The sequence below is a fragment of the Oryzias latipes genome, chromosome 6 (genome assembly GCF_053564925.1).
Source record: "Oryzias latipes strain Hd-rR chromosome 6, Olatipes_Hd-rR_3.1".
NCBI lineage: Eukaryota > Metazoa > Chordata > Actinopteri > Beloniformes > Adrianichthyidae > Oryzias > Oryzias latipes.
In genome coordinates, this window is record NC_136242.1 from 27,197,848 (window position 1) to 27,313,873 (window position 116,026).

General features: G+C 40.9%; 3 protein-coding genes across 4 annotated transcripts; 2 read left to right on the forward strand and 1 right to left on the reverse strand.

The window, feature by feature from the left end:
• Positions 1-8,403: 8,403 nt before the first annotated feature.
• jph3b (junctophilin 3b) lies at positions 8,404-65,391 on the forward strand. Its single transcript, XM_011476331.4, has 6 exons — positions 8,404-10,011; positions 29,316-29,802; positions 33,103-33,468; positions 45,332-45,456; positions 49,002-49,945; positions 62,988-65,391. Exons 1-6 carry the CDS (start codon positions 9,630-9,632, stop codon positions 63,066-63,068), a joined length of 2,385 nt encoding a protein of 794 aa, XP_011474633.2. The 5' UTR covers positions 8,404-9,629; the 3' UTR covers positions 63,069-65,391.
• Positions 65,392-66,548: 1,157 nt separating this feature from the next.
• zcchc14 (zinc finger, CCHC domain containing 14) lies at positions 66,549-94,512 on the forward strand. 2 transcript variants are annotated; one of them, XM_078948928.1, is made up of 14 exons: positions 66,549-67,254; positions 69,913-70,089; positions 77,655-77,850; positions 82,329-82,399; positions 82,693-82,800; positions 82,905-82,948; positions 85,755-85,900; positions 88,816-88,852; positions 89,995-90,424; positions 90,513-90,610; positions 91,149-91,246; positions 91,821-91,973; positions 92,282-93,406; positions 93,481-94,512. In XM_078948928.1, the coding sequence occupies exons 1-14, from the start codon at positions 66,736-66,738 to the stop codon at positions 93,534-93,536; spliced, it is 3,258 nt and encodes a 1,085-aa protein (XP_078805054.1). In that variant the 5' UTR covers positions 66,549-66,735; the 3' UTR covers positions 93,537-94,512. The 2 variants fall into 2 exon arrangements, with proteins under 2 accessions (XP_078805054.1, XP_011474634.1); XM_011476332.4 differs by having other exon boundaries at positions 82,693-82,764.
• Positions 94,513-98,121: 3,609 nt separating this feature from the next.
• map1lc3b (microtubule-associated protein 1 light chain 3 beta) lies at positions 98,122-109,924 on the reverse strand. The gene is made up of 4 exons (NM_001305637.1): positions 109,885-109,924; positions 106,997-107,052; positions 100,763-100,869; positions 98,122-98,299 (listed from the first exon to the last, which is right to left on the reverse strand). Exons 1-4 carry the CDS (start codon positions 109,922-109,924, stop codon positions 98,122-98,124), a joined length of 381 nt encoding a protein of 126 aa, NP_001292566.1.
• Positions 109,925-116,026: the final 6,102 nt, after the last annotated feature.

Consider the following 116,026-nt stretch of genomic DNA (forward strand, 5'->3'; position numbering starts at 1 on the left):
ACCTCCAAAAGGATTTAGCTGATTTACTAAGTGGATTGATTGATCATTCATGGACATGTAAGATTTATAAAACACATTTTATTTGTCTAAGACTATGTATGGGAAAAACTATCTTTAAACTCTCTATAGTTAAAATGGATGAAGCAGGAAGATCTGTTCCTGCTATCTTGTTCTTCATCCTTTTTTCTTGTTAGTTTTTATTGGTAAACATTTTAATCAAAATGTGTAAAGAAATTCCTTTGAAAGTCAAATTCTTATCTCTGTCTTCAGTTACTCTAAACCTACTTCACTATATCATCAAAGTCTTAGTTTTGATGCATTTTCTTAATAACAAACTAAATTCAGAAAAGTACTAAATGATTATGAGCCTCCTGCAGAATTATTGGTTGAACACATTTTGATTATAAGTTTGTATTCAGTTAAAAAAAATGGAGACTCTGCAGTTTAATGGGATGTTTGGCATTTATGTTAGTGTAACGATTGACCGATGAATTGATTTTTATAATTGGATTGATTTGTCTGAGGCAAGTTGTCATTCGAATCGAAATAAATCGAATTGACCAATACCATTAAAAATTGTTTCGAAATTAAATTAACCAATCTATAATCGATAGTGGAAAATACCATTCGAATTTACACACTGTAGGTTTATTTTACTATCATGTAAAAACGGCTAAGAGCATCACAGCAGACAACACAAGTGATAGCAGCAAAAAATGATCAGTTATCATTCCAGTCCAATATGTGGAAACACTTTGAATTAAGCAAAGACATGTGATCGTGCAGTGTGGTAGAATATTCCAATAATGTTCCCTTTGGATTATTTTGATGTAGAAAAACAACAGTAGGCTGAACTTCAGGAAACTAAAATGGGAATGGATTTGTCAGTAATTCTCGTTTATTTGTTAGTACACACATTTAATTTACACTTGATTATCTTGACAGAAATACGAGGACTCTGGAAAACTTCACCTGCACTGTCTGGTACCCAGGTATTTATCTCTGAGTCTATTTTATGTCAGTGAATTGGATCGTTCAAAGTGAACCAATAACGACTATGAACCGCATCGGCAATCGCAAATTATGATATGAATTATTGCCAAAGTGAACCCCCAATTAAGGCATATATACATAGACATTTGTCAGAAAAATGTTTACAGTCTGTTCAGTGAGACTGAGGTATCGAGCTTCAACTGTTAAACTGGTCTGATTCAACAATTCAAAACCTTGTTCTCAAACAATATTTATCACTGAATATATAAAACAGCTTTTTCTATATCAGCCTTTTTTATGTATTTCAATGTAATAAAACAAATTATAGGAGTGTCACTTCTAAAAGTTTGTCAAATTGATAAAAAGAAAGCATAAAGCATAAAATTATTTTTTTGCTGTAACCTTTTTCAGATCATTAAAAAAAACAATCAGTGAGGGAGGAGTGATGGCCATTGTTGCCATGGCGATTCATGATGTTGATGAGTGTTGTTCCAATGATCCCACTGTTTGTTTTAGCCGCCTAATATGGTTGCAGTCATTTTACACATTGACACGATAATTGTAGATAATTACCGGGGAAACGAGCTGTTAGCCGCCCTTTACTTGTTTTCTTTCAAAGCTGTATTTACATCCCACAGCGCTGCACCCAGAGGGGGCGTGGCTTTCCGGATAACTCTGATGGCCCAATGATGGACAGTTCTATATTTTGCCTAACTTTTAGGAAAAAATTGAAATCTGTTCTTCCCAGGGAAAAAATATTATTTGAACTCAGGGAAAGTATCATATACAGTGGGGCAAAAAAGTATTTTGTCGGCCATCAATTGTGCAAGTTCTCCCACTTAAAAAGATGAAAGATGCCTGTAATTTTGGGTGACAAAGTAAGAATAAAAATCTAGAAACTCACATTGTCAGATTGTTTAAGAAAATCAGACAATGTGAATTTAATGTTAGGAATTTATTTGCAAATTATGGTGGAAAATAAGTATTTAATCCTTTACAAACAAGCAGGATTTCTGGTTCTCACAGACCTGTCAAAATGATCACAAGAACGGTAAGCAAAAATCCCAAGACCACACGAAAAAAAAAAAAAAAAAAAACTTTTTTCTGTAGTATACAACATGTTTTTCCTTCTTCAGTTCCCGTGTTATTCTGGAACCAAAGTAACAAAGGCTACCATCAGTAACACACTAATAGTAATAATAATAATCAATTTTATTTGTAAGGCGCTTTGCTAGGAATCCAAGGTTGCTGTACATAATAGTGAATGTTAAAAGCAATAAAAAGCAAAAAATGTACAGTAAAATATGCACTTTAAAATAGGACAAGGATGTCAAGTTATGGGGGGAAATATGCTAGCTTGAAAAGGTGGGTTTTTAGTTTCTTGGTGAATTGTGAGAGAGAGCCAATGTTTCGGAGGTGAGGTGGTAGTGAATTCCAGAGCCGGGAGGCAGAGTAGCTGAATGCTCTGCTCCCCATAGTGACAAGGCGAGCAGTGGGGACAACCAGATGAAGGGAGGAGGAGGAGGATCTGAGGGCACGGGTGGGTGTGCCGATATGAGCAAGATCTGACAGGTTTGAGGGGGCAAGGTTGTGGATGGATTTAGAAGTCAGGAGAAGTGTTTTGTATGTAAATAGGTGTGTGATCGGTAGCCAATGGAGCTGCTGCAGAACAGGTGTGATGTGTTGGATTGATGGTGTTTGATTTATAAATCTGGCAGCAGATATTGTAGTTTACAAGAGCTTTTTGTGGTAAACCAAAATAAAGGGAGTTACAGCAATCCAGGAGAGAAGTAACAGGACTGCGCACCAGGACAGCAGTGGAAAGAGGACTGAGCGAAGGGCAAAGACGACGGATGCTGCGAGGGTGGAAATAGGCAGACCGGGTGATGCTATTGATGTGTGAAGTGAAGGAGAGGGTGCTGTTGAAGATGACACCAAGACTTTTCACCTGAGGGGAGGGGAAAATGAAGGAGTTTTCAAAGGGAATGGAGAAGTTCTGGATGTTGTTTATAATGGATATAGTGCCTATCAGGAGAAGTTCAATTCAATTTTATTTGTATATGCCCAAATTCACAACAAAAGTCGTCTCAGTGGGCTTCGTGCTGGTAATTGTAAGGTAAAATAAAAGGTAAATAAATTGGGTGTAGCCTGAGAGGTAAGAGTGAAACCAGCTGAGTGGTATGTTTGTGACACCTATGGCGGATAGTCTATCTAGGAGGATGGTATGAGAGATGTTATCAAAGGCTGAGCTCAAATCGAGTAAGAGGAGGATGGAGAGTAGGCCAGAATCAGCAACACTACGCCACCAGAGACTCAAATCCTGCAGTGCCAGACATATCCCCCTGCTAAAGCCACTACATGTGCAGGCCCAGCTAACATTTGCCATAGAGCAATTGGATGATTCAGAAGAGGATTGGGAGAGTGTCCTACAGTCAAATTAAACCAAAATAGAACTTTTTTGTTAAGAACTCGACTTGTCGTGTTTGGAAGGGCAAGAATGCTGGGTTGCATCCAAAGAACACCACACCAACTGTAAAGCATGAGGTTGGAAACATCATGCTTTGGGACTGTTTTTCATCAAAGGTTCCAGGAGGAATGATCCGTGTAAAAGAAAGAATGAATAAGGCCATGCATCGCCAGATTTTCAGTGAAAACCTTCCATCAGCAACGGCATTGAAGATGAAACTATGCTGGGTCTTTCAGCATGACAACGATACCAAACACAAAACCGAGGTAACGAAGGAGTGGCTTCGTTAGAAGCATTTCAAGGTCTTGGAGTGGCCTAGCCATTCTCCAGATCTCAACCCCATAGAAAATCTTTGTAGGGAGTTGAAAGCAAGATCAACAAATGCAGAAGCGTTATTCCCTCTGCAGCAAAACCTGCCGGAATATTGCTTGACCTTTTTTGACTGGACCAGATGAGCAGGTGAGCTGCTGCATCCTTCACTCCTAAGAAGATTGCAGAGTGATCCAGTTCTCAGTCAGACCTGTTTCCCCGCCTCCCTCAGCGCGCCGAATGAGGAGAAGAGGCTGATAAATAATAGAGGAGAAGGAAGAGATAGATGAAAACTAGGCTGGCTCCCCCTCCTCACCTCCTGCTTCCTTTTTTTGGTTTTATATATTTCAACTGTGCGACAAAAAAAGACTCATGAATAAGTGAAGAGATTTTTTTTTGTTGGATGCACCGCTGACGTAGAGGCTTCGTCAGAGAAACGTCAGGTATAAAGAAGCTAGAGAGATAGCTGCTCTTTTTCAGCTCTGTGTACATTAAAGTGACTGAAAGTAACTGGAAGACACTTTTCACTGTGAAATGACATTCTCCCAACCTGAAACGAAAAGTATTCAGGCGGGGTGAGCGGTGCAGATCCGGTCGTGGTGTGGACCATTGGGTACATTCACTGTACAGATTTATTGATGGCTGAGAGGAAGCTCTTATTGACTGCTTGGAGGAGTCACATGCTGTTCAAACAGAGCAGAGGGAGGACAAACAGCGTGGTTGCATTTCCCTGATCCATATTGTGGATCAGAGCTTCAGCTTTCTGGTTCTTTTTAACTTGATTGCACAAGAAAAAAAGCCTGTGGTTGTTACATTATCCCAAACACTCAGAAAGACACTGAGAAGTTTCTTTGTGACTGGAAAAAATGCTTGTTTACTCAATATTTTTAAAAATTCCCTCAGATTTGGCCATGGACTTTATGTAAGAACTGGACTGAGTGTGGCGTCATCTGTGGCTGCAGCCAAATGAAGTCAATTAAGTCCATTTTGTTTGTGATAAAGACACTGCCATCTTCGATTGGTCCAAGTCAACGTTTCTGTGACAACCACTCTCGCCAAACAGGAGTGAGCTTTCTCGCTACCTGATCTTTTACAGCTACCCAATTGGTCTCCGTACACCACTTCCTCCTATCACCAACATTGCGATAGTTAGGTAATTTGAAGTAGATTATCTCCCTTCATTTGTATATCTTTTAGGTACATTTGTTGGAAAACTTGTAATTCATTAATAAATAATTAAAATAAAAATATAAAATAAAAAAAAGTAAGCCCCTGTAGCATTTCTAGAAAGTTCTACCTCCTTTACGATAATTTCCCCCCCTAATCTTTCTCTTAGCTTAAGGAAAACTTTTAAGAGGTTATTGTTTTTATAAAGATCTGAAGACATACAGTCAGGACCATAAATATTTGGACAGAGACACATTCTTTCTAATCTTTTTGTTCAACCCATGGAATAAAAGCTGAAAGTCTGCACTTCAATGGCATCTGAGTTGTTTTATTTCAAATTCACTGTGGTAATGTACAGAAATAAAATTAGAATGTGTCTCTATCCAAATATTTATGGTCCTGACTGTAGTTGGCCGCAGAATGCTTTAGTGGCGTAAGACAAATTCTCATGCATGCGGTGACCGATCTCGAAGCTGTTACAGATCAGGTAGCCGTTACAGATCTGGTAACTGTTATAAATTTGTCAATCAAACAAGTGCTACAAATTTCATAGCGTCTGTATTATTAACTGACTTCTTGGTTCTTTTGTTATAAGACACGGTTGTGTTTTGACATACCTGCCTTTTTTCGACAGACGTCGTCACCTGTCAAACTTTGACAGGGGACGCCCCTTGATGTCTGTTTGCTGCTGGAGGATGTTGCTCCAGGTGTGAGAGAGCAGGAAGGCCCCCTCATCCCGGTTCATAGAAGTGTGGGCTCGCTTTCGGATCTCCACCGCCTGCGGTGTCTGCTTTCTTCAGTGCGGAGGACTTTGGCCTTTTCCCAGTCCATGACATGGTGGTATGGTTGCTTATTTCATGTTTTCTTCAGATGCCTGTTGTTGTCTTACTCTTGTTATTCTTCCCTTTGTTTCCTTTTCACATTCTTTTAATAGCTGTTAATTTAGTTATAAAAATGTATGGGATTACCTGTTATTTTACATTACCAAAGTCAAAGATGGTGACTTTTTAAACCCCCATTTTAAAATAACCACTTTTTTGTCAAAATCTGACACAAAATCTAACTTCTAAACTTATTCTAAAAAGTAGGTGTTGAGCGAAAAACACTAAATATAAACACAAATTTCGTTCTGAAACATGTAATGTATTTACAGGGAGACCCTTTTGAAAGAGAGGACATCTCTGAATTCATATTTCCTTACAGTTGATTCTGCTTCTTTGGCCTTTTCTTTTTTAGTTCTAACTTTCCTTTTTTCATATTCTATTCATATTTCATATTCTAGAATAAGAAACTACAAAACATTCCTCAAAGAAATTTATTGAAGTTCATATTAACTTTTTAAACATTCTTTAATTGGTTTTTCTGTAAACGGTGTAACAAATCACCAGATCACACTGATTTGTGGGTTTATTTTACCGGTTGGCATTTTGAGCTACAACATCTTCATAATATAATCGATGTATTAGAGATACTCCTGTAGCAGTCTGTGTTGTGAAAAAAGGAGTTTGGATTTTTAGAAGTAATACCAATTTTAATTGAAAAATAAGAAGAAATGACCCTCCTACTTTATTCTATCTATGAAATGTGGTGGAAGTGTTATGGTCTGTTTCTTAATTTGATCCTGGATCAGGATCTGCTCTTCTGTTGTGTTTGAGGATAAGGTTGGATGACACTTCCTCCAGCTGTTCTAAGCCGGACTGACAGGATCCAGAAAATGCTCGTCTGTCAGCTCTGAGCAGATTACACCAAGGATCTCAAAGCAGATTTCTGCTCTGCTCAAACCATTAAAACCTTTTCTTGTTTTCCGAAAAACGCACAAACCCTCCTGCCCTCTGTCCTGTCTCGTTAACCTTTTAGCCTTTTCTTCCTTTCTGCTTTGTCTTGTCCTCCTTCCCTCTCACTTGCTTCAGTGCATTTAAAACCCTAATCCTTAATCTTCAAACTCAGTGATTTTATTACTGTAATCTGTTGGAATTGGCTTAAATCTTCCAGACAGTGGTGGGCAGAAAAACAAAGCACAGCAGTAGCAGGGAAGAAAGGAAAGAGCTCCTAATTTGGTTCAAAAGTTTTTTTTTATTTGTCATCTAAAAGAAAGGATGCAATGGAAGTGGATCTGGTGCGGAGAAGTTGTGATGAAAACAGCTGCATGGAGGCAATAATGAGTGAGCGATCGCTAGATTGGATAAATATTTCACATTGCTGGTCATGGCTGAGGAGTTCCTGTGGTGTCTGTTAATGTAAAAGACAATAAAATGACCTGCACGTCAGCTGTGGCTCTGTCTGGATTCATAAGCTGCTTATATCTGCTTTAACTTGCCCCTACACTTGTTCGCTTCACTTTGGGGTTTAATGGATCGCGTCCATGCCGCTCAGTTGAATAACAGAGGATACAACAGCAGTCCAGCTGTGGAAGGAGACAAACACCCAAAATCCGAATCAGATTATCACAAAGTCACTGACATGTTTCAGTCTGATAGGATTTTCTGCTGACCGGAAACTTCAGAGAACCACATTAACAGCCGTTGTCTACAAATGAAAAAAACATGGACGAGTGGAGAACCTCACCATGCCAAGAACACAAGTAGAATTCATCCAGGATGTCCTAAAGAAAGCAGAATAATATGGAAAGAACTTCAGGCAGCTATAGACAGAGTTTATGACTTGAAAAGAACAGAGACTTTTGAACAAACATTTCTGAGCAACAAGAACATAAAGACTCGTTTCCGATTTGATACTTTTCCAAAGCCTTTGGACAAATATTCTGTGGACTGATGGGACAAAGAAGGAACTTTCTTGAGGGGAAGGCGTCCCATTACATCTATAGAGTCAAATGAACATTGTTTCATAAAAACGCGGGGCAGCAGTCTAACATGGTGGTGGAAGTGTTGTGTTGCTATGTGTGTTGTTATTTGGTTGTGTTGCTGATTCAACACCTGGATGACTATTTGTAATTGTTGGAACCATTAATTTTGTTTTGTCCAAGATTCAAAACCTTTAATTGACAGATTTTGTATAGCCCATTTTTAAGTGATAGGGGTGTGGCCTATACCAACAAGCCATTTGCGCTGGAAAACCCAACATAGTGTCAACATTTGATCAATTTCTTCATACATTTCCTCAAAATGTCAAGAAGAGAGAAGAGTTTTTGTGAAAATATCTCAGCAAGTCAGCATCTTCCTCTGCATGTCACAAAATGCCTAAAGAAACAATCAAACTGCCCCTTTTTGTGATGTCACCTGAAATTGGATGCAGAGTTTAAGGCCAATTTGTGGAATCAGCCACACAGGATGAAGACAGGAAGGCTCAGTCACAGATCAGGAGCCACAAGTGAACGTAAAGCACGGCGGCTCGCTCGGCGTCTGTCTCTTTAAACGCTGGAGTGTGCTACTGAGTGGGGGAGAGGGGGAGCTTGGCTCTCTGCATTGGAACAGTCCTCTTTAATGAGGCGATTTTCTCACAGAGCTGAAGAGAGAGCCACAGAGATCCAGCCGCCAGAGGAGACTGTAGGACCACGACGACGGGCGGCCGGGCAAGCTGTGCGTCAGCCGGTGCTCTACAGGGAAACATGGAGATGAGCAGGGGATGCTGTGGAGGAAAACTGAACAGGATCCTGTAGATGGATGCTACTTAATCAAGCAGGCAACCTGAAGGCAACCCACGCAGAGGATAAACCACTTATGGACGGAGTGGATTAAAGACCTACTGACAGAGAGAGGGGGGGGGACAGAAGAGGAGAAATTAATCAGTTGTTTATTTTGTCTGTGTGTGCGCACTTTCTGTCAGAAAGAGCGTGTGCCTGCCTGCATATATTATAAGCCAGGAGACTGCATTGCTGCTCTCCGGCTCCACAGGAGCAACGGAAGCAGGCGGCTGAATATATGATGTGTTTTCTCCTCTCTCCCTGAATGCATGTTTCATGGCAGCATAGGCAGAGACACAAGAACGTCAGGAGAAGATCTGACGGGAGTCGCAGAGCCCAGCTTTTGTTCTTGTTATCACTGAAGATAAAATCATCTCAGTGGAGGAGAGTCGATACCTGTCTGTCTGCTGGGCCTCGCTACTGATCAGGGTGGTGTTTATGCTTGAGGTCTGCCAGGGAAACTTCTCGGCTTTGCCCCCCAGAGAGGTGGAGGCATTATCAGGTAGGAGGCAGCAGAACGGGTGGGCCCAAGCGAGAAGTAAGAGAGTAGGAGGAAGAGTTGTGTGTGTCTTTGTCATAATCTGTGTAGGCAGGTTGCTTGGAGGCTGGTGGAGCCGGCTGATGGTTGAAACTCCGGCTGAAAAGGGGTAATGGCAGCTCAGGCTCCCCTCTCATCCTCTGTCACCTGCCTGAGGCGCAAAAAAGCAGAAAAGTGCTAACCAAAGCTGTTTAGAGCCCACCAAGAGGATGGTGTGAGGAGCCCCCCGTCCCACCTTTCCAGAAAACCCTATAATATCTGCAGGGGTCCTGTTCTCCTGCACCCGTCTTCACCTTCATCAACTCTGAGCTTGTTGACATCAGAAGCAGCGTTTCTTGGTCTGTGTGGGAGTCGTCCTCCCACTCCTCCCTCCCTCTCACTCCTAGCCCAGAGACTCAGCTTCATGGACTGTCTCTAGCACCAAACTGCCCGTCCTTTTCCTCCCTTTCTTTTCTTTTTCTTTTCTTTTTCTTTTTGTTGAGGCTTCAGGGGAATTGCCAAGACCAGTTTCATGCATGTCCACTGGCGGCAGGTTCAACTTTGACGATGGGGGGTCATATTGTGGAGGGTGGGAAGAGGGCAAGGCGCACGGCTATGGGATCTGTACCGGACCGAAGGGCCAGGGCGAGTACTGCGGCTCCTGGGCCCATGGCTTTGAACTGTTGGGGGTCTACACGTGGCCCAGCGGGAACACCTACCAGGGCACCTGGGCTCAGGGAAAGAGACATGGTGTGGGCATTGAGAACAAAGGCCGTTGGGTGTACAAGGGGGAGTGGACGCATGGCTTTAAAGGACGCTATGGCCTACGGGAAAGCACGGGGACGAGCGGGAAGTATGAAGGCACCTGGAACAACGGGCTACAGGATGGATATGGAACGGAGACGTACTCGGACGGAGGTAAGATCTAGAGAATATGGACAGATGCATTGTGGGTGTTATGGAGGTTGTACGTAACAGAAGATGCATTAAGTATTTGTCCTCGTTTAAAACAACTTGCAGAAGGATTGGCAGCCTGGTTGCAGATGCACAGTAGGAGGAATTTTTCTTCTGGGGTCAGCCTCTCATCTGTGGTGCTCAGTTAGCACACACATTCCTGTAGAGGCGAGGTGTTGCACCAGGATGCATTTTATATTTCACACTCGTGTAAAACACAGGGATCTAATAGTTAAATCTAAATCAAAAAAAAAAAAAGTTTCTCTATTTTAGATGTGCAAACAAATATCTATAGATGCCAAATCTTTTTACTCTTTAAAGTCCCACTCTGATCATATTTTGATTTTTTTTAAACCATCCCCAGTGGACTTTTTATTATGATTTTGGCATTTTTAGCCAAAATCAGCCAAAACCTGTTGTTTTCTAGTGCAGTTCCTGCAGAGCGGCGGTAGTTTATTAGAAATTCACCCCTGAGTTGTGGGTGGGCTCATTGGAGATGAGTAGGCTTGCCCTGACGTCCCATCATCACCCATCGTCCATCATCTTGCGCTAGCTTACAGCCCCTCACCAACCCCAGCAATGTCAACATCAGAGCCATACAGTTTTGAGTCATTTGCCAACCCGGACAAGAAAAACGAAGACAAACATGGATCTACGTCCGAATCCAAATTCAGTCCCCAACGCCACGGCCTCTCCCTCACCCTACATTTAGCCCTGTAAGTCATGGAGTGCCTTCAAATCCGGACGTCACTACCACTAGATGAAATCATGAAAATCCGTTTTATAACTTCAAAACTCATGCTAAAACAAAAGGTCATTACTTGCCCTGAAATGTAAACTTCTGTGCTACAAAGCACACCCACATGAAGAAATGCGTTTCTCCTTCACGTCACAAGCGCAATGAGGATCACCCTACCGATGGAGGGATATCCAGCCTCAACTTGCTATGGCTTCTCCTTAAAAATTCAAGTTCAGACACCACTAAAGCTCCAAATGCACCTACAATTGGAGAAATAGGGAGGAGTCAGAGGAGTAGGGAATGAATTTGGATTCTGTCTATTTGTGTGCAAGGGGAGGCATCAGAATGGTGAAAAGCGGGCAGCTTGTTTCCCGTCTGTAGCGCCTATGTCACAGCTACAGGCTTTTTCCAAAGCCATTTTTACATCTGTTCCTGATTCACAATGATTTCAACAAACAAATACGCAGAAATTCAATTTTAACAGTATTTCTCCTTCCCCCATCATGAGAAAAATGCTACAAGAACATGTTAAAAACTCCAAAAACACAACTTTCATTGGAGTTGGTTTTTAAAAACTTAAACCTTGTTTTATTTTTATGCACAAAAACTTAAGGTTTGGGAAAACAGTTGGTTTTTCAAGTCTAAAAAACGTATGAAAGAAGAAAAAGCTTTCACTGGACTAAAGTGTTTTGAAGGTTGTTTGCTGAAACACTTCACCACTCTTTTCCATTTGCACTGAAAACCTGAATGGTTTCTTGTGATTTTACACACATTCACCACTCAGCTAGAAAACAGTAGTGATAACAGAACAACATCTGTTGATTAAACGGTAGAGAGGTTAGAAACCTGTCACCGTTTAATTTCCTGCAGAGCTTTTTGGTTCTCAGAAATCCTGGGGTCACATTAAAGCCGAAACCGGTTTTGTCAAATGTGTGAAATGTGCAATGGAGTGACATACCAACAAAACCCTTCTGCTGGGGTATTGAGACAAACAAACAAACAAACAAAAAATGTTATTTTTTTTTCCATTTTGATCCTGTCTGGAATCTTTGCCACTGAATCTACTGGCAACAAAACGGTGTGGATGATGCAATGCTTGGTACGTAGCTGACAAAGCTATTGGAATCTAGACAAGACACCTGGCAGGAGAAGCAGTAGCCAAGCTTTTTTGCCCCGCACTGTTCTGCCCGAGCAGAACCGGGCCGCTTTATGGGGACAGGTGCTGATAAAATCCCCCCCAGTGATTGGACGGACGTTTTTGTTTCAACTTTGATACTCAAATTACAATCCTGAACCAGCTAACACAGCTACACAACCCTAATGACCTGCTAAAATTACAGTTTGGCATCAAACAAAACATTTGGGTTCAGTTCAGTCCCAGATCTAAAATGACATCTTTCATGTGCTAATAAAGACACACAAAGATTTTAGTTCCAGTACACACAAAAAAGTATTAATTTTCTTTTACGGTAAATTAGAATTTTTAATGGCTGCCACAATCACATTAATTCACTATTTGACAGGTTGTTGTGACAGCTCAGACTTTTCTTTTATTGGGTTCTTTTGCCATTATGTTCAAGTAATGATGTAAAAGTTTTTGGTAATTTTGATGCCTTTAGTTTAAGCAATCTGTGCACATTAAGGTCCCAATGTACTAAAAATCCTTCAGAAATAAAAAACGTCAAGTTCAAAAAGTGACTTTGAAACAAAAAGAGAGATGGAGAGACATAGTTAATGTCGACTTTAATTAACACGGTCGCTTTCATATCAGCCTTTTACTCCTCCAGAAGCTTTACGTTATGCAAGACGTCCCAATAATCTTTGCCTCAGGCTTTCTTGAAATATTTACATAAACAGAGTCGATGTGCCACATTTTCTGCAGCCACATCTGCATCCGTTTGAGCATAAAGTTGTGCCATTCCATACCTGCCTTTCATGCTTTCATGATAATAATGATAAAGGTGCAAACAGCGGCTTCTTTCATGTTTGATAGAGATTGGATTTGCTTGGTATATACATTTCTCGGCAAATGCACAAAGTAGAGTTTTGCTGGTTTGGGTGTGTTGGAAAAGGGAGCATGTTTTTGCACATTTTAGAAGCTTTTTTGCCCTTGTAGATCTTTAAAAAAATCCCGCCTAGTCTTTTTCTTTTGCGCTGTCTTCACAAAGCTATTAAATGGATCTTTGCTATGACCCAGATGTTGAGCATAAATATAATAATAGACAAAGGTCAAAGGTCATGTCCGTTGTTTCGTTCTTTTAATGCCTTAAGATGGTACGTTGTTGTTTTTTTTTTTTGGGTGAATATGGGTGAAAGAGACATTTTGTCGGCCCCAAAGACTATATAAGTGTATAACATTGTGCTGTTGCCATGACAACAGTATGCAGTGGGCATACTGTGCCACCAAACTGGTGATCTCCTCACCAGTTTGGTGAGGAGATCTGTACACAAGTTTATCAAATGATTTTTCAATCAACCTATACCTCATTTTGAGGTATAAAACAAAACTGTATATAAATGTGGACTAAAAAGTACTAAAAAAAAATGATTGTTTTACCGCACATCTTTATGAAAAGTTTATTACTAAATCGCACGACAAATAAGGGGAAATTATATTAGATCACAACTTGATGTCATGTATCAGGATTGTCTTTGTCCCAGTATGCTGCCATGGCAACCATTCAAAATGCAAATCAATAACAGGTAAAATTTTAATTTTCAAGTACAGGAAGACAAATTGGTTCACATGTCAAACACATCAAGACAAGAGAAAAACACAAAAATGCCTCTGATCCTTTGAGGACAAAAAGCAAACTTTAAATGTTAACTAACAACTAAAGAGAATTCAAACTGTGGTTATCTTGATTTAAAAACAGCTGGTAACATGTTACAGTAAGAGATTCATTACTAATTTTAGTTAATGCATTAATAAGCTTTAATTAGTTAATTACTGTAATGAAGTGTTAAGAGCCATTTTTATTCATTACTTTTGATTTCTAAGTGTTTCACCTAATGCATTTGTCAGCAGTTATCTAATGTTTAACATTTAACCTTAAAAAATGCATCACAAAGCATGAATGAAAGCTGCTTTGTATGATGTATGCAATAACTACTTGTTAGTTAATGTGTTTGTCAAGCCTCAGGCTAAAACATAAAACGTTACATAAAACTTTACAGCCAAAAATAACTATAGTAAATAATTACTTTTGACACTATTAAGGCTTTACAAACCTGTTAATTAACATGTAGTTATTGCATACACGATGCTAAGCAATCCCATAACACAGGTTTTATAAATGCTTCATAATTCATTAGGTAAAGTGAAATATTTATTTATTTTTATAATTTATCCTATATATGTAATTTAATTTTTCCTTTTATGTATCTACATACATTTTATATTTAAATGTAACCTTTTTCTTACTATAATTTTATCCACAATATTTCCCTGTGGGGATCCATTATGCCAGGTCTTTCCGGCTTGGTTGTTGGTTGTTGCCATGGTTATCGCCTGGTTGGGGGTGGTTGGGGTCCAAGATTGCAGCCTCTAGGCTGTGGAATGGACCCCGTTGCTTTCCCGGTCTGTAGCATTGTGGCGATTGTCCTGTGGCTGAGCTGGCTTCTGCTAGGAATAGTTTCCCATTTTCCTCACAACAGAGACGAGCCTTAAGTTTCTTTTACAAGTTACTTTTATAAGTATTCACTTACTGTGCTTGGGACCATGTGAAATCTGTGTTAAAAGAGGGGAAAGGGGAAGGGTGAAGGATGTTTAGTTTTTTTTAATTGCTGTGTCTTGATTTGTTTTTCATTGTAAAGCGCCTCGAACTTCACAAAGTATGAAAAGCGTTTTTTATAAATAATAGTAAACTGCTAGCTAATGCAATAGGCAAGACACTAAGTAATGCATGAAAGTTGCCATTAAAACTTTAAATAAATTATTAATAAATAACTAGGGACCCTTATTGTAAAGTGGTGCTGACATGGGTTATGGTATTTTTGGGAAATCTAATGATTTGATAGTAAGACCTCGTGAAAATAGTGATTTTATTTTGAGAAAATATATCTTCTCTGCTCGGATTCCTGATGGACATAAAGCTAAATATAGTTCAGAGCTGTGCCACTTTTTTATGTTTTTGTGTCAATAATGGGATTGAGACAAATGCCAACATTGGTTGCTAGGGAAAAAGAGGACAATTTCATTAATTTAATTTGTTGTCCAATTAACTAGTTATGGTGTCAAATAGCTGCTCAAGTGTTAGGTTAAAATTTGGATTAATTCCGTTTATTTTTAAAGCTGCAATTCACAGCTGAGGTTGTGTTGAGACGCCTCACAAGAAATACTGGAAAAACTTTCAGCAAAGAAGAAAAAATACACAGTGAATGTTAGAAAGCCATTTATTCCAGATAATTCAAGACTGTAATATTATGCTAACTCTTTAATGGTTTTTAAGTACTAACATTTTAAATGAAAGGGGAAAAAAGAAATTAGGGAACAATTAAAAATATATCTTAGTATGAGTTGGAATTTTCTAAATGAATGTTGAATAAAAGTAAAAAGTATTATGCCATTAAAATAGTCTTAGAAGAACAAATTCTTACAAAAAGTTACTAAGGCGAAAACTCCAGGAGGTAATGCTGAGGAGAATCAGGGCAGTAATTCTGAAGATATTCATTTATAGATACATATTTTAAGGATGACATAAATACTATTCTTTTTTTATCAGATTGCAGTAACAAGCTAAAAATGTAATTAATAATGGAATCATTCATCAAAAGAGAGCCTCGCATGAGCTGTATCGTCTAAATCAGTGTTGCATTTGGCGTAAAATTGGCATCAGTCGCAGTTTGATTCTCCTGAACCATGAGCGGTTCAGTCACTGTTAATAAGACACAGCAAGTGCTCTGAAACAGAAACACCCGTGCACGGTGTGCGTGCAGAAAGAGCGGCACGCGGGGAAAGTGGTGCATTTTGAGGCTTGGCAGGAGCATTCCTGCAGCTAAATCCTTGTTATGTAACCCTACAACTAGCAGGCCGCTTTTTCAGCACGACTCTCCACTCAGAGTAAGTCCTGGCCAGATGAAGTTGGAGATGAGCAGGCAGAGGAGCACAAACTGGTCAAGGGACCGGCTGGGGAATGAACAGATAGTGGAGAGAGGGACGGTCATACTGGAAAACTGTGGGATTGTTGTGATGATCTTCATCATGGTTATCATAGGATAAAACAGTGATCTGGAAAGGGTTTAAAATGAGGAAGAATCGCAGCAGTCCAAGCTGGAGGACCTGCTGCTTGTGCTGCACCTCTGTGAAACCACACACAGTAAACGCAGCAGAGACTGGCCTACTTCTGAGTGTTGATCTGGCTTCAGTGATACACTGTGTCCTGATTATAACAGTGTGCATCTGGCCTTTATATAGGTCTGTGATGATAATATTGTTTGGGGAACTAAACAGTGTTAAAGCGCGGCAGAATTAAACTGACAGAGTGATCCCAAAATAAAAAATTGTCCGGTGCACCAGGAGGCAAGGATTTACCCTCATGTGAGATTGATCTGGTTAGTGCTTTTCCTCTTACGATCATCTGCAGCTGCATGCTAATTCGTTGCTATTTTTTGGCGTGTCTATTTCAAATCTGTGTGTCCAGCCCCAGCTGCAAAAACAAGTACAAGTCAAATTTGCTGGGAAAAGCAATTATGAAGCGAATTCAGTCCCGTTATGAGTCATGAAACACAGAATCCCAATTTCTCAGCAAGGAAACTCAGCTGCTCGCCAACCGGACAGATGATCTTAGGGTTCTTTCTTCTCCAGATGACAACTTTTTGGTCCTGCTTTACCGGGCAGTAATCCACAACGGCTGCCCTTTACCTGCAGTACTGTCAGAAAATGTGGCCAACAATTTTTTGATCTAAGATATTAAAACGAAAACAAGTGAAAAGTTTTGTGAGATCTGAATCTTTTCCTGGCTTGAAATTGAACCCCAGAAAGTGATTTAATCTTTCCATCAATAGTTTGAGCTGATTTATTAATTCATAAACATTCCTGTATTAAGGCTTTTGGTGATTGGACTGATGGTCTGTGGCAAAGAAATTTATTTCAAATACCTTATTATAATTGAATATACCATGAAAGAAAAGTTGATGAAATAATTATTAGCACATTTTTTTCTGATATTTAGGTGGAGCAGCTTCATTTTGCACTGATCTTGTTATTTAAGTGGAGCAGAGATCTGTTTAGCATTATTTTTTGTTATTTAAATGGAGAAAAGTTCTGTTTAGCACAGATATTGACACAGAGTTATTGAGGTGGTGCATTTTTGCTTAACACCGATTTTCTTTCATTTAGTTTGAGCATAGTTGTGTTTAGCACTGGCTTTTTTGTTATTTAGGTGGAGCAGAGTTTTGTTGAACACTGTTTTTTTCCATAAAGCCAGAGTAGAGGAGAGTTGTTTTTTTCAAAGAAACATGAGCATTCCTGCTTTACTGTCCAGCGTCATTCATGATCGTGCTGTAATCTCTCTTGGCAACTCAATTTCTCACCAAAGTCATTACAGAATCAGTGCTTTCTGATTAATTATTTACTGCGCTGCCCCGCTCCGCCTCTGTGTGTGTGCTTGGTAATCAGTCAGCTTAGCCCTTCATCTCTGTAAACATCATAAGTCCGGAAGGCCACGCCAGCCAGTCAGAGCCCGGCAGAGTGGGCTGAGCAGCCAATAGCAGCGAGCTAAACTCAGTCCCTCGTGACACGGTGACCTGCTGCAGGCGTTGCTATGGAAACCCTACTGTACCGAGCAGGTCTGAGGAAGCAGAGCTAGGGTGGAAGGAGAGAAGTTGAAGAAGAGGACAGGAGAGAACGCTCCTGGCAAATATAAAACAAGGAACCAAACAAATCAGCCCAGATGAAGTAGTTTTAGGTAAAATAGGGACTGAGGGGCTGGAGGGCAAACATGACAGGCTTTAAGTGCACAGCATGTCTGCAGCAGAGCATCTTTGAATCTTTTGACTCCTGACTGATATGTCTTCAGACACGGCAGAGCCTCGAGCTGCAGAGGTGGATCTGTAAAATCAGCGCTAAGACTGAACCTGGGTTTGGTTACAGGAAGAATGGAGGTTCGGTCAGACATGAAGACAAACTTTTACCCTCAAAGCTCCTCTGTAGTCATTTAAACATCAGTCAACAAGGAAAATCTTTTAAATCTAACCTAAGGAAGGCTGTGAAAAATAATTTTCCACCTTGTAGATTTTTTTATTTAGGGTTGTTGACGTTTAAACTCAGTTCAGACCATGATATACCACCACCTTCATGCTCAGCTGGCTTCGCACATTATTTTTAGGAAATGCTTAAATCAAGATGCAACAGGACCACCACAAAATGAAAAAGAATAATTTATCCACAGAATATTTATCCTAATTTTACAATTTGAATTTTAACTTTTAATAACAATTATTCAGATTATCTAAAAAAGTAATGTAAGTAAAATATTCATGATAAATTAAAAAAAACAAAAAGAGAAGTATGAAAAAATATTTGTAATTTGACAATATAAAAACTATTAATGGAAAAAAAATGTAAACATTTTAAAGGATAAAGCCAAAAAATAATGCTAAATAAACTAAGAAATACATGTTTTGAAAAACAATAAATAGCATGAACACAATTACTTAAATTCAGCAGTAGGATCCCATTTAGGAAGATAATACAAATTTCATTTCGGTTGTACAAACAAATACTAATATTTATTTAAATGCACATTTATGCTGTTTATTTATTCACAGTCCTTGTTTTGTTTTTGTTTTTTTTTTAAGTTTCAAGCCATCGCACCATCACCAGCTATGTGGTTTATTATGGAAAATGTTTTAAGTCTGTTGATTTACCCCATGGAGTGGGAGAAAGTTCATGAGTTTAGATCATAAAACCAGAAAAATAAACTGTTGGCTTTCCTGCTGCCTGACTTTGCAGCTTTATCATGAAATTTCAGAGCAGATAAATAATCCTCAAATAGAAATCTGCAAGACTCAGACAGAAAAAAAGGCCACAGCAAAATCTCTTAAACGGATGAGAGCTTCATTTAGGCAAGCAGAGGTTTAGCTTTGATCTGACCCCGCCTGCCTTTAGCGGTCAGTGGTTTGATCGTGGTTTGCTTTATCTCCAGCCTGTCCTGCTTCTTCAGCAAGCTTGTTGGCATCTGCCCGCCCTTTGTCAATCTGATTGCTCGTCTTTCTTCCTGACACTTTAATTGTTGGCTCTCTCCATCATCAATAAATCCTCTACCAAAATCAGCATTGTGTCAGAAAAAGTGACCTGAAACACAAATCCCCTTTCATGGCATCACTCAGACCCTGGGTAAAGAATTCACCTCATCAGCATTGATTATTCCTGATCCTAGCATGCTCCAGTTGCTACACATCAAAGTACTCAGCAGTGTCTTTGGATTTTAGTTTTTTCCAGACCGTCTCTAATCGGCACCTTGTCTACAACCACAACAGCTCCTGTGTAACCTTCGTCTTACGTAACTGTGGTTTGATGTGCGTAGTGAGGATTAGTGGTACTGCCTGAAATATAAAATCTCCAAAAATCACTGCTGGAAGTTTGCCGTGTGCTGCTGCGGATGCAGGATAAGCTCCACACACTAATATAGGTGTTTGCTGATGCTACATTTTCTCTGCTCTGAGAGAGAAGAAGGTTAAAAAAAAAAATACAGTCCACTGTCTTCTGTGTTTACAGTCTGGAGTTTAACTGTTTTCGTTCCCCTTTTTCACGCATTTAGAACAAAAATGTCTCTAAAATCTAACAACATAAAATTTAAACATTCTTTTAGTTCATGATGCAAGTGAAACTACATGCAGATGACACAGCTTTAAGCCTCACTTTCACAATGTCAAAACCTTTTTGAAAGATCATTTAATTTATTATTATTATATGAATTCATTTTAAACTTAATCAAATTATTTTTCTGTTTGTCTTAAGATATGATGGGTAGTACATATATAAATAACTTAGGAAAAATGAATATTACTCAAAAACAACACCATTAGATTTACTTAGACAAATACATTCTGTAGTTTAAATAACTATTCTTTTGAAAATGTCAAAAGTAGAAAATAAAGAGCTCTTTAGATTCAGAAATTGTTAACTGCTAGGTGTTCAAAGATGTTGCATGTCAAAGTATTTAGTCCAGTTGTGCTTTGGGATTTGTTTTCCTTAATTTCCAGTAAATATTTTCAGGCTGCTTTTGTCTGTCGCTCTCCGTGGTGCTGAAAAATCCAGCGAGCATCTGGCAGTCAGCAGCAAATTTCCTTTTGTTTTCTGGAGAATGTTAAAGTCAGACACAACACTCAAAGTTTTCTCTGACAGCAGAGACATGAAATGTTCAATTACGATAACCACCTTTGATGATACTCACTAAGGACCTGTCAGATCTGCACACAGAGAAGCAGACTTGTTGACGTGACAAGACCTCAACCCCAGGCTCCTACAGTAGTAAGGAAAATCCGCTTCACAGCTCCCATGCCAACACAATTAGGCTGATTCTTCCTGGAGGGCCAACAGAAAGCACTCTCCAGTCATGTGGGCCTCTAAATCTAAACTGCAGCAACTGCGGGCAAAAAGAAACAAAAGGGTTAAAGCGAGGAAAATCAAATCAGCAGAAACATCTCATTTAATCACGTGCTGAGCTGCAGGCTGAGTTTGGAATTGTCTCTTTAAGAAATGTGTGTCTGCTCTCTGTTTCTGGGTTAAAAACCATCTGTCCCTCTGAGTTTCAAACTGACCAGAAGAAGTGCCTTATGTCAATGTCAGCTGTACTGTATAATATAGAGAAACAGGGTCTATAGAATTGCTTTAGATAATAGAGCTTTAAAATACAGCCTCTTTTTTTGAGGAGTCACATTGTGCGTTTTATCACTTCACACCAACTTCACGATTTAAAATATTGACGACAGGTTACAAGCTGAGACAACATGAAGCAGGACAAGCTGGGGAAGAGTTGAAACAAAGGCTGTTTTATCTATTATAAATGCATGCATCTGTGTAAAAAAAGGAAGATGCCAGAAGAAACACTGCATCTGAAAAACTTTATTCTGGGTATCTGTTGGAATATATGTGCACGTTTAGTTAGTTTTTCTATCTGTTTGTATGCTGATGATGTGCTGCTTTCTCAAATCATGATTACATGTATTTGAGGTTAATCGGTCATGTGAAGGGAGTTAAAGGTCAGACACCATTTTTTTTAAAGCTTTTGTTTTTTTCTTACTTCCACATCTTTGAATTTTCTAGATGGCAGATATCCATTCATGAGAAAATCAGATCAAGATTAATAAAGCAGCAATAAAGTGTCAATGTCTTTGTACTTTTTACACTAAATTTAACAAGAAAAATTACTTTCATCTTCCTTTGTAACACTGCCTTAGAAAATAAAATAGATTTGTTGTTTTTTTTAGATTGGATAACATGCATTAATAGGGAACCTAAATTCCTGTCAATTTATCTGCCGTTTAGCTGGACTTAAGGAACCCTGGGTAGCAACAAGAAGTTAAGAAGCAATTAAACATTTTAAAAACTGCTGTTTAGAAATTTCCCCAAAACAGTGGTTAGCGCTCTTGCCTCACAGCAAGAAGGCCCCTGGTTCAAGTCCCGGCTGGGGGACCTGAAACAGAACACCAATGGGGGACCTTTCTGTGTGGAGTTTGCATGTTCTCCCCGTAGGTTTTCTTTGGGGACTCCAGCTTCCTCCCACCATCCAAAAAAATGCTTCATAGGCTAATTAGTCACTCCAAATTGTCCATAGGTGTGACTGTGAGTGTGCATGGGTGTGTGATATGTGTGATCCTGCGACAGACTGGCAACCTGTCCAGGGTGTCCCCTGCCTGCGCCCATAAGTGGCCGGGACAGGCTCCGGCAGCCCCGTGACCCCAAAAGGGATAAACGGAAGAAGATGAATGAACAGAACTAGGATCACTTTAAAAAAAAAATTAAAATTATTATTTAGATTATTTAGATTTATTATGTCAGTCATAAGACACAACTATTTGTCTCAAATCCATCGCAGATTATTCTCAATTTCTTCTTAACCAATCATGGCAGATGATCATTATTATCAAGTCTGGTTCTACTGTTGTTTTCTTTTTATCCTGTGTTCTATTGCAAAAATGGCCATTTGAAATAGGTAAATGCAAATGTTAATGGGATCTCTGGTGATTCTAATTCCAAAATTTGTTAGGCCATTTCATTTTCTTTTTTTGTAAAATCAGCATTTTTTTATGTCTTAGATGTATGGTAGCGCTTCCCACTGGTTGATTATGCAGTAATAAATCAACAGACACACATTCAGGAGGTTTTCTGCTCATGTTCAGACTATCCCAGGTGGCTGTTTTTGAGGTGGAATTTAACTGACTGACTATATGAAGGAATTTGAGCCATTTGTGTTACGGTCCGTACCGGTTCGGTTTTATCATAAACCCAGCTGTACTTAGGAAACACAGAGTTGTAGTTCTCATTTTTGTTCTAATGACAGTCATAGTAGTTTGTTTAAGAGGAAATCCATAATCTCTGATTTTATGGTTCGTTATATTATTATAGCATGAAAGGCTCCAAAATTTGAGAACTTTCATAAACAAAGAAGAGATGGATTTTGTTTGTACACCAGAACTTTTTCACTTAAATAATGGTAAAATTTTGATTCACATGAGATGGGAAGCTCAATTTTAACTAAAGACCTCTGAGGCAACTTTTCAAGATGTACTTCAATCTTATAATTTGGAGAGATAGCCTCTTTGTTTTAATTTGGTTTTTATGTGCTTCATAAATGAGGTTGGACCATGTGATGCTGCCGATGTGTCCTCACACTGTCAGAACGTTTTCCCCTGTTTTTCTGCTGGAGTTTCACTGCTTTTCCCGACCTGTCTGCCTGTCAGAGTCAAACTGCATTTCAAAACTAGTTAACCGGCATGTAGTCACTCGTCCATCATCCTGTCCTGCCAGCATGATTACAGCACTATTTCTAACAGACATGCTGCCAGTTCTCATTTTCCCAAGCCGTCCCTCCATCATCGCTCTGGCTCTATACCTGGCAGCTTAAAGATAGAAACTTTTCTCATTCCTATAAAAAAACTGCAACACAGCTGTCAAGGCCTGATTATGTATTAAGAAGAAAAAAAGTATATATATATATGTGTGTGTGTGTATATGTATTAGGGGTGTAAGAAAAAATCAATTCGGCAAAATATCGCGATATTTCATTTGGCGATACTCGTATCGATTCAAAATGCTGTCAGGATAATATTTCTTTAATTATTTCTAAGCGTTCTTCAGTGTCTGACTCTTGTCCACTTCACCCTCCGACAGCAGAGCACATGGAGCCTCTTTGAGCAGCTCTACACCACACAAGACAACAGGAAGACTGCAGCCAGAGGCAGCTTGTTCGGTTGTTATGAGACATGAACTACTTCGTTTTTACTTGGGATGGGTACCAAACAGAAACTCTGTGCCATGTTGCTGCCAGCAACATATAAAAACGAGGATTGCGGTGCTTTTTAGCGGCTCAGATAAAAACGAGTGAAGCAGCGCAGCGGCTAATGCACTTAGCATCGGCTGCAATGATATCGGCAAAAAGTTCTGCAGAACCTCTAAGCAATAGATTCTAGTTCAGCGACCTGCTTGATCAGAGGGATGTGTACAACGCTCTGAAAAAAGGCAAACATCGTAGCGATCAGTATTACCAGTTTACTTCCGCGTGTGAGAAAGCGAGGCAGCACAACGATGCAGGGCAGACTGTGATGTAAAAAAAAAGCCTCTTTGTCACATTAAAGCAGCTTCCTTAATTCTGTCATGCTGCTTCATCGTCACACTTTATTGTTTCTGGAAAGAATCAGTGCCCCCCCCCCCCCCCCTAATTTTGAAGCACCATTCAGGCTCCTGAACCGTTAAAAAGTACTGGAGAAGCCACATTAAGCAATGTTGAAAATAAACAGCATTTTATTTCCCCAATATAAACTTATTGTGAAAGGCGCATTCATTCTTTGTTTTTTTCTACTGAAAAATATTATGTTGTGGAAAGAAGACAATGTAACTATTTATAGTTACCAAAATAAAAGCACTAATGTGTTTGGGTAAAAGCAACTCATATATGAGATACAATTGCAGTGCTTAACATTGTGATCATTAAATAAACTGAATTTGACCATTTTATTACATTGGAAGACATATTGAAATTCAGGTAGAGATTTTTTCAAAGTTATATTTTTTTAAAAAAAGAGAGAAAATATCTGTAAAATATCGGGATACGTATCGTATCGCCAAACTCTTGCCAATACACACCCATAATATATATATATATATATAGGAGACCCTCACAAGTAGGGCTGTCGAATCACGATTCACATGTCGGACCGCTATTCTTACTATTTATTATATTATGAATGTGAGCAACCTAGTATATAAAAACACAAACAATTTAGAAAGGAAAAAATTTGATTTTCAAATCAAATCAAATCAAGAAAGGAAGAAATGGTATCTGGCACTTTAAACAATGCCACACGTTTTTCTATGAACTTACAGGTGAACCTCAGTAGTAGGCAAAACAAAAACATCACTGTTGCTTTGTGACATTTAACAACAAATCCTGAAAATGTTCTCCACTACTGTAACTGTACTCAGCTAAAATATGGTAAATTAGGAAACAGCAACACCTAAATAAAGTGACTTTAACCTCTCACAGAACACAGTCCTTAAATCTGATCTGACAACTGTGTTTCAAACAGTCATGTTTTACATCATTTTATTCTTCTATCTTTAGTGGAAAACATAAAAATTCAACATTTTGGATCAACATTTTGCTGATGTGATATGACTTCTCTGCCATGCTTGCAGACCTCACATACTTGATCAAGAAATTTTCACGTTTTTAATTTCTATTTTATTATATTGGAAAATTGTTGACTATATTTAAAGCAATTTTTTTCCAGCTCATTTCAGTAAAATGAACTTTAGTCTCATTTTTTTAATCTAAAAAAACTATTGATAGTTTTACTTTGAAAATGGGAACCTTCACAGACATTTTACTTTGAAAATTTGTTTACTTCCGGTGACTGTAGCACATTTGGTTTCTTTTGTTTATACTCAAATCAACATAATTTTGCCATTTCAGAGCACTAGCTAAAATAACTTTAAATTATAAGTATATTTTACTCAATCTGCAATCTTGGACGTCACAAATATTTCTAATCAAATTTTCGGGAACAGAATGCGAAATATTCTGGTATTTGGATGCTTGACAGCCTTACACAGAATTATTTTGACTTATTAAGTTTTCATTGTATGATGACCTATCCATTCCTACAATGTCATATCACTGCAGTGTATTGTTCCTTGTTTTGTTTTTGCAAAAGGTTTTTATGGGGGTTCTTGATTGGATTCTGCACCTCAGTCTTTTTAGACAAAAAAAAAAAATAACATTCAAAAGTTTTGCCCAAGAAAACTTGCTGTCTGAATTCGTTCTTAATGCTATTTTTTTCTTTCTATGTTTTAAATTAAAAAAGTTTTCAACTGATATACACACATAAATGAAAACAAAGTATAAGCAAATGCTAACACAAACACTGCTGTCCTTAGCTGTTGCAATGCAGGATACTACATAACAAAGCAAATTTAATGAGTCTTAAATTTGTTAGGATTTATTGTGAGAAACGATCCCATTCCGACCTTGACAAAACTTGACCGGGATAATGAAATGTGACTTGAATTTGCCTGCACTTTTAGCAACACACTTGCTATTTAAGTTTACGTAAAATCCGCCCCACGTTCGGTGAATGAGCATGTTTCATCTTTATTTTAAATAATATTTAATTTTTTATATTTTTAAAAGCTTAATTTTCTTAAAAAATGTTTTGAAAATAGATAAATAGAAGTTTCTGATGAAATTTTGGGCTTTTTTTTGTTTCCTGCCTTTGTTTTCTGTGCCAATCCTAACCATCTTTTAGCACATTTGATGTCCAAAATAAACAAGAGCTCCCTAAATTGACACACATAGGCCTACATTTTTGTTTTTACTTACACACACTTCACATATTTAAACAGTGCATAACAATCAAAACAGTTGTGAAAATGCATTCAAACTGTACATCATGTCAAGGGCCAATTTATGGCTCCTGCACTCTAGTAAAGCTGTCAACTTCTCATAAAGGATGACATTGCAGACATTGCCTAATCCACTGACATTGACCTTTGGTTATAGAAAGTTTCTGCGTAACCTCAAAATCATTTTCTCCTTTTAAACTCAGAAAAATGGCAGCCTGTTGGTCAAAATCTATGTAAACCAAACAAAAATTGCCTGAAAAAAATTTGGATTTTAAAGGCCTGTGGCTTTCATGTCATTTTCTCATGCTAGCAGTTTCCATGAATGAACCTTCTAAATAAATGCCCCAAAAAATAGCCAAAATGATGCTGAAATTGAGATCCTGGCTTAAAACTATTTTTTTTGTGCCTTTTTGGCATCTTTTAATACAAGATGCAGTTTAAGTAAGTAAAAGGTTATCAGAGTTCTGCCGACCATTTAATAAAATGGTAATCTTGTCATGCTGTTGCACAAGTGTTTGTTTGTTTGTGTATGTGTTCTCTGATCTGCCTCTCATATGGCCGTCCAGCTGTGCGCTGCCATGATTACAAAAGCCCAGACAGATGTGTCGGCCATCTGTCTGACACAAAGCCTGAGTTTGTGCATGTGCAGGTATGAGGATAAAAGGCAGCATCCTCCTGATGCCTGGGACAGCAACGCCTTCAAAAAGAGCCTGTACGTGTGTGGGTGTGCGTGTGTGTTTCAGTGTGCGACTGGCTCATATGGTTCATTCAGCAGTTCCCGTTTTACTGCCACTTGAGCCCACAAGGGAAATGTTTGTATGTGTTTGCGTTCGAGAAGGCCGAGTGTGATTGCAGACCTTATATGGTCATATAGTTGGGCTGGAGTGAATGCGTTTGAATGAATCAGTGTCGTTACATCAGAGGTAGGATTGCTCTCTCTCTCCCAGCGCACACTTCCGCTGGAGTGTAAGAGAGAAGAATGGTGGAAGTACGCAGCAACACAATGAGGTGCCCTACTTTCTAGCAACGAGGAGATGTGAGGGCTGGGACTGCAACAGGGAATGCGGGTGTGCAGATGAACGGCGTGAATGGATGGGTGTGACCAGAGGAGACGGTCGCGTGCTCCTCACACCTGAGCAATAAAATGTGGGCTATGAAGAACAACCCCTCTTCTCCAACCCTTTTAGCTGTTCTTTTTGATGTCTTTCCTTTATTTGGTCCTCTTTGATTTTGTTTAATGGTTTACTCAAATGTAGTTATCTTTACCAGTGTTGTAGTTATGTTTACCATTCTTACATAATCCAGAATATCAAAAAACTGACTAATAATGCAAAGTAAATGTGGAAATTCATATTTTATGACATTGTTATGGGGGACTATTTTGGGTCAAGCCTTTTTATCTCAAACGGATCAGTTTTGATGAAACAGTTACAAAGTTAGTGCATAAATGTGGTCGCAAGTGATGTGAACTTTTTAAGACCGACTCCAACCATCTTTTCTCTCCGTTCCCCTTTTAGTAAGTTTATGCTGTTTTTAGCAAAAAATAAATAAATAAACGGTGTCGTTTTCTAGAACATATCTTATGCAGAACGGCAATAGGTCGAAATTTGCCTCTACGTTGTGGACGGGAGCATTCGTGCGGAACAACCCTGTCCCCCATTCCCAGTCTTGTTGTTGAGAGCTTTCTCCCACTAGCTTTCAGCCCCTCTCCCAACCTAACATTACCACAGGAACAAAACCTGGTGATCAATACTGGAGCTTTCCAGCAGTACAATTTTGATCCAGATGCCAACTCAGATGTGGAAAAGAAGTCGTACATGGATCTAGTTGTTTACAACACTGTTTTTCAACCTGTTTTTGAGCGCAGGTAAACTTTTCCTTTGACAAAAATCCCGCAGCACATCACCAACCAAAAATAAATAAAATAGTGAAACTGTAGTTTGTTTGATGTACCAGTACAGTCTCTCCACATTCTCAAATGCATTTTTTGTAATGATTGAGGCACAAAACATGTGTCTTTACTGAAAAAGAGGACATCTTTAAATACTTTTACTATCAGACACATTATTTACTGAAAATAACGTTAAAACGGCATTGGGTAGAAGGTGCAAAAAAAACAACAATAACCAGACTGAGGTATCAGTCTCTAATTATTTGCCTCAATCCTTCCAACATTGTCCTTCAACAGAGCTGGCAGACAGCAAAGGAGTTAGTGCTACCTTTGATGGTTGAACCAGAGACCTGAGAGCCTCAGCTGGAATTTTAGATGTCCCAAGCATGAACCTGTTCTCAATTCCTCTCAAGTATTATGTCATTGCGGTTAGAACGTCTAGCAGAGATGATCATGCAGACCATTTAAAAACCGTCTTCCAAACAACTCAGAATATCATCTGCAGACATATTTCTGTTTGATCAGATAAAGTGAACACAATTTAACTAATCCGTCATCCTTGTTGGCCTTTTACATTTGAATTTATTCTAAACTGTAGTCTAAGGAATACAAACGATAATCAGTGGATCGGCCAATGTGCATTTAGGCCACACCCATTTTGCTAATTGACAGTCAGTCTGCTGAAAAAGCTCCTTACATAATAAATAAGCCCTTTAATAACTGGTATTGTGCAAAAAGATTGTTTTTTAAAAGATTACTTTGAAATCTAATCTTTGGGGTACAAAGATTTTACAATAAAATATTCTTTTTTTTTTAATCCTTCTTATTTAATATTATTATTTTAAAATAGCCAAGGGGCTGCACAGTGGCGCAGTGGTTAGCACCCATACCTCACAGAAAGAAGGCCCCTGGTTCAAGTCCCGGCTGGGGGACCTGAAAACATAACACCAATGGGGGACCTTTCTGTGTGGAGGTTGCATGTTCTCCCCGTGCATGCGTGGGTTCTCTCCGGGGACTCCGGCTTCCTCCCACCATCCAAAAACATGCTTCATAGGTTAATTGGTCACTCCAAATTGTCCATAGGTGTGAGTGTACATGGGTGTGTGATATGTGTGACCCTGCAACAGACTGGCAACCTGTCAAGGGAGTCCCTTGCCCTCACCCATAAGTGGCCAGGATAGGCTCCAGCAGCCCTGTGACCCAGAAAGGGAATAAACACAAGAAAGCCATTATTTATAAATAATATTTAGCTATTTTTAGGGTCAATTTCAAAAATTGTCTGACAATTTGCTGACTTTTGTACATTTTTAAAGCTCTCTGTAAATGAGAATTTTTGGGGCACAGTATTCATGGGTTCAATCTTTTTCCCCCCCAAACCATTCATATGAGTAATGCTTCTTAACACACTGATGACTTTACAGGCCTGTGAATATGGAAAATATTTGTTTTTCCTCAGAGGCATACTTGTTTTCGGTCTTTTCTTCATATTTTTCCTTCATTAAGGTTTTCTTTTGTGCTTCAGCTCTAAAAATACATCCCCCTAAAACATTTGTGTCCTTTCTCTCCAAAAGGTACGTTTCAAGGCCAGTGGGTTGGCGGGATGCGCCATGGCTACGGCGTCCGCCAGAGCGTCCCGTACGGCATGGCAGCCGTCATTCGCTCCCCTCTGCGAACCTCCATAAACTCTCTCCGCTCTGGTTCGGAGCACAGCAACGGCACAGCTCTGCTGGATCGAACGGGGGCCATAGTTCCCGGTCCCCCGACGGTTCCCGGGACGTTGACTACCAGCGTCTCCATGTGCAGCACGGGGAGCAGTGGCAGCAGCCCCGCCGTATCCCGCGGGGGGTTCGTGCTGACGGCCCACAGTGAGGCCGAGCTGCTGAAGGGCAAGAGGAAAAGCGGGCTGTTCCGCAGGTCCATCCTGTCTGGACTCAAGCTGAGGAAGTCGGAGTCCAGGAGCTCCCTGGCCTCGCAGAGGTCCAAACAGAGCTCGTTCAGGAGCGAGGCAGGGATGAGCACAGTGTCCTCTGCTGCGTCTGATGTCAACTCAACCATCAGGTAACAGCACAGGCGCACTGATCATCTCTGACATCACCCAGAGGAGTCTGAACAGTGAAAATTAAGCCTGAAATGGAGGTGGGGTGGGGAGCTCCCACAGTCCAAAAACATGCTTTATAGCTTTATTGGTAACTCTAATTTGTCCCTAGCTGTGTCCAGCAACAGACTGGAGACCTGTCCAGGATGTACCTATATGCCCAACGGTGGCTGGGATAGGCTCCAGCAGCCCCATGACCCAGAAAGGTATCTAGTGTAATAGGAAGATTGATGGATAAATGGATCTGGTGTTTCTTCCACCAAAGCCCACAGAGTTCTGAAAAACAGTTGTAGGGATGGACAGAGTAAAGCCTTAGTTACATGCGTCTGGGTAATATACAGGTAATGCGTGTTTTTGGGTTGTTCGTGTCCATGGAGGGTCGTAGACAGGAGCAATTTAAAGAAAGTGCAGGTGTGTCTTACAGTTCCTTTGAGGCACATATGACCACCTCGAGGGAACAGCATGAAAATGGAACGTACCATTGTTGTGCGTGTGGTAAGTGTATTCTAGAAATTTGTAAGGATAATCTAGGTTACATTCACTTATGACATACGTGTGATCCTGTCTTACAGCATCCTTATGCCACACTCAAGTCATTAGTAGAGATGTATGCACTGCTCCTTTCTGACCACGCACAAATGCTGCACGCATGGGGTGTGCACGTGATACATGAAGGGACCGTAGGATGCCCACACAAACTAGAAGCTGGTTGTCTAATTTCCTTATTTGTAAAAGTCCGACTGCATCTTTTGAACAGCCCGGTGTCAGTGTTAGGGAGGTTGAAAAAGGAAAACAAAATTCTACAACACGCCTGCATCTCACCTACTTCCCCCTTTTTTGCTCTCCCGCGTTGTTTTGGTGTTTGCTATGACCTGTCACCCGCACCATGTCCATAGATCCAACGTGCATTAGCATTTTCATTCTACCGGCTCACTGAGCACTCGACGATCTTAAAGTTTTGTGTGGGCCACCTGCGTGCCAAGTACAGGTTTGCCAATTTTTCGCATGGTGACTAAGACATAGAGGAAGAGTTCTGAGGAGTTCTCTTCCAAAAAGGTCCACCATCACTAAGACAGAGAAGTATTTTGGCTCAAATGTCACCTCCATCTGTAGTTTTCTTTGGCCCACATTTGGCATTGACTGACACTATTTACGTGTATGCACTAGAAATGATCAAATTGCAATTCTTTAATGCCTTTGGAAAGCAGCTGAACACACAGCACTTGGACATAACTCCCCTTCCAAAGCTGGATTATGATGTTTTGGCCACATCTGCCCCTTGCAGCTCATGTCAACAAATCATTCAGGAGTTACGTTAATGTCTTTCTTAGCTGAATATTACGTTTTTCTACACTCGGCATTAATCAATAATCCAACGAGCAAAGTGGGCTTTAAAAGTATATTAAATGTTAACAGAATCAGACTACCGGTAGTTGATGCGTCAAAATCTAGTATTTCCAATTGAATAAGTGACTCTCCACTCTAAACACTTTATATTTATTGAATTTTGTATTAACTTTCTGCAGAGTGAATCAGTAGAGATTAAATAAAGAAAGCAACAAATCCACCGGTTCATCTACGAGGTTTGTCTCTTTAGAAAATGTTTCAGCAGGAGTCATTATAGGATTTAAATATGAAGAAAAGTTTTTTTTTTTTTTTTAATGACGATTGCTTTAAAGATGCTGACTTTGAGACGTGTTTAGTGCAGTCTGGTGTGTCCTGAAGCAATGAGATGGCGCAATAACAAGAGAAACTGCCCTTCGTCTGGAGGACATGGATTCCAGGAAGCAAACATCTGTTCCACTTAAGGACTTTAAAATGCATTGGCAGGCAACCTGAAGCCGGCTCTGTGTCAAGTGAATGAATGGGAACTGGTCCGCTGGCCTGGTGCTGTTAAAGCATTTATTAATTAGCATCCGTGTATTTAGCGGGAATTTGGTAAATCACTTATCAAAGTCTGCAAAAATAAGGTTGCTTTGTTTTTTTCAATTAGAATAGTCAGACTGTTGACTTGATTATTTTTAAAGTGCCTTAATTACTGCTCTTCAGAACAGCTATACTAATGCACTAAGTTCATTTTTCTTTTTCAATTTTTGTGTCGCCTTAATGTGGGTAATTGCTAAATGATGGGGCAAGTTTAGGAAGAAAACATGTCATCCCATACTACTACAGAACAGGTGGTATAATGCAGCATTCATCTCCAAATGGGATTTTTGCGTCAAATTTGCGTCCTTCACCTCTGTTTTGATACATGCCAAAACTCGCTGCTCTACGCTTGTCCAAAAGTGTGTTCATAAACCTGGTGCTCCTGAGGAGTGTGGGAGGAAGTTTTTCTCAGCCTTACTGCTACAACATGGATGATGTTGAGAGAGTAGCCTGGGCTATTTCTTTTGAAGAGCTTTAGCGGTAATCGCATCTCTGTGTCAGGGTTCATTAAGAGACTTTTCTAGTATGGAGAGGTTCACCATCTAATGCAGGAACTGCATCTGAATGATGGACGCCCTCAGTGTCTCTGTGAACCGGTTTGACCACTTGATGTCCGGCATTATTTTAAGGAGGGAAAAATATATCATTGTTTTCTTAGTGAAAAAACATTTCAGTTTTGCGGAACACAATTTTGCAACAATAAACTTCTCCCTATTGGTTTTGGACTCTAGCTGCTGTTCAGATGCTGAAGGCGTCACTATCAAAGCTGACTTCCTGATTTGTTGTTGCTAGGTCAAACCTTGCCAAAGTTCAGGTATTTGGACTCTGGAAACGACGCCCTGTGTGGCAAAAAATTCCGACGCGCGTCAGAATTTTTGACTCTTTGCGCTGTCACCCGGATGGAAAAGCCGTGCCACCCAAAACACACTGCTGCTAGAGTGTTCCACATATTTGTGCAAAGCGTTCTGCAGGACTTCTAATTGTGCCTGTGCTTTTGACTTATCAAAGTCCCCTGACCCACAAATCACGATGGTTTTGAACTAAGTCTTCTTAAGCATGCAAAGGTGATGAACAGGAAGTGGAGAATAAAAAAAAGCAAACTTTGAGATTTTCAAAACACATGAAAATATGTCACACCTTAGATTGGATGAAAAAACTCCCACATGACTCTGCATCTGCATTTATTGCTTTAGTAACTCCCACGATGAGGGGATTGAACTCTTGTAACATTTAGTTTAGTAGTAATAGGAAACATGTTGGAACAGTTTAAAATTTTTCAAAACTCTATGAGAAATTATGCGATTTTAACCAACCTATGCAACCTTTTGCTTTCCCAGCCTTGGAGATGCAGATGCAGAGTTGGCCGTCGCTGACGATGACGTGGACGCCACTACAACAGAGACCTACTGTGGGGAGTGGAAGAACGACAAGCGGACTGGTTTCGGAGTGAGTCGGCGCTCAGACGGGCTCCAGTACGAAGGCGAGTGGCTCAGCAACAAAAGGCACGGCTACGGCTGCACCACATTTCCTGATGGAACCAAAGAGGAAGGAAAGTACAAGCAGAACATCCTGGTGAGCGGGAAAAGGAAGAACCTGATCCCGTTACGTGCCAGTAAGATAAGGGAAAAGGTGGACCGGGCCGTGGAGGGGGCGCAAAAGGCGGCAGACATCGCACGACAGAAGGCTGAGATTGCTTTGTCTAGGTAAGTTTGATTCTGTGTAACCATCCTGGAAAAAAACACTGCAAAATTGAATGAATAAATAAAGGTAATAGTCAAAAGTTTTGCAAAAAAATATAGAAAACATAAAAAGTCGGTATAAAGATATAAAATTTCTCATTGACTTATTCACACTAAAAAATATATAATATTGCTCCTAAGATTAAGAAATACGAAAATAGATTTGTTTCAAATTTAAAAGAGTAAAATATGATTTTTTTTATTCATTAGTTTTGGATGAATCTTACTTTTAAAATGATTAACAAACCAAAAACTTCCTGTGTGATTGACCTAAGATGGCAATTTAGTGCTAGACAGGGTTTCTTTTGCTTGAACCTATATTTGTACATGTATCCGCACTGTCCTGCTCACTCTGGACAGCAGCAAATTTAGCTGCAAGCATACGTTCATACAAATATAGCCTTCATCTCAGAGGACCTCGTTAAATTCCTTGAAAACGTCAGCAATGTTCCTGGTCTGTCTGCCAGCTGCCAAGCTCTGACTGTGATGACTCAGCAAATTTACACAGATGTTGCTTTCACCAAAGGGTTAATAGTTGAAAGATTATTAACACAGCCATCTACAGTGGGGCAAACAATAACCATCAGTCACCGATTCTGCAAGGTAAATGTTACGTTTATCATAGATTTACTTCAACTATGCTAGACAGAATGTACAGGAAATAAATAATACATGAAATCAAATTTGATTTTGAAATAACTTATTTGCATAATGGTGTGGAATATAAGTATTTGGTCAATAACAAAAGTTCCCCTTATAAAGTTATAATGTAACCCTGGTTGTCAATGACAGAGGTCAAACGTGTCCTGGAGGTCTTCTCCAGATTTTGGTCTATTCTTCCATGCAGATCTTCTCAAGAGCTGTGATGTTTTGGGGTTATTGTTGGGCAAGACAGACTCTTCTATTTGATTGTGGTCATGTGACTGGCCAGAACACTATAGAACCTTAAAATGCTTTTTACGTAGCCATTCCTTTGTTGTCCAGGCAATGTGCTTGGGAAGTTTGTCATGCTGGAAGATCCAGAAACATTTAATCTTCAACGCTCTTGCTTATAGAAGGAGGTTTCTGCCTTAAAATTTACCGATGAGTGATTCACCAGACTTATTAATCGTCTTCCTAATACGCATCAGTCCTCCTGTTCCCTTTGTAAAAAATAGCCCCAAAGCATGATGATTCCACCCCCATGCTTTACAATGGATAGGATGTCATTGGGATGCAATTCAGCATTCTTCCTCTTTGAAAATACAGTTTACTGGGATTCCCTGTTTTCTTTTTGTACATTCCGTCTCTAACAACAAAAGTTTATATATGATGAACATCACACACCTGTAATCTTTTTACTTTTTTGCCCTACTTTATCTGATGGCTCCATGCAAAATGCACATGACTAGCATGTGCATTTTAATGCAGATCAATGGCAGATTAATGAAGGGGTTAATATCAGGATTAAATTAGCATTGAGCTGGATAAAGCACAAAAAAAACTGGTAGAACTTGAGTTTTTCAAGCTGTTCTGCTCACATAATTTTACCTCTCGTTTTAGTCTAACCTTTGGATCGAGGTTTCAGTGTTATAATCTTTCCACACAGTTAAAGTCTTTAGATAATTAGAACAACAAAGTTTGTTTTTTAGCTCAAAACTCCAAACAGAAATTAATTAGCAGTCCTGGGACCTGGAGACATGGATGCACATTGTTGTCATAGGAACTGGAGGAGTGACTCATTTCAGTCCCAGAATCTGCTGGACGTTACTCAGTGGAGCATACAGAGGAGCTAAATTGTTTACTCCCTTTTCAGTTTTAAGTTCAAGACTCCTGCAGCGTCACAAACTACAAGGTGTGTTTGAATGCAAGATAAAAACTAGAGTGAAATATTATTGCCTACCTGGAACCCTAAGCATTAGAAGACATGAAAAGCAGGTAACAGACTGTTTACACGTCGAAATTATTTACTAATTTAGATGAAAGCTCTCTGGATTCGTAACAATAAGTGGAGCATGAGAATATTCGAGCCTTTTACATGAAACAAGCCGGCCCAAAACTGTAACATAGAAGACTGGGTTGCTAGGTTTTGCTCGGTGGACACTCAATACAAATAAAGTATTTGGAAATTAATATTTCTGAAATAAAAACAAAATACTGAGCCAAAAAACTTGGTTTTTGGTTAATTATCAAAACCTCTTTGTTTATTATTTGGGTTTAAAAGGTAAAATTATTTAAAAATTACTTGACTGCTCTCATTATGAAACGGATTCTTTGTGGTGTTCACCAAGAACCGGAACCTTGAGCCCTACAGTCTGTTTCCTGCAGCTCACGTTCACGCAGGAGGGTTTGCTGACGTGAACGTCTGCAGGGTGATCCTGTTGCACTCGGTGAATGGAGCGAGGGCTTGAAAGAGGGTTAGCGGTACAATCTGATTAGCGGGTCACCTTGAAACAGATCAACAGTGTGTTGCACTCTGACCTCATAGTTACAACTTGTGTGCACAGATATGTATTCAATCAGAGGTGCAACTACATAACCATAAACCAAATCAAGAGAGAATCAGGAGGCGCTGATCCAATAATACAGTAAAACATGCAACCCGCATTGCTGCAAGAGTTTGATGGAGTTTTTTCTGTCCCATTGTAAAAGGTGTCTCACATTTGTCGCACTTTCCCACTAAAACTAGATAAAATTCCCAATCTGGGGATCTATTTTCAAAAGGTTTCAGTGGTCTTTTAATTATGATTTTGTTGTTCTCAGCCAAAATCGAAAAATCTGAGTGGTTTTTCTAGGACATATTTTCTGCAAAGCGGTAGCAGTTCATTATAAATTCACCTCTGAGTTGTGGGTGGGACTGTTGGTGCAAAGCAACTCCAGTTTTGAGGCATTTGCAACAACTGAGAGCATTTCAGAAGAAACTTTCTTACTAAGACTCTTTGAAAATGGTCAAAAATAAATCAGTAACATGAGAAGAGTAATAATCAAAACAGCTTTGCCACACTATTTTTCATCTTTTTTACCACTTCTCACTTTAATCAAACATTTCTTAAATTTTTGTTAGATCATTGCTTTACTTTGTGTCTCATTTTGTTACATTTTCTTAATCTGAATGTCTGATTTCTCCAACATTTTCTGCTGCTTTAAACAAATTTATAATGACTTTAGAATCAAGCTATCAAGCTGCAGCACTTTCTAAGTGTACATGGCGCTTGGGCCTGGCCTGGCTAAGGAGGTTATTTTTTTTTTTGGCACTCACACCCACAGGAGAGCATAACCCACTTTTAGACAGTGACACAGCGCAGGACAGCTTCTCTTTGTGTGCTTCCATCCCATAACCGATTGGTGGGGCATTTCCTTGTGGAACACCAGGAGAAGCCCTGAGAGGTGAAACAGTCACGCGATAATTGCAGCGATTCTCCTCTTCTCTCCAAGCAAAGTTAGAGAAACTGGTTCAAGGATGAATCGGCTCTTTCGTGGAGTGAGTCCAGCTCAGGTATATGTCTTTCTGCGGTGTAAATGAACAAATTCGGAGGGCACGAGTGAATTTTGACCTCAGAGCAGAATCCTGAGTTGGACCGAAGGATCTGCCGTGCACGTGTCTAATGTCACAGTGGATCCAGAATGATTTTTAGTGTTTGTTTGCATGATTGAGGCTGATGTGCTGTTCAGTCACGTGTGACTCACGTCTCACAGGACTACCTGTTACTTGTAAGTAGCAGATGAAGTGACTCAACGCGCTTTGTGGATGCAGCGTCACGCTGCCATCCTGTGAACTGGTTTCATCAGCTAGCCTAAAGCCCAAAACACTCACCCACTGATGTTGTGTTTCCATCACATCACAGGACACTGTTTTGACTTCCAGTCCTCTCCTGGAGTCTTTTTCTGGGGGGGTTTGGCCCCAAAACTGAGTTGTGTGTAAACAGGTTTATGTCCCTCCAACGTGAGTAACACAAGAGCACGCTCGGATGCAAATAGCAGTGATGCAAACCGGAAAGCTCTGTGAGATATGAATCATCCTCATCATCAGCTGGGTCAGAGCAATGATGATGATGATGATGATGAGAGGATATTAGCCCAGGATTAAACCCTCTCTTTTGGCTCCCAGTTCATCTCGTCATGTCTTTCCTCCATCTGCCCGCCTGTTGTTCTCTCGTCTTTGTTTTGACTTTCCAACTCCCTCTGTCTTTCGTTATCTCGCTCATCTTTCTTGGGCCTGATATGCCTGCTCATTCACTCGTGCTCCACTGATCTATTTTTAAACATCTTGTGATTCAGAGAAAAACGGGGCGTGGAAGCTCGTGCTGTGAGGACAGCGACGGGAGTGACTCCCGTGTTTCGGAACGCAAACCTGTCACGATTTCCATTATTTCTGTTTTAGTTTTGTTTGAAGGAAACTGATGTTCTCACAACAATGTCATCAGACACACAAAGGGAACCGGGGATCATGTATATCCAAGGTACCTGAGCAGAAAAACATTTCACATCTATCTATACTTCACCAACAATTAACAACCCATTCTTGTTCTTGTTGCATTTTTCTGATGATGGAGGACATATATTAAGAAGATTAAGCTCAAAATTACATTTCTGAGTATTTCTTTATTCCAATCGTTGTGATTCAGGTGCAGAGAAAAAGTGAAGTTTGAGATAGCTGTCATTTGTTACCTAGAAACTGAGATGGGCGGACCGAAGTCTCCCTGCTGCGCTCCATTCTGATTCATCCAGTTGCAGACGAATATATCCATGTATGCCTTTGGCATACCTGAATTTAAATAAAAGTTATACCTAGAAATGCAAATTTAACTTTAATTTTCTTTACATATGTCTTTCATCATCAGAAAAATGTCACAAGAACATGTTACAAACTTCAAAAACACAATTTATCATAGGAGTGGGGCTTTAAGGTAATTTTTGCCCAGAACTACAGACACTTTTTCGTCTGCTCTGAGATGATGAACACTTTTATTTCCTGCGATCGGTCTGGATTTTCAAGAAGAGGGTGAAGAGGGGGACAAGCTGCTGGCGGAGAAATGAACCTGTGCTTGTTTGGAAGAAAAAACTAGAAACAAACAAAACTTAATTAGATATAATTTACATCTGTGGGCTGTTCTGCAGGAAAACCTCAGTTTTTGTGTTTGATGATGCAAGCATGCATGCGGACGTGTGAACGGACCTGTGATTCCATTGTTTAAAATATAGATTTTATGTGGGTTTTTATGAGCCTTGCTTAAATGTTAATGTTAATGCTAAATAAAGGAGGTTTGCTGCTCTCATTTTTGATATTCTTTTTAAAGAAAGCTTTCCTGAAGTTTTTGCTTTTGACCCCTTAAACACCAGAGATGTCGCCTGCAACACACGCTCTTTGACTCCTTGACTGTTCAGGCGATCAGTGTAAATCAACTGATTCTAACGTGGAGAAAAGCAACTTGCCATAACAGCTTTGCACCCATATGCAGCACATTACTAACGTAAAGGGGTTGCATATTGTCTCCACTTCAGAATGTGCTGGAATTACGTTAATTGCATTGATGAGGAAATTTTTATTACATGATAAATCATGTAATAAAAATGGTTACGGTAGAACAGGGGTGGGATTATACAAATTCACTTCCTTCCACTCCCTTTCAAGCATTATTTAATTTTATGTCTAATTATCATAAGTTTGAATGTATAACTGCTGATTGTGTTGTTTTTGTGTATCGTTCTTGTTTGATTGCTTGAAATAAACTATTTCAAATCAAATCAAACCCAATCAAATCAAAACCAAATGAGTTATGGTGGGCGAAAGAATGTGAACACCTGAGCTAAACCTTTGGTGTAAAAGGGTGTATGTGTGAATAAACTTGTGTGCGTTCCAGATTTTTTGAATTGAATCAAAAAGCCTTAAAGTTGACAGTTTTTTCTTCTTTGTATTTTGGTGTTTTTAGGCTGATCTCCAGAACAGTTCAGTTGACAGATTTATTTATATTAACTCCTCCAGTAGCAAAACGTTTCTTTTCTTTCATAGTCCAAGTCCTCCGTTACTGCATACTATATATTTGACCCATGATCCTTCTCTTACATCTGATTTAATCCTCATGGTTTTAATCAGACGTTTTGGAGCATTTAAAGGTGTGCAAAAACACGCAGGCCGAGTGGTGCTGTCCTGAGAAACGCTGCTCCTGATACCCATGGCAACAGACGAGATCCGGAGCAGCCTGGAGGCTCAGGATCGATGTTTTTGCTCCATCAGGTCACCTTCAGAACCCAGCTGACAGCGGATGTTTCCCGTTTGTCCTTCTTTGTGTAAATTTGTACCTTTTCTTATTTATTAGCTTAACCTGGACTCAAAAACCCTTTCTGATCATCTCTGCAGTGAGTTGGCACAAAGAAAAGTCTTGCATTGGTGTTTGAATCCATGCAGGTTGGTAAGTGTGGCCAAGTATACTTAAAAAGGAAGAAACACTTCACATTGAGTCGAAAAAATCTTATTTACAAAGTAAATATATGCTCCTCTCTATAGCTTAAGCCTAAAAAGTGCACGTTTGTGGCGATAAAGACTCTCGCTCCTATCCTTTAAAGGACTGTCACTAAGGATTATTTCAGTAGTAGCATCCACTTCAAAACATGGAAGTGACTGTTGTAAACATGATCACAAAGGAGACAGTAATAATTTCGGTTTGTGTCCGTTTGGATCAATATAACTCTAAGAAGGACATTTATATGAACAAAGCTGTGAAAACAAAAGGTCTGGAGCAAGATTTCAATTTCAATTTTATTTATATAGCCCAATGTTACAACAATAGTCGTCTCAATGAGCTTCATACCAGCAATTGTATGACAACATGAAAACGTGATGAACATAAAGTCATAAAATTCTTCAAAATAGGTAACTTAACAGACTAAGCTAAACTGGCCGTCCCTGCCCTTAGACCCTTCTTCTCGGTAAGGAAAACCTAAAAAAACGAATTCTGGAAAAAAAAGAAGAAACCTCTGGAATGTCCACATGAAGGAGGGATACTCTCCCAGGACGGACAGGCGATGTACCAGAACTCTTGGAGAAGAATTAGCTGATCTAACTCTGCAACTACATGTTTAAAAAGTCCAGCAGATGGACTTCACCAAGATGGAGTTGAGGGACAGGTTCAGGTACAGCAGCACAGACAATCCAGAGACGAGGTCCACGGCCTCGTACAGGAGCACGGACAAGGCAACTGAAATCTGGAATCACTCCCACTCCCCTCCGTGGGGACAAGGGACAATAGGGACAACACATGGTACATGTACATGGTACAATCACACTGTACCAAACAGAGGCATGGAGAACTAAATGATAAATAAATAAGATTTGTGGGATCTATTCTTCCTAATGTAGATGGCGGATGAGTGCTAATAACCAGCAAATACACAAAAGAAGAAGAATTTTCTCCCAGGCGCTACCTGTGTGTCTGGCGCTGATCCATTTACCCGTTTATTATAATCATTTAAAAGACAAAAAAACAACACGTCGACAATACTAATTTAGCATCAACATGCCCATTTCAGAGCTTGTCAGACTTGTGGACGCCGCTGTAATTAAGCCGTCTCTCAATTAACCAGGCAGTGATTTACTGATGTTGAATACATTACACCTTTTAACTCCATCTTCTTTTCAGCCTGTCCTCTTCTCTGCTCTCCATCTCCTTTGTCAAAGACTCTCCTCCCCCTCTCCCTCATCATCTCACTTCATCTTTCCCTGTTTCTCTTGCTGTCCTTCGTCTGCAGCTCTTTTTTTCAAGACAGGATGCTGGTTGTATGATCAAACCGGCTTTGAACAGGCTGCTCCCTTCTCTTCAGAGAGAAACAGGTTGCTCCTCGGACATGAAGTCAAGGAGGAAAAGACGAGGCAGAGAATTGTTTTAATTTAGCGTATTAGTCATATGAACAAAAAAAAGGAATTAGCCCACTACTTTTCGTTTTTCTTAATTCGTGCCCCTCTAGCTCAATAACCAACACATGGCGGTGTTGGGTATACTGTGGGTCTGGCGTGGTGATGCCAGCACTGCAAAGCAGAGAGGAAACAAAATCAATAGCCATTGACATGCAACACAGCATCAAAACTGCCCAGAGAGAAAGGAGAACGGCTGCCGAGACACAGTGAGGAAGAGGCAAGAAACAGGCAGGCCATGGCCTGGAGAGCTGGTGTGGTGAGGAAGATCGGTTGGACAGAGAAAAAGGCGCGGGTGGGTGAGAAGCAGGTGAAGACAGGATTATTATAAAACCAGAAAGGGCAATTAGAGGGAAGCAGAAAAAAGATAAGAGGGATGTGCTGAAGAGTTATTACAGAGATGAAAGGGATAAGAAAAGAGATGTTTTCCAGCAAAGTGAGTGTCATAGTGCATCTCTATTGTCCTTCCATCACTGCTGTGGGGATAATCATGTAATGTGTTGATGTCAGCTTTCTGTTGTGTGTTCAGATCAGGTGTCTTGTGTAATAAGATTTATATTCTATAACAAAACTCTATAGAAAAAGATAACAGATATGACTAATGCTCTTTCTGTCTGTGATGAAAGGATCACGTGGCCACAGCAGCCGTGGGATTATTAAAGCTGTTTTGTGAGTGTCCATAATCCCAGAAAATGTCATTACAAGATGCATTCAAAGGACACAAATGGAGATATTTAAAGGCGGCGGGAAGCTGACCGTCTATTGTCTTAATTTGAGACTCTTTAGCCAGAAAACAAACATAGTTTGTCGCCTGAACTCAATCATATCCTCTCTTGAAATTTTTAGGGTTTTTTGATCTTTGAGTAGCGCTTGTTCTTCACATTTTCCACAAACAGAAGTATGGAGTCGAAAAAACATCCTCAGGAGCTTTGAGATGTCTACTTTCCAAACTTTACACCTGTCCTGAGATACTTTAGGGGTTCTTGAGCTTTAGTAGTCCTCAGACTGACACAATTCCTTGGAGTCCTTTGTTAAAGCATCACTCACCCGCATGTACGGGTGCTGCAGCTTAAGGAGAGCACAGCTGTATCTTGCAGTTCTATGGGAGTTCATGTGGCCATCTGAAGGCTTAGTTTATATTTCCACGCGATTTAGAATCGCTCAGGTCGCATTGGTTGCAAGGCCATTGAAGCGGAATCGCCCTGATCGCTGGGAAATGTGACACATGCTTATGACATAATCTGCAACTGGAATTTTATGCCCATAGTGCAATCACACAAAAATTGCATAATTTAACCTGAATTTTGTTGAGGCGACTGGAGTACGGAGCAATTCTGTTAGGAACAATTTCTTTATAACACCTAAGATGATAAAACCTAATTGAAGAAGTTAAAAAAATACCTAACTTTACACACAGACACAGGGAGAGAGACAGAGTGGACAACCAGTTAGAAAATAAAGCAAGGTACTGGAAAGACATATCTTATATCTCATACCTTGCAGCATTAGAGAGTGCAATTCGCCTCTGTTTTATGGTTTTTATTTGTTTTCGCCTCTGAATTGCCTTCTTCTGTTTAGTCGATGAACACGCCACTTCTTCCTCTGCCTCATCGTGTACCTGTGCGTTCACAGAGTGTACAATCAAGATGTCCTTAATGTGAAAAATAAATCCAAAAAAGGCATTACGGTACTTGAAAACTCTAAACACCACTCAGAAATTCATCGCAGTTATCGTGGACAGTTGAAAGCAAAGCCAGCCAACATTAGTATGAACTAGACCGTGGAGACGATTGATGTGATGGCCGATCGCTGGGAAGTATAAACCGGGCTTTTAACCGGGTCACCTTTACTGACCCATACATGTTGTATAAGTGCTTAGTACAAGCTGTCGCCCGGAGCATGCTTGTAGAAAAATATGCAGATGAACATTGATACCCAATAGGCTCCCATAGTGGTCCACTATCATAGTTTTTCGAGCGTACCCCTCGTGTGCCCCATACAGATTTGCCCATTTGTCGCTCCCTGACAGTCTGTGTCCATCCGTAAGGGCAGTTGTGATTAAGGTATAAGGGACAATAGATTTTACCCAAAATTTCTCCTCAAGAAATGTAATTCACGATGGCTTCTTTGAAGAATTAAAACTTTACCTGATAAAGTTCTACACACCTACAACTTGACTGAAGATCCTCCCGGAGAGGCTTTACACCTGACTAAACCTTTTCTCGGCAATTGAAACTTTACTAGAGACATTTCTAAAACTCGACTCTGAGACTTGACTCTAAACTTTTTTTTTTTTTAAAAGTGTGTCAGATTTATTTGCACGGCACAATTCATACACAAAGTAATTAAAAGTTTAAAGAAAAGAAGACAAACTAAACCTAAACTGGAGAATCTACATTTCAAACTGTAAAATAATTAAATATGTTGAAAATCCCCTTAAATTGGGAAATAATGAGGGGGGTTCAGATAAAGGACTTTCCTTTTCATACATTAAACTGTTTTGGTCTGGTCTTGAATGTTGTCAAACATATTTAGGAAGGCTGTTCCTTTTCTAAAAACGGAATTGCTGCTTCACTGTGTTTAGTCCTGCAGACTAACAAAACGCTGGTCCTGAGATTCTGAGTCTGAGGTGGTTCATTTTGGAAGAACAAGTCCAGTTCCAGAGCAGGCAGTCTATGTTTCAGGACATAGAGGCTTTCTTAAGATTCAAAAGACTCTTATGTTAAAGGTTTAAGGTCTTATTTGAGATTTTAAGGTTTTATTTGTCTTTTACTTACCTTTTTTGATGAACCTGTGACAGGGCACATACACCAGGGTCTTAATGGTATGCAGTAACCTGAAACACTCCTCTGAACTAAAATTTGATGATCATATTAGTTTTGTGAACAAAACCTCTATTTATAATGCAGATTTACAACCAAAGTCATCCTGATACACCAAGTCAGCATAAAAAGCGAGATTATAATAATCCTTTCCATTTTTATTCAGTCCAGTTCAGACCAAAGTTTTGATAAATTACAACTTGAATTGCATTTAAAAACCATTCTGTGCAATCCGACATACTGAAAGTGCACAAAAGTGAAGAGATCCAGGCTTTCTGGGCCAAACAGGCCAACAAAACCAGGCCAAACACAACATTGGAACATCTGCTGCAGGAAGTTAAAGGCAACAGAAGCAGAGGTATTTTATGTTTATTATAAAAAAGAACAAAAGGTTCCACAATGAGAAAACAGCACAGAATAATTTGGCTTCTGTTGTTCATTAGCTGTAAACATTTACTTTTATGATGACTCGATTCTCATTTTGTGTTCTATTTATCCAGTGTGGTCTTCATCATCTGTTTTCCTTTGTTTTTCTCACTTTTATGAAACAGAATGTAGGGACATTTTTTTCAGCACATGTTGCAAATCTGTCAAAATTCTCCAGGAGATCCAGAGTTTTGCAGTAACATCAAGGTCTTGGAAGTCCAGGCTGAGTCTGACTTCACAGGAATAAAAGGAGGCTTTAATTCTATTACTGATAACAAAATTAGACATTAAAAAGAGGGTTAGGAGTCAAAAAGGCTTACTTATGCTTTGGTGAAGATAACACCAGATATAGAAAGGATGGAACAAAGCTGGTCAATTAATTTAGTTGAGTTGAAAGGGGAGATTATTGAATTCTGGGTCCATCCTGTCTAATGAATGACAGCCTTATTATAGCGGAGGGTGAATCTCGTGAGAGATATAACCCCGTCATCTAAAGGAGGTCCTGGCAGGGTCAATAGGAGCATCAAAAGAACAAAAAGACGTTCACCTCTTTTAACCCTAGCCCTTCAAGTTTAATACTTGAATTCAATAGTTAAAAAAGGGCAAAACAATGAGCTTAATGAACCACAGTTTTGGTCTGTTTTAAAATTCAGTTTTTAGAAATACAGTTTGTGTTGTTTTTGTGTTGCAGGACGGCTCACGCACAGGGTAAAGCAGAGGCGGCAGTCGCTGCAGCTCAGAAAGCCCAAGAGGAGAGTCGCATGGCAAGAGTCACCGCCAAGCAGTTCTCGCCTTCCTTCCAACACCCTGGAAACGGTGCGCCTTACTCTGTCACTCAAACCTGCACTACTTATTGATTATTATGAATATATTATATTCAGTCCTATCAGGTTTTTTTACAGTTCCATTCAACAAGAAAGTATTTGCTCTGTCTGGTTCCTGGACATTTTTATGTACCAAGCACATTTGATTGTACTCCTTTTTTTTTTTATGTATACAGAACAGAAAAAAATAAGTGATTGTCATTGATTCTGCAAGTTATCCCACTTAAAACGATGAGAGGTCTGTGACGATCATCATCTGTGACATCAGACATCATCTGGTGGGGTACAGAGGATCTTGAGAATGTTTAGGAAACAGCCCAGAACTGCAAGGGGAAAACTGGTCAATGACCTGAAGAGAGCTGGAAGAACAGTAACAAAGGTTACTATTAGTAACACACAATGTCATTATAGTTTAAAAATCTCTGTATTAAGGAAAATATGAACAGGGCTGTATATGGTGACAGTTTGGATAAAACCTCCTTCAGACAGATCATTGAGGATGAAACATGGCTGGATCTTCCAGCATAACAATGATCCCAAACGCGTCACCTGGGCAACAAAAGAATTATATTTAAAAAGCATTTAAAAGTTCTGAAGTAGCCAAGCCAGTCTCTGGACCCCAATCCAGCAGAGAATCTGTGGGAAGAGTTGAAAGTCCATGTTATCCAGCGATACGACTGAAACATCACAGCTTTCCTTTGAATATTTCCAGGATTATTTTTTATTTATAGTCTGTCTCTCACAGTTGAAGAGTATCTCTGGTTAACATTAAAAACCTTTCTATAACATTTAGTGGGACAACTTGTAGAATCATCGACTGACAAATGCTTTTTTTGCTCCATTGCATATACCGTTGTTTAATTTGGGTTGCATGAATTGTTTAAGGTTAAATATGCAAAACAAAGCAAAAAATCATTGATAATATATTCTTACATTTGTGTGTGTGGGTTGGGGATAAAGGTCAGCGCCGGCCTCCCTCCAGCTCTGCGATTTTGCTTATATCACTCAGGACTGCAGGGCTCTGCAGGTAGCCAATGCAAACGAACATGCAGCCTGACAGCCGAACACACGCTGACTTTCCAACATGCTCTCCTCACTAACACACTCAGAGACATTTGGGATGACAGTGATTGCTCTTTTGCCAACTTTGATAATCTCAGCATCTTGTTTCCCCACGTCGCTGAGTAAAACACTTTGTGTCAACTAGCGTCAGCACTGACATTTAACTGCGCAGTTGTTTTTAGACAGTGAACATCTACATCTTCCAACCTAATGTTATCTGCAAATGAATTAATAGACATTTAGAGATTATTCAACTAATGTCAAAAAAGAAAAGTTAGGTGGGAAATCACTGGGACAATGTACTTTTATTAATGGATTATGTCATTCTTTGAGGACTGTAACATATTTCCTGAAGCAAAAGGCCCATAGAGAATTCGTAGAGTTTTCCCATAGTCTAAGTTAGATGAAGTTGCTCCATTAAGATTTTGTACCAAGAGGGTAGTACAAATCAGGGCTTCCTGAGCTTCAGGATCTAACATCCTGCTTGTTTTTTACAATCCCTGCATGCTGTTGATGAAGTTTGACCAGGTAATTCCAGGTTTAAACTGACCAAATAATTCAGATAATTCAAATAAATTTGAAAGACCAGATTTGGACACTCTGAGTGTCTCAAAACCAAAGCCATGCCAAGTCACAAATAGAACTTTTATACCAAATGGGTTTTGGCTTGCACCCATATGGGGAATGGCAAGGCAAGGCAAGGCAAGGCAAGTTTATTTGTATAGCACAATTCATACACAAAGTAATTCAAGGTGCTTCACAAAACAGAAAAATGCATTAATGACCCGAATGACCCGTACGGGTGCCACACAGGTTGTATGGGTCAGTAGAGGGTTGTAGACATGTAGACATGAGTATCCGTATCTTAGAGGGGAGTGGAAGTGTATCTTGCAGTTCCCTTGAGACTCGAACCAAGTGGTGTCATGAAAATGGAATGTGTCAGTATATCGTAAAATATTTCTAAGGATATTGTAAGTTGTACACAGGATGAAGTATGGGTGATGCTGCCATACAGCCTCCTTTTGCCACACTCTAAATTGTTAGTAAGATCCTTTACTGACCCCACGCAAATACTGCATACAAAAAGGGGTGTAAGTGACCATAAGTTACCCATAGAATGCCAACACAAGCTGATTTCCTATATTCTAACAGCCAGGCGGCATGCAAGGAGCTCCTATTTATCCTTATGATCCTTATGCTGTGCGCTGTTTACAAAATAAAAAATCCATACACATGCGTATTTCACCTACTTCACCCTTACGTACCTTTGCATGTTTTATAAGTTTTCGTTAAAACCTGTCCCCTGCAGCATGCTTAAAGAAAAAATCTGCAAATCAACATTTTCTCTCCACTGGCTCACTGAGCGGTCCTCGATCTTGATATTTCACGCGAGCCACCTGCGTGTCTCCATATTGAGTTGCCCGTATCAGTACTTAATCTTCACTTCATCTTTATCAGTCATGTTTTTGTTGATAAATGGTCCCCTTTATTTGGTACACCTTTGGAACAATGTGCTGTGGACCCAGATGAAATACTGTAATTCACTCGTGGTTTGAGATCACATGCATCCGTACGGAGGGTTGACCCACACGGGAGCTGCAAGTTTTGGGGTTGTCATGGCCTGGGGAGGGTGTTGGAGAGGAGCGGCCGCATCTTACGGGGAGCGCAGGTGTGTCTAGCAGTTCCCTTGAGGCTTGTGCGGCCTCCTTAAGGGACGTTATGGAATGGAACATAGGATTGTTGTGTGTAGGGGTAAGAGTATCGTGAAGTATTTGTAAGTTGCTCGCACTTATGATGTATTGGTGATGCTCTCATAAGGTGTCCTTACCCCACACTCTGGATGCTCAAAAGGAGTGCGTTCTGGTTCCTTACTGACCATGCAGAAATGCCTCACGCACAGGGTGTGCAGGTGATACGCAACTGTTTTTGGGACGCCCATAGGATTCCAACACGTGCTATGGTCTGATTGTCTAATTTCCTAAATTCCAACAGTCTGGCTGCATGCAAGGAGTGTGCACTTATGACTTGAGCACTATCGGGCTCCTTGGACAGTGCGTAGAATTTGGGGGGTCTGAAAACGAAAAATCCACACAACATGCCTCTGTCTCACTTATTCACCCTTACTTATTAACCTAGCATTTTTAAGTTTTTACCAAGATATATTGCCTGCAACATGCTCATTAAAAAATGTGCATGAATTTTTTTTCGCTCTAAAGGCTCACCAAGCAGTCAACGACCTTGTTATTTCATATAGGGCACCTGTGTGCCAATACAGATTTGCCCATTTTATGCAGACTGACAGCCGGTATCCACCTTTAAGGGCAGTTCTGACTAAGCCTTTATCAGAGCAGTGGAAAGGCAAGCCAGATTACTCCAAACTGAGCTGTACTTTCTCAAACATGAGTCCAAAGCACAACTTAGTAATGTTATTATCCCCTCCCTGAATGCTCTCGCTTCTGCCGTTTTCCCTCACAGGTATGGAGGTGCAGCGTCCCAAACGTCAGGTGTCCAGTGAGGTGGAGGGTGAGGGCCTCTCGAGCAGCGCTGGTACAGCTGAGAGTCCTGACCTCTACATGAAGAGCGTGGGCTCTGACGACCCCTCGATTGACGCTGTGACACCTGATCTAAGCCCACCCTCCTCTTCTCCGCCCCACACGCCCCCTCCGCCTGCTCGGCCATCCCAGCGCAGCAAGAGCGCCCGTTTTCACCGTCAGACTGCTGTGGATCATGGAGAAAAGGGGAAAGAGGGAGCGGACAGAGGGGAAAAAAGTGTGGGTGGAGGTCAATTAGAGATTCAGGTATGGATGGAAGGAGGAAGTGGGGGAGGGGATGGAGGAGGGAAGGGGGAGTACACCCGGGCTAACAGCTGGAGTGAGGACAAGAAGAGGGGAGTCTTTCCAAAAGGAGGCAGTGGGGTCAGTGGCCGTGGAACGAGCCGGACCAATGGACACAAACATAGCTCCTCCAATCACAAATCCCGGGAACATGGCTCGTCCAATCACAGACAAGCTAGGGGGGATATGTGGACAGAGTCATCCTCATCTGCCACTTGGACATCTGGGCACAGGGGTGTGCACGGAAGGGGCGGTCGGCTACTGGAGCAGGATGAGGAGAAAATTAGCAACTATGAGATGGAAATGAAACCTTTACAGCCCAGAGCCTCCATTACCCACAAGCCCCATGGGCATGGGGAGGACAGGCACGGGGAGGAGCTATCACACGGTACAACTCGGCAGAGGAATAAGAACCGAGATAGTAGAGATGGAGGAAAGGACTCATTGCACAAGCTGGACAGACTGGGAGAAAAGGTGGATTCGCGGCCTCTGCGCAGGGACCTCACCCTTTCCCCCCCATTGAAATCCTCTCCCATCATACCAGAGCGGCAGGACAACAGTCTAACGCAAAGCAAAGGCAACACGGTAAGACAGAAACCTGCTGCATTTCCATTACACCATATTCTACCCAAACAAATGTGTTCAGTTGGTTTGGTTTAGCTGTACACAATGCAACCACACTGAGGACACAATCAAGTGCTTTCGATTGCCGTCCCAAGTCCTGGCACATGCACAGGGTGGTGTCGGGAAGGCACATACAATATAAAACCAAAGCAATGGCAAGTCACAAATAGAACCTTTATACCAAATGGGTTTTGGCTTGCACCCATATGGGGAATGACCCGTACGGGTGCCACACAGGTTGTATGGGTCAGTAGAGGGTCGTAGACATGAGTATCCGTATCTTAGAGGGGAGTGGAAGTGTATCTCGCAGTTCCCTTGAAACTCGAGCCAAGTGGTGTCATGAAAATGGAATGTGTCAGTATATCGTAAAATATTTTTAAGGATATTGTAAGTTGTACACACGATGAGGTACAGGTGATGCTGCCATACAGCCTCCTTATGCCACACTCTAAATTGTTAGTAAGATCCTTTACTGACCCCACGCAAATACTGCATACAAAGGGGGTGTAAGTGATACGTAAGTGACCATAAGTTACCCATAGAATGCCAACACAAGCTGATTTCCTGTATTCTAACAGGCAGGCGGCATGCAAGGAGCTCCAATTTATCCTTATGATCCTTACGCTGTGAGCAGGATCTGGGAGGGTTGACAAAATAAAAAATCCATACACATGCGTATTTCACCTACTTCACCCTTACGTACCTTTGCATGTTTTATAAGTTTTCGTTAAAACCTGTCCCCTGCAGCATGCTTAAAGAAAAAATCTGCAAATCAACATTTTCTCTCCACTGGCTCACTGAGCGGTCCACGATCTTGATATGTCATGCGAGCCACCTGCGTGTCTCCATATTGAGTTGCCCGCTTTTCACTTGCAGGTAGCCCGAACCCACTCCTACGAGCAGTTGTGACAGGGGCCGATTTGCACTGGTCCGTCTGCAGTCTGTCTCTGTTGCGTTGACGCCCAAAATAAAACATTTGTCAATTAATCGGAATGTTTACATTACCTCCATCATGTCTGCGCCTGACGTCCATCCTTCCAGGACGCAACGCAAGCTCGACGTAAGAGTTCTATTTCAGTCTGTTGATGCGCAAATTTTGCAAACAGCCAGACATGGGAAACAGGTTCGGGTTTCAAAATAAAAACTTCCTTTGCACTTTCAAAATAAAAGTTTCTAAAATAAATGTTATTTTTAAGGTGTGACATGCCCACCTCATAATGCACATTAACACCACAGATAACATCGTCATCTATTATCGGCATGGATGACGAAAGTTTAACTTTGGAAGTCCAAAACCACAACATCATTCTTTACTTATCCCACAATGGGGAAATTCTTCTCCGCATTTTAACCCAGCGGTGAGCTGCTGACTAGCCGCGCTTGGGGGGCAACAGCTGGCTGGGGAGAGCAGGGATCGATCCGCCAACCCTTCGGTTGTTGGACGACCTGCTCTACCGCCTTAGCTAAACTGCTGCCCAAACTATGAATTTTACAAGGACTCAGTGAGGAAGATGAGGACATGGGGCCTGGTTGCCATAGTTTTGGATGAAGTACTCGACACGGCGGTGGCAGAAGAAACCACTCCTCCAGAAGCCAGGGGGAATGTGGGGCAAACAGAGACGCAACACAGGGGAGACGCACCCCAGAAGAACCAGTGTAAAACAGGCGTAAAGATTTAACAACAACCGCTATTGATTAGATTAGATTCGATTAGATAACTTTAGTTACTGTGGCACAAAAGTGAAAATTCACACGAAAGAGAAGTCATTCTAACTCATTACCATATTGATTTATAACACCTACAGATTTTGTGTGTTTTGTGTGATAAAGGAATGAACCAATAATGAAAAATAAATCGATCAGTTAACAGAAAGAGGCCAAAAAAAAACAAAAAACAAGTGCTAATTTGAAAATAGCTTCAATAAAGTCAGTTAGAACCTTAATCATGAAGGGTGCATTTATGCAGTGGGGCGTGTGCAAATAGAATTTAATTAGATAATAGCAGAATAAAATTAGGACTTAAATTAGAATAAATCGGGCCAACAGCAGTTTGTAATGCATCTCAGCCACTCAGGTCCTGTTACTGCAGGATTCTACTCTTTTCGGCAACTGGACTCTTGCTGCTCACGCATGATCCCTCTCCTGCTAAAATTCTCTTCATCTGCTCACACGACATGTCTTCATCTTTAAAGCAGCATATCAATAACTTGAATTCCCCACCAGCAGCTGGACTGGAGAAGCTAATCAGATGAGCAGTGAAGCATCAACCTTTTTAAATCTCCAGTTACCCTGAAGAACAGAAAACAGCCATTCATTCCCAGCTGGAAATGTATCCTAATCAGTGAAAATCATGATGTGAATTAGTGTCTTTTTCCTTCTCATGTCCAAATGGTTTCTAGAGGTGCCTACAGATTATATCTCGCCCTGATCAAATTGGTTGTATTATGGTCATAGTCTGGTATGTCAGCAAAGGGGATGCTAGTTGATCAGAAAATATTCTCACAGTACAAAGTATGCAAATGATCATACTAAAACTATCATTGAAAAACTAACAGCAGCTCCAGATATTAAAATATACAGTTTTATTTGAATTGTCGCTTTTTAAAATGAATCAGCTTCAAATTCCTCTTCCAGCTGTGCTGTCTCTGCTCATTTACACTCACTTCACACCATGACAACAATACGAAGGCTGCATGATGTCGGGGACTCTGGTCCTTCTCAACAACTTTTTCTTTTTTTATAATATTTTTGTTGCTCCACCCTTAACGGCATCTCTTGTGCTTCCCCGGAGTGGAGACACAAAATGTGTGCTGTTGTGCCTGCTTTTATAATGCTATCACACCAATAACATCCACCTGTACGGCCCATTTTTCACTCCACCTTCAAGCGGAGCTGTTCAAACCCATTTTAAACCCATTTGGCTGACAGCGTGTCCTACACGGCACCTGAGGAGATCATCGCTCGACTTAGACTGGCGGAGTAGAATGAAAACGCTCATGGAGAAATGTCTATCAAGACAGAACCAGCTGTTCTTAGCCGGCGTTTGTTTTTTGCATTAAGAAGCAAAAACAATACAAGCTGAACACAGAAGCTGCTTAAAGCCACTCTGACTTGCCCGGACCTCAGTGGGCGATTTTTTTAAAATTAGTTTTAAAGTCTGAATGGCTGGTATGACATTTTTTAAATAGAAGAGATGTCTTTTTTAAAAATGCTGGTCCTATTTGGAGTAAAATGGATGGAAAATGGAAGCTTTAATTCAGGATCAGGCTATCACTAACGGAACACCACTCAATGAGTGTTTCTGTCAGATCCATTACCATTTCTCACTAAAGGTTTCAGAAGACTAGAACTCTGATGGACAAAGCAAAGCTGTGGGCCTCCTAACAGCAGAAAACAAAAGTACTGGTGATGTGACGGAGACTGTCCCAGAGACTTGGGTTTTGAAAGTCATCCTTCTGTTTTCTCTCTATAGATTTTTACATTTTTAAATGCAAAGAGATTGTATGTAGACTCAAAAATCTGGAACTCAGTTAAAGCTGAACAATCCACCAAAAAACAATCAATAAAAAAGGGCTTGTTAGTAACAGTAGTTTCCGTTTTTACTTTACGTTGTTCCTTTGGATAGTTTGTCTGCCCTCACACTGTAGTGAGATTGACCTCAGAGTCCAGGTACGTTTTTACTGCTGCCAAACGAAGTTAATTATCTAAAGAAAAAACTGTGGTCTGGGTCAAATGGATCAGAGTTAAATACTGGCTTCAAATTGTCTTTAATAAGTTTACTTCTTTTTTCTGTTTGTGCTCCATGCATCACATCACATCACATATGCCTATGATGTAGAAACTCAAAGGGATGAGACTAACTTTCTTTATGTAGTTTTGAATATACAAAAAGACCTTCTTAAATATAAAAAATAGATATTTAGGACTCACTCTGAAAGGGTTTATCAGCACCTATTTCAATGGAAAGTAAAACAAACAAGGTTGTAAAGTTTATCCACATTCTCTGTCCATTCCAACTAAGGCCATGGCACTTTTCCAGCCTGAAAGTAGAAATTTGTGCTTTGAAATTATCTTTTCTCTTTCTCAAAGGCCTCACTGACTGTGTACACAGCAGGAAGAATTAGCGTTAACCTTGCAGATTTTTTTAAATTACATTCCTTTAATAATTTCTTTTTTTTTCTGTTCTTGGAGTGGTTTGCTAAAAGATATTTTGACTTGACTATGGAATTGCATGTGTAAATCAAGAAACTGCAGACTGTTTAATTTCCTTTCTACACATGGTCTTAAATGAGTTTTTAATTTTCTTCAAAAAGGTCTTAAAATCCTTAAATTCACTTCTGGGCATTAGTAAATCAGAAGTCCAAGCAAATATTTGAAAGACGCACTCCGGGGCAGAGCTACAGGGTGGCAAGCAAAAAGCTTTGCCCCACACTTGCCCCTCCCCATTCTTGAGTCAATATTAATATCATAATTGACAGAGATAAAGAAATCATCAATGCAAGCTTCTTTCAGGATCTGGTGTTTTGCCACCCTTCCAAGTACTCCATAGGACATATACAAGGACATGTATAAAATAACTTAAGATTAAAATTGAATTTCTGAGTATTTCTTTATTCAAATCAGGAGGAATCCAGAGTAAATGAAAAAGATGCTGTTTAAAAAATCTCTCGTTTCCAATGCAGAAAGTGAAATAGGTGGGCCAAAGTTTCCCATTCTGATGCATCCACCTATAGACGACTAGATCCATGTGTACGTCTTCATTTTCCTCGTCCTCATCTGGCAGAACTGCACGGCTGGATAGTTCCGGTGTTGCTTGCCACTTTTGTTGCATCTTTAATGTTAGCTTGGGGTTGTGAGGGGATGTAAGCTAGCGGGAGAGTGATTTTCTTTTTTTTTCTTTTTTTTTCTTTTTTTCTAAACAAACTTTATTCATTTCAACCATGTTTGAAAATCTTTGGTGTTGGACCGGACGGAAAAGGAAAGAAGGGAAGAAGAGGGAGGGATGTCAGAGGGGGGGGGGGGGGGGGGGTGTGATAGTGAGAGGGGGGGGTAAGACCATGAAGCAGCATAGAGCAGACAGGTTTACTGGTTGTTTATCATTACGGTACGGTTCAAATGTAGTTCAAAAGGGCAGGGCCTGTTCACACACACTCAAATATTATCAACACACCTGCTAGCTGCAAAAAATGTCCACATGTCAACATGTGCACAAAACAGATAGTGTTCACGAACGCATACCTATGCCTTTAAACCAACTAGTGTGAAATCTTTCATTCATTCAATCATGCAAACTATTAGTGCAAAGGTGAGCTAACACCTGTGCTCAGGTGAGTGTTTATGTTCTTCTAAAATGGATGGTGGAATGTGAAAAGAAGGAGGAGGAGCGCCCAGCCACCCCCACACCCAGACCCCCGCCGCAGCAGCAGCGGCAGCCGTAATTCCCCCGACGCCACACGGGAACAGGCAGGGAACAACCGCCCCCCGGGCGACCAAGACCGCCACCTAGGCCAGGGCCAGCAGGACCGCCGCGAGGCCCCCAGAGCCAGAGAGCAGGGAGGCGCGGAGGGAAAGAGAGCGCCGCCCCAGCCCAGCCAGGAAAGCAGCCCCCCCCGCCGCGCCGGAAGAGCCCAACGCAGGGCCCCACCGGAGAAGGACGCCCACAGCCCCAGACGAGCACCCCACCACCACCCAGGAGTTCCGGGCATCCCCCCGCCCCAACCCCAGGTACGAGCCAGGACCCCCCAAGGGAGACCCGCTTCGCACTCCAGGCAGCCACCCACCCGGCCCACGGTTGGTCCAGGGAGGAGCAAGGCAGGGGCACCCCGCCCCCGCCCAGGAGGGGGGAACCCCGGGGAAAAAAGGGTGGTCCACAAGGGGTGTTATAAATATGGGCCGACCAGGCTCGGCCATGTTGGAAGTTTTTGCGGGGCCCAGCGCTCAGGGGCAAGGACCAGGACCTACCCCCCAGGGACACGAAAACCCCCGGCTCAGGTGTAATATGAACCCCCCCACCGTGCGGAGAGAGCACCGCCGGGCCCCAGGAGCCGGCACCCAAGGGACACGGCCGCCGTCGCCAAGGGGCCCGCACCCCCCACCAGGGAGGGGGTAGGGGACAGATGGACCCAGGTCCCACCTTCCTTGCAAAATGTGTGTGCGTGTATGTGTGTTTGAGAGGGTGTGTGTGTGCATGCGTGTGTGTTTATGTTGGAATGTATATATTGAAGGGGTAGGGGTGTGTGTACTAAGGGGGGTGCAGTTAAAATTGGTGAGTAGGGCACTAAGGGGACATCTCCTGATTACTCACAGTGATGTCCCCTCACCCTCCCCACCAAGGGGCCCTAAATGTCTGAGGTGCGGTTAAAATTGGCAGGTAGGGTGCCAGGAGGACATCTGCTGCTTGCTTGCAGTGATGTCCAAGCACCCCCCCTACCAAGGACCCTACATGTCTAAGGTGCAAATAAAACCGAAAGAGGGGGGGCCCACTCCATACGGCAACCATAGGAGGGGGGCCACTGCCAAGTAGCCCCCCCACAAGGCGCATCGCAGGCTAGACCCCCCACCCCCTCACCCCAATATGAGGTTATATGAGGAAGGGGGTAAGTTGGGGACAGCTGGTAGACTGTCCCCCGGTGGTCAAACAGCTGTCCCCCAGCCCCCCCCCCCAGAAAAGGGGCCAGGGCCACCCAGCCCAGGGGCCCCACCCCCGGAGGCGCCGACACCCCAGGCCCGGCACCACCTACCCCACACAGAGAGAGAGGAGCCAGAAAGCGTCGCCCCCCCCCCCGGAGCAAGCCCAGGCCCCCACCCCCAGACGCCGGCCCTAGAGGAGCTCTGGTCAGGCCTTGACGGGACCGAGGAGGCCAACCGGCCGAGGCAACCACTGATTGCCTCAGCGGAGACCCCGACCCGTTAGCCCCCCCGACCCGTACCAATAATGCCCCCCGCCCCCCCCCCCCAGAACGCCCCCCCACAGGACAGGGCCGACAAGCCCCCCACCCCACCCCACCCCAGACCCCGCAGCCGAAGCGGATGACACCCAGAGCGACCGGGGGCCCCGAGAGGGTTGTCCCATCCCGTCCCAGAGCCAGGGAAGGGCCGATCCCAGCCCCAGGTGCAGATGGGCAGCCCATCCGGCGCCGCTGCCCCCCCCCCCCCCCCCCCCCCCCGAGAGTGATTTTCTAATGATCTCCTGCTGAAGCTATGTCTTAGAAACTACACTGTTTTTTTAATTTTTTTTAAAAAGTACAAGATCATAATAAAAAAAAGACCACTGGGAACGCTTTTAGTGTGGATTAAAAGATGATCAGAGAGGAAAATTAAGGTTTCTTTTTTATGTGAGAAACAAAGATGAACGAAAGCTTATTGTGATATATTTTAAATATTTTACAATCATTAGGACACTTTAATAAAAGAAGATATATATAATTTTCAGGAAAAACTATCTCCTTCTGCTAATATATTAAATTATTTTATTTAAAGTTTAGTATGTTACAGTGGTTTTTTTCCCCCTTTCTTTTGGACATCTGCAGAGCTCCATAACGGGACAGCAGCTGCATGTTATTATTTGTCATATCTGCCATGTCACCTCCACGCACTGATTTTACTAAAAGGATTTACTGTCATGAGAGCACTCCCCATCCGCAGTGACATAACTCCGTGTTATTCCACATATTAAGATAATCCCACGGGACGTTTAACCTTGTGAAATAAAAGATTTTGTGTGCTATGAGTGAGCAGAGGGGAGATTACGCCGCTCTAATATGATTTTTTGGCCCGATTTGGGATAGGGGACGGCATGAACCTTGGTAATCCTGATAATGTGTTTGCAGCATTAGCTAATGAAGCAACAGGGATAGAAGCAGAAAAATAACCCAGTCCTATATTCGCTGCTGCGCACGCATCCTTAATGCAAATCTTTCTGCAGCTTTCTGATGCGTCTACCTGTAAGAGGTGTAAAACGCAAACATGCTCACACACAGCGAACAGATAGATGGAGCCCCGGCGGTCCTCTCTGCACCTTAGTAACAGCAGAAGAGAAAACTGGCCCCTTCCTCACAGAAAGCCCCCTATTGGTTCGCCGGCGCTCTGTTGCTAGGGAACAGTGTATGCCTTGCTTCAGCGGCGGCCAATCGGTCGGTGTGTGTCGGTAACAGTGGTGCAGCAGAGAAGCAAGTGAGATTTGTGTAACATACATAGATGCTATCTCAAAGATAAACAGGGAGCACCGTGGAGACCAACGCCGCTCAGTCAATCACTTCCTGCTGGACGCTTCCAGCTAATTCTGCAATAAAAGCTACAAAGCATCACTTCCACGTCCACTCAGAAGCATCATTCAGAAAATTCAGCTTCTGAGCGTCCCAGTGGCCCATATTTACACAAGCAAGGTTTATCCTAGACCTCCAAGTTTTCCCATCTGCATCGATGATGGCAGACAGAAAAAGAGCTGAATGATTTCACAGGTCTTCAGAATATGTGAGGTAAACCTCCCAGAGAGAAGGCTTTGAACAGGTAAACATAATCTACCCCGCACTCCAGATCTGCTCAGCACTCAGACTACTGCAGTTCTGCGGTGTTTTCCAGCTTCTGGTTGAGGACCAGAAAGGACCACAGTTCTGTTGTCAAGCCCACAAGTCCTGAAAGCACAAATGCATCACTGCATGGGAGAGATTAGACAGTCCTGTATTTTAAGATTAAAAAAAGAAAAACCTTTGGGGGGGTGCTTTAAAGTGGAGATATGGAGTACTTCAACGTCACCCGCCTTTTTGTTTGGGGTGTTTTTTCAAGAACGTCTCTCGGCAACTGTGGCTCGCTTATCAGAATCTGCTTTAATAAATCAGGCAGCGTTGCTGTCTTTGGGTTCATCTCAGTTCAGCTCATCTCTGCAGCACCAGTTAGTGAAAAAAGCCACATTCCAGTTCAGTGCAGATATCAGTTCAGTGGAAATGTTTTTATGTGATGTCAGACTACGTGATCTTGACAAGCAAAACGGCAGCAGTAAAGAAAACAAAGTTAAGAGAGATTAGTTTACACAAAAAAGAAGAGAGCAGAACAAGAAACTGAGCCCAGTGCATCATGGGACATTTCCAAACAGGTGTTTTACTGAATAAAATATTAATTGAGTTACATACACTCCAACGAGTCTCTGAGCTCTTTAGTTTTTAATTTTACATTTGAAACTTCTCATAACCGACACCAAACCCCAGAAAGCCGGCTACACTAACAATAATTTGGTTTCGAGTTTCCAAAAAGTTCAGAATTTCTTTGATTTTAAAACCTATCTGGAAACAAAGCTTCACAAAACACTTCACATCTTTTATCTTTGAGCACAGATCGATAAACGAACAATTTTGGTGTTTTTTCTCTCGTAAATTTAGCTTTTGACTTTTAATGTCATAAATATACAACTTTATCCTAGTAATTTAACAGTTATGACTTTTTTCTCATAAATTTAGGACTTTAAAGCCGTATTTAAAAAAAAAATGTTTTTGTTTTTGTAACCTGGCCCTAAAACTCTTCTTTTCTTGTAGTAATTAAATATTTGTACCACAAAAATGACTTTATCTGGTCAACATGACAAGCAAACCCGTTTTAAAATACAGGAGACCCATGTGAAAGCCTTTGTGGAATGTAATTAAGACTCCTTCATGGTTCTGTTGGTCAAAGTTAAAACTTTGGATGATCCTGCAGATTAACAGACATTTGTTTAGCCGTCGCTCCGCCTGTTTTCCTCCACAGAAATGTGTTCAGCTCTAATGCAGCTGAACAGCCTTGCAAACTGCTGCATTCAGTCTCATTTTCCCTCAGCAGTCGTTGCTAAAATTATTTCAGACTTAATTAAAACTTTGATATCTCTGCAGGTTGTTTTTTTTAAACACAATTATTTAAAAAGAGCAGATTATTTTAACTCCAGACAAATTCGTGTTTGCAGAGAGGGGTCATGTTTGGAATTATCCAAAGATCTGCAGCTGTTTGGGTGGGCTGGAGGTCAGATGGACTGACCTTCACCTCCATGACCCAAACATCTGCTAAGGAGCCACTAAACCAGAGTCCTTCACAACATCTGTTTACACACTGAAGACAAAAAGATAACACCAAGCTTAGATTGACCAATGCCAGATTAGGAATGCATGTAAACATAATAATTATGAATAAATCTTAGCCTCAAATACGAAAGGGGTTCATACAAATATATACTTAGTTTGTCTGAAGATCCCTATTGTAACAGTTAAAGCTGTCCAACACAAGAGGCCTTCAGCTTTGATCTGCTTGCTCAGCTGCTGGACAGGAGAAGTAAAAAAACAACAAAAAAAACAAGTTTGTGCTGATATCACCCAGTGACGGTGGCACAGAACATGAATGGGGACCTTTCGATGTTTGCATGTTCTCCACCTGGGGGGGGGGGGGGGGGGGGGCAGTCATGCATGGGTTCTTTCCGGGGACTCCAGCTTCCTCCCACCATCCAAAAACATGCTTCATAGGTTAATTGGTTAATCTAAATTGTCCCTAGGTGTGAATGTGAGCATGAGAGTGAATGGGTGTGGGATTGAGGACATTCTACCCTGCAACAGACTGGCAAACTGTCCAGGGTGTCCCCTGCCTTCGCCCACAAGTGGCCAGGACAGGCTCCGGCAGCCCCGTGACCCCGAAAGGGAAGAACGGAATAGAAAATGAATGGTTTCAAGTCAGTTTTTTTTAGTATAAAAGGCAGGACAAATAGGATTGTCATTAGAGCCGCACAGTAAGGGTGGTTTAGAGCTGTACATTCAGCGGTCACCTGTCAGTTGTAAGACGATAACAAAGATAATGTTTCAAACTTCATATCTTACTCCATATGTGAAAACAGACTTTGGAACCACATTGCAAGTACTTCAACATCTGTTTATTTGCCAATTTTACTTCATAAGGCAAGGCAAGTTTTTTTATAGCACAATTTGTACACAATTCGTAAGTAATTCAAAGTGCTTCACAAAACAGGAAAATGCAAAAAAATATGACTGATTATTGTAACAAGACTCTAGTGGTTATTTTTTGAACTGACTTCAATTTCAAGTCTATTACAGAAAGTCAAAACAGTCCAACCTGTTTTCTTTTTTTCTTTTTTATTGAGCAATTAACACATTACAAAAAAAATTAACTACAATGAAGACATGGCGTGTATGCAAACAGAGGGAACAAATGCAGAGGGAAACAGAAAAAATACAACTAATGAAATGAAGATAAAACTTCGAGAGAGCGGCAAAATTAATAATAATGATTTTAATTGGGTTTTTTTTTAGCCACGCATCTATATAGTTTGAATTCATTTTTGTAAATTCTAAATTTTTGGTGGGGGCTTCATGTATTTTTAATTGTTTTTGTAAAATTTAGCAAGGCAGAGATTTATCTTTATACGGATTTCTTCTAATTGATACCAAATATGATCGTGTTTAATGAAAAAATTGCCAGTTTTGAGAAAATATTTTACAGCTCATTAGTTCTTTACAAAACATTTTTAATTGGGGACAAAAGAAAAATTCAATTCAATTTCTTTTTCGCAGAATGTTCACAAAATATCATTTATATTAAATTGTAGTCCTAAACGTTGTTTAGATGGATAGTTGTCATTTAGTATTTTAAAATAAGTTTTAGGAAAAAAGGAAATTTAGAATATAAGGTTTTTAATTTATTTACTCTAACACGGTCAAATGTATGTTAAATGCGAATTTTATTTATTAGGTTTTCCGGCATGAATATCGCAGTTTAATGTTCTTATTCATTAACTATGACATTTTTTTACAATGCAGCCTGGTTTCCAGCTGTCTAAATACACTCTAATCTGTTACCGCCACCTACTGGAGACCTACCAGAGTTACTGTTATTCAGAAAAACAGGCTGTTGTCACAAGTTTGCTCTTTGTGTGATTTTTTGTAATACTTTTTTTTAACTTATAATTACTTATATTACTTATCTTACTTAAATATATTTATGTTACTTGTAATGTGCAATAATGATTGGTAAGATGTTTGAATCACAATCAATAAGATATTGATTTTCTTTACTTGATCTGCAACGTGTAGCAATAATTTAATGTGATAATGTGTTCTAATAATAAGCAATGATTATTACATAATGATTACTGTTTACTAAAATCATGAATAAATGTTTTATGAAGATAATCAATCATTACTAGGCACTGGCTTTTGATACTTGAAAAGAATCTATAGGATCAGAATTGGATTACAAAAACTGTAAAACTATAAAATGAATTAACTCAGTAGGGGTGGGATTATATAAATTCACTTCTTCCCACTCCTTTTCAGGCAATAAATCAAGCTCTACTTGACTTTAGTTAATAATCACTGTAAATTAATTAAGCAAATGTGATTTAAGTGACTTTTTTGTTTTGTCTTATGTTCTGTCTTTTTTATCTATGTATTTCAACATTTCTGTAAAAAGTTTGATAAATATGTGTAAATTCTTTTATTGCTTTGACTACAATGCTTGAAATAAATCAATGAATCAAATCAAAATCAAATCGTATAATCTGTAATTTATCAAAACAAAAGCCTTAATACAAGCCTTACTTTGGCTAAATGTTGTCAGCTTAATATAAAAAAACATTTTATGGACAAATAAGCGCAATTTTAATATTTATTTTTAAAGATGCAAAACATATTCTGTATAAGATGCTGCATGACTGTTTTATTTAAAGATTTATGTCGTTTTTCAAGATTCTCTGAAAAGATGAACTTTAACTGTCTTTTCCTGCGTGGAATGAAATCAGAAAAAGATTTATAGCGGATTTCACTAAAGCTGATGTCTTCTTTAACTCACAAACACTTAAAACAAGCTTCTTTGTTTCTGCCTGAGAGATGATGGTTTGAAATGACTGGCTGTGTGTTTGCATGGAGGCTGAATGTGTTTTTTTATGTCTGAAAACAGCCTCAAGTGTGTGAATTTTCTCTGTATGCGTCCTTAATACTGACACACTCTCTTCTCTTTTTTTTATCTTTCTCCCACGCAGGCCTACAGCTCCATCCTGGTTGTCATGGTGATTCTGCTCAACATTGCAGTGGCTATTTTGTTTATACACTTTTTTATTTAAAGACAGCACTGCTTCAAGAGTCAACTATGCTAAAACAGCTATCAATTCTTCTGAGTATTAGGGCCAATCTGCTGCCCCTGTCTGCGCCCAGAGATGGAGGATGAGGACCCAGGAGGGCTCTGAGCTCAGTCCCGCTCCTTTGGAACCACAAAGAAGACCAAGGAACGGTCCAAAAAGCTGGGCTACAAGGACGAAATGCTGTCCAGAACCTGGACTTGAGTGAGCGTAGACAGCTCCAAACAAGTAGGCTGAGTCGATCTGGCTCTTCGACCGGCGAGCGTGCAGACAGAACTGATGAACTTTTTCATTTCAAATCATAGTTTTCAACAGATTTGTATCTTCTGGTTTATTTATGGATGTTTCCTCTCAAGTACAATATGTTGATGGCTCTATTCTTTATTTTTTAACCTCTTTGTAAAACTCCAGCCTTTTTGTTTTTGGTACCTCCTGCAGCCCGGCTGTTGTTATTGATGGTTCACATTCAGCTGGCTAATAGGAGAGGGCGCTCCATCTCCAGGTCTCCTCCTTTCTCATCCCGTGCAGGTTTTGCTGTTTCTGTATCGCCGTGTTTTTTCGCGAGCGTTTTCAGAGCAGCTTGGTCACCGATTAGGCTCTTCGCATCCAGCGTCCTGCCTGCAAGCATCAGCCGTGCGCACCCCGTCTCTTCCTCCCACTCCCACCTCCACACACATGCACACCAGTCGAGGACAGAGCTTCCTCTGAGCTGGAGGTTGTTGGAAGCAGGTCATCCTTAGTGAAACCCTGCGCCTACTCTACCAACGCAAAGGTGGCTGCAAAGGCGGAGAGATTTAGGAAATTAGCATCTATGATATGGCGAGATCAGTTAAAATAACTATTTTAATGCAAATCCATTTAAATGCAACGGCGCATGCACTGACACGTCTTTGTTGAGTCTAAAAGCATAACTGAAATGCTTGAGGAGTAGGGGTGTAACGATTAATCAACTTAATCTGCGAATCGATTTCTATTCCTACAATCCAACTGGACTGATCTGTCTGAGAGAAGTTGTTAATCAAATCGACCTACACTATTCTGAAATCATTTCTAAATGAAATCAATCCATGATATCAATCTTGGAAAATACCATTTGGATTGAGACACTAAAGGTTTATTTTACTTTAAAGTAAAAACAATCAAGTGCCATTACAGCGGACAACATTCACATGATGGCAGCAAAAACTGATTAGCCCATCATTCCAGTCCAATGTGTGGAAACACTTTGAATTTAATATACAGTGTGATAGAATGTTCTAATAATGTTCCCTTTGCATTCTTTTGATGTGGAAAATCAACAGCGGGCTGAACTTTAGTAAACTAAAACTTGAATGTATTTGTCATTAATTCTTGTTTACTTGTTTATTTGTATATATATTTAATTTGCACTTGATTACCTTGCAAGATATACAAGGAATCCGGAAAACTACACATGCACTGGTCAGTACCAGGTATTTCTTTCTGAGCCATCTTGTTTGAATTTTTTGGCTAAAAGATGTCCTGGATCGATTTTAAGTTAGTGAATCAGATCATTCAAAATGAATTAACATCAACAGAAAATGTAATAAATGAATACATGATTTAAAAAAAACATTAAAAAAGGGGTTTATACAAATATACACCCTGTCTATCCAAGGATACATAACCCCCTATTGTAATAGTAAAACCGGTCCAAAACAAAAGGCTTTCAGCTCTCATCTGTTTGCTCAGTTGTTGGACAGGACAAGTTAGAAGAGAAAAAAATATTTTTTTAATTCGACTATGAATCGTATCAGCAACCACACATTAAGATATTATTAAAATGAATCGTTACACCCCTATTTAGGAACAACAGCCCAGCAAGTTTTGTATTGTTCACATCCCCCAACATCAAAATGCAATCATAGGTGCTCCTGTCTCTTTTTTTGTAACTCACATGGTTGACCAGCCGCCGTGTCCGTTGCCATCGGTAACAACCTCATGGACAGCTGGCAAGTTTTTCCCTTTTTTTTTTGGTGAGTAAGATGGCTCATTTGTGGTGCATCTTTACCTTACTGCAGCAGTCCAAGGTGCCTGCAACCTCACGCGTACATGTTCTTGATCTCATGGTGGGTTGCAAACTGAAACTGGTCCAAGAGGGTCTGCTGTGTGCCATCCAGGTGGTGAGGATGCTGTGCACCACTCTATTCATCTGCAGCATGCTACAGCATGCCGAGCTCTCCTTATAGTTTGTATCTCCTCTCTCTTTTTCTTTCTTCCTTTCTTTCTTGGAAACACTGTTTTGTTTTTCAGTTGTGTGGAGAAAATAATGAAAGTGTTTCAAAGAAAACCCCCTTCTCCTCCTTGTTGTTTTTTTCTCTCTCTTTTCTATATATCTAAGTTGTTTTCCAACTTTGCACGTGAAGTTGTGCATAATCTCTGATGCAGAGGAGTGGGTTGCCATAGCGACACTTGTTTGTGTCGATACAAGGGCGATATTTTGACAGAGTTTAATGTAGAAAGTGAATCATGCAGAGAATGAATTGTAAAAAAATAATTACAAAAATATTTTTTTAAATGATAAAGATGGTTTTTCATAGCGAAAATGGCATCAGGTGTTCCAGTACGAAATTTGGCGCCACCTTTTGGACCTTTTGAGAACTAAAAAAAACTGATTAAAGTGTTTTTGTTTTCAATGAAAATAATTATGACACACACAAATACACACATATAAGAGTGATTTAAAGCATTCTACGAATACTTGTATTTTTCCCCCAATAATTTTATAAAACAAATTTAACACTAGAGTCAAACTGGATTGGTATAAAAAGTGCTGGCTAAGTTAGTTGGCTAAAAAAAGTGTAATTAGTAGAGTCCAGATGTGTCATAACAATGACAACTCAACTGGCACACTTACGAAAGCAATAGAAAAGATGTGAAGCTTTCAGGCAGTGGAAATCCATCTGAACAAATCAGGAAGCTTGACTTAATAACGGACAGGTGTTTAAGCCAATCAGAACAGAGAGTTTCATGCGATGGGCTGGTCTTTTCCGTCATAGCAGTTAATGTTAAACACAGCTGTTTTGGGGGTGTTTTTAGGCTTAATGTGGGACCCATTCAGCTGCCATTTACTAAAAGTTTATTCATACGAGCTGTCTTCAGGTAAGACTTTTCTGCCCGCAGCTGCGGCTTCTTCTCGGGAAAGTTTTGATGTCAGCCGCCGTAAACAGGAGCTCCGGGCTGTTTTTACAGTAAAAAAAAAAAAAAAAAAACGTGCTCCTCGCTGCCCCTCGTTCTGTGTAATGAGACCATGACCACAGCAGAGGAGGTCCACGATAGACAGAAAGCATCGGAAACCCCGACTGGAGGCTCCCTGAACGACCGAACGGCTCCCTGAAAGAGCGGCGCGCGGTGGTCCGGCCGGCGGAGGCGGACACAGCGGAGGGACTCCGGCTTCTCCGCGGTGAGGCGAGATTATGATCAGCAAAAGGCCCGTTCGAGAGTTGCTGCCGCTCTGAAAACAAAAGAAACAACAACTGCTGCTTTATTTGGTTATTTACACCCTCAAAAAAACAAAAACATAAAACGCGTGTCATAACTAGTTTCAGCGGCCGAGGCACGTGCACACGCACGCGCTCTTTCTTTGATGTCAAGTTTACTTCCAAGTGTGAAAGTTTAGTGAGAGCGCGCGTGGATGCGCGTGAGGATGGTGGAGAGCCGCAGCTGCGTTCAGAGGGAGGAGGTGTACCGCTGGTTCTCCGCGCTCACCTCCGCGCACAGAGCGGAGTTCCTGTGCGGCCTCCTGGACCTCTGCGTCCCGATCGAGCTGCGCTTCATCGGCGCGTGCCTGGAGGACCTGGCCCGCAAGGACTACCACTGCCTGCGGGATGCAGAGATCAAAGCCAACAACCCCGCGGACCTGGCGGCTCTCACCAACATGACGGACGAGGTGGTCCGCAGCAAGCTGTTGGTCTCCCTGGCGCTGCTGGGCTCGGACAACCGGGAGGCCGCCGGGGTCCTGTTCCGGACCCTGACCCACATTGATTCGGTGATCAACAACTACGGGCTGCCGCTGAGCGACGGGGGGTCGGAGGAGCAGTTCCTGCTGCTCTTCACCATGGCCTCCAACCACCCTGCCTTCAGCTTCCACCAGAAGCAGGTGCTGAGGCAGCAGCTGGGCCAGATCCAGGGCCAGATCCAGGACCTCCTGCAGGTGAGGCTGGAGGGGCCATAGGGTCAAAGGTCATGGGGTCCTTAGTATATTATATTATGGTAACCCAGTTTTTTTAAGAAACACGAAATTTTTAATCGTCTCCCTTAGAATGAAAATAGTTGTTTTACTTGCTTAATTAAAAATTTTTTTTTTACTTTTTTAACCTAATGTTTTTTCCAAAATGAATCAGTAACTATTCTAAAGCAAACAGGGTTATGAGGGGCTGCAAGCTAGCAGGAGGGCATGTAAACAGACGGATGAAGGGCAATGGGGGCAGGCTTACTTCGCAGCAACAGTACCGCCCACAACTCAGGGGCAAAATTCCAATGAACTATTGCTGCTCTGCAGAAACTATGTCCTAGACAACAACACAGGTTTTTAGATGTTGGCTAAAAACAGCATAACCACAACTGAAAGACTATTGGATCACTTTTACAATAGTTTAAAAGATGTGCAGAGAATGACTTTAAAGTGTTAATCTAAATTATTTGGAGCAAAGCAAACATGTACCTTGAAAACCACCAATGCAAAGCTGTCGTTCTCTAGGACACACAGTAGCTTAGTAGTTTTTTATACAGTAGTATCATTAGAAAGTTGTGGGCTGGACTGTTGCCACTGAGAAACCCTGCATCCTTTCCATCACCCATAACTGAGAGCTCTCTGTTTACATGCTCTCCTGCTAGCTTACAGCCCCTCACATTACCAACCTAACATTACCAGTGCAACAAAAATGGAGAGCAATATTGGAGCTATCCAGCCGTACAGGTTTGACCTAGATAACAGCTCAGATGAGGAAAATGTATACATATATGGATCTGTTTGTCTGCAAGCAGATGCAGCAGAATGGAGCAGATCATGGAGCTTGTGGCCCGCCTAGTGTAGATTCTGTGTCACAATAAGCTCTTTTTCAAATTCCACTTTATCATCTGCTCCTAATTTACAATGATTTGACTAAAGAAATATTCAGATATGCAGTTTGATCCTAATATTCTTTATTTATGTCCTCCATCATCATAAAAACGCTAGAGCAAGAACATGTTAAAAACCACAAAAAAAAAATTTTTAATCGGAGTGGTCCTTTAAGGTTTTTATCTAACATAGCAATAATTGAACATCATTTTAAAATTTGATGTCAAATTGAGCTGAAAAATGACCAATCATCCATAACGAGGCGTTCTCATTATGAATAGAGGAAGAGGCTTTTAGCACCAGTTATTTAGACCAGTGTTTTTCAACCTTTTTTGAGCCATGGCACACTTTAACCCAAACAAAAATCCCGCGGCACACCAGCATCCAAAAAAAAAAAAAAAGGAGAAACTCATAGTCTGTATTGATCTACAGCCCCTCTACAAACTCACATGCATTTTTGTGATAATTCCAGAAAAAGCTGGAAGCTGCAGCTGTTTTTTTCTAATAGATGTAATAAAAGTTAAGTTAGAAGATTTAAAAACTGTTTGATGCTTGTTCGTTGTGGTTTCAAGAAGTTTATTACGAAAGACTCATGTGCGCTGAGACGCTGTCACTTTAACCCAATGCATCATGGGAGATGTTGTGCAAACAGCTGCCAGACGCAGACAGACTCGCTTCTCTGAGGTTCATTGTTTTGTTCACTTTTTCCACGGTCTAACACCGGATTCTGTACACCACTAAAGACGAGCTTTAGCTGGTATTTTTGTTGGAACTGAGCGACTTTATGAGCTGAATCAGAACAAGGAAGTGAAGACTTTAACCACTTCTGATTGGTCAGACTGATGACATGTGATTAAGCCTCCAAGAATGATTGGCAGAGACTGTTAAAGGGGCGGGACTTTTCCTAAAACAGCTGAAGCTACAGTCATTCTTATCAAAATAACTTTAATAGAATCAAATAAACACAAAGAAAAAAGTATTTTACGATCTTTCATATTCCTAACTACTCAGTGTTTTATCAGGGCCTGTTTGGACGAACACAAAACTGATATCCTGAAGATGGAAAATGTTTTTAGATCAGTTAGTGAGGGCGACTTCCCACAGCACACTACACTGGTTGAAAAACACTGATTTAAAGGAAGCAGAAACATCAGCTTCGAAAAATTAAGTAGCCAGATTCTTAGTTTATTCAGCAGAATTGATGCGTAAAATCCAGATGCCTTGAAGCAGATTTCTTGTGAATTTAGAATTGCAGTTGTCACATCTTGCAACTCACAAATGAGGATTTTTTTAAAGCGTTTTTTACGTTTGAACTGTTTTGACAAAATGAAAGTGTAACAAGTGTAGCACAAGTTAACAACAGTGGGAACCAACGAGTCCTGGTACAAAATTGCAGGTGAGTCTTGCTCAATGACAGGCCGGCTGAGGGATCTAAATCAGTTAAATTACAAACTTGTGGTGGAAAAGCTTCCAGCTGCAAACTACAGTTTATCTAAGAAAAGATCAGTTTGTGGCCACACACAAGCAAACAGCAGCCAAAGTAAGATTTAATCACCATTAGAGAATAATAAAAGTTTTTATTTTGAGAGCTTTGGTCATTTATTGAAGACTTGTTTAATCTTTTTAATCAAATAAAGACATCTAAAAAGCTTTTTTCCCTTTTCTGTGGACTTCATTTTGCCCTGTCTTCATCTGCAGGTAACATTCAGTCACATTCGTCGTCTTTCGCTAAATCTTTTGTCATTTCAGGCAAGTAAAAGTGGAGGAGAGGCTTTAGCAGCAGGACCTGCTGGTGCTCGAGCTGCCGTCTGTCATCCACAGCTGCATCCCATCCACACCCGCCAGGCCACGTCCCCGCCGCAGGCCGCAGATTCCCCCGGAGTCACCTGCCAACCGTGCCATGCTCACTGCTCCTGCTGGAACAAGGTACCCTGCTCCTCCTTTCGCCTTCTTCAAACAATAGCAGCAAGGAAAGCCGTGGCAAACAAAAAGTCTCAATCAGATATGTTAAACAGATGCATTAAAAAAGTAACAGAGTGCTGGAAGACAGAATCCTATCCTAAAACGCTCATTCTGCCTGATTTGGTTGTTCAGAGTTGAGGGATCCTAACAGCAAATTTTCACATTTGTATCTCAACTTAATTAGTCAGAAGGTCCTACCTGGGCTACCGAGTCTTTATGTTTCTCTTTTGTGCTGAAGATGAACAGAGATGGAGTGCTAATAAGATATTTTCTGCTGATCCACTGAGAAGCTGCTGAAAATCAAACAGGTGGATCAATCAGACATACCACCAACATTTGTATCTATATGTTCCTGTTCTGGGGACGGAGAACATCTTTAGCTAACAGTTCACATCACGGAAACAACAGCAGCCCTGCAGGCCCTGGTGTTTTCATGCTGCAAAGCATAAAATCCATCACGAGTGTTACCATTTTTGTGTGAAATTCAAACACCATAACTCATTAAAATGTATATTCTTTGCAGCTGTAAAAATCTTCCAGTAGTTTTTAGGAAAAACGTGCATGTATGAAGAAATAATTCCCTATAAATCGCAATTTAATTGATATATATTAGAATATTAGCATTTTAAGCACACAAAGCCATTGCTTACATCTAATCGGTGCAGAATTATTTGACTACATCATGATTGGAAAGTAGCTGTGAGGCTGTCTGAGGATGAGAAAAAAAAGAATTTAGTAATATAAGAAATAGTAAAGAGTAAAATGAATAACAAAATTTACATTTTTAAATAAGAAGCTTCAAAATGAGGGATTGAGGGTGTGGATGCATCTGAGAAAGGAGTTTCTGAAAAAAAAGAAGTAAAAAACCATGCAGTTACACTGGGATCTGAACATTTCCACACAGGACTAATTTTACAGTTGTACTTACTGCTATCAAAAGTGATTTTAAGGCTAAAAACAGATTTAACGCACTCCCAGATCCAAAGAAAAAATTTCATAAAGTAAAACATGTACAAAAGTGTAAAAACTACGGCTCATTAAATACTCATTAAATACTTGCACTGTGTAATTTCTAATGCACTCATTTGTTTTAATTAACCGGACTGCATTAAAACAGCATTAATCAGTATTCTCCCCGTATACGCAGGGGTTCAGGACCAGAGACACACGAATCTGCAGAATCTGCAAATATTTGGAACCCCCCACCCTCACGGCAGACGACTGTCTGTCACCGATCCGATCCTTACTTATTAAAAACCACTTCTGAAACATTTCTGATACTTTGTAAAACATTAGGAATAATGCTCAACATAAAGAGTTTTTTTTAATTCAGAGCAATAGACTGTACCGGAGCGTACTTTATACCACATATTATTAGTGTCGATTTGTGCTTTAAAACCAGGAGCCCGTGCTTCCTCCTTCATCGCTTAAGTGTGAGAGGTCATCTTCTTCCAGAAGAGGCCGGTTTCATCCTTATTAAACACCTGCTCCGCATGATGATTATTCTCCACGATTATCCTCCTCAGCGTATTGGGGAATATTGCGGCCGCTTCTGAGTCAGCTGATGCCATTTCTCCGCGCAGGGGCACAAACTCTTGATTATAGCGATTCAGGAACCGGTGGAAATAGCTGTGAAATGTTCTTTAGCAGCCGGCGGGGATGCTCTTCATCCGCATGCTCTTCATCTCCGCTCCCCTCGTCCCCTGCAGCACCTCCTTTGGACCCAAAAGTCTCATACAAGCGTCTTGAGCTAAGTTTTTGTGATGAACCGGAGGAGTCACATGACTGGAAAAAAATCAGCGAATACGTGAAACCGCGAATATTGAAATGCGGGGGAACACAGTAGTGGCAATAAGCATTCAGGCTGGGAGAAAGCAGGGGAACGACAGTGGACCCAAATAATAACCCTGCTGTACTCCACATTTAACCTGAGCGTTAAGAGAGTTTTAGCAGATGTTTACAAATACTTTCTCATTAATGTGTTTGGTCTTCTCCTCCCAAAGTTTACTTTTATTGAATGATGAAGAAAAACCGGTAAAAATTCATAAAGTGTACCGGTGTTGTAATGCCTAATTAGTAAACATGGTTAAGTAATGGGAGATAAGTTCTTATCAGTGTGTTATAGTCAGAAGATATATTTTTGGCATTCTCTTCTTTTCTTTGTCTCAAAATGATCTTTGAATTCAAACGGGAGTATTATAATCACTTAACCTGTATTAGATATAACAGCTGTGTAGTCTAGGTAGAAGTCGTAGTAATTATTCACATACCAATGTAACAATCACAGATCAAATGGGTATCTGTGTTATATTAATAATGGTAATTATTCCAGAAATGCACTATTATAATAATGGATTGGATTTATCTGCGCTTTTCAAGTCACTCAAAGCGCTTACATTGTGTCCATTATTCATTCACTCCTCATTCATACTTGGTGATGGTAAGCTACTGTTGTAGCCACAGCTGCTCTGGGGCAGACTGACGGAGGCGTGGCTGCCACTTCGCGCCTACGGCCCCTCTGACCATCACCGGGATCATTCATGCACATTCACACACCAGTGGAGCCACACTGGAGGCAAGGAGGGTGAAGTGTCTTGCCCAAGGACACAACGACAGGTGGCTGGGGGGAGTGGGGATCGAACCGCCGACCCCTTCGATCATTGGAGGACCCGCTCAACCACCTGAGCCACTGCCGTACTCGTCAAAGTTCACAGCATTCGTCTTACATTAACTTTTGTGCAAACATGTGTGTGTGTGTGTGTGTGTGTGGGGGGGGGTCGTCAGGTGTAGACAAACATTTTTGTTGCTTTTTTGGAACATGATTTTCTGTCATCATCCAGGTGCTAGTGCGTGTTTTTTTATTTGATTTGATTTGAAATGGTTTATTTCAAGCAATCAAATAGGAATAATACACAAAAACAATACAATCATCAGTTATACATTCATACAATAACTAATCAAACTGAGGATAATTAGACATATTAATAAATATTGCTTGAAAGGGAGTGGAAGGAAGCGAACTTATTTAATCCCACCCTGTTCTGTTAATGTCCACAATTCACTCTACATATTAAAATCTGCTTACTTTTTACCTTTCTTTTTCTTTTCTTTTTTACAAATTGCAAATTTTACTTTCAGTACACAAAAAGTTTGTACAACTTGCAGACGTTCCTGAACAAACCTTCTTCCTTTTCTTGCTGTGCAGCTCAACAGTTTTTACTCATTGATGACCAAAAGCCTCTCTCTGGAATGAATCTTTTCTCTTCCTGTCACAGTGGAAAACTCTTTATGAAAAACCTTAACGGTGAGACACAGATGCCCTGATGCTAACATCCAGATGTTCCCTCCTCAGCCTGGATGTGAACATCTAAAAGAAAAACAACAAAAAAACGCTGCAGCCTCAGAGGAGGGGATTTCCTGACGATACAGGAAGCACAGTGACTCATTTTGGTTAAATCATCCTTGAAGGATGGATCAGACAAAAGCAAGGGAGCAAGATAGAGTTAAAAGAAACTTTTAAGTTTTTTTTTTTTACTAAGTAGGCAGTAAAGAGGTAAACAGACTTCAACAGTTTGTACTGCACTGCCAGAGCATGTTTAAATGCAAGCAGTAAGGGAAAGTACCCAGCTCAGAGAGTAGCGTTGTGTTTAGTGTTTTGTTGCCCTTGGCTCCTGCTTAGTGCAGGTCAGCACATTTCTTTAAGCTGAAATCAACCCTCTGTGGTCTGTGTGAGTGTGTGTGTGCATGTGTTCATGTGTGTATGCGCTCACTCGAATCCCCAGGAAGTTATAAATGTTCTCGCTCTAGCTCTCTCCCAGGCCGTCTTTCCATCGATGCTTTGAAGGAAACGGCAGGTTTTCATGGAAAAGCAGAGATCCCAGCATCCTCTGCAAAAGCTCCACCATGTATGACATGAGCGTTGAAGCCGTGACAGCAAGTAGCTGACCCGGCTCCAAGCCTGTGGAAGACAGTGTTCAAGTTCCACATAATAAGTAGGAATGCAGAGTGAATATAAACAAAGAGACTTTAACGATCGGGGAATTCAGGAATGTCCCTTAAAGATAATATCATTGTAAACAAAGAAGTTTAACCTTATCCTGACCAGAATGCACCATTCTCAGTATTTCTCCCAAACAGCTAAACTTTTGAGTCCATAAATCTTTGAAAAAATAATTTTACATCCCGACTTTAAGATAATTTAAGACTCCACCCTCTTGCACTTAAAACTGTTTATATAAAAAAAAAAACCAAAAGAAACTGTTTAGCTGTTTAGCTAAAGTTTGTAAGTGAAGTAAAAATCCATTTTAATTAGGGATAATGCCTAACGAAGTGTCAATGAAGTCTGTTAATCTCCCTGACAGAAGCCTTTCAAGTTTGAAAAAAGTTACTTTTTTTAATTACAGTATGAATAGGATTTCGGCTGTAAAAATTGAAGTGAGGCAGTTACTTCTTCACAGCACCACTGTATTCCCTGGTCTTCTTTTTCCTCCTTATCATTCTTGGCTCTGGTCGGTATTCTTCGTGTTTAAATGTTTAATACAGAAACATCCCGCCCCGGCTTTTATTCTTGGTGGATTTGATCTTTTCTGACTGAGAGGAGTAGAAAAACTGTTTCCTCATTTCAGTTTTTTTATTTTTATTTGGATCCAGTAACCTTTCAGTAGTTCTGAGCACATGCTTTACATTACAACCCAGTTGGACCAGTGCAGGCCTGCATAATAGCCTCATTATGTGTGAGGTTTATATATCTATAAAAACAAAACCAGTGTTGAAATTAGCAGCACTGTAAAGCTGGCCTCGAGTGGAAAAGAGGAGCTCCAAACTTCCAACTCTCCCAGTTTTTCTGTCTCTTCTTCTTGACTGAAGCGGCCTTAGTTTTTCTCCCTGCTGCTTCAGAGTGCTGCAGAAAGGCTTTCTGGCTGGCAGAGGAACATGCGGATGTGGCAGCGCAATTTAATTGTTTTCAGATCTGCTGGCGGTACGATTTTAGGCCGTGTTCCTGAAGAACTTCTGCTCATTGATATTCCTGATTGGATTCTACAAGTCAAACCAGAAACTAACTGCGTCTTCCTGTCCCTCCGTTACATTTGTCATTCATTTGGTTTAAGCACAACAACTGAGTCTAAGGAATTCACCCAACGTCTCTTCTGTTAGTTTGTGGTTTCAGAGCATCGATGTTCTGCTTTCAGTTAAGCTGGCGTTAACCTCGGTTTGCACGCAGCGCAGTGGAAAAAAAGAGGTAAATATTTGCCTTTTTTCCTCCTTTTAGAGGCGTCTGTAAACGCACCGTTTTCATTTTGCTGACATATTATGAGGTTCATTTTCTCTCAAAGGAGAGGCATCCAGCAGTCACGAGGAAAATCAGTCGGAGCTGCACTTGGTTAGGGGTTAAATTGTATTCGGCATGTCAGCAGCTGCAGAAGATGCTGTTTCTACTTAAGTGTTGCTGCTTTCTTTACTGAATTTACAGTTTTTGTTTGTCAAACCGGATCAGAGGTTTTAAAGAAGATAGATCAGTAATAAAAAATGTGAAGTATTTTAAACTTCAACAGAACAACTAAAGGCAATGAATAAATTCATGTGAATCCAGCCTAACTCATGTCTTACTAATATGAATAGAAAAAGGTCAATACTGAGTCATCAAATCCATGTATTGATTTATTTGAAGGAAATTTCTGTTTTTTACCAGGCAAAAAAAGAAACAACTTTTATGTTAGTTTTGACTGTAAATATTGGGCTGCGCGAGATGAGGAAAACTTGCGATATGCGATATGAGTGATCAACATTGCGATAACGATATAATTTGCGGTAAATAAACAAATAGCAAAACAACCAAAAGCATCATTCCCATTTCACTGCAACAGTTTAAAATGTATACTCCAAATGACCCTCGGCGAGGTAGGATGCAAACATCTAACATAAAAGGGTCCATCCGATTGGTCAAATGCATAAATGGATTTATTTGATTCGTTAAATGCTTCAAGCTGCCATAAGATTGTTTTAGCATATTTAAGGTAACCATTTATTGCGATTTGTGATGACTTTTGCGATATGCATATTGCACAGCTTGATATCGCGATAACGATAAATTTGCGGTATATTGTGCAGGCCTAGTAAATATGATTTATTATTATTAGTATTATTTTTTATTAATATTGGTAGTAGCAGTAGTATAAGAATTAGTATTAATGTTGTTGTTGTGAAAACAAATTTTAAACCAAACAAATACATCTGCTTTTGATTGAAGTGTTTTTTACAGAAATTTGACAGAAAATTGTGAACTTCTCAGTAAAATTGAACCAGCTGGATATTTTGGCTATGATTCTCAACTCTACTTCCTACTTGTATAGCTTTCTAAAGTATATTTTAAAGTGTTTTTTAGTCATTCTTAGTTCTGAAAGGTTTGATCTTAAATTCAAAAAATGACAAACTACTACCACTACAAACCTCTACTTCCAGTGAGTCTTATGAATCTCAAATCTTGAAGTGTTTCAGAAAATGTAAACATGGTTAAAATAGTCAAAAGCGTTCTGCTATCATCCATTATTTTAGTAGTTATAAAGAAGAATACATGCATTTTTCAATTCTTTGTTCGGAGGACAAAAAACATCATAATGTTTGAAAATAAACTGTGATTTGCCAGGAAAACTGAGCCGTGTTCTACTGAAAAAAAAAAAAGAAATTCAGGGTCGCATAATGACAGAAGCAGTTTTAATCGTTTCTTTGCTGTTAACAAAGCAATGAAAAAAACTCTGTGCCTAGGGTGGAGTCCAGAAGAAGAAGGTACAGAAATAAAAAGTGTCTCCAGAATTGAGCCCTGTTGAACCCCAGATGAAAGTGGACATGTGACAGATATGAAACCATTCAGACTCACCTGCTCTGTTCTTTCTGCTAGACCCAACAAATGGAACAGAATTTATAAACCCGTCCATCCGATCATTTTCTTCTTTCCATAACTAGTTTTTTTTAATTTTTTTTATTTGCTTTAAGTTTGCAAAAAGTCAGAATAAATACTAGTTCAAAAGCACAAGGACAGACATGAATTATTGCAAACATTGACTCATTAATCTGGAAATGATTTTGTCTCTTCTGTCTTTCAAGAGCTGTCATGGGATAGATAGGTTGAACTTCTAAAGCGGGTGGCGCCCCCTCCTCTGTGCTCTAAACATGAAGTGCTCGCTGGCTGCTGGCCCCCTTGTCCAATGTTCGAAACGTTTGATTGGCAGATTTTGTGTTGTCCTCATCAGTTACAGTGACATCACACTCACTCGGTCCAGTTCTCAAATACAGTCAATGATTCCTACGGAACATCATGTTCCCTCCCTTGGTTCTTCCTTCATTGCCTCCAGCAGTGAAACATCTTCAACCGTGTAGAGGTTCAATTCCAGCTGCTTAATCAGACTTTAGCTTGACTCCTGCTTCAGTTTGTGACAAAAATCATAAAAAAGGAAAAAAAAGAGCAACCAAAAGAAAAAAACATAAAATATGCTTTGTTTCTAAGCATGTGTGGCTTCTTTCTGACTCTTCAGAACCAAACCAGAGAGGCCAGGAACACTTCAGGGGCTATCCTGGAGCAGGGAGACCAAGCTGTCAACCATGACATTTCTTCTCACCCAGACTTCCACCCTCCAACACTCTCACCAGCTGCAGGACATCCACACCCACCTTTATCTGGCGGGCAGAATCCTGCAGCAACCAAGAGCCATCAGGGGAAAGCTGGAAAGGGTGAGTCTGATGGAGATCCCAACAAGACGCCACATGCTGAAGCACGTAAATGCTGCAAAGAATGCTGCCTTCAGGCTGAGGTGTGCAGCGGGGTTAAGATGCTAAAAAATCCTGGGGGGGGAAATAAACATTAACTTTCCTCTTTTCACAAAAAATGCAAATAATTTGCAAAAATATCCACAGAATAAAACTTAAATCCATGAAATAATCCAATTAAATTCAATGTTATTTATGTAGCCCAATATTACAACACAGTTGTCTCAACAGGCTTTACTGATGGTACAAAACATAAAATAAGTTATAAAATACAATAGCTGATTGCTAAACTAAACTAAACTAAACTAAACTAAACTAAACTAAACTGACTAAACTAAATTGGGCATCCATGCCCTTAGACCCTATTTCTTTGTAAGGAAAAACTCCTTTAAAAAACTTGAGAAAAAAAAAAAAAAAAAACTTGAGAAAAAACCTCAGGCATGTCCACACAAAGGAGGATTCCTCTCCCAGGACTGACAGGCGATGTACCAGGACTGTTAGAGAAGAATTAGCTTATCTAACTAAACAACTACATATGTGAATAGTGTAGCCGATGGGCTTGATCCAGATGGGACTGGGGGGGCGGCTGGGGGTGCGAGACGAGCCAGAGGTGAGGTCCACGACCAAGAACAGGAGCAGGAGCACAAATGAGCCAACTGGAATCTGGAATCACTCTAGAATCACTAATTTCCCACTGGCAAAAATCGGACAACATATGCACCAAACAGAGGCATGGAAAACTAAATGGTAAATAAATCAAGAGTAGAGGAAATGAGAAGGAGAAGTAGACAGAAACACCCGGGGCACCATACTTTCCCCAGCTTCTAACTTCTAGTAGCCTACTAGCAATTCATTGTTATTGTTAAAAAAATATAATTCAAACATGTTAATAGTAAGTTGCATGCACTATGGCACATACAGTGGATGGTAATAATAATAAAAACAATAGAAAATCTACATTTTTTGCATAGCAATATTTAAACAATATAGTATTAATCTAAGCAGAGGGAATGGGCCGTCCTGGCCCGGTTTTTGAAACAATCTTCCCTCTGCAGAGAAATACGGTCTGTATAATAGATATAAGGAAAATTACAATTATTCCCCCAAACTTCATTACAGTAGGTAAGGTAGGAGGAGCAATAAGTTAAATATTACTAGCTAGCCTGGCAATAAGCCTGTCCAAAGTAGAATGTTTTACGCCTAACTTTGAATGTAGAAACTGTGTCGGCCTCTCTTACATGAGCTGGGAGTTTATTTCATAAAACACGGGCTTGGTGGCTAAAAGCTCTACATTCAACTGTACTTCTACAAAATCCAACCTAAAGAAAATTCCCTGTTTAATATTTCCACAAATTTTAGTAAAAGTAAACCTTAGTTACAAAAAGATGTTCTCTCTTCAAAGTATAAACTTAAAACATGCTGTACTTAAATTGAAAAAAAAATAATGTTCTAAAGTTTTTTTGTCTAAAAATAGAAATCTTCAGTCAAGTTAGGGTAACGGCAACTGAACTAGACAGTTTTATTTTTAGATGCACTGATACAAAGATGTGAGATACATCCAAGCAGATAAAAAAATATTTCAGGAGTTTCTCTAGATTTTATTGTCTGCAGACTTAAATAACAGGTTTAGCAAACATGCAAATCCCAGATTTCTGCATCAAAACAAAACAAAAAAGAGATCCTGACCTGCTTGGCCTGTTTTAGAGATCATTCTCTACATGAGAGCATTACCTCATCCTCTGCTTGGAAACCTTCCATTATCAACTCTTTGAAACCTTCGACCTGCCGCTCCGTCAGGGAACCCGCTGTGGGATGAATGTCTGCAGGCGCGACTGAAACCCAACCCTCAAACGTGGTCACTCTGCAGAGCACTCAGCAGCAAAAAACACACGTCAGGGAGGTTTTATTTGCATGTCTGAGACTCCTGCATCCATTTTTAGGTCTTCCAAAAGTGAGCTGTGATGTTCAGAATAATAAAGCATCTGTTGAGGGAATAAATGACAGTCCAGTTGGAATCACAGAGAACATTTAGGTGTGTGGAGTTTGCGTTTGGTTGGGTGGGTGCAGATGACGGACTGCACGAGGACTTCACAGCTGTTGCCCCAACAGGCATCCAGTGAAGTGATGAAGGACGGCTTCCAAACTGAGCAGTGGCGTCCCAGTCGCAACCCGGACTTAAAACCTTCCCCCGTCAGAACCCCACTTCTGCTGATTTCTTCAAGTTTCTTCTGAGTTTGATGGTGAAACCAGAGAATCTGGCTTTGGAAGACATTTTTCCTCCAAGACCTCACGTTGTCAAAGTGACAGAGAGGGAACGGCTCAAACCTGCCTCTGTTGCTGAGGCATGTGTGCTCGCAACGCAGTAGAAACAATGTGTGAAAACAATCAATTACTTTTAGTGTTTACAATGGGACGCCTCAGACAGACTTCAGTTGCGGGGTTGTTTCAGCGTCACTGTCATGCTGTTTAATCTGTGAGTAAAGAAAGTGTATCTTCACAAAGAAGCAGCTTGTTCCAAACCAGATGTTGGAGACGTGAACTTCAATGGTCCTGGTGCAGCTTCTTTTTTTTTTTTAAAGTGGAGTGAGATGGTTCTTTAAAGGTTCAGAGGTCCAGAACAAGTTAAAAATGTTAACAAATTTGCTCAAAACTTTCCTAACGTTATAGGCTATGGAGTCTTTTGTATTTCATATCGTGGTATCAGAAGACAGAGAGTGTTCATGTTTATTTATACGCAAGATCTTTGATCTAATCCTGATTAATACTCTGTAAATTCAATTGTTCAGTTATATTCCACAAACGTATCCAGGATAAGGCGGGTCAGAAAAGTCAGTTAGATTCACATTATTATAGCCTGTAAATGTTTTATTCACCATTACATAAAATATCTGAAGGGGTACAACTCTTTTGTTCAACTTTTAACATTTAAATTGCGATTATTTTTCAGGCTGGAAAATTTAACGATGTGTTCAAAGGTATTTAAAGTGTAATTTAAAAAGTAGTTAATTTGAGTGAAAAAGGGGAAAACATTGTTTTCTTCAGGATCCAAACCCCAATCAGAACAAAACACTCATAGTCTGAGCACCAAGACGTTGATGTATATTAATATTTTTTCTTTATTCAATAACTGGACCATGTTCAGTGATGAATGTCCCTGTTAGAGAAAAGAAATGGAAAAATACCACAGCTTGTATATTCTTTACTTAGAGTCTTTTTGTGTGTTTCCCTAAAATAAAACATTTAAATGGAAGTTTATTAAAATAAAAGTGAAGCATTTTTTTACCAGGTTGGAATCTACATATTTGATTCTAAAGCATCTTTAAGAACAGCAGTAAGAATAAACGTTCCTTCTTTCTAAAAAAAATAACATGGCTATCACATACATAGGCTAACACAATAATGAATTTTTATGCATGTTGTTGGTCTTTTGGCAAACGCTTCCTAGTTCATTTTGGTTTCATTTGTATTGTCTGTTATCTGAAATGAGAAACTATTAACAAATCTTGTTGTTAAAGCAATCTGTTAAGACCGTCTGTGCGTTTAAATCCAATTTTCCAAAACTATTATTCCGGAGCCAAACAGACTTCATGACTTTGTGGCTTAACAATTTAAAAGTCTGTCAATATTATTTCACAAAAATGTTTGATTTCTTTCAATAAATTTCAATGTTTCGTAAATTTATGATGTGGCTGAATCTAGATCTCAGTTTTTGTTGCATCACAAACTGCAAACAATCTGCTCTGAGTGATAAAGCATCTGCTGCTAAAGAGTGAAACAGACTGTCTGCATTTATCTGCTTTAGACGCTTTTCAGGGCAAAATCGGAGCGTAACGACCAAAACCTTTGCGTCTGAACTTGTCTGCGCTCTCCCGCCATAGGAGATACAGATTCTGACAGGGATACGAGTTTTGGCACAACACCTGTTGAGCTTTCCCCACAGCAGCAGCAAAGATCACGACGATCGCTCTGTCGTTGGTTTATGTGCTGAGTATTCAGAGGCAGTGATTGAAAGACTTTTATTTAGAAATTGAAATAAAGAACACACAAAAGTGTGGACATTCCTTAATGTGGTAACGTTAGCTACTTATCAAACGCAGCCTTAGAATATCCATCACCAGAGTTTTTTTCAGATTCAATTCTCTCCAGTCTTTTTTTTTTTTATCGATTAACTTACTCTCTCTGATTGCAATTTTGGGATAACAGGCCACTTTAATACAAATTATGTTAGTTTCATCATAATAAAAACCTCATAGAAATACATCTGTGAAGAAAAGAGAAGAGGCAGTGGAGTTTTATCTGGAGTTTTATTTTGAAAGGTGCTTAGAAAAATGCAAAAAAAAAATCTTCCCGTTCCTGCAGCACATGTAAGCACAGTTTTCAGGAAATTTTTTTAGAACAAGCTTTTTAAGATCTTTTATCTGAATGAAGTGTTTTGTTTTTAGCTGTGATTGAGAGGGTGGCACTGCGAAGAGTGAGCGGTAAAGCAGAGGACGCCGCGGACTGCGTGTTCGAGGTGGGTTACAAGAAACAAAATGGCTGGCATCAGTCCTTTAACTGGCTTATGACAAGCAGCATTCCAGAGGAAGTCTTGAAACATTTAGGACATTTTTATGGTAAACGTTATAACAGAAGTTCTCTAAAAGTTTCTTAGCCTTGTGGGATCTTTGCCAAATATTTACTATCTATGGATTTCAGACAAACACTTTCACTAATGATTGTTTTTCTTGGAAATGTTTTGTCCTTGACTAGTAGCAGCTCTTTGAGATGCAACCTTTTATTCCTCCCCCCCCTTCTCTTCCTTTCCAGGTGAGCTGGTCGGATGGATTTGTATCGTCTGTTTCCAGAACCCAGCAGGAGGTGACAGAGCTCATATCCCAGGTCCGGTTACACAAACATGTTCAAAGAGTCATAAAGGTCTTCGCAGTTCTGAAGAACCTAAATCAGTTTCTCTTAAAACGTTTGGTTTTATTTGGTTGAAACTCACCAAGCTTACAGGTCCGTTTATGTTTGTCTGTTAGCTGTCACAGGTGTTTCCTGATGAAGAACTGGAGGCGGACCCCAGGTTAGTCCAGATTTACAATTTATGATAAAAACCCATCAGGGTTTCTTCATGTCCTCATGAATGGAGATTACATTTAGTGTTTAAAACTTTAAACTAAGGCTAGACAAAAAAAATAGGTTTGAGCTTTTCTTATAACAAAAAATAAGGGTTTACCTTTTTTAACCATATTTTAAGGCATCACAGCATTATGTGGATTCAATGAGGCTTAAAGACCTGAATGGGTAATGGGGTGAAAGTGAGTTAAGTTTTCCCCCCCCTGTTTTCTGTTTTTGTATAAACATGTATAAAACAAGTGGATTTATTAACGAAAGAAATAATTCTCACTGAAATAATTACAAAGTGACTTAAGTAATCCATCTAACCATTCATTCATCCATCCATCAATCTTCAAAACCCACTTAATCCCTCTCCGGGTCAGGGGTCATCAGACCAATGAACCAAGAGGTTGTTTTAGAATTTCAGTTCAGAAGCAGAATCTTAAAAAAACGTATGAAATAAAACTGAACAAAAAATGACATAAACCATAATTTCTGGACTATAGAGTGCACCTGATTATAAGCTGCACCCATTACATTTTTAAAGGATGAAACATTTTGTACATAGATAAGCCGCACATGTCTATAAACCGCATGTGCCCACATTGAAACATGTGTTGTAGAATGAGGATGTGTATGTGCTGAAACCGCATGCTTTTTCATAAAGAAGAGGGAGCGAGAGCGCGCAGCCGAAGTGTGTTGGAGGTGCGCGCTTATGTTTGAAATACTGAGTGAAGGGGAACTGTGGTAAAAGAAGGTTTCTCCCAAAAGAACGGTGAATGAGTCTTTATTAACCCGCTCTGGAGGCTCTGAGGGTCAGAACGGGGAAGTAAACAACCGAAGGAAGAGCCGTCTTCGGCGGAGAGGATCTCCCCTGCATTTTCCGACCACCGCCAGAAAGAAAACTAATAATCGCAGGATAAATTTACAAAGAAAGATGGTACACAGAAAGAGTTTTCAAAGTTTTAATAATATATCTGAGATTTTCTTTCCAGACAGTGCCTGTGACGCGGCAGTAACACGGCAGCAATATGGTAGTAACAGCACTAACTGGTTTAACTGGATAAAATAACATACCAGTAAAAGTCACTGAGAGCAGCAGTAAATTATAGGCACGCGCCTCTGCGCTGCACGCGCCTCAGAGGCAAGTACTGCGCAGCGCGTGTGCCGGAAGCTTTCTTCCACAACAGTGACACACCGTAACACAGCACTAACAGGGCTGGTTTAAAAAACATGAACGTAAAAGTCACTGAGAGCTTTCTTCATCTTCCTCCTGTGCACTGAAACCATGGAAGTCTTCCTCCTCAGTGTCGGATTAGAATGGCGTCAGATATTCTTCGCCACACACTCTCTCAGTGTCTCCTTCGTTGTCGCTGTCAGTGTCACTCTCAACCTGAGGCAAATTTTCTCCTGAGCTTTCGCTGTCCTCTCCCTCATGCAGCAGACCGGCTTTTCCAAACCCGTTGGTGATGGTGGATTTTTTGACACTGCTTTTAACAATTGCTTTTAACTTGAAAGCTGTGTCATTTGCATTTCTTGCATTTTCCATGATGTGGGTCAGTTCATGCTATTCATTCACAAAGCAGGAATTTACATTAAACTTGGGTCTTCCTCGACACATATACCGTATTCCCCCTGTCTCACTCTTACCCTTTCTGCTCGAGCGCCCCTAAATCTATTTATGTAAATTCAATACTGTAAAAACAGTAATGAGACATCGTTGAGCAAATAAGAAGAATTTGTACTTTAAGCTTATTCGTGTCAAAAAACACTTTGTTTGTAGATTAAACCTTTTGCCATCATTTGCCTCAGTTATCTGACATGTTAAAATCTAAAACTAACAAAACGTAACTGAAACAAATTAATCAAAACTAGAAAACAATTATTCATTCAAATTATTGGCATTTTTCTTCAAAGACAGACTACGGACAGATTAAGGAGACATGTGGTTTGGAGCCGCAGATGGCAGCAACAATCACTGCAGTAGCAGGATTTTTTTCACCTGTCTGCAGGTGTTTTGGTCTACTTAACCCTGTAAACCTCATTTCATCAAAGAATTGACAGAAAATTATTTTTTGGGGGGGGAATTAAGATGTTTTTAATGCCTTTATTCAAATCCACAAAAAATGTTTGCAATACCATTTCAACTTGCAATATAAGTTTTTATCAATTATGATATATTTGGTGATTTTGTAAGTTTTGCTTACAATAATGTTAGTTTTAGATGCAGAAATATTGACACGAGTGTTCAGAAAAAAATTCCATTGTCTCAAATTAGATCCCCTCATTTTCACATGGTCTAAATATATTATAAAGAACTGATTATCAGTAAATGTTGGATTCTTTCAATACAGCAATCAGTCCTTTTAAAAAGTGAATAATGGATGAGTTATTGTCACGATAAAGTTTTTAAAATTTGCAAAACTTTTCGCACCAAAGTGTTTTTGGGATTTTATGGAAGCAGCCGTTTTGAAATGAGCAAGAAATGCCCTTCTACCGCCCCTAGTGGAATGATGATGAACTACAATGTATTACTAAGTAATATAATGGGTTTTTAAGGAAAGTTTTGATCATGCTGATGACAAAGGGGTTATAAACGTCCGATGAGGTCAGGTCTGGTACATTTCTGCTCCTTCCAGAGATCTTCAGTTGGATTTCTGGTTCACTTCGTCCGGTGTTTTTCTCTCATACATCCTTTAGTATGTTTTTCTGTTTATGTTTGTCGTGTTGGGTTCTGAGCGGGTTCTTCCGTCCGTCCATCTGCCCTACAGGTGTCTTGCAGCTCTGTCCGGCCCTGTTCTTCAGAACCGATGCGTCCAGCTGTTTTTTGCGACCGGCAGGCGTCTGTCACCTCGCCAGCCCTCTTCGCCCTCTTCCTCCTCCACAGCCTCGACCAGTACGCTTACCTGCAGCTCAGGTGCGTTGTTATTTTTTTCTTGCAGAGATCATTTTAAATGTGAGGAATATATGTGTGGAATAATCGCTTTAGAAAGGTTCAGGAAACGTATAGGAGACGCTTTTGGGAGAATTTCAAGTTCAAGTCCAGTTTGGAAAAGCCGTGAACTGCTTTGGTTTTCAAACTGTGGCTCTTTACTGTTTGCAGGGGGGGTCTATTTTGGTCGGGTGTGGGAATTCAGCGTGGCATGTTTGTGTTGGAAAGCCTGCAGCGCGGTGACCTCATGTGTTTGTGTGACTTCATGAGTATTTATAGCAGCAACTTTCTGAGTGTTTTTTTTCTGAAAACATCTCGCCTGCACTGTGAGACGCTCACGGTGAACGCCGGAGCACCAGGCTTATCCCCACACAGCCGCTGCACGCAGACATCAGTTCAACAGGTTCTGGTGGAAACCTGCGTCTGGGTTCACGCTGGGGTTTTGTTTCACATGAGCCGAAGAGGCTCCGCAAGGAAAAGCCTGCACAGAACTGCATGCTGGTCTTTGTATTCCAGGAACAGCAGTTTATTATTTGCATCAAACTCTTTGTTGGCTCTGTGATTATTTGCATAAGACACAATGTAAGGATTAAAAGGAGAAGTTCTCAGCTGTGCAGGTGTTTAGGTTTGACTGTGGCTCATTCGAGCTTAGTTTTGCCTTTATTGTGGTTGCTGGCTCTTGAACGGCCAACATCAGGCTGAAAATAAACCAAAAACATTTTCATTTGCTACGTTTCTGAAGTACTATGTTTGTTTTTGCATTTTTTAACAACATTTAATGTTTTGACACCTGAATTCATTTCCAAATTTAAAAAAAAAAAAACTTATGGTTTTGCTTTCTATGGAAGAGGATTAGGGCCACAAAGAAAGAAAAACAAAGAAATCCTGAATAAAGAATTGAAGATTTAAGTCAGAATTCTGAGGAAAAAGTCAGAGTTTTCTATGCCCTTTTTTTCTTTTTCCATGGCCCTAATCCTCTTCTGTAGCTTTCTCTAATGCTGAATCAAGGTAGGTTTGGAGCAGAAGTGGTTTGATGCATATTTTCATCAGTAGGCATCAAAATTTTTCTTTTATTTTTTAAAAATGTTGTTGGCAAATGATAAAGTTTTTGTCTCTGAGTTGCTTTTTGGTGTCATTTTTAGTATTTTATTTTGAAAAAGGTAAATATTCTAATTTTCAATATTTTCTTACATTTCATTAAAATGGTGGGTGGAGCTATATCAGTGATTGACGCCGTCCAATCAGAGAAGATGTATGCGATTTTGACCCTGCTGTTTTACTTTAACATATTTACTTTTACTGTAAAGGATATTTGAGGGTACATATTTGAAGTCAAAAAACATTTTCCTACAATGATTTAAAAGTGTGGGGGGGGCTATGTCAGATGTTTGAAGCTGTCCGATCAGTGTAGACTTTGTTGGTTGTGATCTTGCCTTTTGATTTTTACAAATGTACATTTTTTTACTGTATTTTTGAGGGTTACAATTGAAATGGTAAATATTTAAAGTGTAGACATTTTCTGATAATTTGTTAAAATTGTGGGCGGAGCTATAACACATGTATGAAGCTGGCCAATCAGAGTAGACCTATTTATAATTCTTGATTTTTTTACTTTGTTTTTCCCTTTTTTGGCAGGCTGTTTCATGTATACATTTATTGATCAATATTTATCTGAGTAGAAATATGGTAAAGAAAAAACTTTAATGCACAATAACGAACAGCATTAGAACTTAAACAGCTGCAAATAACTGCTGTGGGGGGAAAAAGAAAACAGGAATGGAGTAATTTTTTTAGAATAAAAACAAACAAATGAAATCCCAAACTTCCTTCTTTGCTCATCTGCTGCAGATTTGTCGTATTGAAGCTGTAAAAGAATTTTTCTTTTCCTTTTTTTACTTGATTATACGATAAAAGATATTGTTCATTCGTTTTCATGTAATTTGGATGAGCAGGAACCGTTCTACCTTCTTTTACTCGCTGTTCCTTCTTCTCTGCACAGCATGAGCTTTGTGTGGAGCCAATGAGATCAGACGAGGCGAGGAGTGAAAATGCTGCTGCGAGCTCTGATGTTACGGCTGTGACCGTAATATTGTTTTGTTTGTATCTGTTTTTTGTTTTCTGCTGCAGTGGGAGGTTCTGTCTTTCCTGTTCTTCCCCTCCTATAGTCGTGTGCAGATTGGATCCCAAAGTGTCCTGAGCACCTGATTGGCTGTGGACGTCCAGCACGGGTTTAAATACTGCCACATCATCTGTTGGCAGCAGCCGAGCTTTACATTGATATTGATAGAGGCTTTGGTCCTTGTATTTTGGTGGCTTTTGTGTAGTTTTGAGTTTTTTTTCCCTGTAGATAAATTCCCAGCTTAATTTCATCCTGGGTGTTCGTGTGTTTTTGAGTTGTTGGTGTATTTAGTTTTTCCTTTTACCTAGATGTTACATCCTTTCATAAGCCCCTAGACAGGGGGGTAACACTGATCAGGCTTCTCCTCGGCAATCAGCATCTAATGAAACCACATAAACTGCCGGTTTTATTTTGCATTCGAAAGAACTGAACAGGTTCTGCTTCAACAGTCCTCTTCTTGGTTGGAATCCAAACACTGTTCCTGAGTGCAGAGGTCTTTCTGGCTGCTTCTCATCTGCTGCATCTTCATCCTCTGAACATTAGGAGAGAATTTGTCATCTCCTTAGTCTTCAGGGTCCAGACGGATGCTTCCAGTTGTTCCTGAAGTTCTTTTGCTGCAGAGGGAAGAGGCTGGAGGACTGTCTTTGACTCATGTTTCCTTTAAAGTCTTCCTCCATCTTTTAGACATCCTTCTTTGAAAGGAATTCCCTAAAGTTTGTTTTATTCATTTTAGCACTAATTTTAGGCTGAACTAACATGCTGGTGTTTGTGTTCATCACAGATCTCAGCTGTCTGCTGCAGTACAGAGGAGCAAACAGGTGAGACTTTTAGCTCTAATGCTTTCAATTATGGAAACTTCTTCCATTTAGCTCTTTTGTGTGACGATAACTGCATCACCGCACATATATTTTTTTTGAAAGTTTTTTTTTTTTGAAAGTTCTGCTTATTCATGTTCTCCTTCACTCCCTGCGCCACGCCTCTCACTTCCTCTTGCGCTGCACGCGCTCCCTCTTCTTACACACACGCACGGTTTCAGCAGCACATACACATCCTCATTCTACAACAGAAGTTTCCTTCTCGCGAGGAAATTAGACAAATTTACCGCTTTCTAATTATTAATTTCCATTTTATTCATTTCCATTACAAGCTGCATGCGTTCTTAGGTGCTCGACACGGCCGCCCGCCGGAGGATTTTGTGTTGGGGGGGGGGGGGGGGGGGGGGGTTATTACTGTTCTCCTTCACTCCGTAACACCAAATATGAAAGCGCACTCTTATAGGGCCATGAATATCTTTATATTAATGGCTGGCATTAACTCTGTTCTGGAGCATGGGATTTACAGTACAGACCAAAAGTTTGGACACACCTTCTCATTCAAATGAATGGGAAGGTGTCCAAACTTTTGGTCTGTACTTTATAAAAGTTCAGATAAAACTGTTTGATCATCACAGTTTTGTCTGACTTTGAAATGTTACTAATATACATTAGAAAACGACTTTTTTTTTTTACCAAAATGAATAAGACATTGTCAAGAGACAAACCTGAAACACAGATAAACTGTATATATAAAAGTAATTTCAGAATAAAAAAAATTAATTGTTTTTTGTGGACAAATGGTGAAATTGTGTATATTTCTTCCAAACTTTCTGCTTTATTAAAGGCTCAAAATGCTATGTAGCACAATAATACACACATTAAGACACACAAAAACAAAAAAGTGACAGTTTTACAATATTAAATATATGTAGAGTAGATAGAAATGCATCATCTTAGATAAATAATTTAAGTAAAACATAATAACTTTTCCATTCACTTAGGAATTTGTCATTTTTGTATAATAAAATCATAAATTCCTATTTTAATCTGACCCTTCTTCTATTATTCTATCTTAAAATGTTTTTTATAGTTAATTTATGTTTCTGTTTTATGGAGGTTATTTAAAGGTTTCTCCTCTTCTTCAGGGCAGTGTACAGAGTGGCAAGCGTCCAGCCCGTCATCAGCACAAACAACTCTGTCTCCATCCGCTCCACCCCTCATATTTCCTCCTTCCCACCTCCGCTTCCTCCCTCCATTCATGCCCCTATGCATCCTCTCCCGACCTCCTCCCTCCCTCCTCACATCCAAGCCCCGCCCACCAGGAGTTTGGCTCCCAGTGATGCTTCGTCCCAGCTGAACCACACATACGCTCAGCTGCAGCACCAACTTTATCCACACGGCGGCCCTCAGCCCGCCCTGCACCCACCTCATTCCCAGCCGCGCTCCCAGCCCCACACGCAGCCGGCGGCGTCGACCCAGTCCAGCAAGCCGGAGCAGAACGGCATCCTGGACTGGCTCCGCAGACTCCGCCTGCATAAATATTACCCCGTCTTCAAACAGCTGACCATGGAGGAGGTGTGTGGAGGTCCAAACAAACCATGAAGTGTTTCCTTCAAACATAATCTGACTTCATTTTTCCTATTCTGTTTTTTTTTCTCTCCAGTTTTTAGCTCTGACAGAGGAGGACCTCAACAAGTACGACCTCACTCAGGGAGCGAAGAAGAAACTCAAGACGCAGCTGGAGCTGCAGAAGTTAGCAGAGTAAGCTGCACAAAACACAAACTTTATCAGGATAAAACCATCTGACGAGCTTCACCTCAAGCAGAAAATCCCAGGATGCTGCACAACCTTACAGAATATTAAGTGCTTTTCTCAACCAATCAGCTTTATCTGAAAGTCCATTAATGGTTAACTAGTGATAAGTTGAGCATAAAAAAGGACATGCAGGAGCACAAATCCCTCCAGAGAATGAGCATTGTGTTTCCGTTCCCACTATCAGCATGTTCCCATTAGGCAGGTAACTCCTGTGCACTGATTTTCCAGAGCGACACATCTGGAGGCATTTTAGTGGTTTTTGTCTCCCCCTAGTGGAAAAACTGAAGAGATGCATCAATTTTTCTATAATAATATAATAATTACGCACCTTTCTCTGAACTCAAAGTGGCCAAACACAGATAACAGCACAAATGTAAAAACACAAATGATACATTTTAATTGATCTTGTCTCTATGTGTTGAAGAAAAAATCTTATTGGGGAGTTTTATAATTCATTGTATGAATTTGTCTGATCTTCTCCCAGCAGAGAGATGAAGATGGAGAAGCGGCCATGCAGCGGCATTGCCAGGGTGACCCCTACAAACCATGTGGGACCTTCGGCTCACGGCGTCCCCCCTGCAGGTAACAAAGCTGACAGATGGTCCTCTATGGCTCACAGAACTTTGAAGTAAATGATAATGTTCCTGAGCTTCATGCTTCCTTGTAGTATTATTTTTTTTTAAAAGGACATTTTAACCCTTGTGCTATCTTAGATGACCCCACCCTTGCATAGACGTGTTCTCCCTACCATGACAAAGGTGGATAAAGGTGGAAAGATTTCATGTAATCCATGGACACCAGTGAAGATCACAAATCATTGAAGAAAAAAGGTTCAGAGCACTGTCTAGTGGGTCTATATGACCCAACTCCCAATGGTAAAGTGCCTAGAATAGCACAAGGGTTAAAATTTCTGTATTTCACAGATTTCACCAATCGTGGGTTATTTTTTAGAATATGACTACAAGGAAAAACTATACTTTAAATCTTTCTTTGAGAGAAATCTCCACCTAGTTCCTTTTTGTACCTCTAACTGGGTTTTGTAAAGCTCCACCTCCGTTACGTCTGGAATTTAGACAAGCTCAGCGTCAAAGAAGAAAAGCTGAATGTTAGTCCGGTCAGTGAGTCAGAGCCATAACTGGATCTACGTGTTTTACAGGAGAGTTGCGGGTGGAGGTGGACGGCGTGCCGAACCACCAGCCGGTGTCCACGGACAGCAACTCCTCGTCAGGATACTCCAGCTCCTCCTGCTCGCCTCGGACGCCTCTCTGCTGTGACTCCGCCTTCGAACGTGTCAGAGACATGCACAGGCGTACGTATTCGAGCGTAACAGACTTCCAATATGCTGCTTTGAAAGACGATGGGGCTCTGTTTATCTAAATTTGGTAACATTGGGCAGGGGTGGAGCCTAAAGGGTTTCAGGGACCCTTTAGTCTCGTTCTGAGGCATCAGGCCTTCTTATTAGGATGAAGTTAGGTTGAACCATTCTCCGCAGCAGTAGGATTGTCAGATTTCTGGGGTTTTGTGCAGCACGGATGAAATATTTCAACCTTTAACCTGATTATTTTTACTCAGTCATGATTTTCTGTCTTCATCACTCTGGTTTTTCTGGTGTTTCAGGAGCGTCAGTGCCAGAATCGGGCACCCCAGAGAAGGGCGGGTCCTGCGTGTTTATTGTGACCTCCAGCTCCCCCACCCCGTCCACTCGCCCCACTGCCCAGGTCCTCCCTGTCCAGACAGATCCCACTCCTCCTCTTCCCCCATCCTGCTCCTCCCACCTCCCGTTTAGCGTTCGTCAGGTTCCGTTCCACCCGCAGTCCAGCTACCCTCAGTCGCTGCTTTCTCCAGTTTCCATGCGCATACTTTCGTCCCCACGAAAGCCCCGCCCCCTGTGCACAGATGTGGGCAGTGCCAGCTTCCTGTCAAGGGGAGGGGGGGAGGGGAGGCTAGAGAACCTGTTCTCTGGGCTAAGCATGGACGGCTCTTCGGCTCTTATGGACTCCTGCCACGAACCCTCCACTGGCGCCGTGGATCTGATGGTGGAGACTAGCTCCGCCCCAACCTCCACCTCCAACAGCCTGCACCACATCTCTCAGCCCCCCCTGCTCCTCCCTTCCTGCCCTTCCACCTCCTCTTCATTCTCCTCCTCTTTCACCTCCTCAAAATCTTCCTCTCAGTCCGAAAACCCCGGCCCTCCCAGTGCCTTTGTTTCCACGGTAACAGGAAGCTCAGTTCCAATTGCTGCAGTTCCCGGAAATGTTTACTTCCCACCTCAGCCCACCTCTTGCCCCTCCCCGTGCGCATCCTCCACTTCTCTGGATCAGAGATCAAGTCACAGCCTCTCCCTGTGCGTTTGCAGCTCCTGCGGTTGTCACGGAAACTGCGGCACCTACAGCGCGCCGCCAGGATACGCAGCCGCCAGCTATCTGCAGCCTCTCTCTTCCGGCTCTTCCCTCTTCACCCTGGCTCCTCTGCTCCACCTCACGCCCCTCGTGTCCTCATCCAGTGCTGCCAGTTACGCAGCCCCGCCTGTTTCCTACCCCGTGATGGGGCCTCCAACCACCTACCAACGTAGCCTGGCATTACATGACCCACAGCAGGGATTTGGCTTCTACTCGCCCCACAGCATCATGGGTAATGGAGGCCATAAACGCACAGTGGGAAACCTGTCATGCTTCAACTGCGGCTCCAGCGGACACCGAGCGGACGACTGCAAGCAGCCAGTGGCGGAGTCCCTGCAGCGCGGTGAGTGTTTGGCAGCGAAGCAGCTGCATGTTCAGACGGGCTGTGATGTAACTCTTCTTCCTCCTCTTCTTCAGCTTCGTTCCGCCTGAAGTTCTCCCCTCACTCCGCCAACAAAGACTCTGCAGATTAGCCTGCAGGTGGAACCGTCGCCCTCGACAACGGAATGGCCGAAGCAATCAAGAGGCACGCTTTTTAGATCCTCTCACACAGATGATCGTAAATGCCATTAGTCAGTCACATGACCTGTTCTGCTGCTCCAACCTCACACACCATGAAGCCAAACTATGTTCCCTGAGCTTCACAAACCCAAAGCACCTTCCTGGTGGACTCCTCGTCCGTCTGTGATGGACTGGAGTATTTGATCAACCAGCGCGTTCTGCATGTTTGTCCTTTTCTGTGGATTTCTCTGAAGACTCAAAATGTTTAGGCAACAAGCCGCTCACTTTCAGAATGAACGTTTCAATGCAAGTTAAAAAAACTTAACAGATTCCAGGATGTAACCTTCGCTTCAACAGGACTCCTGTAACTAGAACACAAAACAAGAACTGAAGACCTTCTGGAAAAAAGGAAAAGCTGTCCCGGTGGTTCTAGTTCTTCATTTGTCTCTCTACCTCTGAGTTTCCTGGAAAAGATGCTTTGTCAGCAGAAGCTTCGAATCCAGCACCTGCAGTTCATGTCTGTAACTCTGTGAGGAGCGAAGTCCTCAGAGTTCAGGATCCGTTCTATTGTCTGATGCAGTTCTTGGTGTTTTTGCGTGTTTTCCTGTCTGAACTTCTGGGCAGGACCCAGACCGGCGTTCCCCTGGAGGGCACAGCTGACACTAATTTAAACTCAGTACAGCAGCGCTCCAGGGTCTGATGTCTCTTTTTTTGTCATCGTTATTTTAAACAAAAGCTTTCTGCTCTCCTAAAAGGTTTGTGATTTGACAGCAGCGTCACTTCATCTAAAGCTGTGTGGAGTTTGTCTGTACAGACGTTTGAAAGGTTTGTTTAAATTTCAAGTTTTATATTTCATAAGGTGTGAAAAAAAATCAAGATTGTTGTGTCTAAAGTTTGACCCAAAACTATGCAAATAAATGATTTTGGATTGTGCTTTTCAATACACAAGACTTTACACCTTTTATTACCTGTAATTTGTTTTTTTAAACTTTTAATTTTAATTTCCATTTTGCATGTTTATTTCAAATCTAAATAATTTTGAAAAGGGTTTTTGGATCACAAAAATTAAAAATAACACTTCCAATTACAAAAATTTTCCACTAGGTTTTAAAATTGGGGTTAACCCTTGTGCTATCCTAGGCACTTTACCGTTGGGAGTTGGGTCATCTAGACCCACTAGACAGTGCTCTGACCCTTTTTTCTTCAATGAATTCTGATCTTCACTGGTGTCCATGGATTACATGAAATCTTTCCACCTTTATCCACCTTTGTCATGGTAGGGAGAACATGTCAATGTAAAGGGTGGGTCATCTAAGATAGCACAAGGGTTAAATTCCCACATATTTCCATCTAAGATGCTCATTGCCTGTTCAGAGTTTTAACCCTTGTGTTATCTTAGATGACCCCACAAACATTTTAAAGGTAAAGGCTATAAAACTATTTCTAAACAGCTTGAAGTTCCTGTGACAACAGTGGCACATATTATTCAGAAATTGAAGACCCACAGGACAGTAGCCAACCTCCCTGGACGTGGCCGGAAGAGGAAAATGGATGACAAATTGAGGAGACTGATGGTTGGAACTGTATCCAAAGAGCCCAGAACAACCTCCAAAGACGTTACAGTTTTTCTCAGTCACTTTAGTAAAATTCTCAGATCAGAATTGAAGTTTGCAAATACGTGTGTGCATTTCTCAAAACAATTTGTACAAACAGCAAAACACTATGGATTTCTTGCAAAAGCCTGTAACTTGCTCAAAATCTTTAGTTCATCTCTCAAAACTAAGTTTTTATGTCATTGAACATGTCAGTGCCATCAGAATGTCAAGTCCTTGTGTCATTGTCTACGAACAAGACAGTCAAATTACTTAGTCATGTTGTCAATATAACTGTGTACTTTAGAGGGAGGTTCTGATGTAAACTATGGCTAAAGTTTTGATGACAATTATTGTAAAATGTAAGTTACACCTTTTCTGTTTGATAGCAAAAGACGGGACAAGATTCCCATTTGCACTTCTATTGTTCATATTGTAATTTGTTGACAGACCATGTCATACCAACATAGAAAACCCCCACTGCAAACAGTAACACAAAGGGAAAAAAAAGATAGGACAATATTCTGTACAACAGTACAGGCAGTGCAGTAGGAATTGGTGTGGTCTTCCTACACCTCTTGTCATTCCTGTATGTTAGGACACAAATTCTCATCCACATCACAGCGAATATCCTTTCTTGCAATGCAGCGAAATATGTTTGTCACATTATGACAACTTGGTCAACCATTTTGCAGTTAATGACTTATACGATGAACTACTGACTAGGGGTTTTGAGGAGTAAGACTATTGCACAGTGAACCATATAATAGATTTTGATCAACATGACATAAACAGTTGATAATGTAGCAAAGAACAGAGAATTGTACATAATCATTTGCACGGATGTACCAAAGCAATTGCAACTTGTTCAAAGAAGTGAGAAACTGCTTATGTGATGTGCACAAATGACATGATGTGAAGATTGAACAAATAGTTTTGGGAATTTCATTCTGATCTGAGAATTGTACTAAAGCGACAGAAAAACTGTAAAAGTGAACTCCCAGATCAAGGTACATCAGTGTCAGATCGCAGCATTGTTTGAGCCAGAGTGGACTTCATGGGAGACGACCAAGGAGGACATCACTGTTGAAAGGAAACCATAAAAAAGCCAGACTGGAATTTGCAAAAATGCATGTTGACAAGCCACAAAGCTTCTTTCTGGGAAAATGTCCTTTGGACAGATGAGACAAAGCTGGATTTTTTTGGTAAGGCACATCAGCTCTATGTTCATAGACTCAAAAATGAAGCATACAACGAAAAGAACACTGTCCCTACTGTGAAACATGGAGGAGGCTCAGATCTGTTTTGGGGCTGCTTTGCTGCATCTGGCACAGGGTGTCTTGAGGTTGTGCAAGGTAAAATAAAATCTCAAGATTATCAAGGCATTCTGGATAGAAATGTGCTGCCTAGTGTCAGAAAGCTTGGTCTCAGGTCATGGGTCTTCCGACAGGACAGCGATCCAAAACACACAGCCAAAACCCCCCAAGGATGCCTAAGAGAAAAGCATTGGACTGTTCTGAAGTGGCCTTCTATGAGCCCAGATCTGAATCTCATTGAACATCTGAGGAAGGAGCTGAAACATGCAATTTTGGAGAAGACACCCATCAAACCGGAGACAACTGGAGCAGTTTGCTCATGAGGAGTGGGCCAAAATACCTGTGGACAGGTGCAGAAGGCTCATTGACAAATACAGAAACCGTTTAATTGCAGTGATTGCCTCAAAAGGTTGTGCAACAAAATATTAAGTTATGGGTAACATCATTTTTGTCCAGCCCTATTTCATTAGTTTTTTTTTTTTTTTAAATAATTCTGTTAATCAAAAACTCAAAAGTAATGGCTGATTTTATTTCATTTTCAATAAATTTTAATTTATTGTTACTTTTGAACGTTTCTAAGCATTTCAGTGAGCATGGTGGACTTTCTTTAACTGAGGGGTACCAACAATTTTGTCCACCACTGTATGCATTTTCATACATAAACACAAGTTTTTATTACCATGTTTTATATTTGTTAAGTCAACCAAACTTTTTTTTAGTAATTTTTAAAGCGCAATAAGAAAAAAATGGCATCCAGCATTTTTTCCTGTTATTTATTGTTTAGAAAAAAAAAGCAACATAAATACATACACGTGTGTGATATTGCTGTGTGCGACACAGAGGAGCAGACTAGTAAAATGAAAGCAGTGAAACATAAGCTCTGCCCCTTTTTTCCTGTCAGGACTCAGAACTACAGGTGTACAGACATAAAAACCCAGATCAATAAAAAGAATCGTAATACTGCAATTCAAAGCAGCCTCCATATCTGTTGCCGCATGAAACAGCTTCCTTGGTTCGCCGGCGTCTGCCTTGCACGCAAAGAAGAGATGCTGATGGACAGCATTGCTATTTACAGAAACGCTGTTTCCTCTGCTCTCACGCACAGGAGCACCATGCTCCACGTAGTGTTGCCAAAATGCGCTTGGTTACACTCATCGCTACTTGCAATAGTCTTTGTTTTCAATCATTCCTGCAAAATGCAACTATCTGATTGAAGAGCAAAGCAGTTAGAAGAAGAAGAGAGGGATAAGCTGGAGTTCCACAGCAATAAAATCCAGCCTTTAAAAAGAAACAGTTCTTCAGAAACCTCAAGGCTTTGTTATGATATATACACAAGTATAAATGTTAAGATAGATGATTTGAAGTTTATATTTACACGACATAAATACATCTAAGTAGATCTGAGGGTTTCTCTGCAGAGCTGTTTGGCTCCCCCTGCTGGAGGAGGATGGTATGACACCAACAGTCTGCACATCAGACATGACAAAGACGTCTTTAGATGCCACCTTGAGTCGTTTTTACCTGGGTTTTCAAAACTCTGATAGACTAAAGAGATGTGTGGAGAGACAAAAACATGGAGGGACAGTCTAAAAACTACAAAAGTTCAGTTTGCGGGTCGAGGCTGATGGAGGAGTAGGAGGAAAGGCGGATCAGTGGGTGGCTGCAGTGGAGCCAAACGTCTCCTGGGACGCGTAGACCATGTAGAGGAAGCCATCCTGGTCCTTCTCCTGCTCGTACAACTCAGAAATGGCAGCGGACACGGACACCATGCTATGACCGTTAACCAGTAGGAAGAAGGCCTGGTTTGAGTTTAGCTGGAGGCGCCTCCTGGTGGGGAGAGAGCGACATGACAAAGGTTCAACAAAGGAAAAAACCCAAATGACAAAACAAATTCAAAGTTGAAGCGTTAAAAGAAGTTTGAAGAAGATTGCTTGGTTCATTTTATGAGACTAAAGCACATTTTATCTTATGCTGCACAACAATGGTAAGCAGCTATCCAGAGGGGAGTTGTGCAACAATAAATATATTTGTATTTTCTTTATACAGTATACTCTTCTTCTACTGGATCATAAACCAATAAAGTCTTGTTTATGTTTAGGTTAGTTCAGCAGCAGTAAGTAGGAAAAAGGATGAGAGTTCACCAAAGTAGACGTAAAATATAACGAAAGAAAAGGACATGTTTGTATTCCGTTGTTTTTAAATCTTTTTTGGTACATTAGCTCCACTGGGATGAACCTGTTTGGCACAGGAAGTCTTATTTTGAAAGGAAGTCAAACAAGCTTCTGTCAAAAGTAAAAAAACAATTTCACATTTATTCGACATATGAAAGTTTTATTTCATACGTCACATTAATTTAAGCCAAAAAGAAATACAATTCATATTTATTTTATATATATATATATATATATATATATATATTTAAAAAAAAGCAATGTAATGAAAACAAAGTAGCATTACATTTTTCTAAAGTGTTAAAAAGACTTCTACTAGGTCTAGTTCAGTAAAAACAGGCCCAAATGGCTCTTTTACTAGTATCTTGTATTTGCAGTATAAAGCTGTGTTCAAACCGAATGCGATTTGTGCAGCAGAGGCGGCCAGCTTCAATGTAAAGTCGATGGTACAGGCGCCATCTGAGGTTCTGCTGCGTGAAGGTCTGGAAGCAGCATGGCGTGACTTGGACGACGGCCGCGGCGGGCCACAGTTTAAAAAACATCTGGGGATGTCGCCACATAGCATCGAGCAATCATAGACTCAACTTTAGGCACAAGATGTTTTCAGTGGCAGCCAATGACAGCGGGTAGAAAACACATCCAATATTGTGAAGCGATCATAGTTCTCATGAACTTCCACTCATTTTTCTTAACCCGCTGTTACCCTTTCGGGGCAGCGGGGTTTCAGGAACCTGTACTATTGACTATTGGGTAAAGGCAGGTACCCCCTTCGACAGTCTGTCACAGGACCCCTGGATCTGGAGGTATTGTGCTCCCAGGAGGCCCGGACAGAGAGCTGCTGCTGCCTCCTGAACCTTAGGATATTTTTCTTATTTTTCATCAAGACAGTAATAAAAAAACGTCCCCTGATTTTATTCTTGTTTTTATTAATTCCCTCTCGGGTTAATGCGGGCCAGCAAACCTTCAAACTCTGTCAGAGAGACGGAAAGACCGCGGAAACAACCGTCTTTCAGACACAGCAGAGAGAAGGTGAATGATCCCAAACATGGAGACGTGATTCCCGATGTTTTTGTAGAGCTCTTCAAAATAAATAAACCTGACCTCTCACCATCGGCCGTGTTTTCCATGCATTGTAAGTGAGATAAACACGGATACTGCTCCATGAAGCGATCAGGCTAAAAGCATTAGCTGGTAGCTCCTCCCACACGCGGCGGCATGCTTAAGGGAACACATTTTTGGTCAGGCGGCGAAAGACAGGCGCGGCTGGCGTGAATTGGCTGCGCGACTCGCACTTGGTGTAAATAAAAAATAAGAGATTTGGTACATTGAGTAGGTCGCCACCAGGGACAGAAGAGAGGCAAACTATACCGGAGTTAATAAAGATTTACATGTAGTGGGAGATAATGCTGAGTCATGGTACAACTGTAGTTTCACTGATGGACCAGTCGTGATTAAACTCTTGCAAGAAAACACCCCAAAAAAACTGTCATTAAACATTCATTAAACATTGTCATTAGACATTGAACCAAAAAGCTGTTGGAAATCAAAGTGATTAAGCTCCGCCCACTGGAAATTCCTTTTTCAGGTTTTAAAGCATGAGGGGGACGAGTGGCCCCCCGTGCATTCAAAATAGAGGGTGGATCAGATTTGATGTCCACTGGAGAACAAAAGGGGGGCAAAAGTTTGTCATTAAAAACATGTTATGGGCAGTTCCAAAAGGAGTCAGGGTGCAAAACTTTTGTATCTCAAGAGGTGCAGTTCAGGAGATAAAAGCTAAAAATGGAAATTCTGCTGGAACAAATGCATCAAAGTGCTAAAGTTTTACTAATTTGTAGCTTTTGAAAGACGTTCTGCTAACATGTTCTCCAACAAAGGCATAAAAGGAACATTATTACAATAAAAACACAGAAAATACAAGTATAAGTAAGAAGACGCTAATACCAAATGCCCATCATAACTAAAGGACGGTGGTATGTTTTGCAGCAAATTTAAGCCAAAATAAAAAGGAAAGACAAATGAGAGAAAAACAGGAAATGAAAAGAAAATCTGCAGGAGGTCAAAGGAATCAGAAAAAATATGAAGCAAAGCAGAAAGAGAGGAGTGGAGAAGTTGAGCGTACCGGATTATCTTAATGAGTTCGCTCATGTTCACATGATCCGGCACCAGGAACTTGGTCTTGTCCAGGATGGGGAGTTGTTTCTCCCCTTTGTATCTCTCAATGATCACCTACAGCAGAAACACAATCAGATGATGCATCATGATTTTTTTTCTTTCTAAAACTCTAGTTGCCCGGATCGAGTCAAGAACCGGAAGACGATTCTATGCTGATGACAATAAACTGTACATTTTTAATCAAGCAAACCATTCAACTCGGCTCCAGACGTAAATCAAAGTCCTCACTCTACCTGCTGTGGTTTTATCTCTAAGCTAAACATTGCTCTTTTGTGTAAACCACAAACTCTGCTTTCACTTTAGCAGTGTGCTGCTGCAGCTGATAATGTCTTTATCAACGATTTTTACCAAATTAAGAGCCTTTGTGAAAACCAACTGCAGTGGTTTGTCACAGTGTGGATACAATTTTTAGAAATGTGAAATCTTAGATAAAAATAAAAAAAAACATTTTGTTTTGAATCAGACAATTATTCATAACCTTCCTCATTTGAATGACAGTTATAGAAGCATCAGAGAACAGAGAGTCACTCCGTGTTCCTTCCAGGTCTGAGCGTGTTTCCATCAGAGTGGTGTTCAGGATCTGAGCTTTGGGGAAAAATGTCCAACTCATTTTCCTGACCTGTTAAAGGCGGAGGGGGTGTAAAACAAGCAAAGGTATCAGCCCCCCAAACAGGGGCTGTGGATGGGGTTTCACAGTGATTCCACTTGTGCCTCTGCTCTCAGCAGTTACCATGACGCAGCAGATTCTAACCCCCCCGAGAGTAGGCAGGAAATGTGCAGAGAAGGCGAGGTGGAGGGTGGGGGGTTAGAGGGAGACCCGAGCCGGCCCTTTTGTTGGTGAGCAGTCACCAGGAACGGGGTTAAAAACGGGACGACGCACACCGCAGATCAATCCGTCAGGGCAAAGTATTGACTCATTTCTTAATAATGTAAACCTACCCAGGCTAAATGAGGATCAAATCACAAACTTAGATTCTCCGCTCTCGCCGTCTGAACTTCATGAAGCTCTGTTACTTATGCCCAATGGTAAAGCACCAGGGCCTGACGGCTTTCCTGCTGAGTTTTATAAAGAATTCTGGGAACAACTGGCACCAACATTTTATAAAACTGTCACATCTATTAATGAGAGCCAATCAATGCCACCTAACATGAACTCAGCCAACATAATTCTTCTTCTAAAACCAGACAAAGATCCCACTAGTCCTTCAAGCTATCGCCCTATTTCTCTAATCAATGCAGATGTAAAAATTATCTGCAAAGCACTAGCACAGAGAATAGAAAAAAATCACTCCTCACATAATTCACTTCGACCAGACTGGATTCATCAAAGGCAGACACTCGGATGATAATGTCCGTAGACTAGTTAATATAATAGACTTTGCCACCATTAAAAACCAGGAAATGACGGTACTATCGGTGGATGCTGAAAAAGCCTTTGACAGAGTTAATTGGAAGTTCCTTATTGCTGCCCTCCATAAGTTTGGTTTTGGAGAAGCATTCATCAATTGGATCAAAATATTATATCACAACCCCAATGCATCAGTTAGAACTAATAAACAGACTTCAAACAGGTTTTTTCTTGGAAGAGGAACCAGACAGGGCTGCCCACTCTCTCCTTCTCTTTTTGCTATATTCATTGAGCCTTTAGCTGCAGCAATAAGACAGAATGAGAGCATTATAGGAATAAAAACCAAACACAGCCATCATAAAATTAGTCTTTATGCGGATGACATATTACTGTTTTTAAGGAATTTACATTCTGTAAATGAAACAGCAATGATCATAAATGAATTCTCCTCCATATCAGACTATTCCATTAATTGGAATAAGTCTGTTTTATTACCACTCAACAGGAATATGGAACAAAGACTCACAATTCCAGTTAAAACAGGAAATATCAAATATCTGGGTATCTACTTTTCCCCCAAAATATCAGAACTGGTGCAGCTAAACCACACCCCATTACTGAAAAGCATACAGGACGATCTAACACGCTGGACCAACCTGCCTCTGTCCCTTATGGGCAAGGTAGCCACGGTTAAAATGAAAATCTTACCCAAAGTTAATTATCTCTTCTCAATGATTCCCACACAACCGCCATTAAAATGGTTCAAAACATTAGACTCATCCATATCAAGCTTTCTATGGAACAACAAACCTGCAAGAATTAGTCTAAAAACTTTAAAATCTGCAAAAAGCTGTGGAGGATTAGAACTACCTAATTTCCACAAATACTTTCTTGCAAATAGATTACAATATATCTTAAAATGGTTAAAAAATAATCCAGAAACCAACTCATGGTTAGACTTGGAACAGGTGTTATGTGGAAAGATCAACCTGTCACAGCTACCATTTATTAGCCAAACAGTTAAAAAACAGGATTGTTTCAAAAGCATTAATATAAATGCCACCTTAACAGCCTGGTGGGAATTTCTCAAAATATCAAAATCATCAATTCAACCGTGCAAAATGACACCCATCTGGAACAACCCGGACATCCTTATTAACAAAAAAATGATTCACTTCCCAGCTTGGCAAGCAGGGGGCATAAAACAACTAGAGCACGTAATTATTGATAGAAGATTCATAACCCCCAAGGAACTTCAAGACAAACATGGAATAAATAACTTCTTGGAATATCAGCAACTTAAATCAAGTATTACTAAAAAGTATAAAATTAAAGACGACGATTTAAAGCTACCAGATGTAGTTACCACTCTGATTAATTTTTCAATGAATAGAACTCTCTCCAAAATATACAAACTTTTATGTAATTTAGACAACAATATTGCCCTTCCAACAAAAAAATGGGATGCAGATTTGAGCATCAGCACAGATGAAAGCTTCTGGTCAGAACTTTGTCTAAACACCTTTAAACTGACAAAAAGTCCAAATCTGCAGCTAATCCATCTCAAAACTCTTCACAGAATTTACTACACTGGACAGAGGATGTTCAAGATGGGTCTCAGTAACTCAGACATTTGCGAGCACTGTGATAATAATCTACCCGACAGCTACATGCATGCACTGTGGTTCTGCACTCCTGTCCAGGCTCTCTGGCAGCAGGTATGTGCCGATTTATCAGTCTGGCTTAAGGTTTCAATCACTGCCTCACCGTCACTTTGTGTGCTTGGTGACATGAGTGCCATCGATATAGAAGAAGGATTAGCATCTATCATTTTCATAACTCTTTGTATTGCCAAAAAAACTATTTTAATAAATTGGAAAAACAAGAAAAATATAAACATAAGTCAACACAGAAATCTGCTGTTTGATCATATCAGCTTGGAAAAAATGTCAGCCCAAAGCTCAAGTAACTTTGAAAGAATTCAGTCTCTCTGGTCTCCTGTGGTTGACTCCATGACTTAGGGGGTGGAGGGCTTGGTCGTCGCTGCTCCTTGCCCTTCTGCCGTGGTTTGGGGTGGGGGTCGGGGCTTCCGGTGCCTGGCGGGGGCGGTGGGGGGCTCCGTTGGTCGGGGGGTCGGGTCCGGTGCCTGGGTGGGGCGGGCTGGGGCGCTGCGTGGTCCTCTGGGCTTGGGTGTGGGGGTGCGTGGTGGGGGGGTGGGGTGGTGGTCTGGCTTGGCTTGGGGGGGTGGTCCCTTTGCCTGTGCTGGGGGGGGTTGGCGGGGGGCCCTGCTCGGGTGGGGGGGGCCCAGCGGCGCCGGATGGGCTGCCCATCTGCACCTGGGGCTGGGATCGGCCCTTCCCTGGCTCTGGGGCGGGACGGGACAACCCTCTCGGGGCCCCCGGTCGCTCTGGGTGTCACCCGCTTCGGCTGCGGGGTCTGGGGTGGGGTGGGGTGGGGGGCTTGTCGGCCCTGTCCTGTGGGGGGGCGTTCTGGGGGGGAGGGGGGGCCCATTATTAGTACGGGTCGGGGGGGCTAGCGGGTCGGGGTCTCCGCTGAGGCAATCAGTGGTTGCCTCGGCCGGTTGGCCTCCTCGGTCCCGTCGAGGCCTGACCAGAGCTCTTCTAGGGCCGGCGTCTGGGGGTGGGGGCCTGGGCTTGCTCCGGGGGGGGGGGGGGGGGCGACGCTTTCTGGCTCCTTTCTCTCTGTGTGGGGTGGGTGGTGCCGGGCCTGGGGTGTCGGCGCCTCCGGGGGTGGGCCCCTGGGCTGGGTGGCCCTGGCCCCTTTGCTGGGGGTGGGCTGGGGGACGGCTGTTTGACCACCGGGGGACAGTCTACCAGCTGTCCCCAACTTACCCCCTTCCTTATATAACCTCATATTAGGGTGAGGGGTTGGGGGGTCTAGCCTGCGATGCGCCTTGGGGGGGGGGGCTACTTGGGAATGGCCCCCCTCCTATGGTTGCCGTATGGAGTGGGCCCCCCCTCTTTCGGTTTTATTTGCACCTTAGACATGTAGGGTCCTTGGTAGGGGGGGTGCTTGGACATCACTGCAAGCAAGCAGCAGATGTCCTCCTGGCACCCTACCCGCCAATTTTAACCGCACCTTAGACATTTAGGGCCCCTTGGTGTGGAGGGTGAGGGCACACCCTGTGAGTAATCAGGAGATGTCCCCTTAGTGCCCTACTCGCCAATTTTAACTGCACCCCCCTTAGTACACACACCCCTCCCCCTTCAATATATACATTCAAACATAAACACACACACATGCACACAAACACCCTCTCAAACACCCATACACGCACACACATTTTACAAGGAAGGTGGGACCTGGGTCCATCTGTCCCCTACCCCTTCCCTGGTGGGGGGTGCGGGCCCCTTGGCGATGGCGGCCGTGTCCCTTGGGTGCCGGCTCCCTGGGCCCGGCCGTGCTCTCTCCGCACGGTGGGGGGGTTCATATTACACCTGAGCCGGGGGTGTTCGTGTCCCTGGGGGGTGGGTCCTGGTCCTTGCCCCTGGGCGCTGGGCCCCGCCAAACTTCCAACATGGCCGAGCCTGGTCGGGCCATATTTATAACATCCCTTGTGGGCCGCCCTTTTTTCCCCGGGGTTCCCCCCTCCTGGGCGGGGGCGGCGGGCCCCTGCCTTGCTCCTACCTGGACCAACCGTGGGCCGGGTGGGTGGCTGCCTGGAGTGCGGAGCGGGTCTCCCTTGGGGGGTCCTGGCTCGTACCTGGGGTCGGGGCGGGGGGATGCCCGGAACTCCTGGGTGGTGGTGGGGTGCTCGTCTGGGACTGTGGGCGTCCCTCTCCGGTGGGGCCCTGCGTTGGGCTCTTCCGGCGCGGCGGGGGGCTGCTTTCCTGGCTGGGCTGGGGCGGCGCTCTCTTTCCCTCTGCGCCTCCCTGCTCTCTGGCTCTGGGGGCCTCGCGGCGGTCCTGCTGGCCCTGGCCTGGGTGGCGGTCTTGGTCGCCCGGGGGGCGGTTGTTCCCTGCCTGTTCCCGTGTGGCGTTGGGGGAATTCCGGCTGCCGCTGCTGCTGCGGCGGGGGTATGGGTGTGGGGGTGGCTGGGCGCTCCTCCTCCTTCTTTTCACATTCCACCATCCATTTTAGAAGAACATAAACACTCACCTGAGCACAGGTGTTAGCTCACCTTTGCACTAATAGTTTGCATGATTGAATGAATGAAAGATTTCACACTAGTTGGTTTAAAGGCATAGGTATGCGTTCGTGAACACTATCTGTTTTGTGTGCATGTTGACATGTGGACATTTTTGCGGCTAGCAGGTGTGTTGATAATATTTGAGTGTGTGTGAACAGGCCCCGCCCTTTTTGTACTACATTTGAACCGTACCGTAACGATAAACAACCAGTAAACCTGTCTGCTCTATGCTGCTTCATGGTCTTACCCCCCTTCCCCTCCTATTATCACCCTCCTACCCCCCCCTCTCTCTAACGTCCCTCTCTCTTCTTCCCCTCTTTCCTTTTCCGTCCGGTCCAACACCAAAGATTTTCAAACATGATTGAAATTAATAAAGTTTGGCCTCAATTACAAAAGGGGTTTATTCAGACATACCTTTGGTTTGTCTGAAGATGAATAACCCCTCTTGTTAAAATAAAATATGTCCAACACAAGAGGCCCTCAGCTCTCATCTGTTTGCCTAGCTGTTGGACAGGACAAGTTAAAAAAAAAAAAAAAAAAAAAAAACGGGACGACGGGAAGCACCAACACCCAAACGTGGAAAGCTGAAGCAGGAAGTGCGTGGTGACGCTTGCAGGAAGCTCAACTTCCTGGGAGCCGATATGTACAGACTTAAAATAAATAAAAACAAAGGATCAACTCACTGGGATCTTGTTGGGGTGCTGCTCCCGGATCAGCCGGACATCTTCTACTCGCTGCTCTGTGGGAGAAAGAAAAGACCAGAACATTTCCATCACAGGATGAGGATGTTGGAAATAACAAAAAAGCTTCAAATGTTTCCAAAATTTCCACAGTGCTGACACATTTTTCCCTGACAGGTTTTCTCAAACTGAAATTTAAAAAGAAACTCCAGTTGGTTGAAACCCAAAGCCCCATTTCCTCACAGGGGTTTTTTTTTTTTCAGGAAGTTCAGGGAAAATCTTCATCAGGAGATGTCTCAATGCCTTTGATGACTTCCTGATCTGCTGCTCTGACCTGAATCTGGAAATGAAAAATAACTCCAGTCCCTTCCATCATCTCTGAGGCTAAACTCTAGACACAGAAGTTGAAGGAGAAGCCCTCTTCTCCTCAAGGGAGCTTCTCCAGATCAACGCAGACGTTCGAAAAAACGCTTTTTTCTCTCAACAATCCACCAAAAACGACTGTAAAGCAGACGCCAACACCCCTGAGTAAAGCCTGACAGGAGTCTGGTTGCACAAGAACAACAAATTGGACTAAATGTTTGTCAAAGTCAGTCTGAAAAAATACAAAAAAACTAATATTTTTCATCAAAAGTACAGAAGAAATCAAAAAGCAAAAACAAAAAGTCAAACTTCCCTCCATAAATGCTGACACACTAAGGCCAACTCAAGGGCTGTTGGGTATTTCTGTCAAACGGTTCCACATTAATTCACGACTTTATTCGATTTCTATTTATATAGAATTAGAAATCCATTTCTATTGCTATAGAAATACTCAATACTCAAATTGCTGATTTAAAATCTATTCTGTTTGATGTGAAACGATGGTTTTGCAGAACTGCTTATTTAAACTGAATGATAACAAACACTTTTCCATTTAATTAACAGAAGTTATAGTTTTGGTTATAAAAAAGCTAGAACTTTAGAAAGAAAACCATTTTTTGGATTTTATAAAACATTACATCATTTTTACAATAAATACTAATTTTATTTGTGTAAATTCCCCATTTTGTAACGCATTAAGTCAACTTTTCAGATGCATTTTTTTTCTGACAACAGAAAAAAAAACAATAAACAAAAACAGAACTGAATGTTTGTTTAAATTCCAACCAGGTTCCAGCTCAACTATACATAGAAACTTTATTGTACTTTCTGACTTGATACCATGGCTCCATTTGATTGTAATCAGGAGCAAAAATGTGTATTTTTCTATAATACAGGAAGGTAAATTCAGGGGGGGTGGGGTGGGGGCTGTCCTATTCTGTCAATGAGAATGAATACGTGTAAAAAGCCACGGAAAATAATAGAAGTTCATGTTTTCATTTTCACATGATTGAGGCTAAACATTTAAACAGTTAAAACATCTACAGCTAATAAAAAAGTAAATGGAAGCAGAGGGGCCACTTTTGACCCAACAGCACCACTCAGTTCGGGTCAGCATGGCTTGAAACAGTTAACCTGACCTGGTTTGGGAGTACATGTCCAAAGCTGCATGAGCTACGTAAACAGAACAACCTGTTTGTTTACAAAGCCAAACCAAGCAGACCGGGGTGGGTCAAAGGGACCCAACCAAATTTCATCCAAGTAAGAGGTCTTATAGAGAACTGGACCCAAACAGAAACGAAACAACAATGAAGGGAAAGTCAGTCCACTCATCAGGTGAAGCTCTGACTTGCTGTTCCGTCTTGTGACCCCTTCCTAAAAAAAAAGTGTTTGCTCAGGAGATAAAGCCAGCAGCCATTGTAAGAACGTCTTGATTGATGAAGGTGTCACATGCTGCCAAATGTTTGTTCTCCTGAGGAGGCAGTTTTCACATCAGCCGCTGCGTTAGGACGGCCTCCGACTCCAGGAGGGAAGTGGTGAACCTGTCGGCGTCAGTCTCTCATGACTAGAAGACGACAAACAAGTCCACGGAGTTCACACCCCTGCCATAAAAAAACAACTAACTGCTGACGGCCTGTGGGGGGCTTTTAGGTCTTTCTGACGGGCGATTATTGCATAACAGTCAAGATATGAGGTTTATTTTTCCAGCCAGAACATTTTGTGACATAACAAGCAAATAGAGATTGAGTATTTAGCAAATAAATAAACAGAGATACAAAACTAAAGCGTGTGGAATGTTTTTATTGCCTCATGTGAACTAAAGTGGACCATGACACACCACCAGTCATTCTTAGTCATAACATGATAAATATAAAATCCAGGGCTGTTCTGCTTTTATTTTGTAGGGGGAAATCTATAGATTGTCTTGTTTTAAACGACTAAAGGGATCATAAAACTAACATATGACACTAAAAGAACACCGTTAATCTATCTTACAACAACATGCTACATCTATTTTTTTCATTTAGGAGCTTTAAACCCACATAAAACAGCTGGAATGGGTTCAAATGTATGACTATTTACGAGAAAAAGCAGAAATGGGTCAACATAAACTGAAGGAAGGTTAATGCAGGTACAAAGCAGTGCTGACCTTGTGTTTTAGTGCTCGTAAAGAACAACTGAAAGTAGAACCTGCATGCAGGCTTGTGGCCTGGCCTGCACACAAAAGGAAACTGGGGTAAAGTCAGCACGTTTGGACCGTTTTAAGCCTTTTAAAGTCCTCTCCTCAAACAGTCCCATCCCCCAATCCTGCAGCTCTGCCAGCCACTGGCAGCTCTGCATTTCGACACCACTTTGTTTTCCCATCATCCCTGTAAACACGAGCACGAGGCCAACAAACGCAGACCCTCTTTTCGGGCAGGAACCGAGCCGGGCCTCCGTTTCAGGTCCACTTTGCTGTTGGGACTGGTTCGGCGGGCTGCCCTGACGTCACCGTTACACAAAACGCAACCAGCAGAGTCGACACTCACCAAAGGTCCGTCTTTGTTTGAACGTTTTCTCCGAAGGCATACTGCGTCAAACAGTTGGAGGCAAAACACAGAGGTGGCGAGACGATAAAACTTAGAATAATCTTCTCAATAAAGTGCTGGTGGCTGCTGTGCAAATTAGTTCTTTGTTTTAAAAATAAAAATAAAACGGTCTAGCAGCAGTTAACAGGCGGCTTGGTGTTGTCGCTTCCGTTTATGGCCGAGTCTTATATCAAGACGAGCTCCGGCGAGCAAAACAAACCTGTCAGCTGACCTCTGACGTCACGCGCCGCCCATTTTTCAAGCTAACGTTTTTCATAAACTGCCCCCAAAACATCGCAGAAAGCAGTTTTTGGCCTCAATTTACGCATTCTTTTGGTAAGGTGCTCATTTCCTATTGAAATATACATGTAAACCTTCATTATTTTTTATTTTTTTAGTTTCTGAGACATTATACAATTATTTAAAATACAAAATAAGCTATAAAAGCTAACAGAAGCTAGGTGAGATATTTAATTATCCCTTAAATGTCAAATCAGCCCAAATAAATGTAAAAACAAAGTCAAGTATAGTTTCAAATGTAAAAAAAACATTAAAAATAAATAGTATATAAAGTATATTTCTTTATTTTAATGTTGCCAAAAGCAGCAATTATTTACGTTTTTTTAGGTTGAAGTTGCACTACATATTTCATGGTAGCACCATTTTAAACCAATAGGGAAATGCTAAAAATGATAAATGGCGTATACTTGTGTAGCGCTTTTCTACTTTCCTCGAACTAAGGCCCAAAGCGCTTTACAGTTATAAGCCTATACACCCATTCACACACACATTCACACGCTCTGGTGGGGGCTCCAATAGGAACATCGTAGTTTATTGTTTTATGTAAAACAATAATGTAAACAATGGGGGAAGGAAACGCTCAAAGAAAAATGATAATGAATTATAATGAAAATGACAGAACTACTTTTTGCCTTCTGTGCCAAAATCTGGATTAATGTTGAAATCAGCCATTTTTAATGCTTTATTTGTATGTAGTCCTTTATTAAAACTGTGTCATTCACAAGCCTTTTGTCAGTTTAAGGTAAGTAACACTGCACATTCCATTTTATTACTAGATTACCACCTTTTATACCTGAATTGTGATCCGTTTTTTCCTTGTTAAATCTGTTAATAATCTGTTAGTCCTAATAAAATAGAAAAGTCCAAGAATATTTTATAGTACTTTTAAACTAAACCTTTTCTTGTGTTTTTTCTTTCAAATGTTTAGTTTATTGTAGCTTAATAAAGCAAAATTCATGATATATTTTCTTTTTTTTCCTTTTTCAGAGGTTATTGTGTAACAGTGTGCATGCTGCTACCACAGATTGTTTGGCCTCACAAAAAAAAATCATTTTTTTAAATTTCATGTTAAAATAATATGACTTTTTGTATTGATTTAATACAATTTGTGTTGACAAAGCAACTTCTTGTAATCTTAAAAAACTCATAGAACCTAAACAAATTGCAAGTTATATTGTGGGTTTTTGGTGTAGCACCACTTTAGCATAAATAGACCATTTTGTGCCATGTCATGTATTTTTGGAAATATACATTTGTTGTCAAATATATTTATAAACATGTAACTTGACAGAAATGTCCAAAATAAAAATATTATTCTGATTAATAACTATAAGATTTTACCTTTACTTACTCAAAAAAAGACAGACAAATAAGAGAGATAAGAATACTGCAGTGATCAACATCTTCTTTAATGTTTCCCAAAGCAGAAGATTTATGAAACGGTGGCTTAAAAATAGGAGAAAGACTGCTAAAAATAGGCAAAACAATTCATTTCAATGATAACATTAATGGATTAATCTGTATGTAAATTACCTGACAAATATTTGTAAAAACTCAAAAGAAGCAAATTAACATCATAAACCTCTAAAGGCCTGACATCCACATGGGCAAACATCACATTCTGGGTTAAATTACCACAGTAGTTAATTCTGCTTAACTGGGGCCCTGTGACTATGAGGTCAGAGGGTTAGCTCAAATATTAGCTGTTGTCTTAAGAAGTGAAATAAATCAATAGAAGTATAAAATGCTAAATTTAAATTCTAACTTGAATAAAGGGCAAAAAGCTAAATAAGGAGTTTCACAAATGCTAAAAAAACCCCTACTTTAATTGATAAATGACACTTGACTTAGCTAGAGAGAATGAACGTTCTAAAAAGAAAAGCAAAAATAATTCTCAACAAAGTTGAAAGTGCTAACTTGAAGCTAAATAATCTGCTCTAAGTGCAACTCGGTTTATGAATCTGCAGCGTGCCAGGTCTCAGGGTCTTTAAAGTCCTATTAGCTGTCACCTAGGTGTGTGAAATTTGCTCTCCACATTTGACCCATCCCCTGGGGGAGCGGTGAGCTGCAGACACAGGAACCATTTGGTGGTTTAACCCCCCCCAATCCAACCTCTTAAGGCTGAGCGTCAAGCAGGGAGGCATTGGCTCCCATTTTTAGTCTTTGGTATGACTCGACCATGGATTTGAACTCATAACCTTTCAGTCTCGGGGTGGACACTCTACCACAGGGAAACTGAGCTGGAATCAAAGGCAGTTTCATTTTTCTCTATTTGATTTTTGGGGTTATTTTGTGCAAAAGCCAAACAAAGATTGTGGGAAAAATTCTCAGATTTCTGTTAAGGATCCAAGAATTCTCAGTTTGTCCAGCAGATGGAAACATCTGACCATCTGTTGGCTCAATCTTGATCAAAGGATGCAGCTTTGAGGTCAGAAGCATTTCCTCTTCCATCTCTAACCTGAAATGGTTCTTGTTATTGACTGATCAAAGCCGGGTCGGCTCTGACCTCATCAGGTCTTAAAGTTGGTGCTCAACTCCCTGCAGTGTTTGTCACTTGGCGATTGTAGGTCGACCATGCTGTGAAACCTTCCCTGTGGACTTCCACCTGAAACCACCCCCCTGACTGCGACTCAGTCAGGTGTGTTTATGGGGGTGCATCATGGCCTGTCTGTGGGCAGGTGTCAGGCACCCAGCCGGGTGTGTCTGGGCCAGAATTGAGATGATCCCCACCGTCAGGCTGCATGTTTGCCTCAGCGTGTGGTGTGGCCCTGGGACGCCAGCGAGCGCTCACGTCAGCTGAGACGAGATTTAACAGTGTGTGTTTCTGCGCTTACCTTCAATCAAATATTACATGTCAATATTTGGAGCTCCCTGCTGCTCCCCCAGCTCATGGGGGTGCTGTGATTTCTTGGTTCTCGCCGTGCTGGCGGGTCAGAGACGGTCTGAGTGAGCTGTACAGGTGGATAAAGAGCTCATCTGTGTGATATGAAATGTTGACACTGTCATATATGTTGCCAGAACAATCAGAGCTGAAGGGGATGAAGACTGCAAAAGGTGGAGAAACAGATAAAGATAAACGCATGCAGTCATGTTGAAGTCATATCATATAAAAGAACAAATAAAAACAAATTACATTTTTAAAAAAAGACTGTAAACACACTGAGAGAAAAATGCGGCATCCATGTGTGGAGTAATAAACTGTGGCCTGTCAGTCATCAGTGGACATCCTGCCTACTTTTCTATATGTCACAGGATAATGAAATCCTCCCGGTAAATCTATCCTGACCTTTCCTTCCTCAGCTTCCATCCTAACCTGCTCTTCTTCCATCTCCAGCTTTGTATCCTTTTCCAGTTTACAGCATCAATGCAGCACTGCAGAGTAAACGACTGAAGAAGATGCTTTTCAGAAGGTTTTCTGGAAAGCATCTTCTTCTAAATCGCTTCTAAATCAGTTTCAACTCCTAAATGAATTCTCCTCAAACAAACACATGTTACATTTTTATTGGTTGCGAGGCTAAAACATGCTTTTTTTTAGGCCTGATATAAGCCCTTGCCTGCAAAGCTACCTCCGCCTGAGCTCTGGTCAGCCATAATTTCTCATTGACAGACCAAAAAAAAATTACCTAGAAAATAAAATATTTAAATATCTCAAGATTTAAAAACAAAGTGTTTCCTATTTCCCAATATTATTGGGAGTACAGAATGTATTAAATGTCTATAGTACCGCATAGAGGTGAAGCAATTAATTATATTTGTGAAATCCAACCAGATCAACCAGTCTGAGGCAAGTTGTTAATGGAATTGACCTATACGATTATAAAATCGTTTCAAAATGAGATAAATTGGTAATTGATATCGGAAAATACGATTTGGATTGAGGAACTGTGGGTTTATTTTACTATAACGTAAAATGTCATAAATCAAGGTCCAACACAGTTGTAATGGCAGCAAAAAAATGATCAGCCATCATTCCAGTCCAATATGTGGAAACACTTTGAATTTAGCAAAGACATGTGACCACGCAGTGTGCTAGAATGTTCTAATAATGTTCCCTTTGGATTATTTTAATGTAGAAAAACAACATTGGTGCTGAACCTTATTAAACTAAAATGTGAATGGATTTTACATTAATTCTTGTTTACTTGTTTGTTTGTACATATATTTAATTTACACTTTATTATTATGTCAGTGTAAAAGCTCTGCAAACGACAATAAAAGCTATCTATCTGTCTGTCTGTCACACTGGTTGTTTTGAGTAAAGATCCTAAAGTCCTGGATCCATTTTAGGTCAGTCACTCAGTTGAAGCGTATCGGCAACCACAAATTATGATATGAATCGAATCATTGCTAAGATGAATCGTTACACCCCTAGGACCGTGATGTTTTATGAAAAAAAAACAAAAAACGAAAGTATTTTATGTCAAACCTTACTGCAAACGTCTCACAATCCCAGCAGCTTTATCCAGAAGAACTGATTGTATGTGACATTTTAGTGTTTGGAAAAATCAGACACTCGTAAAGCTGTGAGCTGTACTGAATAAATGCTACTTTTGGAACTTCTAATTCGCTCTTAGTCACACTTCCTGAAGCCCTTGAGCATCACAAACCTGTGGTGCAGCTATAGATTCCAGTAAAGGCAAGAGTTGTCCCCCAAAAAGCCCCCGCCAGCGAAATAGCGACTATAGTATGAGTGAGATTAATAAACATGTACAGTTTGTGTTAAATTTGGAAACAAAAGCAGATCTTTAAAGTTGGAAAATATTTCCAACAACACCTACGCAAAAATGGAAGTGAATTCTTCTGTTTTGCATTGACTTAATTGTTATTAATATAAATCTTTAAGAGTAATGGTTTGTTGAGTTCATTCATTAAAACTTTATTTTATTTCAGAAATGTGGGCGTGGTTAGTAAACACTTTGGTTGCAAGGGTACTACTTTGTCACAACTTCAATCATCTTTTGAAGTGTTCACATTGGTCTTTTAATAACGTGGAAGCCTTTTTTTGTGCCAAAATTAAAAAAGAAAAAAACAGTCATTTTCTAGGACATAGTTTCTGCAGTGCAGCAGGACCATTGGCGCAGCAGAGCAACCCCGCCCCTTTTCCTGTTGTTGAGAGCTCTCTGCTTGGAGCTTGTGGTCGGCACATTGTATTTCCAACATCACAAATAACCTCTTTTTCAAACGGCATTTTTTTCGGCGGTTTCTGATTCACGATTTGAATAAAGAAATACTCAGAAATGCATTTTAAATGTAATTTTCTTTAAATATATCTACCATCATGACAAAAATGCAACAAGATCTTGTTTAAAAAATCAATTTTCATTGGAGTGGGTCTTTAATTTAAATTGGTACACATACTTCTCAACACCAGATGCAGAAGAAAAGTGATTATTATAGGTCTCACACAATTGAGAACAGGAGGTCACACTTTTTGACACTGTGGAGATTCAGGTTTTGAGATTTTTCTTGTTTCATAAGAAGCAAAACTTTATTTCATAGAAATTTTTAAAATAAAATGTGTAACCCACGGCGCTTTGAATGATAAGATATGTTTCTTTTTTCTTGGTTTTAGAGATACCACAACCTTTTCTTTAAAAGTATTTCTTTGAAAATGGTAAAAAAAAAAAAAAAAAACCTTTGTCTTATTTTTTTAAATTAAATATTGAGTCTTAGTTTTTTTTTTTTTTATCCAATTGTTGCGTCTTGTGAAACCTCCATTGTGAAATCTGGGATTTTTGTCTTATTTGTGATGAAATCTGATAATCTCTCTTCCTATGTTCCTTTTTTTTAACATCAAAAGGTT

Coding starts and splice junctions, on each gene's coding strand:
- jph3b (XM_011476331.4), top strand. CDS start 9,630: ATGTCCACTGGCGGCAGGTTCAACTTTGACGATGGGGGGTCATATTGT. Junction 29,803..33,102: donor GATGTCAACTCAACCATCAG/GTAACAGCACAG, acceptor TTGCTTTCCCAG/CCTTGGAGATGCAGATGCAG. Junction 49,946..62,987: donor CGCAAAGCAAAGGCAACACG/GTAAGACAGAAA, acceptor TCTCCCACGCAG/GCCTACAGCTCCATCCTGGT.
- zcchc14 (XM_078948928.1), top strand. CDS start 66,736: ATGCGCGTGAGGATGGTGGAGAGCCGCAGCTGCGTTCAGAGGGAGGAG. Junction 85,901..88,815: donor TACGCTTACCTGCAGCTCAG/GTGCGTTGTTAT, acceptor TGTTCATCACAG/ATCTCAGCTGTCTGCTGCAG. Junction 91,247..91,820: donor TCACGGCGTCCCCCCTGCAG/GTAACAAAGCTG, acceptor CGTGTTTTACAG/GAGAGTTGCGGGTGGAGGTG.
- map1lc3b (NM_001305637.1), bottom strand. CDS start 109,924: ATGCCTTCGGAGAAAACGTTCAAACAAAGACGGACCTTTG. Junction 107,053..109,884: donor CAAACAAAGACGGACCTTTG/GTGAGTGTCGAC, acceptor TTTCTCCCACAG/AGCAGCGAGTAGAAGATGTC. Junction 100,870..106,996: donor AGCACCCCAACAAGATCCCA/GTGAGTTGATCC, acceptor TTTCTGCTGTAG/GTGATCATTGAGAGATACAA.